The 144,179-nt window shown below is 38.4% G+C and overlaps 1 protein-coding gene across 2 annotated transcripts; it reads right to left on the bottom strand.

Annotated features, from left to right (window-relative positions):
- Window positions 1–55,552: 55,552 nt before the first annotated feature.
- LOC113100529 (histone RNA hairpin-binding protein-like) lies at window positions 55,553–111,014 on the bottom strand. Of its 2 annotated transcripts, XM_026265212.1 has the most exons (8): window positions 110,858–111,014; window positions 110,209–110,328; window positions 109,807–109,911; window positions 68,085–68,147; window positions 65,562–65,711; window positions 65,273–65,422; window positions 58,835–58,946; window positions 55,556–56,040 (listed from the first exon to the last, which is right to left on the bottom strand). In XM_026265212.1, exons 1-8 carry the CDS (start codon window positions 110,911–110,913, stop codon window positions 55,981–55,983), a joined length of 816 nt encoding a protein of 271 aa, XP_026120997.1. In that variant the 5' UTR covers window positions 110,914–111,014; the 3' UTR covers window positions 55,556–55,980. The 2 variants fall into 2 exon arrangements, with proteins under 2 accessions (XP_026120998.1, XP_026120997.1); XM_026265213.1 differs by lacking the exon at window positions 109,807–109,911 and having other exon boundaries at window positions 55,553–56,040.
- Between the last annotated feature and the right edge of the window lie 33,165 nt (window positions 111,015–144,179).

The following is a 144,179-nucleotide window of genomic DNA, read 5'->3' as shown; positions in this document are numbered from 1 at the left end:
ATCCAGCCATAATCATTTACATATTCTGCGTGTCTCTGTAAATGAATGGCGCAGAAGCGCTTCTTTGTTTATTTGCACACTCGCTGTGATTTCAGCGTCTGCTGTCTCACTAAATAAACACGTGAACACATGAACAACATCTCCAGGACTGCTCTGACAGTCACTTCATGAGCATTTGACCGTTTTGTTTGAGTAAAACTAGCGTCACATCAAGGTACGTCAATTGAATTAGTGAAATCAACTTTTTGATGATATTCTAATTATATGATCAGCACCATTAGAATATCATCAAAAGGTTGATTTCACTAATTCCATTCAAAAAGTGAAACTTGTACATTATATTTATTAATTACACACAGACTGATATATTTCAAATGTTTATTTATTTTAATTTTGATGATTATAACTGACAACTAAGGAAAATACCAAATTCAGTATCTCAGAAAAATAGAATAGAGAAAAGGTTCAATATTGAAGACACCTGGTGCCATACTCTAATCAGCTAATTAACTCAAAACATCTGCAAAGGCCTTTAAATGGTCTCTCAGTCTAGTTCTGTAGGCTACACAATCATGTGGAAGACTGCTGACTTAACAGTTGTCCAAAAGACGACCATTGACACCTTGCACAAGGAGGGCAAGATACAAAAGATTATTGCAAAATAGCTCTTTGTCCAAGCACATTAAAGGGGGGGTGAAATGCTCATTTTCACTCAATATCCTATTAATCTTGAGAACATATAGAGTAGTACAGCATCCTTCATAAATCCAAAAAGTCTTTAGTTTTATTATATTCATAAGAGAAAGATAGTCTGTACCCGATTTTTCCCGGAAAAACACGACCGGCTCTAGGCGTGGCGTGTGGGCGGAGCTAAAGAATCACGAGCGCGAATAGGCTTTTGCGTTGAGAGCATGTGGAAGCTGTGACATTACCCAGAGCCGTTGAAAAACATATTAAAGGCTCTGACATTACCGTGAGGGAAAACCCATCATCCAAAACAAACCATGGCTTACAGTCAGATTCAGCCGTTTATTTATGATCCAGAATCAGATCCAGAGGCTGAAACTGAATGAAAGCAGCAGCAGCAACAACTCGCTCCGAGCGGGGCTCGAACCCGGGTCTCTGGCATGGGAGGGGACGCACTAACAAGGAGGCAGAGATATTTGAAGCAGTTTTACTCACCGCCTGCGGTTCCAACACACGATCGTGACCCTTTTTCCTTGGGATTGCATCATCCTTAAGAAATAAACGATATGCAAATCCATCGTCAAACTGGGCCTTGTGAACAAGCATCTTCGAAATGCAGGGAACAAACAAAAACACTTGCACAACTCTTTAACAGTGTAAAAAACTCAGTATGCATGAAATAGCATTTCACCCCCCCCCCCCCCTTTAATAGAGAGGCAAAGGGAAGGAAAAGATGTGGTGTAAAAAAAAAAAAAGTTTACAAGTAATAGGGATTACCGCACCCTGTAGAGGACTGTGAAACAAAACCTATTCAAAAATGTGGGGGAAATTCACAAAGAGTTGACTTCAGCTGGAGTCAGTGCTTCAAGAACCACTACGCACAGACGTATGCAAGATATGGGTTTCAGCTGTCGCATTACTTGTGTCAAGCCACTCTTGAACAACAGACAGCGTCAGAAGCGTCTCGCCTGGGCTTTTTCAATTGGCGAAGAAAAGTATTTCTAAAATCTTTTCTTTGTATTGGTCTTAAGTAATATTAAAATTTTTCTGAGATACAGAATTTGGTTTCACTTTTTAAATGGAATTAGATAAATAAATCAACTTTTTGATGATATTCTAATTATATGACCAGCACCTACACACACACACACATACACATATACATACACACACATATATATATATATATATATATATATACACACACACACACACACACACACACACACACACACATACACACATATATATATATATATATATATATATATATATATATATATATATATATATATATATATTATTCTGTCCCTCTATGTTCAATAGAATTGTATTAGTTCGCTAGTGCATTTCTCTATTTTGCCACTAGGGGTCAGTATCTCTTTTAGTGTTTTTGGGGGTTCTTCTTCGGTTATATTTTGCACTCACTATGATTATGCTCTGTTGGTGATGTGTTGAGGCAGCAGGAAAAACGTTTGTTACACGAAGTGTGAGAAAATGTCTAGAGGTGTTTACATGCTACACTCCTCTCAGACCCCTTACATCTTTGGGAAGCTTTGACATGCTATAATCTGTAAGTAATAAATGGCCTATTTTTTTTTTTTTTTAAAGTTCTGTTACTTCAGAGGTTATTTTGATTCTTGCAAGCAAAAAGATGTTTGTGATTTAAGTCAAGCTAATGTTGCTAGCTTCTGTTTGGTATGTGGTTGCACAGTTTCTTATAAGTCAATGTCAGCTCTGTTTTTTTACACATCTCAGGTCGTCAAGTTGTACATATAGGTTGTCAAAGTAAAACAAGTAGCAAAAAAAAAAAACAGTGTTTTTTCTGTGTAGCTTTGATCAAGGCTTGCTGAATTCATGTTCTCCTAAATTTAACTAAAGAGGAAAGACCTGTTATACTTTTGCAGAACAGTGAAAAAAGAAAACAAATGTATAACTTTCTTCTACAGTAGCAATAAATAAATTTTGGCATTTATAAATATGTTGAACAGTATTTTGAACCGCTTTTCAATCTGTGTAACTGCAATTGACTGCTGTATATTCTGCAACCTCATTGTGGCAAATTGACACAAACTGAAGTATTTAAAAATGTAATCTTGTGATTCTTATATCTTGAGTTCTGATCACTTCCAGCATTTGAATCCACAGCAATGTGTCTTGGTTTGTTAAATAATTTATTTTTTATAAAATTTGCTTGTATGTTTACAGTTTTACAAATCAGAAAAGAGAGGTCTTCAGTAAAGGCACTAAGAAGAAAACTGTGTCCTGTCATTCCTGGAGCCACACCTTCTCTTACTGAATGTTTAGCTCGCTGCATAGGCTGAGTAGCCACACACTCAACCGAGGGCAGAACACACACACACACACACACACACACACACACACACACACACACACACACACACACACACACACACACACACACATATATATATATATATATATATATATGTGTGTGTGTGTGTGTGTGTGTGTGTGTGTGTGGTGTGTTACCCAAATAAAATTGACAAACAGTAAGTCTTAGAGAAGGGGTTTATCAAGCTAGGTGGTGCATTAGAAAAGGGGCTCATCTCCTGTTTCCAAAATGCATCACAAAGTGCTTGAAAAAGCTGTAAACTAATTCCACATTGCACAAGGTGCAAACAAACTTACGCCTGGTTGTACCAGTTGGCCCTGTTTGAAATAGTTTAATTTGTATGTTCTTTTATTTTTATTTATTTGTGCTATTTACACAATGTTTAAGTTTTTTTTCAAGTTTGTAGGTGTCAAGGTACAGAAACCAAATAATTAAATGTAAAATAGCACTGGATAGTCTTCAATGTAAAAATGAAATATACAATCAAACCTACATTTATTCAGACACCTTCAACAGAACTTTGCAGAAAAGAGCTCGGTCCAGTGTCGCTGTCCGTGGTACGCGCCTCTCTCTCCTGTGCGCACCGAACACAGCGCGCGAGTAACCAGCTACTCTGTTCAGCTTTTCCGCATCTTGTGTTTGGATGCTTTAATGTTTAAATCGACAAGCGGTAAGGCTTAGAAACGCATGAAAAAGATAAGCTTTCGTGACGATGCGCAGCAGTGGCCCGTCAACTGTCCTGAGCATCCTTTTAGGCTGGCCTCAGCCAGTCAGTTATATAAAATATCAAGGTGAAAGTCATCATAGCTTGCTTAGTATAGACCCAGGCAGCTCCCAACCCAACTTTGAGAATAGATTAATGGCGATATTTTTTTACGCAGCATGTTAACGCCGATAACGGGCCACCACTAATATATATATATATATATATATATATATATATATATATATATATATATATATATATATGTGTGTGTGTGTGTGTGTGTGTGTATGCAAGCTCTGGTTACTTAAACCCAGCAAGTGAACACAGAGGAGAGAGATGTCTCCGCAAGACTTGGCTAACCCCCTCTTTTATTGTATAAAGTATCAAACAGACATTACAAAAAGTAGGTTCAGCAAGAAATATTTTGTTTAATTAAAATTTATTACCTACAGCTTACTCTTTTGGACCATGTGAGTAAATGATGACAATTGTCATTTTTGGTTGGGTGAACTTAACTAACTTTAATAATTTATTTGCTTTTTAATTTTTACTATGAAAAAATAAAATTCTTTCTTTAATGAAATTATGCTCTAAATAATAAACTAAAATTGCCAGTATGTGGTGGTAAATGTCTTAATGATTGAGTCATCGAGTCATTTATTCATTAGTTTAACTCGTTCAAATGGCTGCTTCATTAAGAATTGAAGTAAAGGGTTCTTTATAAATAGTTAATCGAATTATTAGGCTTGTTTGACTTGAAGCGGATCATCACCATCATACCGACTGCTGTGTGATATCAAAGTACCGCAAGAGCTTAGAGAGCAGACGACTCCTTGTGCTTTTGAATCGCTCTCATGGCACTTTGATGTCGTACAACGATTGGACTGTGCAGAACCACTTCAAATCCAACGCGACTATGGCCAGTGGTTCAATGCGCCAAATGGTTCATCCAATTTGTTCAAAACATGGATTAAGAAATGAAATGCTGCTGTGGCTTGCTCAGGGATTAAACATTCTGATTTGTCTTTATATTTTGGTTAGCAAAATTGAGCAAAACAGACAACATTGTGTCTAAAATAACACAATATTAACGTTAATGTTTAGCTCGCTGCATAGGCTGAGTAGCCACACACTCAACCGAGGGCAGAACACACACACACACACACACACACACACACACACACACACACACACACACACACATATATATATATATATATATATGTGTGTGTGTGTGTGTGTGTGTGTGTGTGTGTGGTGTGTTACCCAAATAAAATTGACAAACAGTAAGTCTTAGAGAAGGGGTTTATCAAGCTAGGTGGTGCATTAGAAAAGGGGCTCATCTCCTGTTTCCAAAATGCATCACAAAGTGCTTGAAAAAGCTGTAAACTAATTCCACATTGCACAAGGTGCAAACAAACTTACGCCTGGTTGTACCAGTTGGCCCTGTTTGAAATAGTTTAATTTGTATGTTCTTTTATTTTTATTTATTTGTGCTATTTACACAATGTTTAAGTTTTTTTTCAAGTTTGTAGGTGTCAAGGTACAGAAACCAAATAATTAAATGTAAAATAGCACTGGATAGTCTTCAATGTAAAAATGAAATATACAATCAAACCTACATTTATTCAGACACCTTCAACAGAACTTTGCAGAAAAGAGCTCGGTCCAGTGTCGCTGTCCGTGGTACGCGCCTCTCTCTCCTGTGCGCACCGAACACAGCGCGCGAGTAACCAGCTACTCTGTTCAGCTTTTCCGCATCTTGTGTTTGGATGCTTTAATGTTTAAATCGACAAGCGGTAAGGCTTAGAAACGCATGAAAAAGATAAGCTTTCGTGACGATGCGCAGCAGTGGCCCGTCAACTGTCCTGAGCATCCTTTTAGGCTGGCCTCAGCCAGTCAGTTATATAAAATATCAAGGTGAAAGTCATCATAGCTTGCTTAGTATAGACCCAGGCAGCTCCCAACCCAACTTTGAGAATAGATTAATGGCGATATTTTTTTACGCAGCATGTTAACGCCGATAACGGGCCACCACTAATATATATATATATATATATATATATATATATATGTGTGTGTGTGTGTGTGTGTATGCAAGCTCTGGTTACTTAAACCCAGCAAGTGAACACAGAGGAGAGAGATGTCTCCGCAAGACTTGGCTAACCCCCTCTTTTATTGTATAAAGTATCAAACAGACATTACAAAAAGTAGGTTCAGCAAGAAATATTTTGTTTAATTAAAATTTATTACCTACAGCTTACTCTTTTGGACCATGTGAGTAAATGATGACAATTGTCATTTTTGGTTGGGTGAACTTAACTAACTTTAATAATTTATTTGCTTTTTAATTTTTACTATGAAAAAATAAAATTCTTTCTTTAATGAAATTATGCTCTAAATAATAAACTAAAATTGCCAGTATGTGGTGGTAAATGTCTTAATGATTGAGTCATCGAGTCATTTATTCATTAGTTTAACTCGTTCAAATGGCTGCTTCATTAAGAATTGAAGTAAAGGGTTCTTTATAAATAGTTAATCGAATTATTAGGCTTGTTTGACTTGAAGCGGATCATCACCATCATACCGACTGCTGTGTGATATCAAAGTACCGCAAGAGCTTAGAGAGCAGACGACTCCTTGTGCTTTTGAATCGCTCTCATGGCACTTTGATGTCGTACAACGATTGGACTGTGCAGAACCACTTCAAATCCAACGCGACTATGGCCAGTGGTTCAATGCGCCAAATGGTTCATCCAATTTGTTCAAAACATGGATTAAGAAATGAAATGCTGCTGTGGCTTGCTCAGGGATTAAACATTCTGATTTGTCTTTATATTTTGGTTAGCAAAATTGAGCAAAACAGACAACATTGTGTCTAAAATAACACAATATTAACTTCTTAATGAACTGTTTTATAAGAGGAGCATCACATTTGCATTATTGTGATATTGCACTTAGCCTACTTATTTTATGATATTTCTTTTGTGATGTAAATATGAGAATTTCAAACAGGGGCATTTAGCCCCATATCTTGAATTTTAGGGATATTCACAAGGCTCCATCACTCAGGAAGTTGTTGCCCTGCCTCATATTAGTCATCAATCGACAGATGAAATGGCAGATGATTCACATAGGTATATATATATATATATATTTATACACACACACACATTTTACAATTGTAATCGCCGCAAACCAATCTCGGGGATGGATGCACTTGAAGATGCATTTCTGCATCAATACATTTAACGGTAACCAGTGAAAGGCCCGTTTCAAGACATGCAGGTTCAAAATTGGTCATAACCCACTCCCTTTCTTGGGTACAAAGAAGTAGGGGCATATGGCCTGGAGGAACTGGCTATGTCACATCCATCACTGGTAGGACTCCGATCTTCGCACGCAAGACAGGAGCATCGGCCACCCTCACTGTCATGAAGCGGACACCTATATATTCACACACACACACACACACACATATATATATATATATATATATATATATATATATATATATATACACACACATATACATACACCCTCCCAGACATTACCTTGTTTGCAAATTTATATTTATATATATATATATATGATTTGAAATATTGTGATTAACATAGTATTACTTACATAGCCACCATTGTAGCCTACTGGTGAATCTGAGGACGAGATATGCCTAGACATATCTTCTTGTCTTTTCACCACACTGGGAATGACAAAGTAAACATTACAAATCCAATGGTCCTTTCAGAATGTTGGAGTTAATCAGAAATAGAATGAGGCATCAGTTGACTGTCTTGGATTTGTCATGTCACTTCGCATACACTAATAGAACGTCACTAGGTTCTTTTTGCTTTTGAAACATCTTGCCCAGTGTCGTGTCTGGTGTAGACACATTGTTTTGGTATTTATCACAAACTTGTAACTTAATGTTACTTGCTTAGAGTAGAACCATGTATCGTTCATTTATATTTTTACATGGCTCCCTGCAGCTCCGATTCTTCAATTGCGTCATCTAGTGGTCTGTTACTGATACAACTACAACTTCCACAACTGATAACTGAGCGTTCAAGTGGGTACTGCGAGTCATGTTGTGGTAATTAAAATGTCAAATTAACATTTTGCATTCAGTTATTTACTTATCAGGCAAGTGGTATTTATGATAAGCAGGTAAATTAGACAGTTTGGTCTCTATCACCCTGCAGAGGTTTCTTTTGCCACAATCTGCTGACACTATCCTCATCCTTGCTGCCCCCCTGTTTGGGAACCACTGAAATATGGCAACATATCGCATTCTGCATTATTTCTATGAATAAATCTGACAGAGACCTTATCCGCCAATAACTGTGTGCATAGTTATGGCTCATTTCCACTGAGTGGTATGGTTCAGCACAGTACAATACGGTACGTAATTATTTCCATTTTCCACTGTCAGAAGTTGGGAATGTTACCAAAATAGCAAACCTTACTGTTCTTGTAGTTCAGCAGAGACGTGAAGAAGCTCTGGTAGTTCAGCAGAGACGTGGAGAAGCTCTGGTAGTTCAGCAGAGACGTGGAGAAGCTCTGGTAGTTCAGCAGAGATGTGGAGAAGCTCTGGTAGTTCAGCAGAGATGTGGAGAGGCTCTGGTAGTTCAGCAGAGACGTGGAGAGCCTCTGGTAGTTCAGCAGAGACGTGAAGAGACTCTGGTAGATCCGTGGTGTTTTGACTTGACTCTGCTCATAAAGATCAATGGTGAATTGACTTTGCTCATGAAGATCATTGGTGACTTGACTTTGCTCATGAAGATCATTGGTGACTTGCCTTTGCTCGTGAAGATCAATGGTGACTTGCCCTTGCTCATGAAGAACATCGGTGAGTTGACTTTGCCCATGAAGAACACTGGTGACATGACTTGACTCCTGAGGTCTAACTGTGGTAGTGCTTAACTCATGAGTGTTAATGGTGACTTGACCTGACTCTGGAGGGTCAACTCCATACTGTCAAGGTCCCGAAAAGTATGAAAGACATCGACAGAATAGTCCATCTGCTATCAATGGATTAAAGTTATGAAGCGAGAATACATTTTGTATGCAAAGAAAACAAAAATAACTACTTTATTAAAAAATGCATCTAATCTGTGTCTCTCAGCATCATCGTAGTGCCATTTTGGAGAATATTCACTGGACACAAGCACCATAGCTGCTTCTGTGTCAGCCATGCTGCACGAATGTGCTGTTTTCATTCAAATCAAAGTGTAAATAAACTTATCTTTTGTCACGGCTGACACAGAATACACAGCTTCAGCGGGTATTCTCCAAAATTGCACTGTTTTCTTGGAAGTTTGCTGAGACACCTTTAAGGGAGATCAAGGGCCCTGATTGAGAATCGCTAATCTACATGCATAGGAATCCACTAGAACAGAGAAAATCATCTAGCCTACAATAACAGCATAAAGCAAAAAAATACATAATTAGATAAACTAATTGCAAGACTCTGTTTAATAACAAACTTTTGCTACTTCCACTGTGCACCTGGAGTTTTAAAACTTGACTACCATAATCATTAAAGGCATAAAAAGTTTGCTTTATCATTTAACCAATAAAGCATTGTATTAGTCAGACACATCAAATAGGTCATTCGAGAAATAATGTGCCAAGTAGATTTTTATGAGTGTATTTTCCAGTGCAGTATACGCTGCGGGTCAGTACTAAGCTGAAGTTGCTTGACACTTCATCTATGGTGCTACGACTTTTATAAACACTATTGTCTCTGCCTTTATTGATCAGTGTGAATGTATCACACAAATCATTTTGCACCAAATCAATAAAGAAATATGGCAGAAAATTTATATTAAAAGACCTTTGTTTGCCTAAGTGAGTTTCAGACAGGCACATTGAATGCTTTGCTGATTTTTTTTATTTTTTTTGGGCAGGGCAAGCCTATTAAACAACGCATTCTTGAATCATGCTCTGCCATGTATGATTGAAATGAGATTTCAACAAAAGATGCTGTTAAATAAATCATATATGCACTTTACACAGTCAAAGAAAAAGCAACGTAAGGCTTATTAAGCAATGTCTTTCAGTCTTTACATTCAACACTTACTGATGTGTATTTACCTGCAGTGGTGCCAAATGCTTGTTACTTTTAAGAACATTTGTGGCTACATCAAATTTACACAGACATTACAATATAGATATGTACAGAATGTATCTGAACAGACATTACTGGGGAAATTAAGTCATCTTTAAGTACTACAATTGTCGATTTGGCTAAAACTTTTAATATTCAAAATAAACATGACACTTTTTGCATCATGGTTTAATTTGCAGAGCCTAAAATGTGCCATTACCAAAACTCCCTTGGAAATTTGCTGATGTCCCCTAGTTGTAACACTGGTTTAGTGCCACTGCATGTGCAGAAATCACACACTTTAATCTGAAAATTGAGGTACAAAAAGAATTTTGGCAAAAAAAAAAATCACTATATATTATCACTATTTAATATGGCACACAACCTTAAAAGCATTTAATCAGAGATAATCTAGCAGTTGTTAAAATGTCGTTATTAAATAGTTAAAAATGAAAAGAATGACTTCCGAAGGAAGGCACTTTTCTTTTTTATAACTATCAGTTGATCGTTGTTGTTTAATTATTTCAGGTGGATTCTGGAGTAGATAACATGCTGTTATCTCCCAGTAAGAGGGCTAGAAAGGATATCAGAAAGATAAGTCCTATTCTAGCACACACGGCAGCTGTTAAAATATTGTAATGTTCTTTTATCTTTCAAATTATCTAATCCTCTGCCAAACTGATGCAGAATAACAGTAAAAGAAAGCATGAACATTTTTTGAGAACTGTCTTTGTTGCGTATAATTGCATGTTTATAACCACAGGTGCATTTACCCTTTAAACAGATAAAGCCAATGATGAAATAAGGGGTGGGGGTAGAGAAGAGGCTCATAGCAATAATAATAGCCCAAAGGGATTAAAAGATCACATGAGTCACGAGGGGTGTTAAACACCATAAAATGTAGAAATGATTAGGCTAGATATACCTCCTATAGCACTTCACACATAATTGAGGGCATGTGCTCTAGCTATAATGTGATATTCAGGACAGGGTCATTCCTGTTCTTCAGTGCCTTTTTAACTCCATGGATTTACACAAAAATTAAATGTAAGGAACTATTTGTATAAAAGATACATAGCAAAAATATACTTACTTCAAGCTCAAGAACTAGGCAAGGCAAAGTTTATTTTTATAGCACATTTTGTACACAATGGTAATTCAAAGTGCTTTACATAAAAGAAAGTAAAATAATAATGAAGAAAAATAATAATAACAAGAATAAAACAAGCATTTTTAAAACTTTTAAAATTAATAAAAAAAAAACTTGTACATTAAAAAAAAATATTGAAAAAAAAATGTACATAAAAAAAAAGAAAAAGTGGGGAAAAAAATTTAAATATAGTGCAATCAGTTCGGACATTGCACAGTGCTCATTCAATAAATGCACAAGCTAAACAGGTTTTAAGTGTAGATTTAAATGCAACTTTTTTTTAGCACATGATCTCTTCTGGAAGCTGATTCCAACTGCGGGTGGCATAAAGGCTGACTCCCCTTGTTTTGTGTGTACCCTTGGTATTTTTAACTGACTCCATCCTAATGATCTGAGTGGTCTGTTAGGCTTATATTCAGTGAGCATATCTGCAATATATTTCGGTCCTAGGTCATTTAGTGACTTATATACAAGTAAAAGTACTTTAAAATCAATCCTAAATGTAACTGGAAGCCAGTGTAAGGACCTGAGGACTGGTGTGATATGCTAAAACTTTCTGGTTCTAGTCAGAATCCTGGCAGCAGCATTCTGGATGAGCTGCAGCTGTCAAATTGTCTTTTTGGGAAGGCCGGTGAGGAGCCCATTACAATAGTCCACCCTGCCGGTGATAAAGGCATGAACAAGTTTCTCCAAGTCTTGGCTGGAAACAAAACATCTAATTCTTGCAATGTTTTTTAAATGATAGGATGCTGATTTAGTTACTGCTTTGACATGACTACTGAAACTAAGGTCTGTCTCCAGAATCACACCAAGATTAGGCACACACCAAGACTAGGCATTAACGTTTTTATCCATTCTATATTAAGTTTATATATTCATATTAAGTTTATCATATTAAGTTTATCTAGCTCAGTAAGGTACTGACAGCTAGGTGAAATTAATTTAGACTAAAAATATATATCATACTGATTCTGTAATTGTCAAGGTTGAATGTTTTGAAGTGACAATATCAGCTAACAAAAGATCACAGAATTCATCCATTCTTTTGCAGACACTTACTAAAGATTACATACTGTTGTTTTTCCTCCAAAATGATGTCACTTACTGGAAGATGATGTTATGAAGAAAATAATAGGCATGTTACGAGGAAAAATCTAAACCGATCAAATGCAAAACATTTAATTAGAAAAAGACAAATCTTAAAACACATTTATAAAATATTTTTACGAAGAAAATACATTTTATTTTCTAACTTAAGAATATGGCTAAGAATACTTTTTCACAAAAAAAATTCTTAAGAATGCTCTTATCTTTTTCTGTAGGATGTTTTAAAGACAAAACCTTTGTTTTAAAAGACAAAGAATTCAAAATCAATATCAATCAAAGGATAAAAATCAAAAATCTATGTAAATAACATCTTAAAATCAGAATAACCCGCACCTTGTCTTAAATCCCCAAAGGTAAGATGTATATTGAATTGTGTGTATATTATATATTATATATATATATCATATATATATATATATATATATATATATATATATATATATATATATATATATATATATATATATATATATATATATCATATATATATATATATATATATATATATATATATATTATATCATTATTATGATTATTATGGTAATATGCAGGCTACACAAAGAGAGGAACTTTGAGGTAACTTTTGTCATTAGTCAAACTTCTGCAAGAGCCACAAACAACAAAGCCATTTTCTTCTTAAGAAAATATTTGCATTTAAAAACTTTCATAAAAACTTCTTTGATTTTAACTGATGAAATATATGTTCAAACCAAAGTGATTTCCATTGCTCAAATCCAAAATTATTTAAAAATCACCCCATGTTCACTTAACTACTTGTGATAAACTGTTACAATGCTTCCTCCTCTTAAATTTTTTTTTAATATTTAGTTTATAGTTTAGTACATATTTTAATAAAATATTAAATACATTTTTCTTGTCATGAAATATACTAAACAGTATTAATGACCCACACACAGATACACTTAGAGCTGCTAAAATGACACCATTATTATAAAACTGAAACAGCCAATAATAAACAATTTTATGACCATTTTCCACAGAAAATACAAATGTAACACACGTGCCTAAACTTACTGCTGTATGGCAAGAAACCTTATCTGTTTGGTTTCCCATCCAATTATATCCTTATAACAAATTCAACAACATACCATATTCAGAATGAATAACAGATCTGTAGATGGGCCAGTAAACACAGACATAACTGCTCTGGGCCGTAATTCACAAAACATTTTATCTAAGAGTTCTCCTAAATATAGGTAAAAGTTTATAAAGTTAATAAAATATTAAACTTTTTTTGTCATGAAATATACTAAATAGTAGTGATGACCCACATAGATACACTTAGAGCTGCTAAAATTACACCATTATTTTAAAACTGGAAAAATTCAACACTACAAAGGACATAGTAAACTACGACTTAAAATTAGATTTAAAGACTGAGATGGATTAAGTGTGCAAGTTTAAATTAGACAAAGCAAATTTCAAATGACACAATAAACAAACAGTACATCCATAAACATTTTCACTACATCCTGAGGGAGTAAACGCAGACAGAAGTACACATGAGCTATTGGAATGGGAAATCGGATGCTCCATTAACAGCGGATTTATTTAATCAGCTAGCTCACCTCTTAATTAAAGGAACTAATTATGCTATCGAAAGACTTCTTGGCTGGTGGCTCCAAAAGCGGCTTGGCTAGTACGCCATCCCCCTCTTACCTCACTGAAAGTGATGACATTGTGATAACCCTTGTGTTTATCAGTCAAATTACTGTCCCCAGTAATGGTAGTGCCAAAGCACTGGAACACTGGGGTCAACTAATCTGTATTCAAATGACATGCCACCAAACAGTAAGGTGGGCCGTGCAGCCATAAGTCACCCGTCGTGCATGCTGGGGAGGGAGCTTAACAATGGTCCCAGCCCCCTCCCTGCCCCTCAGACATTATCATACATTTCCCAGGTGTGTGACAGGCCTTCTGGGGAGCAAATGATATTGGGGCAATTCATCATAAGTCCCCCTTCCAGCCGCAAATGGTCAATTTAAATTAATTACAAGTCAAGGGCTGCATGGGACGGGTCAGTCTGTGCAGCACTTTTGCCCTGAGATAAAGCCACACAGAAACAGCTGAAGTAGTTGGTGTGTTGTTAAATGTTTAGAATTGGTTTCTGAATGTATTTAGACTGTTGCTTGCAAACATTGGTTTATGGTGTTATATTGTTTAAGGGCCTGTATTTGGGTCAGAATGGAAACTTGATTACTGTAAAATAAAGTGCAACCACTTTATTGTAATGCTTATCAGTTAACGCAAATTTAAATAGTTCATATGTAAAATTTGTATAAATAGTTATGTTTGATATATATTAAATATCTGTTCTTCCTCGATGACTAATTAGTCAGCATTAATTAGTCATGTTTCGTTTGCTACATGAGGCTCAAGCAATCAACCAATGTAAAACAAGCTCCCCTTTAATAAAGATAGTGATTATAGTAGGGTGACCATACGTTCTCTTTTTGGACCTTAAAAAAAACTAAATCGCCCGGAATGTCCGGGATTTGGCTTTTGCTTTCTACAGTCACGATTCCTTGTGTGCGTTTTTGAGCCATTCGCTCTGTTTTCTTAATCCCGCTACCGCTGTATATCTGATCATTACTGTGTGCTCATGCAAACGTTGTAATATTGCATATAATTGTCGCGCATCAGGGAGCCGCTATCAAAATGCGGAGATTTTAAATCACTTTGGATGCAGCTCGTGCTTGTTTGATGCAGGGTTGCCAAATCCGCTTTTTATTTCGGAATTAAGGTGATTTTAAACGGTTTAAGAATACCAAATACAAACACTTTGAAAAGTGGGTTATTAGGACTGGTGTATTAAACAACCTCCATTTACTACAAATCTGTTGCTCTTTCTTTCACTTATTCATGATGTTTTGTCACCACCTTTCGGACATACGAGATATAAACGCGCTTTATAAAGCTGGAAAACTGAACCTGAAATACATTTAAACAAATTCTTGATATATGTTATCAGATGATACATTCTATGATGATTGTTCGCTCTTTTAAATATTTCACAATCTTCCATTCCTCAAAACATAATAAATAACTTTACATTTCACAAGAAAATAATGAACAGATTCAATTCACTGCCTGGCCTAAAAAAGTTGCCATTTGGATTTAAATAAGCAAATACTGAAGAGTTTAGGATCGCATAATTACTGCAGTGAAGTTTTCTGGCATGTTATACGTTTTGCAACAATACTTTTAACCCTAACTGATGCAGTGTGTAGCTTTTTACTTACCAAACAACCATGTTAAAAGACATATCCAAGTACATATTCTAGGATGACAATGCAAAGATTCACCCATCTCAATTTGTGAAACTGGTTCAGTGAAAATGTTTTCTTTTTCAGAGCGCAAAACTCTGCATTTCTAACAACTCTGCAAATTACTAACATTAAAAGCACACCTTATTACCAAATAATTTAAAAAGGCAGTTCATTACTTTTTTTTTACTCACAGCAGTGTCTGAAGGTCTAAGGTTTGGCCATAGGCTACTGAAGCAGGCACACAATTGCATTATCCACCTGATGAAAAACATGTAGTGACAGCAGGCTGTATTCCTCTGAACAAATAAGATCTCAGATCAAATCGAAGTCATGTTTCAGCTGCAGTGCTCCTTGAATACTAGTGTGAATAAATAATTCACATAAATGAACTGTGAACGTAAGAACAAACTTCTACAGTAAGACCATTGCTCTTCAGTCACCTTTATTTATATAGTGCTTTAAACAAAATACATTGCGTCAAAGCAACTGAACAACATTCATTAGGAAAACAGTGCCAATAATGCAAAATGACAGTTAAAGGCAGTTCATCATTGAATTCAGTGATGTCATCTCTGTTCAGTTTAAATAGTGTCTGTGCATTCATTTGCAATCAAGTTAACGATATCACTGTAAATAAAGTGACCCCAACTAAGCAAGCCAGACTCGACAGCAGCAAGGAACCAAAACTGTCTCAGGTTACGTATGTAACCATAGTTCCCTGAGTAGGGAACGAGACACTGCGTCCTCTAGGGAGCGCTTTTGGGAACACCTCGTCGTGACTCGTGTCTGAAGCATACATCACATCAACAAGCCTCCGACATCACTACCGGGAGAACACGTCATTATCTTCTTTGTCTGACGCTTGTGTCCGAAGCATGGCAGGGAGCTAGAGAAAGCAGTGTCTCATTCCCTACTCAGGGAACTAAGATTACATACATAACCTGAGAAAGTTCCCTTTCGAGGGAACTTCGAACTGCGTCCTCTAGGGGGCGCTTTGGAGAACAGTATACCCACGCTGCCATGCTTAGGGGAGTGCAGGCCATAATCATGGCGAGCACTAAGTACCAACTCTACCATTTCCATCGGAGTTGCCCCTGGTACGTTTAGACAGCTGTCTGTAACAGTACCCCTTACGGCCAAAAGGCCTAAGCTACATAAGAGATTACTACATTAAAGGGATACGGCTAAGAACTTAGCATTTCTACCAAGTCTTGCCTGTCACACAGGGGCTAACGCTAGCTTACACATTGCTGAAAGAGCTGTCTCGACAGTTCTCTAGTAGCAACACCCTGTTTAGATAGGTATCCGAGGATACATAGATGGAGTGGCGCCCAAGATAAACGGGGCTTTTACCAACTCAAGAAAGAGCATGAAGCAACCGCCCGAAGCCCTCACCATATAGGATTTTAGAAAGAACGCAGAATACTAGCGTGTGAACTTACCACAGTGTGGATTTCAGAAAGTGTGCAAAGACTTCACGTGCACTTACCATAGCATGGATTTTCAAATACTGTTCTAAGGAGAGGCTCTCGTGATAGAGCAGCTCATAGATGGAATGTTGCATCTCAAAACAGTATGATTCAGAGTCATCAACTCGATCTATGGAAACAATACTGGAGCGTTCTGGGGAAAAAACAGAGAACTCAGTCTCATATGAGAGGAGAACTCCGGGCTCAGAGTAGCGCGCTCATAGGCGACCCTTTTTTGGAAAAAGGGGAGCGCTGCTAAATTACCACGAGAATCACCCAAATAGCCCCTCAGGTTGAGGGAAGCGATGCTTGAGGTGTATAAACAAATACACACTGGCTGAATGGAGCCCAAGGAACCAAGGTCTAATCATCTCAATAAAGGGAACGAAGCAGAGCGTGTAACCCTTATAGTACAAGATTTCAGAAAGTTTGCAGAGTCTTGCGTGCAAACGTATCACTTGTGGATTTTTAGAAAGTGTGCAAAATGTTCATGTGCACACTGACCACCATGTGGTTTTGAGAAAGTACACAAAGATTAGTGTGTGTACTTAAAGGTTCCTAAGCATCGCAGAGTCGCTAAATCTCACACGAGAGGCAAGCTCAATTTTATAAACCTTGGGCGAGGGGAGCATCACCTGAGGCAGCATATACAACAAGGCTTCTGTAACTGCCACCTCCACTTCCCGGTAGATTCAACAGCACCCCTAAGCGGCCAGGAGACCCCTCGGGGTGACCTGGCCGGACATCCATGAAATTCCCTGCAGTGCTGTGCCAGGCCTGATGATCAAGGAGGCTCCCTCAGAAACCTGTGATCTGAGCCGCCTAATACCGGAACATGAATCCGGATGGCTGGTGCTGGCAAGTGTTTAGTAAACACTGTAACTGAGCACTACAAAGGAAACTCACAGAGTTTATTAGTAGACACGTAAACACCTGCAATAAAATACACATAAGTATATTCAGAGAGGGTTACATTTACTCACCCACCCTCATGCGCCGGAGCCCCGCTCAAGGGGCGCCTCCTTTTAGTCTGGACCATCAGTCAGGTGTTTGCTATGAACATAGAACCATAAAAACATTATACTGTAGGTCCAGCATAGGAGACTGTTATGCAACAGTCTCCTATGCTGGTGGTTACAGGGGAATTAGGAAGGGGTGGATAAAAGCAGAAGTTAACCCTCTGAAGTCGATTAACGCATACACGAGTTATGAGGCTATTTTCTCCTGACAACCTCTTGTTGACTCCAGAGGGTTAAAAATCCTCAAAGGGAACAAGTAGATACCTCGGTATCAAAGTCAAAGTCACCTTTATTTATATAGCGCTTTAAACAAAATACATTGCGTCAAAGCAACTGAGCAACATTCATTTGGAAAACAGTGTCTCAATAATGCAAAATGATAGTTAAAGGCAGTTCATCATTGAATTCAGTTATGTAATCTCTGTTCAGTCAAATAGTGTATGTGTATTTATTTGCAATCAAGTCAACGATATCGCTGTAGATGAAGTGACCCCAACTAAGCAAGCCAGAGGCGACAGCGGCAAGGAACCGAAACTCCATCGGTGACAGAATGGAGAAAAAAACCTTTGGAGAAACCAGGCTCAGTTGGGGGGCCAGTTCTCCTCTGACCAGACGAAACCAGTAGTTCAATTCCAGGCTGCAGCAAAGTCAGATTGTGCAGAAGAATCATCTGTTTCCTGTGGTCTTGTCCATGTGGTCCTCTGAGACAAGGTCTTTACAGGGGATCTGGGGCTCTAGTTATCCTGGTCTCCGCTGACTTTAAGGGCAATAGAGGTCCTTTCTAGGTGCTGATCCACCATCTGGTCTGGATACATACTGGATCCGGGTGACTGCAGTGATCCTCTGATCTGGACACAGACTGGATCTGGTGGCCACGGTGACCTCGGAACAAGAGAGAAACAGACAAATATTGGCGTAGATGCCATTCTTCTAATGATGTAGCAAGTACATTGGGTGTTATGGGAAGTGTTCCCAGTTCCGGTTTACCTAATTAATGCAGCCTAAAAATCCTTTAACGGATTTGGATATTAAAAGCATATTAGTATGTTATGTGTAAGCCAGGTTAAAGAGATGGGTCTTTAATCTAGATTTAAACTGCAAGAGTGTGTCTGCCTCCCGAACAATGTTAGGTAGATTATTCCAGAGTTTAGGAGCCAAATATGAAAAGGATCTGCCACCCGCAGTTGATTTTGATATTCTATGAATTGCCTGAGTTTTGAGAACGCAGCTGATGTGGAGGATTATAATGTAACAGGAGCTCATTCAAATACTGAGGTGCTAAACCATTCAGGGCTTTATAGGTAATAAGCTATATTTTAAAATCTATAAGATGTTTGATAGGGAGCCAGTGCAGTGTTGACAGGACCGGGCTAATATGGTCATACTTCCTGGTTCTAGTAAGAACTCTTGCTGCTGCATGTTGGACAGGCTATAGTTTGTTTACAAAGTGTGCAGAACAACCACCCAATAAAGCATTACAATAATCTAACCTTGAGGTCATAAATGCATGGATTAACATATCTGCATTTGAAATTGAGAGCATAGGCCGTAATATAGATATATTTTTTCAGATGGAAAAATGCAGTTTTACAAATGCTAGAAATGTGGCTTTCTAAGGAAAGATTGCTATCAAATAGCATACCTAGGTACCTAACTGATGACGAAGAATTGACAGAGCAGCCATCAAGTCTTAGACAGTGTTCTATGTTAATACATGCAGAGTTTTAGGTCCTATAATTGACACCTGTTTTTTTTTTCAGAATTTAGCTGAAAGAAATTACTCGTCTTCCAGTTTTTTATATCGACTATGCATTGCATTAGTTTTTCAAATTGGTGTGTTTCACCGGGCTGCGAAGAATTATAGAGCTGAGTATCAGCATAACATAACAGTGAAAGCTAACACCATGTTTCCTGATGATATCTCCCAAGGGTAACATGAAAAGCGTGAAGATTAGCGGCCCTAGTACTGAGCCTTGAGGTACTTCATACTGCTCTTGTGATCGATATGATACCTCTTCATTCACTGCTACGAATTGATGGCGGTCATAGAAGTACAATTTAAACCATACTAATGCACTTCCATTTATGCCAACAAAGTGTTCAAGTCTCTGCAAAAAAATGTTGTGGTCAATAGTATCAAACGCAGCACTAAGATCTAATAGAACTAATAGAGAGATACAACCACGATCAGATAATAAGAGCAGGTCATTTGTAGCTCTAAAGAGAGCAGTCTCAGTACTTTGATAGGGTCTAAATCCTGTCTGGAAATCCTTATAGTTACCATTTTTCTCTGAGAAGGAATATAATTGTGAGGATACTACCTTTATAGAATCTTGGAAAGAAAAGGGAGATTCGAGATCGGTCTATAATTAACTAGTTCTTTGGGGTCTAGTTGTGTTTTTTTTTTTTTAATGAGATGCTCAATAACAGCCAGTTTGAAGGTTTTGGGGACATATCCTAACAATGAGGAATTAATAATAGTCAGAAGAGGATATATGACTTCTGGAAGCACCTTTTTTAGGAACTTAGATGGTATAGGGCAGGGATCCTCAAATCTGGACCTCGAGATCCACTTTTCTGCAGAGTTTAGCTCTATCAATGCTAATCAATGCCAATTAATGTCTTTGGGATCATTAGATAATCCCAGACAGGTGACTTTGATCAGGTTGAAGCTAAACACTGCAGTGCATTGGACCTCCAGGGCAAGATTTGAGGGTATAGGGTCTAACATACATGTTGCTGGTTTAGATGATTTAAAAAGTTTATACAATTTTTCCCCTCCTATAGTAAAGAATTAGAGGAACTGTTCCTCAGGAGGTCTATAGTGCACTGTCTGCTGCGGTACTGTAGTTGACGGCTGAATGGTTAAAATTTTATCTCTAATAGTATCGATTTTAGAAGTAAAGTAGTTCATAAAGTCATTACTGCTGTGATGTTGGGAAATGTCAACACTTGTTGAGGCTTTATTTTTCATTAATTTAGCCACTGTATTGAATAAATACCTGAGGTTATGTTTGTTTTCTTCTAAAAGAAAAGTAATCAGATCTAGCAGTTTTTAATGTTTTTCTGTAGGATAGGTTACTTTCCCACCAAGCAATACAAAATACCTCTAGTTTTGTTTTCCTCCAGCTGCACTCCATTTTCCAGGCTGCTCTGTTTAGGGTGCAAGTATGCTCACTATACCATGGTGTCAGACTGGTATCCTCAACCTTCCTTAAGCATAAAGGAGCAATTGTATTTAAAATGCTAGAAAAGAGAGAGTCCATAGTTTTTGTTACATCATCAAGTTGTTCTGAGGTTTTGGACATGCTAAGGAATTCGGATACATCAGGAAGATAACTTAAAAAGCAGTCTTTCGTGGTAGAAGTGATGGTTCTACCATACTTGTAACAAGAAGTTTAATTTACAATTTTGGCTATGTGAAGTTTGCACAATACTAAATGATCTGAGATTTCATCACTTGGCTGCATAATTTCAACACCATCAACATCAATTCCATGTGACAGTATTAAATCTAGACTATGATTTAGACAATGAGTAGGATTTGAAACGTACTGAGTCCCTCTGGTACCACTTTGTCAAAAAAAAAATATAACTAACTTGTGGCCTCAAGATACTAACTCGTGGCCTCAAGATAAGTTAACTCGTGGCCTCGAGATAAGTTAACTCTTGGCCTCAAGATAGTGAAGTGTCTGACACATGGACCCTTTGTTATTAAACTGGACCCTGTACTGTAGTGCAATGTAATACTTCACATTCTGTGCAATATTATCTGTTTTAATATTCAGTGTAAAATATTTTGCTGCAGTTCTGTTTCTATTTATTTACTAATTCTGTTCATCACAATCAATTCAATTCTGTTAATACAGTAATGTAAATCTTGTAGGCTGCATTTCCATAGTCCTTTATAATAATTATTTATATTTGATAGCATATTTTTATACTTTACATGTATATAGGCTACTAGTTTATTTACCAACTTCTATTATTATTTATATTCCTTTAAATGTCTTGATGTGCACATCAACTGTGACACAAGAATTGTCACCCGGGTTATCAATAAAGATCAAAGTATTTCTGATTCTGATTTTAAGATAGCCTATAGTAGTGTGCAGACTGGTTCATTAATTATTGAAGTGTTTCACATTTTGGAAAAGCATGTCTGTGTAGCCTACGATAAAACGTCAGCAGAGGGCGTTCTAGGCTTAGGTCACGGTACCTCCGTCTGGCTGTATGTATTTATGTGTATTTCCCGGTATTTCCCAGTTGACGGCAAGGAGTTGCGGCATGAGAATGCGTTAGATGATCATATGAATAATTAGCATAACAAGTTAAGCAGACTAATTCAACATTAATGGCTATCAAGTCCGATAAAATTTGTAACATTAGTAACAGAGACTAAGATAGCAGTGACTTGATAGCCATTAACATTGAATTAGCCTGCTTAACTTGTTATGCTAATCGTTAATGCTTCCAGCTCGAACAGATTGCTAACACACGTGACCAACTGGGCGGCAACATCATCAGAACGCAAAGAATTATGTGGGTATGTTTGGCCAGTTAACATCGTCTGGCATAACAGGCTTGTGTTATGGCATGAAAATAATGAAAAATTAGCGTGAAAAACAGAATGTAATCCTACAAAATGCAGCGGGCTTAAGAGGACATTTTCGGAGCATACCGCCTAAAACTAAATCCTAATGCAAAGATGAGATGTGACGAGAAAATAAAGAGAATCAAAGGACTCGATCCTTACGAGCAGAGCGACTGGTCAAGGTAACACCCACCAGCCCAAAAGAAGGGCATGTGAAAAGGCTGTGTTGTGGTGCTTTTGCAGACAGCCTGAAGAGCTTGATGACATGTTTGCTTGTGATAATCAGAACTGTCCTATACAGTGGTTCCATTTAGACTGCGTGGGACTCAGCAGCGAACCAGCCAGAGAAGAGTCATGTGTCTGTGACTTATCACCCACAACCTACCTCATACATTTTCAGATTCTCATCATTTTTATCGACTCTTTATAAATGTAAATGTATTCATCTAATTGTATTTACATGTTAATGTATTCATCTAAATGTATTTACATGTTAAATATGTAAATAAACTGAAATTAAGTTGGTTGTTACTACTATTTAAGTTATGTAATTGTGTTTGCAACCAAAGAACACTGATTCTTCAAAGAGCACAATTCTTCCTTAAAGCTGCAGTCAGTAACTTTTGACGCTCTAGCGGTTAAAGCTGCAGTAGGGAACTTTTGACGCTCTAGCGGTTAATAAACAGAACTGCTTGCGTCTTGCAGAAGAACATTGTAGCCGGAGCTACTTCTCTCTGTTTATGTCTATGAAGAATCACAAAGGTACTGGGTTACTCCACCGCGGTACCCCCGAAGCAATCTAAAATAGTACGAATATAAACACTTATTATAGGTGTACCCTAGTGATTCAGGACAAGCTAAAAACACGGTTTGGAAAATGGATTCATGGTGTACTCGCTTATTATGTTCATTTTTCTACATTTTGAACACTAACAAAGTTACAGACCGCAGCTCTGATTGGTTGTTTTTTACCGGGAGCGCATGACTTTCTGCAAATGGCAATAGGACCACTGGGAGGAGCCAGAGGAGCTTGATTTTTTCACAGATTATCTGTCTCATATTCTACTGTCAGGACATAATGACAGGTTTAATAAATATGTAAAAAATATTTTTTTACAAAAGTTCCCTACAGCACCTTTAATAAACAGAACTGCTTGCGTCTTGCGGAAGAACATTGTAGCATTGTAACATTTCTGACCAATTTAATGCATCCTCCTGAGTAAAACTCTTAATTTATTTCTTACTGACTCCAAACTTTTGAACAATAATTCACACAATTTTATTTTTTGCTTTTTTCCCGCTTGACTCAACAGGCTCAGGTGCCAGAGCACCAAGTCCCTGTGCTCACACAACTGATCCCAAGATTGTGCTAGTATCAGCCAATCGTCTAGATATTTGACAATGCGAACACCCTGCTCTCTGACAGGTACAAGAGGCGCCTCAGTGACTTTCGTGAAGACACTGGGAGACAGGGACAGCCCGAAGGGCATGACTTTATACTGATATTCCCCGTCCGTCAAACGCAAACCGCAGAAAAGTTCGGCAAGGGAGGATGATGAGTGAGGTCCGGAGCTTGGCCGTCCTCATTGTCCGAGCCCTTCTGGGAACCAGAGATAGAGAAAATGGCTCTCTTGTCGAGACTTCCAAATTCTCCACCTGGTCCTCCTCCAGTGGAGGGAGAGGTGCCTTCACCATCCCCCAGAAAACAGCTTGCTCTTCTGCTCACCAGCAGGTTTGATGGGGGCCAGGTCGGGTGGGGCAGCCTGCCTGTACCCAGCACTACGTCACCACTTGTCGGAGGCTGCTGTGGATGTGGTGTCCCTCATGTCTGCCAGACACAGGCAGAGATGGCACTCATGGACCACTAACATGGAGATCACATGACCCTGTGAACTCACAGTGACCTTCGTCGGTCGGAGTTCTTCCAGAACTGCTGGATCTCACCGGCTGTTTTTTGGCAGTAAAAGTTACCTTCCACGACTTGGTGAGCTCATCATGCACTTACAGGAAGAAAGGCACTGGGGCGGGGTGCTGAGAAACAGTGCGGGCCGCCCCGAGAAACCAATCATCCAGCCTGGATGGCATGGGACATGGTGGAGGATTCCATTCAAGCCCTACCATCTCAGTGGCTCAGGAAAGCATAACTACCATCTCTGGATCTGACTCAGGCTTGCCACTGTCCCGGAGGGCGGCAGAGCAGAAGTAAAACACAGGATAGCAGAGCCTGGTTCGCAGCTACGAGATGGTCATCTTCCCGCAGTGGGAACATGACTCATCCATGAAGGCCACCTAAGCGTGGTCGAAGCCCAGACACTTGAGGCAGTGATCGTGACCATCACCTTTTGCCAGGTAATTACCTCACCCAGAAACGCACGGGTAAAACGCCATCCTTTTAAGGACGATCCATCATCTTTACAAAGAAGCTCCTGTGAATAGAGCTGTCGTCGGGCCTTAAAAGCAACTGGTTAATAACAACCAGTCTTTTTTAACTAATTAAATTAAGGTCAATTTTAAATTAAGATAGGTATTTGCCAATAATGAAATTAAGATAAAGGCTCCTCCGGACTTGCTTCCCCACTAGCAGCTAAAATTTCATATTAGCGTATACCCTGTCCACATTATGCATTTAAGACTCAATGGATATTTAGTTATCATTTGAAAAACCTTTACTCACAGAGATTAGGCTAAGCCTACTTGTTTTGTGGAAGAAAATGATTGAATCCACTGTAGATGACTTCAGCTCATACCTGTGCTCACTGATGGTGCGTCATTATTCACTCATTATTCTCATTATAAACTTGGTCAAAACTTCCATATCTCAGACTTTGCTTTAGTTGCTGGTGCAACCAAAACATAAATCGCCAGAGGCAAGCCTGTTTCACCTACTCAGCATCCATTTTCGCATCTTTCTCACACTATACAAAACATCACATGACCGCTCGTTTACCTCGCAAACCGGAGTGCAAGCCCGAGCCCGTCCGAGCCCGCATAAGATGATAAATTAAGCTCGAACCCGACCGAACCCATCTGGTCCCATCGGGTTTGTTCAAAGATCTTCAGCTCTACCTGTGAAGCTCTGTTAGAGAAATTTGCTCTTTAGGAAATACTCTTTTAGTGCTGAGGCACAGAGGGGAATTGGCCGCTTGCAACTCGACAGGGATGTAGTGCAGCCTGACATGGGAACGACAACTGCTGAAGCGCCATATCACCAACACACAAAGCTTCAGAGAGTGTGCTGAATTCAAAGTTCACAGCAGACAGAGTTGAGCAGAACAATACTAACGCTCTGCTCCGAAGCGAAAGCTGGTATTCATTACACCTGCTGCATTCTTATACTCACTCTGTGATGAGTGGCAACTGGATGCAATAATTGCATGCCAATGTGCATTGGCTAGTTTAGTTTACACTCCAACTAGATTGGTCTATTGAAGCAATATCCCAATTTCATCAGTCATCGATGTGACGTAGAGTGTGACCGACTGAAAGGGAACTGACCATGTTCCCCATCGGATTAGTAGGAACAAGGTGCACCACCAGAATCCAATCTGAAGGGAGAGCAGTTAATTGCCTCCTAGACACCACAAAAACGTTTTGGTGCTTTATAATGTTAATGTGCTTTTCATGGAGCTCAACAATAACACAATAGTATACACACAGTATCAAGATTTGGATCACTCTCGTCTTACCAATACCCGATCCACAGAAAATGCCAGTATCGGAGCCGATACCGATGCAGAGTATCGGACTGATGCATCCCTAGTCACACTTACCAAGTAAAACACAGGATAAAGATAAGTGATGAATCATCATTCAAGCAATGAGCTCGACCGATTCACCCGCAAGATGTGGATGCTGTCAGGAAGAATCTTCAAGAGCTCCTTGAAGCCATTATTATTAGAGAGTCTGAATCCCCCTTCTCATCTCCTATAGTTGTGGTGTGAAAGAAGACAAATTCTGTGAGATTATGCATTGATTTCAGGAAGTTAAACTCCCAGAAAATCAAGGACACGACATGGAATAAAGCTTTTCATATTTAACTGGATCAATATGGTTTTCAGTCCTTGACCTCAAGTCGGGCTACTATCAAATTGAAAGAGTCTGATAAGCAGAAGACCACCTTTGTATGCCCGTTAGGCTCCTGGGAATTTAACAGGATGCCGTCAGGAATCTTGAATGCACCTAGCACATTTCAGCGATTGATGGAACGCTGTATGGGAGATCTCAATCGGAAGGAAGTGCTCATGTTCATTGATGATTTATTAGTCTTCTCAAGGACTCTTGAAGAACATGAACTTTGGCGGATTCAAATACTTAAGAGGTTAAGCAAAAATTCTGCAGGATTTTTAAACTCAAATTTAAGACATTTTAAGACCTAAACACATTAAACTAATACCATATGGCCGGGGTAGGGCAATGTTTATAGTACCATATAAAGTACCATAAAATACCATAAAATTACTGTAAAAAGCATAATTTATAGTTCAGATACAAGTTTTCACAAAAACAAAGTTTTATACAATGATAAAATGTATATTTCAGCCTTTAACCCTTTAACGTGCATTGTAACCACACGGCTGACCTTTTTTTTTTGCAATCAAATTACTGTAATTAAAACATGCCAAACCCCATTTTTGTCCAGTTGTCATTATACCTCTCATTGAATAGAGTGTGTAAATGCAATTATATCCAATACGTTGCACTGCAGCAAAAATATATTTTTGTTGAAAAGCCATGACAAAACCAAGAATGTATAGACGTGTGCCTCTCTTCAAACATTAGCTGCAAGTGACATTAGATTAAAGAAATTTTATCGGATTTCATGTTCTAGACCTCCTAGCAGTAAATTTTGTTAAATGGCAGAAATAGGGTGATAATTTTTTTTGTATTCTTTTTTTTTTTTGTACCTTAGAAAATGTGCTCGATCGCTCGGATGAGTTGGCCAGAACTGGACTGGTAAAATGAACTGGATGCTATAAGTTATACTTCGTTATACTCTGATACTATATATATTTTGACAGTGATCTTGTGCAGCCCTCGATAATCAATACAGGGACGTAACGAACCGTCTTTCTTTTTGAAGAAAAAAAACCCTGCTCCGGCGGGTGACGAGTAAGGCATAATAGTACCGGCTTTGAGGGAATCGGACAGATAGTTCTCCAGCGCCTCCCTTTCGGGAGTCGACAAGGAATATAACCTGCCACGCGGGGCGTGGTCCCTGGGAGAATGTTGATACTCCAATTGTACGGGCGCTTGGGGGGGGGGGGGATGTGGTAGTACGGACTCGACTAAAGACCTTCCGCAGTTTGTGATAAACCTCCGGGACTCCAGACAAATCAATTTCCACGACAAAATGGTTCTGTCTGACCGGTTACTCTGGGGGTTGTGTTGTACTAGCCAAGGATGACCAAGAACCACAGGAGTAAAGGGAGAATAAAAAAAATAAAAAAAAATAAATTGTCTCTTTATGATTTCCGAGACGGTAAGCATCAGAGGCACAGTCCTTGACTTGACAAAGCAAAGGACTGTGCCTCTGATGCTTACCGTCTCGGAAATCATAAAGAGACAATTTATTTTTTTTTATTTTTTTTATAACAAAATGATAGTTAAAAGGCAGTTCATCATTGAATTCAGTGATGTCATCTCTGTTCAGTTTAAATAGTGTCTGTGCATTTATTTGCAATCAAGTCAACGATATCGCTGTAGATGAAGTGACCCCAACTAAGCAAGCCAGAGGCGACAGCGGCGAGGAACCGAAACTCCATTGGTGACAGAATGGAGAAAAAAAAACCTTGGGAGAAAACAGGCTCAGTTGGGGGGCCAGTTATCCTCTGAACATACGGAATCAGTAGTTCAATTCCAGGCTGCAGCAAAGTCAGATTTTGCAGAAGAATCATCTGTTTCCTGTGGTCTCGTCCTGGTGGTCCTCTGAAACAAGATCTTTACAGGGGATATGTATCTGGGGCTCTAGTTGTCCTGGTCTCCGCTGTCTTTCAGGGCAGTAGAGGTCCTTTCTAGGTGCTGATCCACTATCTGGTCTGGATACATACTGGATCCGGGTGACTGCAGTGACCCTCTGATCTGTATACAGACTGGATCTGGTGGCTACGGTGACCTCGGAATAAGAGAGAAACAGACAAATATTAGCATAGATGCCATTCTTCTAATGATGTAGCAAGTACATAGGGTGTTATGGGAAGTGTTCCCGGTTCCGGTTTACTTAAATAATGCAGCCTAAAAATCCTTTAATCAATCCTTTGATTTTGATATATTAGGTATTATCAAATTGCCTGAGTTTTGTGATGAGATGCTGATAATATCTCTCAATGGTAACATATAAAGCGCGAAGAGTAGCGGCCCTAGTACTGAACCTTGAGGTACTCCATACTGCACTTGTGATCGATATGATACATCTTCATTCACTGCTACGAACTGATGGCGGTCATATAAGTACAATTTAAACCATGCTAATGCACTTCCATTAATGCCAACAAAGTGTTCAAGTCTATGCAAAAGAATGTTGTGGTCAATTGTGTCAAACACAGCACTAAGATCCAATAAAACTAATAGAGAGATACATCCACGATCAAATGATAAGAGCAGAAAATTTGTAACTCTAAGGAGAGCAGTCTCAGTACTATGATACGGTCTAAATCCTGACTGGAAATCCTCACATATACCATTTTTCTCTAAGAAGGAATATAATTGTAAGGATACCACCTTTTCTAGTATCTTGGACAGAAAAGGGAGATTCGAGATCAGTCTATAATTAACTAGTTCTTTGGGGTCAAGTTGTGGTTTTTTGATGAGAGGCTTAATAACAGCCAGTTTGAAGGTTTTGGGGACATATCCTAATGACAATGAGGAATTAATAATATAAGAGGATCTATGACTTCTGGAAGCACCTCTTTTAGGAGCTTAGATGGTGTAGGGTCTAACATACATGTTGTTGGTTTAGATGATTTAACAAGTTTGTACAATTCTTCCTCTCCTATAGTAGAGAATGAGTGAAACTGTTCCTCAGAGGGTCTATAGTGCACTTTCTGATGCAATACTGTAGCTGATGGCTGAATGGTTGCAATTTTATCTCTAATAGTATCGATTTTAGAAGTAAAGTAGTTCATAAAATCATTACTGCTGTGGTGTTGGGAAATGTCAACACTTGTTGAGGCTTTATTTTTCGTTAATTTAGCCACTGTATTGAATAAATACCTGGGGTTACATTTGTTTTATTCTAAGAGAGAAGAAAAGTAATCGGATCTAGCAGTTTTTAATGCTTTTCTGTAGGATAGGTTACTTTCCCGCCAAGCAATACGAAATACCTCTAGTTTTGTTTTCCTCCAGCTGCGCTCCATTTTTCGGGCTGCTCTCTTTAGGGTGTGAGTATGCTCATTATACCATGGTGTCAAAATGTTTTCCTTAACCTTCCTTAAGCAGGAGCAACTGTATTTAAAGTGCTAGAAAAGAGAGAGTCCATAGTTTCTGTTACATCATCAAGTTGTTCTGAGGTTTTGGATATGCTAAGGAATTTGGATACATCAGGAAGATAACTTAAACAGCAGTCTTTTGTGGTAAAATTGATGGTTCTTTCATACTTGTTACAAGAAGTAGAATTTACAATTTTGGCTATATGAAGTTTGCACAAAACTAAATAATGATCTGAGATATCATCACTTGGCTACATAATTTCAACACTATCAACATCAATTCCATGTGACAGTATTAAATCTAGAGTATGATTTCGACAACAAGTAGGTCCTGAAACGTGTTGTCTAACCCCAATAGAGTTCAGAATGTCTATAAATGCTGATCCCAATGAATCTTTTTCATTATCAACATGGATATTAAAATCACCAACTATTAAAACTTTATCTGCCGCCAGAACTAACTCGGATGTAATATCACCAAACTCTTTAAAGGGGGGGTGAAATGCTATTTCATGCATACTAAGTTTTTTACACTGTTAAAGAGTTGGATTCCCATGCTAAACATGGACAAAGTTTCAAAAATTAAGTTGTACGTTTGAAGGAGTATTTTTGTTCCAAAAATGCTCCTTCCGGTTTGTTACAAGTTTCGGAAAGTTTTTTTCTGGTATGGGTCTGTGTGACGTTAGATGGAGCGGAATTTGCTTATATGGGTCTTAAGGGCACTTCTCCTGGAATAGCGCGTGCTCCCGTAGAGCAGAGCAGAGACATTCACTGATCAGAGCAAGAGCAAAAGTCACAAAAGAAGTGTGTTTTTGGTTGCCAGGGCAAGACAACCCTGCACAGATTACCAAAAAAAAAAAAAAAAAAACAGCATTAAAGGACCAGTGGATGGAGTTTATTTTTACAGAGCATCAACGGAGTTTTGCAAGTGTTTTTGTTTGTTCCCTGCATTTCGAAGATGCTTGTTTTACAAACAAGGCCCAGTTTGACACCGGATTTGCATATCGTTTATTTCTTAAGGATAATGCAGTCCCAACGAAAAAGGGTTACGATCGTGTGTTGGAACCGCAGGCGGTGAGTAAAACTGCTTCAGATATCTCTGTGTTGTTAACTTAGCTATCGGCGCGTAAGGACATCAAGTAAACAACATGCGATATTGGCATCAAACTGCACTTTCCACATTTCCACCAAAAAAAAAAAAAAAAGGACGACATAAAGTGGAACTTTGTCATTTTCCAAAACCACTAAGCAAATATATACAGTTTCAATACATACCACATAGAGATGTCCTGCTGTAGTCGTTGCTGTTGCTGCTGTTGTTCAATTTCAGCCTCGGGATCTGATTCTGGATCATAAATGTACTGCTGAATCTGACTGTTAGCCATGGTTTTTTTGGATGATGTTTTTTTCCTTACAGTAATGTCAGCTTCCACTGACGCTCTCAACGCAAAAAATTGCTCGTGCTCGTGATTCTTTAGCTCCGCCCACACGTCACGCCTTCAGCCGCTCGTGTTTTTCCGGGAAAAAAACGGTACAGAGAGGAGAGAATAAAAGAAAACAGCGATAGGTTCGAATGAAAACGCTAAAGACAAGCTAACGAGTGCTAATGCTTTGCAGGTGTACTGCACTCACGGATATAAAATAAAAGTGAACGATCAAAATTAATCTGAAAAGATTGATAGATAATATCAGAAATAAGGTGTGAATTAAGTTATCACTTTAAAAAACAGAGAGTGATCCCTTAGCAAGGAAGCTACCATCTAGGGCAAAGAGTGGGGTGGAGCCTTTTAAGTCTTGCTTCCAAGCACACAACTCATTGAGGAAATTACCCTCTCCGCCCCCGAGTCGACCAGAGCCATGCAGGAGACAGACGAGACGGGCCACTGAAGAAGTGCAGTAAGGATAGTACAGGACTTGGACAGAGAGTTCCTAGACATTGCCCTCGCCAGTAACCCTCTGCCTACTGATGAGCTCTGGCTTTTACCGGACAGTGTTTAAATGGTTAGCTGAGGTTATTGTCAAGCAGGTAAGGTTCATTCCATTCACAGGACGTGGTGAGGGTGCAGAACTCTATGGAGAAGTCAGTAACAAAACGCCTGCCCTGGTGAAGGGAAGAAAGGAGTCATGAAGTTTCCTCCCCGTGGGCTGACCGTTCAAAGACACAGGTCATCTCTTGTTTAAAGAGAGTGAAGTTGAAGACGCAATCACCCTCTGCTTCCCAGTTGATCGCTCCCCACTCCCGAGCTCGTCCAGCGAGGAGGGAGATTACATAGGAAGCAAGCCAATGAATAGAGGCTAAAATTGGTGTAATGTGATCCGTTTTCTTTGCCCTGGTCAACAGCCTTGCGGCAGCATTGTTTAACATCTGCAAGCATGCAATGGATGATTGAGGAAGACCCAAATATAATGAATTACAATAGTCAAGGTGAGGTGTAAAAAAAGCATGAATGACTTTCTCAAGGTCATTAAAAGTTAAAAAGGATTTCAGTATCGAAATTATCCATAACTGATAAAAACGGTTTGTAATAATAAAAACTTCCTAATCATCCGGAAGGAGGAGGACAATCAAACAACACTTTAATAATTCAAAATAAACACAAAACAGCGCACCAGCCCCTCACGGACGACTGATGTGCGAAAATAAAAGCAAAACATAAAATAAGACCCAGGCCTGGTCCTCTCTCGTCCTTCACGGTCGTCGCTCCAGTTTTATATCCTTCCATCTCCTACGTGGGACTCGAGACAGATGGTGGGTCGCAGGTGTAGCTCATCTCCAATCACTACACCTGGCCTCACTCCTTGTTCCCACGTCTCTCGGCCCCGCCCCACTCGTCACACGGTTCTTGACAACTGAATTATTTGCTTAGTTAAACAAATTTCAGAGTCCAGAATGACACCAATGTTCCTGACCTGGGAGGAGACTGAGGGGAAATGCTTGCCAAGCTCATTTATGAGACCACTTCTCAACTTAGGGGGCCCAAAAATGATTACTTTAATTTTATCTTCATTTAGTCGAAGAAGGCTAATGGACAGCCATTTCTTGTTGTCCCCAAGGCAGGCCAATAAGAGTTCAATGGTATCGCCAGCTTTCAATGGTATGTACAACTGGGTATCATCAGCATATTAATGAAATGAAACATTGTGTCTCCTAATAATGTCTTCCAAAGGTTGCATATATAAATTAAAAAGAAGTGGCCCTAAAATGGATCCTTGAGGCACTCCACGGATAATAGGAGCAACAGATTAAGAATACTTACTTAACTCAACAGAAAAAGACCTGTCTCTAAAATATCAATTAAACTACAGCAAAGCAATTCCCCCAATACCAAACAAATTTTCTAACTGGCAGTAAAGAATATCATGATCAGCTGTATCAAAAGCAGCTGTAAGATCATGAAGCAGCAGAACTTAATTTTTACTACTATCCACTGCAAGCAAAATGTCACTGAAAACTTTAATCAAAGCAGACTCAGTGCTATGATGGGCAGTGAAACCAGATTGGAGAGGTTATTTTAATTTAGCTGCATTCAAAAAGGAAATCAATTGTGAATATACAACTTTTTCTAAAAGTTTTGATAAAAATAATTAAAGCTTAGAGACAGGCCAATAATTAAAAAGGCATTTTCCCTCCAAATCCTGTTTCTTAAAGGTGCCATCTGTAATGTTTGGCAAAAAAAATCAAGTCATACTCCACATTCCATAACAGATGGGGGCAGTATGCCTCAAAGTGAATTGGTCTACTCTAGAGTAACAAACGAGAAACGGCATAGTCCCTATGCTCCGCCCCTACTTTCACAACAACACTACAGCCATAGCCGAAGCCAAACTGTGCGTTCACACCGCCGGCATCTAGAGCGTCAAAAATCGCTCTTGCCGCTCTGCTCACAACGCTGCAGAAAGATTTGTGAGCGCTCAGACGCTCTAACGTAGATCGAATGCTTATTTTGTATTTAAAGCGGCCGCAAAGCAAACAAGCTTGTTGATCTTGTGCAAACTAACCACAAGGAGTTAAAAGTTAACCTCATTAAATATTGTTGTGGAAATATTTCTTAAAATGAACAAATCTCAGACACCTTGGTCCACGTATCACTTTTAATTTATTTTTTATATCCCTGTACGCAAACAGGGACACATCATGGATTAATACAAACGCTAAACAGCAATAATCAACCTGTCCTTTATTCTGCTTGGGAAATAATGTGCCAACTCTCAAGCATTCAGCGTGAGACACACGCAATTGACTCTTTTCACACGCTTTCACACCACACATAAATTTTTTCACGCACAGAAAAACCACGAAGCAAAGAGGAAACGGAGACCAACATACTAGACAGAGCAGGTTAGTTATGATATAATAAAATGGGTAACGTTAAGTTATAGCTAGCTAATTATCAAATGCAGCTACGGTTAGCCATCGCTAACATTAGCACGTTTATCGAACAGCCTTCGATACATTGCTATGTTACAACTTCCCGAAAACAAATACACAAACATATAAAACAAACTTCTAGCGAAATACTAACAGCATCTAACTTACTGTTAGAAATGTTGCAAGTTCGGAGTCGAGCCTCATTTCTTTATGGTCCATCAGTTGTCTCCAGCGATTGAAAACAGTGCCGATGTTTAATCTGGTTCGGCTCCTTTTCTTATCGGATTTGATTTGTGATTCCGAGCACGGTTGTTTCCCTGTAGCGGGTGGTGGTGGAAGGGGTCTCTTGCCAAGGGCTTGAGACATCATTTCTCTCTCTTCCCTGAACTGAAATGAAGTAGTGGGCTGTACTTTCCACACGATTGACATCAGGTTCAAGTACACGCCCATAAGCCGTGCGAGTTATTCGTGTATTGCAGGTTGGCTGGTGGTTATGTTGCCCGCATACCGCCTCCCATGGCCGAAACTGGTATTACGACACCTGTCGGGCCGGGGCTAGTAATGCTAATGCTAATTAAGGTTGATATCTCTGCAGCACTATAACTTGAAATTTTTTTTATGACATCATCGCCCTTATTTCTTGTCATTCTTTTGATACGTGTAGGTCATGTTATGGATATTTTTACTTCAATTTTTGCATATGGCACCTTTAAGCAAAGGTTGAATTACAGCATGCTTAAAACATTTTGGGACTACCCCAGCAATTGAGGACGAGTTAATCAATGACCGATTTCATAAAACAGAGGCCTTAATAATCTCAGAAGGAATGACATCAAGTGAAGAGGCAGTTGTCTTCATCTTACTTACCAAATCACAGGGTTCCCTCAAAGAGACATTTTGAAAACAAGAAAACGAAGCTGAATTTGCCAGCGATTATTAAGTAACATAAATTAGGGGTGTGTGATATTGATAAAAAAAAAAAATAATAAAAAAAAAAAACATATCTCCAAAATATTCTGGGCTTTTATCGATAGCGATAATTAGAATTAGAGTGTGCTGATATAAGATTTAAGTTTTATTTAAAAAATAAAAAAAACATTTTTTACCTTTAAGTAATTTTTTTTCTAAAATGTGTGCACCATCTTTTAAGTCAGATTCAAATAAAATCGGCATAAGCAGAATTTATCTTTGCAATGGAGAGTTAACACTGACACTGCATTAGAAGTGTCATTTACATGCATTTACACACTGTATAATGCAGCTCAGAGGGACATGGAATATCTTAACCTGCAGTTACAAATGTATGAACAATCTTTTAATATTATAATAAATAATATTTTAAACATAAAATTAAAAACGTGAAATATGAAATTAAAACCACAGTAGGTGGCAGTAAGTCGCTATTAATAAGGGAGTAATTCAGCTTGAACAGAATCATTTAAACTGTTGGTTCAGTCAGGAACAAAATAGCTTGTGTTGTTCAGAGACACAAAACAAATTACTAAGTGTTTGAAATTACTTTTATTGTTGTTGTTGGAGCAATAGAGCAAAAAAAAAAGAGGAAATATGGTGTCTAAAACAATCTCTTAATATTAACTACTTGTTTAACTGTTGTATAAAATCAATACCACATTTGTAATAATGCTTGCTTTTGGAGAAAAAAATAGCACTCTATGTGATATTAACTATTTGAAATTATATAAATATAAATTTTCTGCCCCTTATGTTACATTTTGTGATAATTCTAAATATATTTTAATAGATTAATTAATGCATGCAGTGAAAGAACACACTCTAAATGCGCTAAACGCACACTAGTCTAACCTACTAGACTTCATCTAATGTATGCGTGCACTCTGTAGGCGTGTTTTGTGTTTGTTTTTTTGTGATATACTCATAATTTAACCCTCAGATGGTTTATGGGGCCTTTTCTGACCCCAAATGACTTTTGCTCAAATTAAAAAAAAATGTATAATAGTATATAGTATTGTATCTAAAAGTATATAGTATTGTTTTTGTTGGTGCTTTGAGATGTTTCCCATATAAATTGGGACTATCTGCAATTTATTAGCATGTGTTAATCTTTAAATGTGTGTAATTCTGCATTTGAATGTAACTTCGTGATATAGATGTACTGTTTGGTGTTTTTGTAATCGTCATGCTTTGACAGACCCATTTATCTAAAGCAAAGTAATGAAAAATGTATTAATCTTGAATTACGAACTTGCTAGAATATCACTGCTGAAGTCTGATAAGGCTAAATCATTAGGGTGGGTGTTTCTTTATTTTTATTTTTTTATTTAACCTTTATTTAACCAGATAAAAAACTCATTGAGATTAAAAATCTCTTTTTCAAGAGTGACCTGGTCAAGACAACAGCATTTACATACAATTTAAAAACATACATGACATCAAAAAAACAAATGATATTTAGTCAATGTGTACAAGTTTAGAAACAGTTACATTTCTACAGAGACAAAGGAACTTTTTCCCGCTGCAGATCGCGGACGTTCATTGGTTGTTCAAGCGAACAGAGGCGTGAACCATCTCAAGCCATAAGAGGCGACCGAACAAGGTCTCACGCCACGCACACTGGGCCATGCAAGTATCGTTTTCTATGGAGATTTAAATGCTGCTTTAAAGTGTTGCTATGATTTGAGTCGTTGTTGGCTTTCAATAGTCACTGACTGTGATTTCCATACCTGAGCTCATTCTGTGAGCTTCTCTCTCTCTCTCTCTCTCTCTCTCTCCTCAATTTGGATTCCGTTATGTCTTGTAAAGTTTACTGTCTGTATTGTCGTACGCATATTTACTCTGTGTGATTGGTAGTTTCGATGTATTATTAGTCAATTATTAAAAACCCATATATTCATGATTCTTGTCTCCACCACCCGCTCACATTACGAGTCACTGAGATGTCTGATCTAGCTACAAGCTTTAAATTTAGAAACTGAATTTATCATAATGATAGGATGTTTTCGTGGCCAGAGAATATTTTTCCTTGAATTATAAGAAGTGATAACTTTATTGAAAATTGATTGGTCAATCTTACAACCGTTTGCTGGACAAACCACTGTTTGATTTGCAGTAATTTACAGTAAGAGGTATCACAATAATTGAAATGAAGAATGGAATATTGACATATTAATGAGTAAGTCACAGTGCCCTGTAATGATTTATTGATGAATGCAATTGAGCAATTTTTCATAATCAATAAAATATTAGTGTAACTGTCATATGAGATACATATTAATCATATTCCTGATTAATTATTCAAATTCCCTATATATCATTTGAGTTAATTATTCTGTACAACTCATTGTTGCTACAGTTTTGGTGGAGAAACGCGGGCATTTCAAACGTCATTTTGTGAGCAATCAATCTGTGTATATGGTTTTTAATAATTTCTGTACGTGCGCTATGAAATTATGTAACGTTACTTGTGAGATAAGTCGCAAGACGCGAACTCACTCCTAACTGACTGAGGCAAAAAGCTGATCAGTCAGCACGTTAGGTATTTATAGAAACTTAACAGTATAGTCACTGTTATTTTTAATGAAAGTAAACTGCAGTATAATGTTAAAAGTATCCTGTTAAGAAAGACCAAAATCTTTTTACAGTGAGAACATTTTTAATATGATTAATTAAAAGATGAAGAAATATTTTATTAGTTGCAACATGTAAATCTGAACATGAGCGATGTTCCTCTGATTCAGTTAAAAAGGCCTTGCTTATTAAATATCGTTATTGAATTTGTGGTGAATCACAGTGATATTCAAAAATAAAACGATAAAAACTCCTGGTCTAAAATTGGCTTAGCTACCCGATTTTTAAACCTAAAACATTTAAATCATAAGTGCTATTTTGATAAATGTCTATTGGAGTCAACAGATGGAAAATTCCTGTTTTTTTTTTTTTTTTTACATTTGTGTTTTGAATTGTTTTACATTCCTTCACCCTATGTTTAATATAGCAACACAGAATTAAAAAATGTGTTTGTTACTCGTGATTTGATGCAGAAAATCAGCCTGACAAACGATCAGATTCTAAGTCCTATTTAAATTCTGTAATTCCGCTATCTAAACACCAGAGGGAACTTGTGGTTTAGAAATTTCAGGTTACGCCCTGCTTTCTGATTCCAGCTTGCATGAGTGCAAAGTCGCCATCCCGTGGCCGTTTCAGATAATGCGCTCTAATTGCTAATCTTTTCCCCTTGAGGTATTGAATTAGCGGTTTAAATTCTCAATAATTATTTGCATTTACAGCTTTGCTCGTGCAAATATTATTACAGGGAAACAAAATAATTTTCCCTGCCTTTGACTGTTTACATTTATTTTGAGTTTGGTTCAAACATGATTTGAATTAAAATGTAATTGTTTAATAGTGGAAATCTAGATGTTTCAGGTCAACTACTGATTGACCCACTTAGAAGGTAAGCCATCTAGTGGCAGTCGCCTGTTAAATCGACTAACAGACCTCTTGTCTTTTCCATTCTGTTTTGAATTGCATGTCCACTTTTACCCTTTTTGATTAATCTCACCGTTAGATTTATTTCATAATTATTAATGATAACTTACAGCTATCATGGGTTATTATAGAATAGTATTCAGATTTCCCTTTTAATTCTTACATGCTTATTTTAAATTTGATTTAAACCAGTTTAGAATTTTTAATTTGAATTAAGTTTTCTGCTCAGCAGGTTAAGCACAGAGAAGCAGTACTCCCCCCTTGTGGTGAAAACCAGCTACTACTCCTCCCTTGTTTCATTCCTGTCTTTTATTTTGATTTTTCTTCTCTCTTTTGGCTTAGATTATTTTGATAATTACCATTATTATCATAATTCCCTTTCTTTGTTTTATCATTATTAGGTAAAGCTGTTACCTTTCCTTTCTACATATATAGTTACTCAACTGATGTTAAACAAACCAAACCTTAATTAACTTTAAGTTTCCTTTGTTCATCCTTTGTGTATTTGATTGCAGAACTCCCTTGGTGATTGGACAGTCATCTCAGGTTTCCAGTGAGCAAGGCTGCCGACCGGTGCCCGACCACTGGCTGCGAGTGAAACTCGGTTCCTCTTGTCTCTGTCCGTTAGCGACACGCAGTGGAGACCTCAGCAATTTTGGCACTCCAAAGGTTGTGCTAAAAGTCACCAGCTGTTCGACAGGGCGCCACGCCAGAGTAACGGAGGACCGGGGACACTGCGGTTGAGGAGTGTTTGGGGAGCGCCGGAGAAGTTGACCAAGCCACTGGTTTCCACCTGAATGACTTCAATTCACCCAGGTGAACCAAAGGTGATAAAACCCATCCACTTATTATAAGCCACAGAATATTAGATATTCCCCCGGATATATTTTAAGTGTTTGACCCTTTTGCTTCTTTAAGCCACACCATATTTCTAGGTTTCCTACCCAGATAGCCCACTCACCTGTTGGCCCTATCTTAAAACCTAGCAGTAGGCTTAGGCCTCCTTATTCTCACTAACATTGTGTTTCTATTGTTTTTAACTCATTTCAAGTGTTGTTTCACTTTGATCTTTTTCTATCCTCTGTTCTGTTGTGATTTGTTTCTTTCATTTCACATAGAGACAGTAACCTGTGAGCCACCAAGGAAGCTAAATAATAGAGCCAACCAGCAGCCGGTGTCATCACATGACCCGCTAGGCTACTGCCTGTCAAATCTCCATTTCAGGTCCTTCGTTGACCCAAGTTAATTGGCTACTTAACTGTCTGACTGTTTGCATCAGTTAGCCCCAAAATTCTCATAAACGGCACAGCCCGTATGAATATAGCTCGTTAAACGTAGAACGAACTTGCATTGGTCTTTTTGTGTGTGTGCGCTCTGCTTCTCACCAACAGAGTCAGGATGTTCCAGGCATCCAGTCCAGCAGTCCACGGGGGCCACCTCTCGACATGGTTGAAAGCAGTGATGACCCCCTTACTGCCCAAGGACGCCAGTAACCTGCAGCACCCAGAGCAACTAGACACCGAGCTAGATGAACTGATGCCACGCGATCCAAACCAAAGCGACTACTACAAAGAACTCGCCAGGATCTTCGGAAGCCTAGTTCACATTCTCGTCGCCCAGGCACGGCTCAGTGAATGGAGCAACATCGCGGAGGAGGCCTGGAAGGACCAGGCCCCAACCCAGAGTCATCTTGACCAGCTCCTCCTCGAGACCCAGAACCAGCGCGAGAAAGAGGACGACACAGATCCAGAGCTACGGAAAGGAGTTGAAAGACTTCACAATGCTCTGCAAGATCTTCGCCTCGACACAGATCAAAGAGAACAGCTGGAGAGAGAAGCCAGAAAAGAACTCCACATAAAACTCCAGCAAGGTGACGCTCTCCTAAAAAGAGCAGAGACTGAACTGAAAGAAAGAGACTATAAAACCTGGGCCTGCAAAACACACTCGCAAGCGGCCCGAGCTAAATTCAGACTCAGACCATGGGCTTCTTATTGCTATGGACCTCAAACAGGGCCAATTTGAAAACCCACAGACTTTCTGTAGTCAGCTACAAAAAGCCTACTTCGGAGCAAGCAACGAACCAGGTATGGAACAGGATGTCAACTTAAAAACTCTGTTCCTCCTAAACCTACATGCCAGTTGGAGTTTTCATCTCAGAGTCCCAGCGTGTCCACGTAACAGGACTACACAAGAGTTACGGAACTTAGCCCACAAAGCTTGCACCAAGCAAAAGACTATTTGTGAAAAGACTGAAAAACCCCAAAATCGCTGTCTCTGAGCACTGCTTGGCGTTAACCCTAGAGGGCGCCCTACAACACCACAGTCACAGACATTTTTTAGAGAGTCAATACCGTTCCCAGCCAGCAGAGGGCAACACAATCGTGGTGGTGCTCGTCCAATGCACCAGAGCGAGCGATTCCCACCATCCAGGACACAAAGCCCCGACAGCCGGCAGTGGAACCATTCTCGACATGACACTGGTAAGCTCAATCCTGAGCCCACGTCAGAAAAACACAGTGCAGCCAAGTCTGAGACAGCAGAGATCCTGAGGGTGCTGAAAGTGCTTCTTCACATGTAAACTCGCAAGGAAGATGAGCCAAGCACCCAGAACACTGCCCGTCATCCACAGACCACAGAGCTAACTGTCACAGCACAAAGTGACAACAACATCCACAGCCGACAGCTGCACACCCTGAACGAGACAGCACAGGTCCTCACACCAGGTACCACAAACACAAGGTACCAGAAAATGCTGTTTTGACTACCTGCCTTCGCAGCGAGCTACACAAGACCAGTCCTCACCACCCATCGATCGTCACACCTGCCCTGATGCCAACATTCCTGGGCAGCCTTGTCAAAAAGGGGGTGGGCCGAAAAGGAGTCAGCATGGAAGACCTGATTGACAGGATTAAACCTGACGGTGATCTCATCTCACCTTTTCAAAAGACACCAATTTGAAGCTAAGAGACAAGATCGAACTCTTACACCTCAAACTTATGAACTGAATGTACAGGCGTACAGACAGAATGACATCCGGTTTGACCAGGTTGTTTCCATTCACCTGACAATCGTTCTGATGAGTCTAATACATCCCATGTATGTCCCACCAATGAACACTCATACATTTCTCATCGACAAAGACCTGCTAGACCACTTTGACCCTTTTCTGAACTTCAAACAGCTAAAAGACTTTGCTCAAGTGCGAGAACCTCTTTCCCGCCAGCCACACAGGTTCCTAGAGCCAGACTGTCAGGTCACAGAGGTCACGGGAACTCCCACAGAGCCAGACGGTCAGGTCACAGAGGTCATGGGAACCCCAACAGCCAGCCATGAGTACAAAACCCTAACAACAAGCTCAAGTTCATGCCTCTGTACCTTGGTAAACAAACAGGGTACGGTGGTACCAGCTTACACCAAAGGGGTTGCTGTTCGGCTCAACCTGCAATGTGGACAAACCTTAAACCACACGCTGGGTTTCTTCCAATCCTCACCTGAATGTGTGGAACTCGGACTCACACTTGCAAACAACAAGCATGTCAAACACCAACACCTGTTCCAGCAATGTGATAACATCACAAAAACACACAATGTGACAGTGTACTGGAGGAAGGTAAAAGGACACTCAAAGCTACCAAGTCTAGACAAGGACTTTAAAGATCACACTGACACCCTTGCCAAAACTGGCACACTGAATAACATTCTGTGGTCACTCCCAACCCACCCACCCACATTCAAGGTTGAAGTGATTACACACAGCATAAGAACTTTACTAGCTAAACTGCCTACCTCAGTCGCTTACGCTGGCTCCGTTGTCTACACAGACCAACATAATGGACATACGGGCTTCTGAAACCTCCATAATGACTTTGTTTTACCACCTCTCAGACCCCTCCATCCACCCTGGCAACCAGTCTACAGTCACTGACAACCAGCGCCCCAGACCACTGCATGATACACAAAACATGCTGCGCGCACAGAACAATATTGTGGGTTGTGCACCATCTAACATCACAATGCCAGGGCTTGTAATGCCACGGAGCAAAAGGGGGATAATGCCAATATATTTCCATGACGCAGCATGTGCTGCGCCACGCAGCACCAGAGCCACTGACAAAACACTGAAGCAAGTGTCATGCCAGCAGCAAGATGTGGCAAAACATGGACCAGGGCGAGCTAAACCCAGTCGCCGCCCACGAAGCAAAGAGACTGCCCTATCCAACCAAAGACAGCCCTCGCTTGTTTCTTTCTTCCCTTTCTCTCTCTCTCTCTCTCTCCCTATTATCTGTACCAGGATGCTGCTGTGGTTTGCCGTGCTGTCAGCCAAAGAGAGGACAGCTGCCCCGGAGAAAACCGCTGAGACTCCTGATCACTATAGAGACTGTGTCTGTGTCTGTTCCACGAACTAGAAAATACAAAAAACGTCCAAACCAAGTTAAGGTTAACAATTTAATTGAGGTTCAACAAATAAAAAACAAATGCAATATGGATAAACAAATGATAAAGATTGGCTTATTGAATATCAGATCCATTTCTACGAAAACACTTTTTGTAAATAATATGATAACTGATCATAATATAGATGTGCTCTGCTTGACAGAAACCTGGCTAAAACCTGATGATTACATTATTTTAAATGAGTCCACCCCCCAAGATTATTGTTATAAACCCGAGCCGCGTCTAAAAGGCAAAGGGGGAGGAGTTGCTTCAATTTATAATAACGTTTTCAGGATTTCTCAGAGGGCAGGCTTCAAGTATAACTCGTTTGAAGTAATGGTGCTTCATATAACATTATCCAGAGAAACCAATGTTAATGATAAATCCCCTGTTATGTTTGTACTGGCTACTGTATACAGGCCACCAGGGCACCATACAGACTTTATTAAAGAGTTTGGTGATTTTACATCCGAGTTAGTTCTGGCTGCAGATAAAGTCTTAATAGTTGGTGATTTTAATATCCATGTCGATAATGAAAAAGATGCATTGGGATAAGCATTTATAGACATTCTGAACTCTATTGGTGTTAGACAACATGTTTCAGAACCTACTCATTGTCGAAATCAAACTCTAGATTTAATACTGTCACATGGAATTGATGTTGATAGTGTTGAAATTATTCAGCCAAGTGATGATATCTCAGATCATCATTTAGTTCTGTGTAAACTTCATATAGCCAAAATTGTAAATTCTACTTCTTGTTACAAGTATCGAAGAACCATCACTTCTACCACAAAAGACTGCTTTTTAAGTTATCTTCTTGATGTATCCGAATTCCTTAGCATACGCAAAACCTCAGAACAACTTGATGATGTAACAGAAACTATGGACTCTCTCTTTTCTAGCACTTTAAATACAGTTGCTCCTTTACGCTTAAGAAAGGTTAAGGAAAACAGTTTGACACCATGGTATAATGAGCATACTCGCACCCTAAAGAGAGCAGCCCGAAAAATGGAGCGCAGCTGGAGGAAAACAAAACTAGAGGTATTTCGTATTGCTTGGCGGGAAAGTAGCATATCCTACAGAAAAGCATTAAAAACTGCTAGATCTGATTACTTTTCTTCTCTTTTAGAAGAAAACAAACATAACCCCAGGTATTTATTCAATACAGTGGCTAAATTAACGAAAAATAAAGCCTCAACAAGTGTTGACATTTCCCAACACCACAGCAGTAATGACTTTATGAACTACTTTACTTCTAAAATCGATACTATTAGAGATAAAATTGCAACCATTCAGCCGTCAGCTACAGTTTCACATCAGACAGTGCACTATAGACCCCCTGAGGAACAGTTCCACTCATTCTCTACTATAGGAGAGGAAGAATTGTATAAACTTGTTAAATCATCTAAACTTACAACATGTATGTTAGACCCTATACCATCTAAGCTCTTAAAAGATGTGCTTCCAGAAGTCATAGGTCCTCTTCTGACTATTATTAATTCCTCATTGTCATTAGGATATGTCCCCAAAACCTTCAAACTGGCTGTTATTAAGCCTCTCATAAAAAAAGCCACAACTTGACCCCAGAGAACTTGTTAATTATAGACCAATCTCGAATCTCCCTTTTCTGTCCAAGATACTAGAAAAGGTGGTATCCTCACAATTATATTCCTTCTTAGAGAAAAATGGTATATGTGAGGATTTCCAGTCAGGATTTAGACCGTATCATAGTACTGAAACTGCTCTCCTTAGAGTTACAAATGATCTGCTCTTATCATCTGATCGTGGGTGTATCTCTCTATTAGTTTTATTGGATCTTAGTGCTGCGTTTGACACAATTGACCACAACATTCTTTTGCATAGACTTGAACACTTTGTTGGCATCCGTGGAAGTGCATTAGCATGGTTTAAATCGTACTTATATGACCGCCATCAGTTTGTAGCAGTGAATGAAGATGTATCATATCGATCACAAGTGCAGTATGGAGTACCTCAAGGCTCAGTTCTAGGGCCGCTACTCTTCACGCTTTATATGTTACCCTTGGGAGATATCATCAGGAAACATGGTGTTAGCTTTCACTGTTATGCTGATGATACGCAGCTCGCAGCCAGGTGAAACACACTAATTTGAAAAACTAATGGAATGCATAGTCGATATAAAAAACTGGATGACGAGTAATCTTACTGCTAAATTCAGAAAAAACAGAGGTGTTAATCATAGGGCCTAAAAACTCTACTTGTAATAACCTAGAACACTGTCTAAGACTTGATGGTTGCTCTGTCAATTCTTCGTCATCAGTTAGGAACCTAGGTGTGCTACTTGATCGCAATCTTTCCTTAGAAAGCCACGTTTCTAGCATTTGTAAAACTGCATTTTTCCATCTCAAAAATATATCTAAATTACGGCCTATGCTCTCAATGTCAAATGCAGAAATGTTAATCCATGCATTTATGACTTCAAGGTTAGACTATTGTAATGCTTTATTGGGTGGTTGTTCTGCATGCTTGGTAAACAAACTACAGCTAGTCCAAAATGCAGCAGCAAGAGTTCTTACTAGAACCAGGAAGTATGACCATATTAGCCCGGTCCTGTCCACACTGCACTGGCTCCCTATCAAACATCGTATAGATTTTAAAATATTGCTTATTACTTATAAAGCCCTGAATGGTTTAGCACCTCAGTATTTGAATGAGCTCCTTTTACATTATACTCCTCTACGTCCGCTACGTTCTCAAAACTCAGGCAATTTGATAATACCTAGAATATCAAAATCAACTGGGGGCGGCAGATCCTTTTCCTATTTGGCGCCTAAACTCTGGAATAATCTACCTAACATTGTTCGGGAGGCAGACACACTCTTGCAGTTTAAATCTAGATTAAAGACCCATCTCTTTAACCTGGCATACACATAACATACTAATATGCTTTTAATATCCAAATCCGTTAAAGGATGTTTAGGCTGCATTAATTAGGTAAACTGGAACCGGAACACTTCACATAACACAGTACTTTCTACATCATTAGAAGAATGGCATCTACGCTAATATTTGTCTGTTTCTCTCTTGTTCCGAGGTCACCGTGGCCACCAGATCCAGTCTGTGTCCAGATCAGAGGGTCACTGCAGTCACCCGGATCCAGTACGTATCCAGACCAGATGGTGGATCAGCACCTAGAAAGGACCTCTACTGCCCTGAAAGACAGCGGAGACCAGGACAACTAGAGCCCCAGATACAGATCCCCTGTAAAGACCTTGTCTCAGAGGAGCACCAGGACAAGACCACAGGAAACAGATGATTCTTCTGCACAATCTGACTTTGCTGCAGCCTGGAATTGAACTACTGGTTTCGTCTGGTCAGAGGAGAACTGGCCCCCCAACTGAGCCTGGTTTCTCCCAAGGTTTTTTTCTCCATTCTGTCACCGATGGAGTTTCGGTTCCTTGCCGCTGTCGCCTCTGGCTTGCTTAGTTGGGGTCACTTCATCTACAGCGATATCATTGACTTGATTGCAAATTAAAACAGACACTATTTCAACTGAACAGAGATGACATAACTGAATGCAATGATGAACTGCCTTTAACTATCATTTTGCATTATTGAGACACTGTTTTCCAAATGAATGTTGTTCAGTGCTTTGGCGCAATGTATTTTGTTTAAAGCACTTTATAAATAAAGGTGATGATATCACCGACGACAGGGCACACTACCCCAGCACTGTAATCGAACAGCCGTACAGCTGTACAGGGATCCGATGGAGAGAGGACTCCCTCACTCACACTGAGACCGATGTCAAACACATGTTCAGCCAACATGAGAAAGTGACCGTTACACAAATGGAGTTAGGTGGACACCACCACCGCTCAAAACAGTTTGCGAGAGCTTTGCTCAGAGCCGCTGCTGCCGCCAGAATGTTTAACATTGTTATGTCCAGTGTCAATGCAGCGAACCAGACCGTAAACTCCTTGAAACCACTGTTTACGGTCTTCCAGAAGGACTTTACCCAGACTCCGCTGTTTACAGCATTAACAACAGACATGCTGTGGGAGGTTAGCTCCTCCATTGACAGCCTAACCATGAGTAAAACCCCACCATATATGATACCCTTAAGCCTTGTGTTAACTGTGCTGTCTTACGCCATCACCATGCCAGCTGACCTGATACAAATACACCTGGCCAACTCTCTGGATAGTGCCATCCTACGGCACGTCAACCCCAAACAGAGAGAAGTGAATGTGCGCCTGAACCAACCCATCAGCGAGTCAAGCCAAGTCTACAGACCTAAAGACATTGTCAGTGCCAGGATGTGGAAAAGAAACACCCACACCAAGACACACATTCCAGATGTGGTGGCCTACCACGAAAGCGACACACAGCTGTACCTGGCCCCAAACATGCACATGTGTACTTTGACCAAAGACATTCATTATCTCTGCCTTAGCAAACCCTTCCTCAGACACAACGCTGAAGGAATCTGCGAGTTGCAACCCTGGGTCAGCGATACGCGCTGCCCTGCCGAAGCCAAGCCTCGTACACAAGTCACAGAAACGCAAGCAGAGATTGTGGGTAACAGATGGCTCATCAACACTCCTGTGCGCTCAGCTACACTGACCTACGACCAGCATGACACCGCCACCCGTGTCAACCTGCTTGACCAAATACTGAAAGGTACCACCCAACACATTGACATTACTCCTGTCGACACAGCCCTCCAAGCACTGTCTCGACAGCCCGTTCTGAACCAGTCATCTGCGGTCCGAGCCTGGACTGCTGCCGACGCTGCACGGTGCATCTCCACTGTCATTGGTCCCGCCCTGACTCTTGGCATGACCTTCATCCTATACAGGATACTCAATGAGACGCAAACCGCTACAGCCAAACTCATGACAACCGTGGCTGGAGGTCTCCGATGGAATCCCTGGAAAGGGGGTGCCAAGTCAAAGACAACACCGAACCTCATCAAGCTGAATCCTCAGCTCCAGGAACCACCTGCCATCTTGAACCACCTGCCGTCATGATTCACCTTTCATCTGCCCATAGTGATGATTGCCATCTGATGATGTCTACACAGGGATTTCATCCGACGGAAAAGGGGGAGATGTAACACTAATGAGCTGATGGGATTTCAGCCATCTGTTCCATATTAATGAATCCTGACTCTAACACATTATGCACTCAAAGATCAGAACGTGAGTAAACAAGGACCTTCGTTGTTTACATAATTCACCATTTTGGGCGCCCTGAAGTCGGCCACATCCTGCCTTGAGTGACAGTTATTACACCTATGGAGACTGTCCAGGGATACCTTGCGAGCCTCAAAGGAGACACAAAACCCCCAACCACATTCCAACACATACACAAAAAGAAACCTTTCTTAAAAGTTCCTTACCGTCATAATTTTATTGATAACATGTATTTTGAATATGTTTTGTGTGTACCATGGTTAATCCTTGTTATGCAAGGGTTATAATTTTACTATCTTATAAATTGGAAATGTTTCTCCTCATTTTAACTTTCTCAAAGACAGCCATGTTTCTGCAACCCCCACTCCTGACCAGGTCGTAAAGCTTTATTAGTATTGTTTTTGTTGGTGCTTTGAGATGTTTCCCATATAAATTGGGACTATCTGCAATTTATTAGCGTGTGTTAATCTTTAAATGTGTGTAATTCTGCATTTGAATGTAACTTCGTGATTCTCAGTTATAGATGTACTGTTTGGTGTTTTTGTAATCGTCATGCTTTGACAGACCCATTTATCTAAAGCAAAGTAATGAAAAATTTATTAATCTTGAATTACGAACTTGCTAGAATATCACTGCTGAAGTCTGATAAGGCTAAATCATTAGGGTGGGTGTTTCTACAGAGACAGAGGAACTTTTTCCCGCTGCAGATCGTGGACGTTCATTGGTTGTTCACGCAAACAGAGGCGTGAACCATCTCAAGCCATAAGAGGCGACCGAACAAGGTCCGCCTCTCTCTTCTTACGCTGACTCCCTTCCCTCCTGCATCGACCCTGTTCGCTCCCGCTTGTGCCCATGCTCGGCCTTGGGCCACGCTCATCGCCGTCCCCCTCAGCACAGGGACTGAGAGGGGGAAGCCATTTTCATGGCTCCTTTGGAAGCTTTCGTTTTCGTTGTTTTCTTTTCTTTACTAAGTTTATTCAACTATTCGCCTCTACACAAGGAAGACAAATTCTGGAACACTGCCTTGTTAAACCTTTTAAATACCGCGCGATCCCGCAACAGCCCGGAAGATGAACGAACACCCCTTGCCACAAAGGACCACGCTGCTCCATGCTCACGCCATCCAGCCGGTCTCACGCCACGCACACTGGGCCATGCAAGTACCGTTTTCTATGGAGATTTAAATGCAGCTTTAAAGTGTTGCTATGATTTGAGTCGTTGTTGGCTTTCAAAAGTTACTGACTGTGATTTCCATACCTGAGCTCATTCTGTGAGCTTCTCTCTCTCTCTCTCTCTCTCCTCAATTTGGATTCCATTATGTCTTGTAAAAAGTTTACTGTCTGTATTGCCGTACGCATATTTACTCTGTGTGATTTGTAGTTTCGATGTATTATTAGTAGTGCTGTCAATCGATTAAAAAAAATTAACTAATTAATCGCACAATTTTTTAAAATTAATCGCGATTAATCGCAATTAAAAGACTGAAACTTTTTGGATATGTAAATGTAAAATGTAAATAATTAATGTAAACTCAAGACAAAGAAACTATTTAAATTCAAAATATGATTGTTTATTGGAATTTTTGTTTAACTTGTAACACAGATTTTCTCATGTAAACAACATACCTGCAATAAACCATCAATATCCTCCAAATTAACTGTTGGCTTGAAAGCCATATTTATTACAGAAATAAAAACACAGGCATGTAAGTACCATTTGAATTTCAAAACAATCAATGCCAATAAAAAACAAAAATGATTTCCACGTTGAATTCTAAGTGGACTGCAAAAAAATTCCAAAGTATAGTCATTGCCAGTGCTTTAAGTGGGCCAGTATGCACTGGTACTCAGTACCGCCACTTCCAAATATAGCTCTTGAGCGTACCGCCACCTCTCCGTGCACCCAGAACGTGCTTTTAGCGTACCGGTACGCTCATTTGGACATCTGTTTTAATAGAGGTTTTAATCTTTTTGCCGATTTTCAGAACGCCCTTCACAATGCAAGCTTCCTAATTCATCCCACCCAGAGCAGAAACTACGTTACCCATTCACCCTTAAGTTATACAAGTGAATAGCGCATGTGTCGCTTTTCCCACTGTTAAGTGTCAACAACTCAACGTGGCCGGAGAAGGTGTGTGAAACTCGTTGTTAGTTATACTAAAGTACTAAAGTATTTATTGTCTGATAAACATTAAAAACTGTCTGCGGAGGTTGAGTCGTCCTGCAGCCCCCGCTGGCTGCTCATTGGCTGCAGCATCTTTTTTCTAAGTTCTAAAAAAATACCGTAGACGGCAAGGCACAAATTTAGATATTCATTTATCTAATTAATCTATAGCCTATGCACAAAGACAATATGATCTTTTTGTCCCTTTTTTGTTTTAAAGCTTGATGAAGAGAGAGAGCGCAAGTTGCTGCAGCTGAGGAGGACAGTGATGCACGCGCACAGGAGTGATTGACAGTTCGCGGCACTGTGTACAAAAAATACTCCGCTACACAATTATTTCTTTATTTTCGTTTAAGCTTATTAACGTTAGCGTTACAGAAAGGTCTGATTTACGCACTGTTACAGTCATTGTTTTTTTTTTTTTTTTAAACAATGACATTTGAGTTCATGATTTTAATGTTTCTTGTGGCAGACTAAATGAAGAGTAATGTTTCTTGTGGCAGACTGAAGAGTAATCCGGCAGAGTTTTATACTGAAACTTTCCGTCTAAAAGTCCTTCCTTGGTCTTATCCATATTTCTTTGCACGTTGAACACACATAGGCCACAACTGGAAATAAAAAAAAGCTGCAACCGCGTTAATTGCGTTATTTTTTTTTAACGCGTTAAATATTTCAAATTAATCGAATGCGTTAACGCGCTAATTTTGACAGCACTAATTAGTCAATTATTAAAAACCCATATATTCATGATTCTTGTCTCCACCACCCGCTCACATTACGAGTCACGGAGATGTCTGATCTACCTACAAGCTTTAAGTTTAGAAACTAAATCTATCATAATGATAGGATAATGTTTTCGTGGCCAGAGAATATTTTTCCTTGAATTATAAGAAGTGATAACTTTATTGAAAATTGATAGGTCAATCTTACGGCCATTTGCTGGACAAACCACCGTTTGATTTGCAGTAATTTACAGTAAGAGGTATCACAATAATTGATATGAAGAATGGAATATTGACATATTAATGAGTAGGTTACAGTGCCCTGTAATGATTTATTGATGAATGCAATTGAGCTATTTTTCATAATCAATAAAATATTAGTGTAACTGTCATATGAGATACATATTAATCATATTCCTTATTATTCAAATTCCCTATATATCATTTGAGTTAATTATTCTTTACAACTCATTGTTGCTACACCTGTCAGGTTTAATAAGTGTGATTTCTTGCCTTATATGGGGTTAGGACCATCAGTTGTGTTGTGCAGAAGTCAGGTGGATACACATCTGATATTCCTACTGAATAGACTATTAGAATTTGTTATATGGCAAGAAAAAAGCATCTAAGTACAGGAAAACGAGTGGCCATCATTACTTTAAGAAATGAAGGTCAGTCAGTCCGAAAAATTGGGAAAACTTTGAAAGTGTCCCCAAGTGCAGTCACAAAAACCATCAAGCGCTACAAAGAAACTGGCTCACATGCGGACCGCCCCAGGAAAGGAAGACAAAGAGTCACCTCTGCTGGGGAAGATAAGTTCATCCGAGTCACCAGCCTCAGAAATCGCAGGTTAACAGCAGCTCAGATTAGAGACCAGGTCAATGGCACACGGAGTTCTAGCAGCAGACACATCTCTAGAACAACTGTTAAGAGGAGACTGTGTGAATCAGGCCTTCATGGTAGAATATCTGCTAGGAAACCACTGCTAAAGAAAGGCAACAAGCAGAAGAGACTTGTTTGGGCTAAAGAACACAAGGAATGGACATTAGACCAGTGGAAATCTGCTTTGGTCTGATGGGTCCAAATTTGAGATCTTTGGTTCCAACCACCGTGTCTTTGTGCGACACAGAAGAGGTGAACAGATGGATTCTACATGCCTGGTTCCCACCGTGAATTAATACATTTTTTGGGGATTTATTCAAAGTTGAAGGCATACTGAACCAGCATGGCTACCACAGCATCTTGCAGCGGCATGCTATTCCATCCGGTTTGCGTTTAGTTGGACCATCATTTATTTTTCAACAGGACAATGACCTCCAGGCTGTGTAAGGGCTATTTGACCAAGAAGGAGTGTGATGGGGTGTTGCGCCAGATGACCTGGCCTCCACAGTCACCGGACCTGAATTCAATCGAGATGGTTTGGGGTGAGCTGGACCGCAGAGTGAAGGCAAAAGGGCCAACAATTGCTAAGCATCTCTGGGAACTCCTTCAAGACTGTTGGAAGACCATTTCAGGTGACTACCTCTTGAAGCTCATCAAGGGAATGCCAAGAGTGTGCAAAGCAGTTATCAAAGCAAAAGATGGCTACTTTGAAGAACCTAGAATATGACATTTTCAGTCGTTTCACACATTTTTGTTACGTATATAATTCCACATGTGTTAATTCAGTTTTGAAGCCTTCAGTGTGAATCTACAATTTTCATTGTCATGAAAATAAAGAAAACTCTTTGAATGAGAAGGTGTGTCCAAACTTTTGGTCTGTACTGTATGTGTGTGTGCGCGTGTGTGTGTGTGTGATATATATATATATATATATATATATATATATATATATATATATATATATATATATATATATATATATATATAATTGGTGGGCATAGATTAATTTTTTTAATCTAGATTAATCTCACGGTGATCTTGAAATTAATCTAGATTAAGATGGCTCATTCGAATTCTGCCGAAGGCATTCAGAATATGTGTGTTACGCAAATAAAATTGTCAAACAGTAAGTCTTTGAGAAGTAGGTTATCAAGCTAGGTGGTGCATTAGAAAAGGGGCTCATCTCCTGTTTCCAAAATGCATCACAAATTGCTTGAGAAAGCTGTAAACTAATTCCACATTGCACAAGGTGCAAACAACCTTACGCCTGTTTCACACATACACTTGTACCAGTGGGCCATGTTTAAAAAAATTTAATTTGTATGTTTATTTTTATTTATTTGTGCTATTTACACAATGTTTAAGTTTTTTTCAAGTTTGTGTGAAGGTACAGAAACCAAATAATTAATTGTAAAATAGCACTGGATAGTCTTCTATGTAAAAATTTAATATACAATCAAATCTACATTTATTCAGACACCTTCAACATTTCTCACATTATTACAGTTTTGCTATATCAAAAATTATATCTGTTGTCTGAATAATTTTTGGTTTGATTGTTAGAACTACAAAGTAATTAAGTCAAGAGCAGTGAGTGATTTTCATTTTCTTGGACTAACATTGCAGCAGCCAGTAGCTAAATTAGACGCGGTCACTTTAAGAGACGATGAACACATCCAATATAATACACATCCCATTTTTTTCCTCAGCTGTTTACTTTCACTTAAGAAATATATACACACACACACATATATACATATACATATATATATACATACACACATATATATATATATATATATATATATATATATATATATATACACACATATATACACACACACACACACACACACATACATTATATATATATATGCATCTCTCGCTCTCTCTCTCTCTCTCTATATATATATATATAAATAAAAGCTCAATTAAAATTTTAACCCTGTAAAGTCTAACATATCAAATTACATTAGCCGTGGGCCAGTCGCGTGGGTGACAGGATGGGGGGGCTTATGATATTAGACTTCATAGCCAATAATAAAAGATATTAGTCTGCCACATAAAAACAACATTTAGACTCCATAGCCTATAATAAAAGATATTAGTCTGCCACAAAAAACATTAAAATCATGAACTCAAATGTCATTGTAAAAAAAAATTAAAAATTCAATTGACAGTAACAGTGTAACAAGTAACAGTGCGTAAATCAGACCTTTCTGTAACGCTAATAAGCTTAAACAAAAATAACAAAATAATTGTATAACGGAGTATTTTTTTGTACACAGTGCCGCAAACTGTCAATCACTCCTGTACGCGTGCGTCACTGTTCTCCTTGCAGATGCAGCAACTTGCGCTCTCTTCATCAAGCTTTAAAACAAAAAGGTCATATTGTCTTTGTGCATATGGATTAATTTGATAAATATCTAAATTCGTGCCTAGCCGCATATGGTATTTTAACTTAGAAAAAATAAGCTGTAGCCAATGAGCAGCCGGCGGGGGCTGGTTGCAGGATGACTCAAGCAGACAGCTTAGTTTTTAATGTACAATAACTACAAGATTTTGCTTTAGTATAATTTTCGGGACAGCGGTTTAGATTTCGGGACTGTCCCGAATTTTTCGGGACATCTGGTCACCCTCTCCACTCACGAGCTCTGATCGGAACAAACCCGAGCCTCAATGTCTGCTGACCTTGCAGAAACATACAAATAGACAGAAGCAGACTTGACTTTTTTAGTACAAATTATGAGCTAACTGACGATTTTTTATAATTCTTAAAATTATAATATATAAAGTTTTTTTTTTTTTTGCCTAGTTAATTATGCCTACGTTCCTATGGCCCAATGACGCTACAATGAGCATTTACTGCTTTTTAAATTACAATATTTTTACAATATTATATTTTTTTGCGGTCCTAGTTAGTTGAAAACGTTGGTCGGGTGCGGGTTATTATTAATACATTGACCCACGCATCACTGGTGGAAACCCTGCGCTATTCTGGCCTCGGTGGCCCGCCCGGCCCGCTTTAAGCCCTGGCTCACACTGGCCCGACAGTGGAAATATGGCTAATGAGAAAGTAATTTGCATCACTGAAGAGAGGAGCTTCAATGTAACATTAAAAAGTAAAAGTCCTTATTTCCTTATTATTCCAAACTCTAGTGTACATTCGATTTTAAACATTTATTGTATTTAACTTTTTGTATTGGACTTCTTGGGGAATTTAAGAGGATTTTTTTCATTCCAAGGTCTTGAAAGTTTGACATCTTCTGTAATCCATACACAAAATAGACAACTATTTGGTCATTCCAGTTTTTATTTATTTATTTATTATATATATATATATATATATATATATATATATATATATATATATATATATATATTTTTTTTTTTTTTTTTTTTTTTTTCATTAAAAATATTCTTATTTAAATTGACAAAAAAACAAAACAAAACAAACAACAACAAAAAAACCCCACTAAAAGCATGCTTAAAACGAAACATTGGAAATTTGTTGTGAACCCTCTCTGAGATCCAAAAAAACCCTGATAAATACAAGAGAACGTCCACTGAGCACTAAATGGATTACCAGAAGAGAAAAAATTAAAAATTTACATTTTCTTTTGCAACGACCCAAAATGGAAATGTGGAAAAGAACATGTTGCATTCAGAGATACTGACAAAACCCATTTAAAATTACTTCTCTTTAAGAAGCTGTCAAAACGTGTGCTATTACAAAAATGCCTGTTGAAAGCATTTCACAACAACACTCAAAACAGTAAAGCAAACAGTGTTTCAAAGCAATTCAGCTGCTCAGGAGTTCTCTCATAGAGCTTTGGATCTCAGTGTAACTCCTCAAGACATTTCAGTATCCTCAATTTTCATCATCTTTTTAGAGGTTCCTGTAAATGAGTCCTGCAACACAAGATGACAAAGTTGTTAAATAACTGACAAATATTCCAACTAAAATGTTAAATGTCATTTCAGAGTATTAATGCCCATCCCTAGTCAATTATCACACTGTAGATGTACTGTACAAAACAATTGCACAACACCCACCAGAAACAATTACTTTTTCCAGTGATGCTTCGACCTTATGTTTTTATGCAAGTCATTCCAGGACCTGTTTTACCCAGACTTCAAATGGTCTGATTGCATATATTTAATCTGCTAGCCCACCAGAGCACCTCTCAACTGGGAGTGTAGTGATTCTATGAATGTTTGGAGATCACAATGCCGTAATATTTAACACCAGCAATTAGATTTTATTAACTTTTGTAAACTAAAATTGTGAAAGTTTATTACAGGATCTTTGAGCAGTTCTAGCAAAAAGGCACACTGTGACTCAGAAGCATAAAGGTTGACAGACAAGAACCTCATAAATAAACAAAATATTAGTCCCTCCAGTTTTTCATGAGTATATTTCCAAATGAATGGCAAAAAGCAGAGTACTCAAGTTAGTGAGTAAATTAGTGTGATAAAGAAACTAGTGATCGACCGATGTATCTGTTTACCGATATTTTTCCCGATATTTAAGCATTTTTCCATAATCGGTTATCGGTTTTGTAATATCGGATTCGCTGATTTACGGCGCCATCTTGTAGCCATTTTGAGATTTCCGACATTGCAGCCCGGGCGTCTGAGGAGATCAGTCAACAACAACTCAGTGCACAGGTAAAGTATATGTTCTACTTGGTTTGCTTTAATTAATCAACTTTATTTAACATAACAGACATGCACAAATGAGATCTGAGACATAAATTCCTGATATAGTTAATTTATGCAGCTTGTTTCTAAACAATTGAGACGAACTCATTGAGTCACATAGTGTAATTCGTCATGTCCTGCCTCAATAAAGACGTATCTTTAAATGAATTAAATAAAACAGACATGAATGAGTGCATGTTGAAAATAAAAGCGCTGAATTTAATTCTCTGTCTGTTGTATTTGCTCACCATTAGTCTAGAAGAGAAAGTTCGTTCATATTGCTTAGCAACTGACGGATAATCTGGAGGCTTAAGCACGGCCACTGAATGAAACTTTTGACAAGATTATCTTGTTTAAACACCCGAGATTATATTATCATTTACTACATAATTATTTCGCTAATACACATATAAATATACCGCTTTGTGGAAATTTTATTATTTATTATCTCCATGCGCGATCGCGGTTGATTAAATTATAGTCAAACAGCACTTTGTCAGTTGGCATTTCATGATCTAACGTTAGATTGAACCTAGATCATAAAATGCCAACTGACAAGTGCTGTTTAACTTTATATAGTCTCGGGAAAAAAAGTTTGTTCATATTGCTCAGCACCTGACTGGGTTGATGATCAGGAAGCCTCAAGCACGGCCACTGCATGAAATTTTTGACAAGATTATCTCGTTTAAACCCCATAAATTATAGAATCATTTGATTTACTACATAACCATTATTTAGTTAATACAAATCTAAATAAATGCAGCTCTGTGGAAATTATTATCTCCACACACGATCGCGGTTGAGTAGCCCAATTTATAGTTTTGTGTAAATGCATAGATAAGTTACAGCACTTTGTCAGAAAGCATTTCATGATCTAGACCGACAAAACATAATAATTAATAACACTAGTTGGAATCAGTGATTGATAGGAGGATGGGCAAGCCACTTGAATGGTGGAAACAAAATGAGAAAAGGTTCCCCATTCTTGCTCGTCTGTCAAGAAAGTTCCTTTGCCCCCCACCGTCTTCGGTGCCAAGTGAACGAGCCTTCAGTGAAGTGGGAGCCATTTATGAAAACAAAGGAAGCAGGCTTACAGGGCAGAATGCTGAAAGACTCTGTTTTCTACACTAAAACCTAGTTCTGCTTAACTGGGAGTATTAAGTTACACTACTAAATAGCTATGCACTCCTAAATAGCCCTCCCGCCCCCACCAATATGTTATAATCATTTTTGTGCTTTATTTTTTTTACCTGTTTTTATTTTTTATATTTTAAAATAAAGACACTTCGTAACAGTTCACTTTAATTTTTTGGACTCAGACCCCTCTATTTATTTGTGTATAAATATATATATATTTTTTTTGTATGCAAGGAGGGAGTGATTGTTATAAATAAAATGGTTTGTTCAGCTCATTTGTGTTGTAATAATTGTCAGAAACAGAAGTATAACAGTAAATAAATAACGGTTCTGCATATCGGTTACATAAACATGCAAATAATCAATATCGGTCGATCACTAAAAGAAACATTCATGTATGACAAAAAACAGAGGACATGGATGCTAAAATAAAATAAGCACAATAATTGGAATTGGATGGCAGCATAAAACGCCTACTTGCCATATGTCAATAATTAAATAAAAAAATATATATATACTCAATGGAACTTGCTATTAATTGAATAACATTTACTATGAATCAGTGTATATTTAATTTACACAGTGCAAATGCATTTTTCTTTGTTTTACATTTCTGTAGTATTTCAACATAAAAAAAAGTTTTTAAAAATAAAAAAGGTTCAAATATCTTGTTTAAAAGTTGTCAAAAACTGTGTACACAAAATGAATGTAGCCTAACACATAATATGGTAAATGTAATTGACAAAATTCTGGAAATTACCACCACAAAAATCAGTCATTATAAAAACAAATGAAATTAAAAAAAATTCTGAAATGTTGGTGTTACTGATTTTACTTGGAATGGGCTTGAAATTGTGAAGATTACCTCTGCCAAAGCCAGTGATGCTCCACTTGATGTTGGACACAGGTATTCCGTATCCCCTGAATACTCCACATCGAACTCAAAGTCCATTATTTCACCAAGGTTAATCTCTTCTCTGTGACAATCACAGCAGGAGTTAAATGAACATTACTAATATATATATATATATATATATATATATATATATATATATATATATATATATATATATATATATATATATATATAAAAGGGGTGTAACGATACGCGTATTCGTACTGAACCGTTCGGTACGAGGCTTTCGGTTCGGTATGCGGTACGCATTATGTATACCGAACGGTTCGTTGGACTAATTAATTATATTTGAGAAAAAAAAAAAAAAAAAAAAGAGAAATATAATGATATGCGTTCAACAAGGTAGCCTAATAACGCAAACGTCGTAACAGGCAACGCCCCTGACACTCCCGAAGAAAAAAAACACCAACTTATAGTTAAGTGAGTAATGGCTTCGCCTACTATCGTTATTTGCACCTCTTGCCACATGTACAGTTTATCTATCTCTGTCGCTGATGAGGGATTCACATGTGATAAATGCAGGGAAATAGTTAGGCTGACAGAGAAGATTTCAGAATTAAGCCCCTTTCACACTGCCATTCCGGCAAATACAGGGGTAAAGTGTTCCTGTAATTGTTCCCTGGTCGCTAGATTTGGCACTTTCACACTGCCAGTGATGACCCGGTATATGTGCGTGCTTTCACACACAACCCTTGAAGATCCCGTAACGACACGTGACATCAGCGCGTGACGTGTAATGTACGAGTCGACAAAGCTTGGCACGTTATACTTTAACTGAAGCAAGCAAACGATCTCTGCATCAGCGCGGAAAGTGAGGAACTAACTGATCTCTGCTTCATTACAGTTTGCACATATGTTTTCGTCGCGAATGTTGATCTTCCTTCAAAACAACCGTCATCACTTCGATACCGAATTAGATCTGGCTTTTGTTCACACAGCGCTCGTTCCGGATCGATTACCGCAATGTTACTATGTCCCCGACCCGGGTTCGATTCGGTAATCAATTCCGGGACGTGGTTGCTTTCACACAGAAGGCGACCAGGCAATGTTACGGGAATATTGCGGGTCCGACGTGCAGTGTGAAAGGGGCTTTAAAGACACGCATCCAAACTTTAATTGAGGACAGTAAGAATGTTAGGGCTCTAGATACGGCTTTGGATGCGTCTAGCTCAGGGACTCCTGTACATTGTCCGGTTCCGGCAACAGAGCCCCTGCAGCAGGGCAACTGGGTGACGGTGAGGCAGCGTAGTCGTTGGTCAAAACACCGCTCTTCTGTTCCGATCAAAACATTAAACAGGTTCTCCCCACTCAGTGATGCACCCACTGAGAAACCTGATGAAAGTGCTCTAGTTATTGGTGATTCTATTGTACGGAACGTGAGTATAGAGACACCAGCCACCATAGTCAAATGTTTACCGGGAGCCAGAGCGCCTGACATCTTGGCAAATTTAAAAGTGCTGGCTAAACGTAAATACAGTAAGATTGTTAGAAATGCCGGCGCTAATGATGTTCGACTTCGCCAGTCAGAGATCACTAAAAATAACTTTAAAGAGGTGTGTGAACTTGCAAGCACGATGTCAGACACTGTAATATGCTCTGGTCCCCTCCCTGCTTACCGTGGTGACGAGATGCATAGCAGATTGTCATCACTCAATGGCTGGATGTCTAAGTGGTGCCCACAGAATAACATAAGTTTCATAGACAATTGGACGAGCTTTTGGGGCAGACCTGACCTGTTTAAAAGAGATGGTCTTCATCCCTCCTGGGGTGGCACCACTCTTCTGTCTAGAAATATGGCACATAGTCTTAGTGTTTATACTTGACTAACTGGGGCCCAGGTCAGGAAGCAGACAGACTGGCTAAACCGACCGTCTGCTAGCTGCCTCCCGTCACAGAGGTCAGTTAATTCTCAGCACATAGAGACTCTTTCAACTAGATATCACACTATAGAGACTGTGTCTGTTCCCCGAACTAGAAAATACAAAAAACGTCCAAACCAAGTTAAGGTTAACAATTTAATTGAGGTTCAACAAATAAAAAACAAATGATAAAGATTGGCTTATTGAATATCAGATCCATTTCTACGAAAACACTTTTTGTAAATAATATGATAACTGATCATAATATAGATGTGCTCTGTTTGACAGGAACTTGGCTAAAACCTGATGATTACATTATTTTAAATTAGTCCACCCCCCAAGATTACTGTTATAAACATGAGCCGCGTCTAAAAGGCAAAGGGGGAGGAGTTGCTTCAATTTATAACAACGTTTTCAGGATTTCTCAGAGGACAGGCTTCAAGTATAACTCGTTTGAAGTAATGGTGCTTCATATAACATTATCCAGAGAAACCAATGTTAATGATAAATCCCCTGTTATGTTTGTACTGGCTACTGTATACAGGCCACCAGGGCACCATACAGACTTTATTAAAGAGTTTGGTGATTTTACATCCGAGTTAGTTCTGGCTGCAGATAAAGTATTAATAGTTGGTGATTTTAATATCCATGTTGATAATGAAAAAGATGCATTGGGATCAGCATTTATAGACATTCTGAACTCTATTGGTGTTAGACAACATGTTTCAGGGCCTACTCATTGTCGAAATCATACTCTAAATTTAATACTGTCACATGGAATTGATGTTGATAGTGTTGACATTATTCAGCCAAGTGATGATATCTCAGATCATTATTTAGTTCTGTGTAAGCTTCATATAGCCAAAATTGTAAATTCTACTTGTTAAAAGTATCGAAGAACCATCACTTCTACCACAAAAGACTGCTTTTTAAGTTATCTTCCTGATGTATCCAAATTCCTTAGCATATCCAAAACCTCAGAACAACTTGATGATTTAACAGAAACTATGGACTCTCTCTTTTTTAGCACTTTAAATACAGTTGCTCCTTTACGCTTAAGGAAGGTTAAGGAAAACAGTTTGACACCATGGTATAATGAGCATACTCGCACCCTAAAGAGAGCAGCCCGAAAAATGGAGTGCAGCTGGAGGAAAACAAAACTAGAGGTATTTCGTATTGCTTGGCGGGAAAGTAGCATATCCTATAGAAAAGCATTAAAAACTGCTAGATCTGATTACTTTTCTCTTTTAGAAGAAAACAAACATAACCCCAGGTATTTATTCAATACAGTGGCTAAATTAACGAAAAATAAAGCCTCAACAAGTGTTGACATTTCCCAACACCACAACAGTAATGACTTTATGAACTACTTTACTTCTAAAATCGATACTATTAGAGATAAAATTGCAACCATTCAGCCGTCAGCTACAGTATCACATCAGACAGTGCACTATAGACCCCCTGAGGAACATTTCCACTCATTCTCTACTATAGGAGAGGAAGAATTGTATAAACTTGTTAAATCATCTAAACCAACAACATGTTAGACCCTATACCATCTAAGCTCCTAAAAGAGGTGCTTCCAGAAGTCATAGGTCCTCTTCTGACTATTATTAATTCCTCATTGTCATTAGGATATGTCCCCAAAACCTTCAAACTGGCTGTTATTAAGCCTCGCATAAAAAAACCACAACTTGACCCCAGAGAACTTGTTAATTATAGACCAATCTCAAATCTCCCTTTTCTGTCCAAGATACAAGAAAAGGTGGTATCCTCACAATTATATTCCTTCTTAGAGAAAAATGGTATATGTGAGGATTTCCAGTCAGGATTTAGACCGTATCATAGTACTGAGACTGCTCTCCTTAGAGTTACAAATGATCTGCTCTTATCATCTGATCGTGGGTGTATCTCTCTATTAGTTTTATTGGATCTTAGTGCTGCGTTTGACACAATTGACCACAACATTCTTTTGCATAGACTTGAACATTTTGTTGGCATCAGTGGAAGTGCATTAGCATGGTTTAAATCGTACTTATATGACCGGCATCAGTTCATAGCAGTGAATGAAATGTATCATATCGATCACAAGTGCAGTATGGAGTACCTCAAGGCTCAGTACCAGGGCCGCTACTCTTCACGCTTTATATGTTACCCTTGGGAGATATCATCAGGAAACATGGTGTTAGCTTTCACTGTTATGCTGATGATACTCACCTCTATATTTCCTCGCAGCCTGGTGAAACACACCAATTTGAAAAACTAATGGAATGCATAGTCAATATAAAAAATTGGATGACGAGTAATTTCTTACTGCTAAATTCAGAAAAAAACAGAGGTGTTAATCATAGGGCCTAAAAACTCTGCTTGTAATAACCTAGAACACTGTCTAAGACTTGATGGTTGCTCTGTCAATTCTTCGTCATCAGTTAGGAACCTAGGTGTGCTACTTGATCGCAATATTTCCTTAGAAAGCCACGTTTCTAGCATTTGTAAAACTGCATTTTTCCATCTCAAAAATATATCTAAATTACGGCCTATGCTCTCAATGTCAAATGCAGAAATGTTAATCCATGCATTTATGACTTCAAGGTTAGACTATTGTAATGCTTTATTGGGTGGTTGTTCTGCACGCTTGGTAAACAAACTACAGCTAGTCCAAAATGCAGCAGCAAGAGTTCTTACTAGAACCAGGAAGTATGACCATATTAGCCCGGTCCTGTCCACACTGCACTGGCTCCCGATCAAACATCGTATAGATTTTAAAATATTGCTTATTACTTCTAAAGCCCTGAATGGTTTAGCACCTCAGTATTTGAATGAGCTCCTTTTACATTATACTCCTCTACGTCCGCTACGTTCTCAAAACTCAGGCAATTTGATAATACCTAGAATATCAAAATCAACTGCGGCAGATCCTTTTCCTATTTGGCGCCTAAACTCTGGAATAACCTACCTAACATTGTTCGGGAGGCAGACACACTCTTGCAGTTTAAATCTAGATTAAAGACCCATCTCTTTAACCTGGCATACACATAACATACTAATATGCTTTTAATATCCAAATCAGTTAAAGGATTTTTAGGCTGCATTAATTAGGTAAACCGGAACCGGAAACACTTCACATAACACTGTACTTTCTACATCATTAGAAGAATGGCATCTACGCTAATATTTGTCTGTTTCTCTCTTGTTCCGAGGTCACCGTGGCCACCAGATCCAGTCTGTATCCAGATCAGAGGGTCACTGCAGTCACCCGGATACAGTACGTATCCAGACCAGATGGTGGATCAGCACCTAGAAAGGACCTATACTGCCCTGAAAGACAGCGGAGACCAGGACAACTAGAGCCCCAGATACAGATCCCCTGTAAAGACCTTGTCTCAGAGGACCACCAGGACAAGACCACAGGAAACAGATGATTCTTCTGCACAATCTGACTTTGCTGCAGCCTGGAATTGAACTACTGGTTTCGTCTGGTCAGAGGAGAACTGGCCCCCCAACTGAGCCTGGTTTCTCCCAAGGTTTTTTTCTCCATTCTGTCACCGATGGAGTTTCGTTTAAAGCACTATATAAATAAAGGTGATTGATTGATTGATTGATTGATTATATGTTTATATTAGGCTACTCAGTCAGGCGCTCGCTCACTCAGCGCATACTGTTCATGCACGGTACGCGGTGGCCAATGCGTTTAACAGACCTGAAAATAGAAGATCCTCCAATAACCAACAGGTCTGGTGTTTGGGTGTACTTTGGATTCCCTGTAAGCTATAATGGTGATGGCAAGAGAGTGGTGGATAAAAAACAACAACAACGGTATGTTGCATCTGCTACATGACAATAGAGTAGGCTACACCAGCGGGAATAAAAAAAATAAAAAAAACACCAACCGGAATACTTGAAACATGTCACCTCATTTACGCCGACATCACCTTATTGTGTCAGTATCTGGCGTGTCTTTCTCCTCCTTTCCAAAGCGCTCGGGCAGAAGCGCTCATGAGGCGTCTGTCTTTGCTAAGCAACAATTACGTGCTCTCTCCATGAGACGCGGAAATTTCAGCAAAGGATAAATGGATTTGCAACTCTAAAAATCGCTTGCAGTAGCTCTGCTACTAAATTTATTTCAAAATTGCAATCCATATACAACTATGATCAGCAGTTCCTTCATCTTGGCTGAGCTTTCAACGTTGTTACGGGAGAGGATGAAGCTGATTGGTTAGTTCTTGTCACATGACCCGTGGTGCGCTTGCGGCATTCTGAAAAGTTGAGATGTTTTTACATTTTGCTGTATCTAAAACTTACTGAACTGAACCGTGACATCAGTGTATCGTATCGAACCGTGAATTTTGTGAACCGTTACACCCCTAATATATATATATATACTAAAACAACGATTAATCATTGTGTTGTCACTATGCTGAACTATATATATATATATATATATATATATATATATATATATATATAAATAAAATATTCTTTAGAAAATTATAGCGGTTAAGTTTATTTGGAAATCAAAAAAACTTACATCTGCTGCACATCGCATCCCTCTTCTGCAGGAGGATCCCATGTGTGAAGTCTGACCCGCCACAGTTTAATCTGCTGGTCCCAGGACCGTCGGCTGTATTTCTTGAATTTGTTTGGAGTCTTTGGATGAACACCGGGCTGTCTCATATGCCTAAAATAATGGTTACAAATAATTTTCAACACTTTAACAGTTAGATTATATAAGCCTATAAATCGAAGACAAGAGGTCATAACAGTATAATACATTTAGTTTAAAACAATAATTATGCAATAATTATGATCTCACTCACTTGGGAACTTCTTTAATGTATCTGTCATATGCAAGAGTGTTTTTTCCATAATTTATCTGTTTTTGTCTTCTTATGAGTGTGGCCTCATCTGACTCCATGTCACCTTTAGCAGGAGACTCTTTTGAATCTCTAGAGTCTCTCGAGTCCGAACTGGGGGAACATGAAAAGCTTGGGTTACAACTCAAATCATGTACAAGTGACACCTAATGTAACTGTTTTCCAAAGACTTCCTTTTTTTCAGTTTTCCAAAAGTGTCCTCATCTGCCATTGTTAAAAAGATAGTCTCACTCTAAACTCACACCATTAGTTGTGCTAATGTTCCTGCATTTAGCTGATCAAGATGTTCAAACTAACACAGCAATATTTTAACCCTCTGGAGTCAATTCACACATATACGTGTGCTGAGGCATCTTCTCCTGATAACCTTGAAAATAACTTAAATTAAACTTTCAGTTTTGATCGTAGAGATAAGAGCAATACATTAATAAAATATATACATTTATTTTGTCCTCACATTTTTTCTTGTAACTCTTCCCTCTCAGTCATTTTTGAGAAAACAATATTTATTCGGGGTTAGTGAAAAACTAAAAATTATAAATCACTTGAATAAGGCCATAAAACACATACAGAACATCCTGGGACTTTTGAGAACTGGATCTTGTAGCCTAGAATTTTTCTTTCTAAATTATGTGAACATAATCTTGTTTACTCACTCACAGAAAACAATATATTGATTAAAATTTTCTAAGACATTTTTTTTGTGTGTGTGTAGAAATTGTCTATTTAAGAGGGCGAGAACCATCATGCATTATGTTGTGATTTACATCTGAGAAGACAAAGGCCCGCATAATGAGCCTTTCAGTCAGGTATGTGAGGGGGAAGAGTTACAAGAATGAATGTAAGGGAAAAAATGTTTGTATATTATGTTTGTAGTTTATTTAGCATATATTTAATTATCCCACAAAATAATTTAATATTCATTTGCGAGTGCAGATAAACAGTTTATTAGGAACAATCAAAACTGAATTTTTTCTATCACTCCAGTCACACACAATCCTACAGAAATCATTTTAACGTTCTGAGTTTATACAAAAAAATAAAAAAGATTTATTATCAACATTATTATTATTATTAATAATGGTGAAAAGAGCTGAGAATTTTTTTCAGGTTTTTATTTACACATATACATGCACATATATAAATACATACACACGTGTGTGTGTGTGTGTGTGTTTATATATATATATATATGTATATATATATATATATATATATATATATATATATATATATATATATATATATATATATATATATATATATATATATATATATATATATATATATATATATATATATATATATATAGATAGATAGATAAGATAGATAGATAGATAGATAGATAGAAAGAACAGCATTGTTTGTTACATTTAAATTTATCTGTTACATTTATATTATTTACACATGATCCCTGCTGAATAAACGCTTCATTGCTTTTTCTGAGGAAATCCTCAGAACATCATCTTGGGGTGAATTGGGTCTTATGTCTCTCAGCGCGAAGCAAACAGTAAAAAAAAAAAAAAAAAAAAAAAACAGTCTCGCTGCTTTGTTTTCTGTATGGGGGTTTACAAGCTGCGAGCTCAAGTGAAACATTATAATCTCAATAGCGCATTCAGCATGTGGTCGCATTAGATATAATGAAGGGAGATGTGAAAGACGGACATCGCGTTGTTTTCATATGGATTACTTTATCACAAAATATTTGTTTTCTGTAGCACTTGCTTAGTTTAAAAGTAGACATGGAAAGCTTCCTAGGGATATATCTCATGTCTCTTCGTTGAGTATTCACTGACTTAGTTCATTTTAATGACGTGTTTCTAAATGAAGATACCTGCAGGCCAAGGCTACAGACAGCGCACCTTGTTTGTGATCTTTATTTGATAAATGCAGAAAGTTTTGTCATGTCTGTATACAAATAAAAGTAGACCCTTTACAGATTCAATTGACGAATTGCTCTTATCTTTACAAACAAAACTGAAAGTGTAATTTAAACGTCCCATTTTTCATGCTTTTTTGAAGCTTTGATTGTCTTTACAGTGTGCAATATAACGTGTTCATGTTTCGTGTATAAAAAAAAAAAAAACAGTATTTTTCACACAATTTACATCTCTGTATACCGCTGTTTTCACTGTCATAAAAACGGGCTGATGACTTCCTTGTTCTATAAAGTCCCTCGTTCAGAAATACATACAGAGTTCTGACTGTGCAAGCGGTTCCTGTGTTGTGATTCGACACCAGCTTAGCGCATGCTGCCCTCCTGGAAATGCGATTGGGCTAGTTTTGAGAAGCAAGTGGGCAGGATTTGTTTTGAAAACCTGGCAATCCTGATCTGAACCATACCATTGATCACCCAAAGATTATGATCTCTGTGACTCTGTGATGCTATTAAGCTGGGATAGCAGAAAGTTTTGACATTGAGTTACACCACCTTTTGAAGACTTGTTACACTGAATAATCACAAACCTTCCAGATGAGATTTTTCTGTCTCTTTGAGGAAAATCTGCTTCAAGAATCCTCCTCCTGTATCTGAAAAAGAGAGAGATCACCAATTAACAGTTTATAAAGGATATAAATGTCTTTAAAGCTGAAGTCCATGAGGTTTGCCTCTTTGTCGCCATCTCTGTTTGAAATCTGCAGTTGCAGTTATTTGCGGAATAATCATCTTTTCGTGGATTCAGGGTATATACAGAACTTCTTACGTTGAATTTAATACCTTTTACCACCTTTTTTTAATACCTTAAAAAAAAATAATAATAACAGCACGACATCAAGCTGCAACTGTAGTGGCGTAAATTAAATATCTTTCCAAATGGAATAAAATATTGCATCACAATGTAACAAGGTCATTATAACTTAAAATCAACACTGGACTCAAAAACTGCCCACAGAGATAAGAACAGAAATAAAGAAAGAAGAGGAAGGAGAAATCTTCATAGATCATTAGTCAGTAAGTCTGATGTGTGAGCAATCTAAAAAAAAAAAAAGAGGTGGCCGTGAAGTAAGCACAGGTGTTATTAAAATAAATTAAGCTGACACATTTAAGTAAAGCAAAGGGATTAATCAAGATTTCACAATGGGCCTTCGTCCATAGTATTGGACAAATGTAAAATATATTTGAAATATTAAATATAATTTGCATAAATGTCTAGAACAAAAATCTGAACACTGGATGAAGTCAATTACAAAATTATTGTTTAATTATATATTTTTTTGACATCGAGTCAAATATTTTTACAGAGAGAATTCTGCGCATTTCTTTTTGTCACTCCATAATTCAGAAAATACTTTGAACAGCCAGAAAACAATATATTTTTACAATTTTGGGGGGAATAAAATGTTGTATTTAATCAAGAAAATTATATTATGAACACATCTCTCTGTAAAAACTTTCTGAATATAGACAGGAATAAATATGTAAACTTTGTGTATACGTGCTACTGAAGTGGAGATTTACGGCTCAGAGTTGGAGAAAAACCTAATTTTGAGAAAATGGCCTTTACAAATATGTATTTGATTGAAATCTATTTCAATCAACTAGGGCCCTATTATTTCCAGCGGATCGCGGAATCCAGTCATAAAAACGGAATCTACAGTTTAACGCGGAATGGCACGGAATTTGCCAATTTTGAATGAATTAATCAAAAATAGGTCATTGCACTTACATCAAATCACGATATGGACTAATATCTGTAAATATTAAGCCGGAACAGTCAATTTAAATATGAATCCTGCATGTTCTGCATGTCTGTGTCAATGAATGGAGCAGAAGCGCGTCTTCCTTAAATCACAAACACTGAAGCATGCGTGACGCTATGGTGATTTCAGCATCTGCTGTCTTACTAAAGACGAGAACACATGAACAACATCTCCAGAACTTCTCTGACAGTCACTTTTGACCATTTGATTGGAGTAAAACTAGCGTCACATCACATACACAGAACTGTAAAGGTACATCAACCCGTCAAAACAAAAGTCAGGTTAAAGACTATTGTTCAGCAGAATGTACCACAAAAAAAAAAAAAAAAAAAAAAAAATTACAAAAAAAAAACTATTTTTTTTTAAGGTTTAAATCACACAACCTTTCTTCCATGTTTTATTTTTAATAGTAAATACCCATTGTTTACCAAAAAGTTAAGTTAATTTTCAATAATTAAAAGATAAATTAATGTTTTATGTTTTTAATGTTTAACGTGCATCTCCGAAAATGCTTTATTTAAAAACCCAACTGAATGGCACTTAAATGCACTTAATTCATCTGTCAACTTTCTTGTCGTACATAGTACAAGTACAGACAGAGAAACAATGTGTAATAATTAAATGTTTATTTTTGATGTATGCATTGCATTCTATGCATTTAAAAAATAAAATAAAAAATTCTAAAAAGAGGAAACTTAGTTGTTCATTTTAAGAGACCTGTGACGGTCACAGAGGGACCGCACGTTCAACATGGACGTTAATACGTACAAACACACACCTAGGCTGTTTGGTGATATAAGAGTTTATTGTAATTATTGATCAGAGAGTGAATAAAATACCTGCAACCCTCAGACCTGCAACCCTCAGGCCACACTCTCCACTGCAGTAACAAACACAAACACAGACTACCTTCCATTACAAAGACATTCACATTTATACTGGTGGCCAGCACCATTACCACATGTGGAGGGACAAACTCACAGAAAACACTTTACACATGTTCCCTTAAATATACAGAGTCTGAAAGAAACATATTGGCATGATGTTCTACTTAATAAATATACTTTGATGTTATGAATTCGTTCACATTAAACAGGAAATAACAGCAACAACTCGGCCACATTGCCCCTGAAACCCCCACGCACAATTAATACATGTTAGATTCCCACCCTAAGCGGAACCAATAATTCCTGCCATTGTTTCTTACCAGGACTCTAAAAATCACGGGACAAACGCTACCGAGAACAATACACATAGTATAAAGGGATTTCATTCACTCTCTGATCAATAATTACAATAAACTCTTATATCACCAAACAGCCTCTGTGTGTGTTTGTACGTATGTGTGCGTATTAACGTCCATGTTGAATGTGCGGTTCCTCCGGTGACCGTCACAAGACCCAGGAGTCTTATTTTCTCTTGCATAATTAACATTGCACTTTAAGCAAAAACACATTTTATCCGATTACTCGATTAAATTGATGGAATTTTTTGTAGAATACTCGATTACTAAAATATTCGATAGCTACAGCCCTATTGACAGGTGCATGAAAAAAAAAAAAAATTTGCCTGCAGTGTATTCCCCTCCACTGACCTACATGTGTCAATTTGAGAGGTGGAGCAGGACACCATGGCCTGCCTACTTGAGGCCTAGACTGGAGCTATTAATCCTGAATTTGGAGACATCTAATGTCTGCATTTTAGGGCTGTAGTTGTCGAATATTTTAGTAATAGAGTATTCTACCAAAAATTCCATCAATTAATCTGATAAAATGTGTTTTTGCTTAAAGTGCAATATTAATTTGGCAAGAGAAAATAAGACTCCTGGGTCTCTTAAAACGAACAACTAAGTTTCCTTTTTTAGAAAAAATTTTTTTTTTATTTTTTAAATGCATAGAATTCAATGCATACATCAAAAATAAACATTTAATTAGTACCCATTGTTTCTCTGTCTGTACTTGTACTGTGAACAATGACAATAAAGTTGACCGTAGACCGTATCATAGTATTGAGACTGCTCTCCTTAGAGTTACAAATGATCTGCTCTTATCATCTGATCGTGGGTGTATCTCTCTATTAGTTTTATCGGATCTTAGTGCTGCGTTTGACACAATTGACCACAGCATTCTTTTGCATAGACTTTAACACTTTGTTGGCATCAGTGGAAGTGCATTAGCATGGTTTAAATCGTACTTATATGACCGCCATCAGTTCGTAGCAGTGAATCGATCACAAGTGCAGAATAGAGTACCTCAAGGCTCAGAACTAGAGCCGCTACTCTTCACGCTTTATATGTTACCCTTGGGAGATATCATCAGGAAACATGGTGTTAGCTTTCACCGTTATGCTGATGATACTCAGCTCTATATTTCTTCGCGGCCCTGTGAAACACACCAATTTGACAAACTAATGGAGATGCATATTCAATATAAAAAACTGGATGACGAGTAATTTCTTACTGCTAAATTCAGAAAAATAGAGGTGTTAATTATAGGACCTAAAAACTCCGCTTGTAACAACCTAGAACACTGTCTAAGACTTGATGGTTGCTCTGTCAATTCTTCGTCATCAGTTAGGAACCTAGGTGTGCTATTTGATCGCAATCTTTCCTTAGAAAGCCACGTTTCTAGCATTTGTAAAACTGCATTTTTCCATCTTAAAAATATATCTAAATTATGGCCTATGCGTTCAGTGTCAAATGCAGAAATGTTAATCCATGCATTTATGACCTCAAGGTTAGATTATTGTAATGCTTTATTGGGTGGTTGTTCTGCACGCTTAGTAAACAAACTACAGCTAGTCCAAAATGCAGCAGCAAGAGTTCTTACTAGAACCAGGAAGTATGACGATATTAGCCCGGTCCTGTAATCGCTGCACTGGCTCCCTATCAAACATCGTATAGATTTTAAAAAATGAGCTCCTTTCACATTATACTCCTCTACGTCCGCTATGTTCTCAAAACTCAGGCAATTTGATAAAACCTAGAATATCAAAATCAACTGCGGGCGGCAGATCCTTTTCCTATTTGGCGCCTAAACTCTGGAATAACCTACCTAACATTGTTCGGGAGGCAGACACACTCTTGCAGTTTAAATCTAGATTAAAGACCCATCTCTTTAACCTGGCATACACATAACATACCACAGATGGAGTACTCCAGTCCTGGACTCAGACTTGAGTCTGACTCGACACTCCATTCTCTGGACTCGTGACTCGACTTGGACTCGCGGACAGATGACTCGTACTTGGACTCGGACTCGAGGATATATAAAATCGGATTTTAGCATTCATCATGTTGTTTTTGACTAAAAATGTTTATTTTTTTAATTATATAAGGTGTTACACTTTTCCTGTTTCGTGCCCATCCGGCCGGGATCTATTTTTTTCCTTCACAGACACTGCTACCGCTCGCTCTCTTTGCTTGACAACACACTCACTGACGTCACTCACTTTACTTTCACTTTACTTATTTTCCAAAGCGCTCGGGCACTTGCGGGAAAGGATGAAGCTGATTGGTTATTTCTTTGTCACATGACCCGCGGTGCACTTGTGGCATTCTGAGAGGTTGAGATGTTTTTAACTCGATGCGTTGCGGACGCGCCTGGAAAAAACGAGAGCATCGCTTTCATTATGAGCGCGCATACCGCGCGCCTACAATGGAAATAACAAATTTGAGCGCGCAAAAGACGCGACATTCACCCGCCAGTGTGGCAGATAGCCTTTTGAGATTAAGCCTGTTTCACACCGGACGCCGAAGAATTACTGGTTTATTATTGTCTAAATGCAATTGTTCAACATGTTTTTGATAATTATTGACCTTCAGAGTCTAGAGAATTGTACTTCAGTGGTTTTATTGATTTTCAGCTTATACCCCATCACTTGTTTACCAAAGTAACTTTTTCAAATAATCTTGAATATTTAATTAACAGCTTTATTGACAATGTAGGACCCAGAGGCAAAGTTGTTCAGAATGAGGAGATTTATCAAATGATATGAAGATTTAGTGTTTTTGAGTGAATATGAGCATTTTCAAACAATTTGAGGCCATTTACCATATAAATCTTGTGTTTTCCTAGACCTTTTCTACTGTTATAGCGCCACCTATGGCCTGATCTCCATGAAACTTTGCATGCTTGTTAAGCTTAAGATTTCACCGAGTTTCATAAAGTTTTGAGTTTTCGTTTAGGTTTTATAGGCTATGTTTGGCCACACCCCTTTTTCTAAATTACCCCTTTACAGCTAACCAAAGGACAAAATTAAATATTTTTTTGATAATTATTGATCTAGAGAGTCCACAATATTACTGAAGTGGTTTGGTTCCGATCGGGCAAAAAACCTAGGACTAGTTCGCAAAAGTAGGTTTTTAACATATTTGTGAATAACAATTGAACGATTTGATTGACAGCAATGCTTCTTGAGGCAAAGTTGTGCATTATGAGGAGATCTATCAAATGATATGCATATTGTGAAACACCACGTGATTACAGAGCCATAAAACTTGTTAGCGCCAACTAGTGGCCGATTTCTTTCAAAATTCTTACAGACCTTAAGGTTCATGAGTCGAACGTACCCAGTGAGTTTCGTTCTGATCAACATCCGTTAACCCTTTCAAATAGGTGCTTAAAATTGTTTGGCCAATGGCGGCCATGTTTTTTGAGATATGCAAATGTCCTCATAGGTACTTGTGCCTCTTCAGACCAAGACACTGCGTACCAATTTTCAAGTCGATCGAGCCAACAGTTGCCTAGTTATAGCCATTTAGTGTTTTTTCTATCTTATTGCGCCCCCAAGTCAAATCGTTCAATTGTTATTCACAAATATGTTAAAAACCTACTTTTGCGAACTAGTCCTAGGTTTTTAGCCCGATCGGATCCAAACCACTGCAGTAATATTGTGTGGACTCTCTAGATCAATAATTATTAAAAAAATGTTGAATTTTGTCCTTTGGTTAGCTGTAAGGGGATAATTTAGAAAAAGGGGTGTGGCCAAACATACTCCAAAGCCTATAAAACCTAAACGAAAACTCAAAACTTTATGAAACTCGGTGAGAACATGTAACAGGTGACTCTTAACAAGCATGCAAAGTTTCATGGAGATCGAAGCATAGGTGGCGCTATAACAGTACAACAGGTCTCAAAACACAAGATTTAGATGGTAAATGGCCTCAAATTGTTTGAAAATGCTCATATATTCACTCAAAAACACTAGATATTCATATCATATGATAGATCTCCTCATTCTGAACAACTTTGCCTTTGGGACCAATGTTGTCAATAAAACTGTTAATGGGCAAAAAAAAATAACAACCCTATAACAGTTATGTTTAAAACACAGTGTTGTTTGAGTAAATGCAATTTATAACCACTAGATGGCAGCGGAAGACCACTAATGGGCTCATTCAGTAAAGTTGAACAGTACTGTTGAAAGGATTCATGAATTCATGCCAACACATTAAAAAATGAACTGTTATAACATTTTAAATCTCATTGAGTCAATGTTTTCCATTTTGTTCATACAGATATATCAGTTTTTACAATTTTGCCACATTATGATTACAGTTTAACCTGAAAATGACATCTAAACTCTAAAAAAAGAGAAGACTTGAAATAAGTTTGTCACCTATCACTTATAGATAACGTAAGTTATTTACATAGTGTACCCAAAGACCTGTTAATACAAACAGAAAGCCCACAAATTATCAAACTGTGTAAAATAATGCATAATCTCATTCTAAACAAGCATGCAAAATTTAAGTGAATTCATGCCTAAAAAATATAAAACACAGTTACATTTTAAATCTCATTGAGTCACAGTTTTCCATTTTGTTCAAACAGACATATCCAACAGACGTAGTGGTGTTGTTGGCGCAGTGGATAAGACACATGCCATCGGTGCGAGCGACCCGGGTTCGAATCCACTGTGAGACACCGATGTGTCGCTTAGCAAGACACTTAACCCCAAGTTGGTCCAGAAGTAGTGACCTCTGACATATATAGCAAGTGTAAGTCGCTTTGGATAAAAGCGTCAGATAAATGTAAACGGCAGTTTTTACACTTCTGCCACTTTATGATTACAGTGAAAGCTGAAAATGACATCAAAACTACTAAAAACTAGTTCAATCATTTAATTTCAGTGCGTGTGTCTGTCTGTGAGCCTAAACTCCATTTTGGATGTGTTTAACTGTCATCCGTACATCCAGGTTGGCCGAGACCACCCCAGAGACCTAAAATGCTTGAACCCCGATAAATGCTGCTTGCAGCTTTAATTTTTATAATTATTGATGAGTGTCCATGGAATATTTCTGCAGTGGTTTGGTTCTGATTGGTTGAAAATCCTAGGACTAGTTCGCAAAAGTAGGTTTCGGATATAGCACGATTTTGCGAGAAAACGGTGCGTCGTCGACCCCAAAAAGGCACCATACACTTTTGTTCGGGCTAACCCAAGGATTGCAACGATGCCATGTTTTTGAGTCTACGGCTAACGGTTTACAATTTACGGCCAAAAATGTCAAAATAAAATTGATTTTTTTCGCTGTAGCGCCCCCGTTAGGCCGATTGGGCTGAGACTTTGATAAGTTCTCCCCAAATTGAGCTCTACAATCTGTCCAAATTTCAAGAATAATAATAATAATAATAAAAGTCCTAACAATTATAATAGGGTTTCAGCACTGCGTGCTTGAACCCCTAAAAAATCCTAACAATTACAATAGGATTTCAGCACTGTGTGCTTGAACCCCTAATTAAAGCTGCAAGCAGCATTTTACCGGGGTTCAAGCATTTAAGGCATCTGAGGTGGTCAGAGCCAACCTGGATGTTTGGATGACATTTAAACACATCCAAAATGGTGAACAGGCTAACAGACAGACACACACACTGAAAGTAAATGATTAGACTAATATATTTATATTCTATAAGCATATGCACACACACACACACACACACACACACACACATACATGCACAAACATTTTGTTGCAGATATAGGTATTTGAAATAAGTGATAGGTGACAAACTTATTGCAAGTCTTCTCTTTTTTTAGAGTTTAGATGTCATTTTCAGGTTAAACTGTAATCATAATGTGGCAAAATTTTAAAACTGATACATCTGTATGAACAAAATGGAAAACATCAATTCAATGAGATTTAAAATGTTATAACAGTTAATTTATTAATGTTTTGGCATGAATTCATAAAAACAGTACTGTTTAACTTAGCTGAATGAGCCCATTAGTGGTCTTCCGCTGCCATCTAGTGGTTATAAATTGCATTTACTCAAACAACACTGTGTTTTTAAACATAACTGTTATAGTGTTATTTTTTTGCCCAATCTCTCTTAACCTTTGAAGGCTTGTTTAGAAATGAAATTATGCATTATTTTACATACTTTTGATAATTTGTGGGCTTTTTTGTTTGTATTAATAGGCCTTTGTGTACACTATGAAAATAACATATTATAAAAATACTGGTATATAGTTGTTAAAATGCAATTGTTCAACATGTTTTTGATAATTATTGACCTTCAGAGTCTAGAGAATTGTACTTCAGTGGTTTTATTGATTTTCAGCTTGTACCCTATCACTAGTTTGCCAAAGTAACTTTTTTTAATAATCTTGAATATTTAATTAACAGCTTTATTGACAACATTGGTCCCAGAGGCAAAGTTGTTCAGAATGAGGCGATCTATCATATGATAAGATCTAGTGTTTTTGAGTGAATATATGAGCATTTTCAAACAATTTGAGGCCATTTACCATATAAATCTTGTGTTTTGAGACCTTTTCTACTGTTATAGCGCCACCTATGGTCTGATCTCCATAAAACTTTGCATGCTTGTTAAGAGTCACCTGTTACATGATTTCACCGAGTTTCATAAAGTTTTGAGTTTTTGTTTAGGTTTTATAGGCTTTTGGGTATTTTGGTTACGGCCCTTATCAATATTAGCCTGTTATAGCTAACCAAAGTACAAAATTCAATTTTTTTTTTGATGATTATTGATCTAGAGAGTCCAGAGAATATAACTGCAGTGGTTTGGTTCCGATCGGGCTAAAAAACCTAGGACTAGTTCGCAAAAGTAAGTTTTTATCATATTCTTGAATTATTAATGAACGATTTGATTGACATCTTCACTGCCTGAGGCAAAGTTGTTCAAAAAGAGGAGATCTATCATATGATATTAAGATCTAGTGTTTGTTTGATTGTATGAACATGCTCTACAAATTGTGATCATTTTCTATTAAAAAATTTTTGTTTTTGAGGCTTTTAAAACTGTTATAGCGCCACCTATGCTCCGATTTCCATGAAACTTTGCATGCTTGTTAAGAGTCACCTGTTACATATTTTCACCAAGATTCATAAAGTTTTGAGTTTTCGTTTAGGTTTTATAGGCTTTGGGGTATGTTTGGCCACACCCTTTTTCTAAATTACCCCTTTAAAGCTAACCAAAGTACAAAATTCAACATTTTTTTGATAATTATTGATCTAGAGAGTCCACAGAATATTACTGCAGTGATTTGGTTCTGATCGGGTAAAAAGCCTAGGACTAGTTCGCAAAAGTAGGTTTTTAATGTATTTGTGAATAATTAATGAACGGTTTGATTGACAGCAATGGTTCTTGAGGCAAAGTTTTGCATTATGAGGAGATCTATCAAATGATATGCATAGTGTGTTAATATGTTTAAAACCACGTGATTACAGAGCCATAAAACTCACCAGCGCCAACTAGAGGCCGATTTCTTTCAAAATTCTGACAGTCCTTTAGGGCTATGAGTCAAACATGCCCACCGAGTTTCGTTCCGATTGACCTCCGTTAACCTTGTCAAATAGGTGCTCAAACTTCTTTGGCCAATGGCGGCCATGTTTTTTAAGATACGCGAATGTCCTCATAGATACTTGTGCCGCTTCTGACAAAGACATGGCATGCCAAATTTCAAGTCGCTCGGAAAGTGTTTTTGGACATAACGTCAAATTTGCGAAAAAAACTAGGGCTCCTAGACCCAAAATCAGAGTGACCGTTTTTAATTTCGCATGACCCACGGATTCCGGAAATGTAAAATTTTTGATTCTATGACTAGCGGTTTAGGAGCTATTAGCAAAAGCGCATTTTTGATCACTGTAGTGCTCCCTATTGGCCAATTGGGCTGAGACTTTGATAGGTTCTCCCCAAATTGAGCTCTATGATCTGACCAAGTTTCAAATCTCTAGGCCTTACGGTTTGGGCTGCACATTCAGTTCTAGGGCGGAAGAATAATAATAATAAAAATCCTAACAATTACAATAGGGTTTCAGCACTGCGTGCTTGAACCCCTAATAATAATACAAATCCTAACAATTACAATAGGGTTTCAGCACTGCGTGCTTGAACCCCTAATAATAATAATAATAATAATAATAATAATAATAATAATAATAATAATAATCCTAACAATTACAATAGGGTTTCAGCACTGCGTGCTTGACCCCCTAATAATAATAATAATAATAATAAAAATCCTAACAATTACAATAGGGTTTCAGCACTGCGTGCTTGAACCCCTAAAAATCTTAATTACAATAGGGTTTCAACACTGCGTGCTTGAACCCCTAAATATAAATTTCAAATATTAAAGTGTTAAAGAGTCAGTAATAAGATAGGAACAAACAAATCAATTAGCAATATCATAAATACAACTAAACAAAATTCCAGGTACAGAAACTGTAATTAAACGTTTAAAAATACTGCATGGTTTTCTTTTTATAAATAAAATAAAGATTTATCAAGTAAAGTTATTAAATGTATTCAGTCAAGATCAGTGAATGATTTTCTTTTGTTCTTTGATTAACATTAATGACAGGCAGCGCGTTTATTAGGCTGTTGTCCTTTTAAGCAAAAATACTGTACATGTGTGTTTTCTTTCTCATCTGTTTATGTTCACGTAAGACAAAAATGGCTGCGTTTGTGATGATATACTGATGTAGTTTTCTGTATCACAGTTTCGACTCTGAACAACCTTTTCTACAGTTAAAATACACCGAACAGTCCGAGAACGGACACAAACCGGGAACCCGCAGCGCGTCCGCTGCTCTCTGTGCACGCTGCACACAAACATGCTATAATACATTTTGAGATTCTAAGCTACTTTAGTGATAAATCACAGGGACAGCGCTGACAATTAGTTTCTGTGTTCCTCTGTGCGTGTGATCTTCACATCTACTGTTTATATGAGTGTTCGTGCCACAATGCAGCTGCGCGAAACATGGTAGCTCAATATAATAATACACATCCGATCATCTAATCGCTTGAAATGTACAAACCATAAAACAAATACAACTGACAAAGTTTAGTGAAGACGCAAGGCTCACCACTCAGGCGCCATCACTGTGTTGAACCAGCATTCACCTCCGTGTTTTGCTTATATGCCACTGACTGGAGACCAGAATCCTGTGGCTACACACGCGCTAGTATGCTTTTAACATGTGTTAACATGATTAAAAAAACGAAATAACAGATATGGGAAAATTACGTCGGTTAGAGGTTATGAATTTTCGGCTTTGATTACTTTTTGATTAAATCGCCCAGCCCTAGATTGTATTGAGATATTTTGTTGTTTGTTTTTTATCATTTCATTAAGTAGTAATTTAAAGCATTCTATAGATATATTTATCATGTCTGTGAGGTATGTATTCGCTGAGTTTCGGTTTTTGTAAGCTCTCCTGTTCGTGACGAGACGGCAGAAAGCATGTTAATTTTCTTTATTTTATATTTCTTTATTTTATATTATAATCGCGCTGGCACCTATATGTCCCAAAAAAGCATGATGTATCTTGCACTCTCTGCACAAAAAATATTAAATATAGCGCACATCTGGGTTTAACGTTAAAACAACATATTTTAGACAATTCATGATGATTTGAGAGGGCTAAACTGATTAAACATAGGCTATGTCTCTCTGTGCAGGCCGCTTTAAATACAAAACTTACAGGCCTGTTTAACAATCAAAAACTGCTCCAAACATACAAAACTGAACTATTTCAATAGCTGAAACAGTAGTATAAGCTGTTTTGGGAGAATTGGGAAAAAAGACTGGCTGAACATCCTCAAGTGAGTTGCGGGGTAAGCCGAAAGTTGATGCCCAATGTCCAGCACTCTTCTTCTCTGCTCCGACTTCTCATTTGTACCCTGTGTCTTTCCCTATGTAAAAACTAAAATAAGTTGTAAAACTTAAAGTTGTTATTATTTTATTTTTTTTATTGTGTGCGGCATGGTGGGCCGCATGTGACTTCATTACGTGTCGCAGGTTGAGATCCACTGGTTTAGAGCTATAGGATTTGTGAAGTAGCAGGACCCCCAAATATTGACAAAATCATAATAGGAACAAGAAATACTTCCACTACTACTACGTTTGTGATGGTCATTTATTTTTTAGATATTAAGACGCAATGTTTTCAGTTTATTGCCGGAACTAATTTACCCGTATTTTTTAAAAGATCCTGTTCACACATGATCTCTTCACGGCAATTTACCTGTAATTTTCCAGAGAAGTCTGTATGTGTGAATGGGCTTATTGTTTCTTTTGGGAATTCGACTGCTTTCTTCAATGTATCTTCTAGCGCTGTGTATAACGTTGTTGCGGCTGTGGCTCGAGCAGATAAACGGTCTCAGCAGCCCAAACTAGTAGCATGCATTCGTTCCGCTGTTGGTTTGATTTTCCAATGTAGCTCTTGTAAATTGGTCCTGATGAGAACACAAGGCCTTTTTCTCTGACTGAATGTGCTTTGCGATGACGTCACGGGATGCTTCTAAGCCCACATTCTGTGTAAATTTTCGGCCAATTATGAAAATATGATCTTTTGCAAAAATTGGTCCGAAAACTTGCATTGTCCAATGTTTTAATTACAGAATGGAAGCGAACTCGGGTACATGTTTGGCAGCAAGCCAGTTTCAGCACACGCACGAACAAATGAACACATCACATGATATGAGTCAGGCCCTATTCTTAACATATAAATAAATTCGTGCACATTTTAGAAGAAAGGCCTGCACTTAATACAAATGGAAAAGTTATCAAAAAAAAAAAAAATTGGGCTCGAAAATGTAATCCCTCGTCAGATGACCTTTATTACTTTCGTCACCTCGTCAGATGACCTTTATTACTATATATATATATTTCTTTTTTACAGTAAATCGTGTTACCAATGGTGATTATATCTAACTATCACTTGGCTCACATCACATCAAACTGTGCAAATTATTATAATTGTTATTCTTTGTTCTCAAATTGTTAATATTAACAACATCAACATTGCCTGACTATGTGTATTTAGTGTGTATTAGTGTTACCAGTAGATTTCAATTTCTGTACAGCCTAACCTCTAATAGTCACACCATTTAAATTTTGTATAAAGAAATAGTTATTTTAACCCAAAAAGCAAATTAATGTTCCTTAGAACTGGCTGTCTTCGAAATAAAAATGTGTAATCTCACGTATCTGTAATCAGATGAACATTTAAAATTAGATTTTTTTTCTGTAGCCACTCCACAGCCTGAAGTTTTTTGCATTTGACTATGGATGAATCTGTGGTTGTCAATTCTGATTGTCGTCTGGACCTTTCTAGATTACAATCAGCTATTAAAATAATGCGTTTAATGTGATGAGAGAAGGGGCAGGGTCAAGATTAATGGACGCTCGAGGCAGTGGGCTGGAGTGAGTTGCCAGGGGGCGGAACTAACTCACTACCGGCCGCCTGCGATGAGGAGGGACAGTTACCGTCTGTGAGGGAGTGGTGTCGCAGCCGCGGTTTGCCTTAGGCCGGAGCCCTCTCCCATCTGCAATGATGGAGAGGAGCAGGGAACGAGGGACTCCTGCCGGCTGCCCAAGCCTGGAGGAGCCGTAGCAGTCCATCCAGTGCAGCCGCCAGCCATCGTGGAAGAGTTAACCCAGCTGGTGGAGGGCCGAGCGGCAGTGTGTCTGGGAACTGGAACCATTTATTTATTCCATGGAGTAAAAGGAAGGGTGATGACAGCGTTGAATAAGAGATGACCAGGCCTGGATTTTATTTTGTGTTTTGGTTCTGTTTGAGTGCGACAGTCATAGGGCTGGACAAGAATATTCAATTATTTGAATATTCGTTCAGTGGGTTGGCATTCAATTTACAATTTTTTTTTTTTTTTTCAAAACATGGCATCCCCCGTGAAACTGTTCTCATTCACCCTTGAATATGAATCACTCATTAGTGAACATCATGATTCAGTTCATCTGGAAGAGGAGACAAAAAATGCAAAGACCTCAAATGTGTTGGAGCACTTTAAATTGAGTGAGGACAAGACAAAGGCAGTGTGCCAAATATGCGATTTGAAACTGGCCTACCACAACAGCACATCAAGTAGTGTGAGCGCATGAGTTTGATAGTGTGTGCATGAGCGAGTTTGATAGTGTTTGTGAATGAGTTTGGTAGTGTGCGCGAGAGTTCGATTTTAACACACATAATATGTTCCAATCATATTTCCGAGTTAAATTATTTGAAACAAAATATGAGCACTCTGTCTTTTAAAACCAAAACTAAACTATTATAATGGGTGCAACTACAGTTTTCTAATGATGACAGCGACACGGGCAGAGAAATTTGATTAGCCCTGGCCGAGGTGTGTAAGGCTCTATAGTAGTTCCCTCGTTTCAATTAAAAGCTCCCCCTCAGTTTGGCGGGTCCTTATAAGTACTACCTACTTTTTTCATGGGAGGTAGCAAAATCTGACAGGGTATCAGAGATGGACAGAACACCCATCCAGAGCACGATGTGCAGTCTGAGCACATGCCAGCTGTGGAAGGGAGACGGTGCCAGAGGGTACCGCCAATAACTAGAACTATGGACATGCTCATTTCATAAAAAAAAAATATATATATGAAATAGGTTATTGTTATAAATACAGACATTAAAATTAAATGTTCAAATTAATGCTGTCATTCAGGCTGTTCACAATATGTTTTAGCGCGTACAGTGTTTTATGATATTCTGTTTTAGAACGTAATGTGTTTTAGCCCTAATATTTATGTCTGAATTAATCTGTTCTAATCTTAATCTGTAAACTTTTTTTTTTATATGTTATAAATGTTCATGCTCATTTTAAAAATAGAAATGTCATAGGCTCCTACAGCCTTGTGAGCAGTTGATAATCGACGGACCGTTATGCTAATAACTGCCATCATTCGGTTATGTTATATTAATGCGTTTCAGCAATCACACAACCATCAGTTGGCTTGAGTTAGGATAGACCAGGGATTCCCAAAGTGTGGTTTTCGATGGAAACGTAGAAGACAGATGCTGTCTTCTACGCACTCTTCTTTTATGTACTGCAGGCTAATATGCATGCCAACTCGTTTCATTCATTCCATAATATATAGCTAGTATTATAAATATGCTTAACTGGCTGAAATCAGGGAAACTGTCAAGTCTGACATCTTATGATAAAGTTGTTAGTCATGAGGAGAGGGGCCAAGAGAGAGTGGGGATTTGGAGGCAACATAGACGAGAGTGTGGATCGTCTGTTACTTCATTGCAATTTAATTCAATGTACTGTCGTTCTAATTTCCATAACCGTTGTGTTATAGTGGTTCTCAACCTTTTTCTTCACTGGGCCGCACTATGGTCCAAGTGCAAGCGGATTGCACAGGTTCAAGTAGCAATGGGCTTCTTCACATTGCCTCCACATGTGCAATTGTGCTTTTGAAGCCTACTGACTATGTGCACCTGTCCGGGTGATCATAAAAAAATCGGAGGTACGCGTTCGTCCTCTCAGAGCCTCTGCACACACTCTCCTAATGACGATGTTTACGTCACGCCTACCTAGCAGTCCATAACGGTCTCCCCACAGACGCGGAGAGTTTAACATAGGCTTAGATGCGCACGGGAGTATGATCCTGACGCGCGACATTGCAGAAAATGTGCGTTCACAAATGTAGCCTATGTTGATCCAAATATGGAAAGCACATTCAAATTTAATATGATGTTCTCTCCAGAGATGTTTTGCCACATTTTTTCAATTGAGGATGATTGCTATGTAATATATGGTGTTCCCATTTGCCTGAACTTCAAGTAAAATGCGGGGCAAAACAAAAATCCAGCACTCTCCTTCACTACTGATAATGCAACTATTATTTTTTCTATGTGTTCATTCGCTGGCATTTTTCACATTTCTTTTTTTTTTCTCCCTTAAAAACAAAATTGTCTATTCTGATGCTCAATTTTACAGAACTAATGGCTGTTGATGGCTATTTGAATTGAATTCTGCCAAAGTGGGCGCTTGTATGCATTAAATACATAATGTTATGTGAGTAGGTCTGCTCATGTCTGAAAATAATATATGACACACAAAATAATTTAACCATCATTCGGCTATAGCTTATATTTCTTAAGTACATTTCTTAATTAATGTAAAAAGAAATTATTCATTCAACATCTCGGGTTGAGATGATGCTGCTGCTAGCTCCATGGTCATTTAATAGGCCTAGTCTATTGCTGCAATGTTTCTTTTACGTGGCTGCAAATAACCGTGTTTTGTTACTGAGCCTCTGAGTGACTGTCTGTCACTAGTCCTCTTAAAAGTGGAAGCTTGTGCGTAGCTTTGTTGCATTGTATTGAAACATTGTTTTTATTGTCATGCGTGTTCTGGTTATTTGCGCATAATTAAACATGATTCTTTATATGGCGATAAAATACAGCTTTGTTGGGTTTTTTTTTTTAAAGTTGGGATTGGGGGTGCGCCAACCCGGTTGGGACATAGAAGGGGGTGCGCAGCAAAAAAAGTTTGGGAACCGCTGACCTTTCTCTTATATATTCGTTATCAAAGATTGAAAGCCTGAATAGTCTCTCTCACTCTCTCACCATTTATGGGTGTGTCTTTATGCGTGTGTGAGGGCATGCGAGCATGGGAGTTCTTCCTTGCCATTTGGCTTTTTAAGCTCAAGACACAGCTGTGCCTTTTGTCTCTATGATAATGTGAAGGTATCAGCAATACTGTCAGGCACCTCTGTATTTTAAGCTGCGGTAGGGAACTTTTGACGCTCTAGCGGTTAATAAACAGAACTGCTTGCGTCTTGCGGAAGAACATCGTAGCCGGAACTACTTCTCTCTGTTTATGTCATGAAGAATCACAAAGGTACTGGCTTACTCCGCCGCGGTACCCCGAAGCAATCTAAAATAATCCAAATATAAACACTTATTATAGGTGCACCCTAGTGATTTAGGACAAGCTAAAAACACGGTTTGGAAAATGGATTCATGGTGTACTCGCTTATATACATTTTTCTACATTTTGAACACAAACAAAGTTAGGGACCGCAGCTCTGATTGGTTGATTTCTTACCGGGAGCGGTCAGTAACTGCAAATCGCAATAGGACCAATGGGAGAAGCCAGAGGAGCTTGATTTTTTTCACAGATTATCTGTCTCATATTCTACTGTCAGGACATAATGACAGGTTTAACAAATATGTAAAAAAATATATATTTACACAAGTTACCTACTGCAGCTTTAAATGACACTGTTATGCTGACAAAATCAAGGCTGGTAAGATGCCAGTGTCTGGCACTTTCCTAATTGCATTTGCATGCTTTGTTAAAATGGTCTCCACCTCTACTGTATGGATCCCTCCCACTTGAATGTATATAATCTACAATGTCTTAAGGACAAGTTAGACTTTTGATGACTGCAGCGCCACGCAGAGCTTTCTCAATTAAGAATCCTGCTGAAGATTACCCAAGAGTCTCCTGGTCTTCGTTTCGGAGTTACCAACACCAGCGATTATCGATTAATACTTTTGCTTGAAATGCACATCCCTATTAGTGCGTGTGAAAGCTTTGATGGTGTGTCAAAGAACTCAAAGTAGTGTATAAGAGAGGGTTTGATAGTGTGCATGCAAGTAAATTTTGAATAATGTGTTGAATGGCCTGTCATAGACTTGAAACTGGCCTACCACAACAGCACATCAAGTTTGAAAAATCTTCTGCAAGTTCTGCAAGTAGTACACCTATAGTATATTGTTAGTGTTATAAAAAATATAAAATACAAACAATAAAAAAAAACAGCTGTCATAACAAAAGTGTACAGTAGCCCAGCCTAATAATAATTTGTCTATATTAAAAGTATTCCAGTGTAGACAGCATAATAGGTTCTATTGTATTTTGTTGCACCGCGCTGCTCAAGTCCTGTGTAGACATGTGTTAAAATAATATGTTCAGCCCCTCCCTCTGAAGCTTCGAATATTATTACTAAAGTTTGAAGCTCAAAAAAATGGTATTCGGAACATTATTATTAAATTATTATTAAAGTTTTATTTTAATGTTTGCCAGTTCCCGGCGCCTCCTTCCCAAACTACGAACTGTGTTACATTTAATTATTCCAGCTGATGTGAGAAAAGGCTATAAATGATCCACCACCTGCAGCATCCTCATAAGCGATATAGCATAGAACTACACTACGACCAAAATGGTCGCATATGCGACCTTTTGAAATGACATTGCCACCCTAATTTTAATGAGGTCACAAATGTATCACTGATTATTTTTGTACCTACCTTATGTTTTAGGCAATATGCTATGATTTACGATGAGCATTTATTAAAACAGAAATGTGTATTTTAAAAATACATTTTATAACGTGCTCTGAGCATTCAACACATCAAGTGGGCTTCAACCCCGCGATCTGGGAAAGCTGAACTGAGTAGCTGTTAGCCGCGTGTGTTCGTAACGCATGAGAGAAAGCCGCGTCTCACGGACAGCAACACTGAACCGAGCTCTCCTTCAGGACGTTCGCGTCCTCCTGCACGAGCAAATACAAATCGCAGTTTAAACAACAGAAAAGGATGCAAAAGAGCTTAATTCAGAACCGTGGTGTTATGGTGTTCAGGGCGCGCAGAGACACGTCTCAAAGTCTTGCTTTTGTACCGACAAATAGGTCTACATACTAAATAAATGTCAAAATACCTGTTGGGAAATCAGATGTGTATCATTATAATGGATGCATTATCTCTTAAAGTGACCGCGCCTAATTTACTAGCTCTGCTGTCAGTGTCTTTAACCCTTGTGGGTTGTTGGGGACGTTTTCGTCCACTAGGGGGTAAAGTTGAGTCTTATTTTGGCCACAACTTTCTCTGTGTTTGAGCTAATGGAATGATTTTTGGTGACAAATCTTTTGACCCATATTTTGGGAAAATGCTTTGAATTTTAAAAAAAAAACTCAAGGGTACACTGTGGGCAAATTCACTACCCTTTCAAGATGTTCGTGGATGAAAACATCCACTAAATTAAACTGCTGTAAAAATGTATCAGATAAATTTTTTTTTTTCAATTTTTTTTGCATCAATCATTAATCAACCTCAGTCCTGATCAAAACTACCAATTTTTTTTTTTTTTTTAATTCAAAGATTTTAACTTTTTAATTACCAAGTTCATAAATGATGTCACTGATTTAGGAAAAAATAAAAAACACGCAAACTTACATATTTTCAATATAAAAAGTGATATGGAGTTATATGGAGTATAACAGCAAATTATAGTGTTTGTGTGTGAAATTCTTGATTGTTGGTGGTTTTCCCTGTTAGGAAGAAGTAACATTTGTTATTTTTTACAGTTGATCACTAGGTGGGACCATTAACCTTTTAGATTGGCCTGTGCACAAAAAAAAGGCTTAGTTTCTGGCTTGTATGGAGTTATATGGAGTATAATAGCAAATTATAGTGTGTGTGTGTGTGTGTGTGTGATAGAGCAGTGGTTCCCAAAGTAGGGGGAACCCGGCGCAGGGGTCGCGAGATGATTTCGATATAGGCTTTATATATTTTTGTTTCAATTAATTTAACTCTTTCGCATCGCACGTACGATCACACCGGTGTGATCAGTCTAGGCTAGTCCCTGGAGTGTAACTGTTACGACCACACCGGTCAGTGCATGATGTGAAATTCAAATGTGCTCTCGCGAGTTGGCTGGCGCTGAGCCAGAGACAAGTGCGCTCAGAGCTGTCATCACAACTTTTCAGTGTTTTCAACCACATAATGTTTATTTTAGGTTTCAGACATATAAGTACTAGAAAAAACAATACATTTAGAGTTTGTAAAATACACACTGATGTCAAAGGAAGAGGCAATAATAATCTTTTTCATTATAATTAGACACATTTTATTCATATCAGATACACATTGTGTAAGTAACTTTAAAGTTTACTCCATAATTCTCCCAGTTCACCAGCCACTTACTTTTATGTATTTCGGGAGAAGTGGATGAATTCACATGTTGTAAATCCAACAGATCTGATTCTCTGAACTGCGTCTGCGGCACAAACTAAGATGGCGGCGCCCATCGCGCATACAGCTCAACTAACGCGATCGTTATAAAGGTGTTTAAACAACAAAACACTTCCACTTGCATATATTTGACAATCGGAATATCAGCTATTTCATGCCATATCTAACAAATTTGTTAATATTTTGAATAATAAAGGAAAAATGACAAAAGCAGATCATTCATTCAGCTCTGTTGTTGCTGCGGTATGTCACGTGACAAGCAATGACGCCTCACCATGGAAAGCATAAAGTGACACATCTAGCGGATTAGCATGAGTGTGTGTGTGTGTGTGTGTGTGTGTGTGTGTGAGCAGCTCAGACTTACTCGACTGGTTCCTGATGGCAGAATAATGAACGAGTTCAACCCAAACTGCACAGTTACTTTCCGAGAGAGAACGGGTGGATATCGAGCAGCTCATGCAGACTTGTAACACTGATTTTGCACGCAGAACAATAAAATATAACTTCGTGTGCTTTGAGACTGGGCATAAAATCGATTTGCTGTACATTTCACGCGACGAGAGGTGTTTTTTGTTTTTTTTTGGGGGGGGGGGGGGGTCGCGGGGCAGCAGCGCATTTATCATGGGGTCGCGGGCTAAAAAGTTTGGGAACCCCTGTGATAGAGAGAGAAAGAGAAGGTGTGAGAGGGACCTTTGTGCACTTACCCTGATGTACAGTATTTGAAAAAAATCAATATGCACCTCATGCTCTCAGAACTACATGGAGTAAACAATAAAAAAAGTGTGTTTATTCACCTGCTGCCTTTTGATAGCGAAAAGTACAGATGGCCTATATGTGAAATGCTCCTCTTTTCTTGATGGTAAAGCCAGTTTAAAACCTTAAAATCCAAAACTTTGGTACAAGTCAAGCCTTTTCTCATGTTGCTTGCTGCTCCTCACCATTAAATATCCAGCACGATGGCATGCAAGCGTTTAAATCCACGTACTTTGCTTTTGTTTTGTCTATTCGCTTGTTAAGTCTGACGTCACGTAGCAGCGCTTCCGTGTCCAAACGCTCTATCAGTTACCACGAGAAAACAACAAAAGGTGCTAATATAAACTCACAATGTTATAGAATACTAGCGAAAAAGTTATAATATTAACCTTTAACTTCATACCGAAGTACCAGATAGCCAGACAATGAAAATATTAATTAGTGCTGTCAAAAATAGCGCGTTAACGCATTCGATTAATTTGAAATATTTAACGCGTTAAAAAAAAATAACACAATTAACGCGGTTGCAGTTTTTTTTATTTCCAGTTGTGGCCTATGTGTGTTCAACGTGCAAAGAAATATGGATAAGACCAAGGAAGGACTTTTAGACGGAAAGTTTCAGTATAAAACTCTGCCGGATTACTCTTCAGTCTGCCACAAGAAACATTACTCTTCATTTAGTCTGCCACAAGAAACAGCAACATTAAAATCATGAACTCAAATGTCATCGTTTAAAAAAAAAAAAAAAAACAATGACTGTAACAGTGCGTAAATCAGACCTTTCTGTAACGCTAACGTTAATAAGCTTAAACGAAAATAACAAAATAATTGTGTAGCGGAGTATTTTTTTGTACACAATGCCGCGAACTGTCAATCACTCCTGTACGCGTGCATCACTGTCCTCCTCGCAGCTGCAGCAACTTGCGCTCTCTCTCTTCATCAAGCTTTAAAACAAAAAGATCATATTGTCTTTGTGCATAGGCTATAGATTAATTAGATAAATGAATATCTAAATTTGTGCCTTGCCGTCTACGGTATTTTTTTAGAACTTAGAAAAAAGATGCTGCAGCCAATGTACAGCCAGCGGGGGCTGCAGGATGACTCAACCTCCGCAGACAGTTTTTAATGTTTATCAGACAATAAATACTCAAGATTTTGCTTTAGTATAACTCACAACGAGTTTCACACACCTTCTCCGGCCACGTTGAGTTGTTGACACTTAACAGTGGGAAAAGCGACACATGCGCTATTCACTTGTATAACTTAAGGGTGAATGGGTAATGTAGTTTCTGCTCTGGGTGGGATGAATTAGGAAGCTTGCATTGTGAAAGGCGCTCTGAAAATCATCAGTGCAGGTAAAAGATTAAAACCTCTATTAAAACAGATGTCCAAATGAGCGTACCGGTACGCTACAAGCACTTTCTGGGTGCATGGAGAGGTGGCGGTACGCTCAAGAGCTATATTTGGAAGTGGCGGTACTGAGTACCGGTGCGTACTGGCCCACTTAAAGCACTGGCAATGACTATACTTTTTTTTTGCAGTCCACTTAGAATTCAACATGGAAATCATTTTTGTTTTTTATTGGCATTGATTGTTTTGAAATTCAAATGGTACTTACATGCCTGTGTTTTTATTTCTGTAATTAATATGGCTTTCAAGCCAACAGTTAATTTGGAGGATATTGATGGTTTATTACAGGTATGTTGTTTACATGAGAAAATCTGTGTTACAAGTTAAACAAAAATTCCAATAAACAATCATATTTTGAATTTAAATAGTTTCTTTGTCTTGAGTTTACATTAATTATTTACATTTTACATTTACATATCCAAAAAGTTTCAGTCTTTTAATTGCGATTAATCGCGATTAATTTTAAAAAATTGTGTGACTAATTAGTTAATTTTTTTTAATCGATTGACAGCACTAATATTAATATAAAAAAATATCTAAAAATTATTTGTGTTTGGGACGCTGTGAGCACGGAGACTGTAGTGTATATCGTAAGTTTGAAAGCATTTAACTTAAATTATCAATATAAATAAACAGTGCTCATAAACGGCTGCTGAGGTCATATTCTCAAGTGAAGCGAGTTGAGGCCTGGACCCGGAAACAGCGCTTCTTACGTCATCACTTAACAACCGAATACTTTCACCACCATTAAAAGGCAGCAGGTGCATAAATGCACTTTTGTTTACTCCATGTAGTTCTAAGAGCTGAGGTGTACATTGTGATTTTCTGAAATACATTAAGGTAAGTACGCAAAAATCTCTCTCACACACACACACTCACTCTCTCTCTCTCTCTCTCTCTCTCTCTCTCTCTCTCTCTCTCTCTCTCTCTCTCTCTCTCACACACACATATATACACACTCAATATAATATGCTGTTATACTCCATATACAAGTCAGAAACTAAGCTTTTTTTTGCACAGGCCTACATAAATGGTCCCACCTAGTGATCAACTGTAAAAATAACAAATGTTACCTCTTCCCAACAGGGAAAACTACCAACAATCAAGAACCTCACGCATACACAAACACTATAATTAGGGCCCGAGCACCGAGGTACGAGGACCCTCTTGTATCTGCTTTGTTTATTATTATTATTATTAGGGCCCGAGCACCGATGGTGTGAGGACCCTCTTGTTTCGGTGTCGTTTATTATTAAAAAAAATTTCTGAAACTTTCTCGAGAAGTCATGAAACTTGGAACACACGTCAGAACTGGCAAAAGATTAGGTATGCAATGGTTTGCTAAGGTGGGTGTGGCAAAAAGGCTCGACAGCGCCACCTATAAATTTTCAACGAAGTGCATCTTGAGCTATGTTTCGCGTACTTGTACGAAAATCGGTACACACATGTAACACCAATATCTACAAAAAAGTCTCTAGGTACGAAATCCAAATCCCAACAGGAAGTCAGTTATTTTTTTTCTCATCAAAAATTGTCGTTTTTGCCATTTTCGGGGGTTGTACTTTAACAAACTCCTCCTAGAGATTTATTCAGATCAACACCAAAGTTTGTCAGTGTAATCTAAAGGCCTTTGCGATGTTAAATTGCGAAGATCTAGAGTTTTCGCTTAAGGGTGTGCCCGTGGCGGCCTGGCGAATTTTGATGATTCGCCATGAAAAATTAAGTTGCTATAACTCAGACATAAAATGTCCAATCTGCAACAAACTTCACATGTTTGATAAGACTCCTGACCTGAACAGATCAACATTCCCAAATTTAGTTATAGTCATAGCGCCACCTGCTGGCAACAGGAAGTGAATGCTTTACACTGCAATGAACTACTCCTAGAAATCTAATAAAATCAAAATTGTGTTGTGGTCAGTTTAATCTAAAGGCCTTTGCGATAGTGAATTGTGAATATCTTGAGTTTTCGATAAAGGGCGTGTCCTTGGCGACGTAACAAAGTTTGATGTCTCGCCATGGGAATAAAATTTGTAACTCAGGCATAAAATGTCTGATCTTCCCCAAACTTCACATGTTTGATAAGAGTCCTGGCCTGAACACAACTGAAGGCCAATATTCTATTGGGTGTGGCAAAATGGCTCGATAGCACCACCTATACACTTTCAATGGAGTGCGCCTCGAGCTATGTTTCACTTACATTTAAAAATCTGTACACACATGTAACACACCAATACCTACAAAATAAGTCTCTTGGTACGAAATCCGAATCCCAACATGAAGTTGGTTATTTCAAATTTTCTCTGCAAAATTGGCGTTTTTTTTTTGTGCCATTTTCAGGGGTTGTACTTTAACGAACTCCTCCTAGAGATTTATTCAGATCAACACCAAACTTGGTCAGTTAAATCTAAAGGACTTTGCGATATTTAATTGCAAAGATCTTGAGGTTTCGTTAAAGGGCGTGTCCATGGTGGCCTGACAAATTTTGATGTTTCGCCATGAAAAAGGAAGTTGCTGTAACTCAGACATACAATGTCCAATCTGCCCCAAACTTCACGTTAGATAAGACTTCCACCCTTAAAAGATCTACATGCCCATATTCAGTTATAGTCATAGCGCCACCTGCTGGCAACAGGAAATGACATGTTTTACGCTGCGACAAACTACTCCTAGAATTTTTTTGAGATTAACGTATTTTTTTGTGGTCAGTCTAATCTAAAGGCCTGTGCACTGTTAACTTGTGGAGATGTTGAGTTTTTGTTAAAGGGTGAATCCAAGGCACCATGACAAAATTTGATGTCTCGCCACAGCAAGAGAAGTTGTTATAACTCAGGCATAATTTGTTCGATCTTCCCCAGACTTCACATGTTCGATAAGAGTCCTGCCCTGAACACATCTGAAGGCCAATATTCCATTATAATGATAGCACCACCGGCTGGCAACAGGAAGATTGGCATATATATGGAATAAACTTTGATATATTCCACTTATGAGTTTAAATTCATATTTCTCACCGATCACCTATTTACTAAAGCCACTCGCTGCCGGTGAACCCGGGTGCGAGGGCCCGTTCATCACTGCTTGCAGCTTTAATTAGGGCCTGAGCACCGAGGTGCGAGGACCCTCTTGTATCTGCTTTGTTTATTCTTCTTCTTCCGAATGAATCGCATTTTTGAGGGCTTTAACATGCTCAAAAAGTCATGAAACTTTGCACACGCGTCAAACCTGGTGAAAATTTTCGTCTGATATAGGATTCAGAAGAGGGTGTGGCAAAATGGCTCGACAGCGCCACCTATACCAAGAAAATCTTCCAGCTATGTTTCACGTACATGCACGAAAATTGGCACACATATGTAACACACCAATACCTACAAAAAAAGACTCTTGGTACGAAATCCGAATCCCAACAGGAAGTCAGTTATTTAGAATTTTCTCTGCAAAATTAGTGTTGTTTTGGCCATTTTCAGGGGTTGTACTTTAACAAACTCCTCCTAGAGATTTATTCAGATCAACACCAAACTTGGTCAGTGTAATCCAAAGCCTTTTGCGATCTCAAATTGCGAAGATCTTGAGGTTACGTTAAAGGGCGTGTCCATGGCGGCCTGACAAATTTCGATGTTTCGCCATGAAATAGGATGTTGTTATAACTTAGGCATAAAATGTCCGACCTTGCCCAAACTTCACTTGTGTGATAAGGGTCCTGCCCTGAACACATCTGAAGGCCAATATTCCATTATAATGATAGCGCCACCTGCTGGAAACAGGAAGATTGGCACATATATGGAATAAAAATTTATATATTCTACTTATATTTATGAGTTTAAACGCATATTTCTCATCGCTCACCTATTAACTAAAGCCACTCGCTGCCGGTGAGCCCGGGTGCGAGGGCCCATTCATCGCTGCTTGCAGCTTTATTATTAGGGCTCAAGCCTGGAGGGCGAGAGCCCTATTGTTTTCCTTAGGATTATTTTTTATTATTATTATTTTTTTTTTTTTCTAACGTTACGGGGGCTTTTGGGGTCCTTAACATACTTGAAAACTCTTGAAAATTGGCACACACCTTGGAACCTGCGGCCATTAGGGCCGGGCAGAGACTGATACACGGGCGTGGCACAGGGGCTCTACAGCGCCCCCTGGAATATGGAGGGCCATATATCATACATACTTGCACGTAGACACACGGGTCCTTAACATACTCAAAAACTCTTGAAAATTTGCACACATTTTGGAATCTGTGGCCTTAAGGAGCCTGCAGAGGCTGGGACCCGGGCGTGGCACATGGGCTCTATGGCGCCCCCTGGAACATAGTCAGAAATGTTGATGTATAGCTCACACATACTTGCACATATTCATATAAAACTCAGTACACATATAGACCTCATTGTGCCGAACAACTTTCGTTTTGCATGTCATAGGCTCCGCCCAACAGGAAGTCAGCTATTTAGAGTTATGTAAAAAGCGCATGCTCTGGAATTTGAAATACTTGTCATAGGTTTTTTTGCCGATTGCCACCAAACTCGGTCAATATGATCTCAAGACATTGGGGATGAAAAATTGCCAGGGGATTTTTGATATCTCGAACGGTTTGATCGTGGCGAGGTGTTGAAATTATGGCGAGAAATGAGAAACAGGAAGTGTCTAATACCATCCACATACATTTCCTGATTTTAATCAAACTTCAGATTATTCGTTGTATGATATCGATCGCATATATGTGACTATAAGGAGTCAAAGTTATAGCGCCCCCAACTGGCAGCAGGAAGTGTGTCATTTTAAAAATGCTTTGAATTCAGCATCTTATTTTTACTCGATTTGCTTCAAACTTCATCAGAATAATGTTAAAACACAGCCGATATAAATCTGCTGGGGGGATATTGATATCTAAAAATATTGTTGCCGTGGCAACATGTCAAACTGAAATACTTCTCAGGTGATTTTGAGGCATTTAACATGCTTAGAATTTCATCAAACTCAGAACACATATCAGTATTAGTGACAGCTAGACACTGGCAAAAGTTCATAAGAGGGCGTGGAAGAGGCACTCCATAGCGCCACCTTTTGTCAAAAGTGGGGGGGTTAGTTTTAGCTACAGACACCAAACTCAGTACAAAAATTGTTCTTATCAAGACGGACAACTTTCTAATTCACAGCCATCAGCTACGACCAACAGGAAGTCGGCTATTTTGATTTGAATGTGGATTTTTTTTACATTTAGCTGTGAATTAATGCATACTGCTCAGAGGAGAGTAACACTATACACACCAAACTTTGTCTACATGTTAAAAAAAACATTGATGAACTTAAATTGTGAATGGGTTTTGGATAGCTTGGATGGTTGTGTCGTGGTGATTTTTTTTAAATGACAGTAAAAATGGAATTATTAATTTTCCTGCATTTTTTAATTCCAAACACTTCAAAACCTTTTTTCATACAGGAAAAAAAAGTCATTCTGAGGAAATATGCATAGTTTCATGACTTTACAACACTGTATGGATAACAGAAAATTTAAAAACTGTCACACAACTGATCTCACTCTGTCCCTCTATTTGAGTGAGTGTGCTTAGACTTCCATTGTCTGATTGAAATAGCGCCCCTACAGGTGCAATTACCGGACTAAAAAAGGGAGGAGACTCTCTTTTGGTTTCACTTTTAAATCTGTTAAAATACACATAAATACTTGGATTTAATTCACACTGACAAGCTAAACCAACATATATGATTATTACCCGGTCAGGGCTCATTAATAATTGATGTGTGGTCAGTGATACGTGAGAAACACGAGAGATGAATCACCGCTCTGAGCAGGAGCGTGTGAAATGATGAGCTCAGAAAAAACGAGTTTATTCTTGTTCTATATCTATTAAAACTAAAGTATTGCAGCGATATCACACAATTCAACAATTAGAACACACCAAGAGCTAAATTAAGATGTTTTTGAACTGTTTGTGTGAAAATGAAATATTTGCGGCTGCCTATCTGAAATCACTGCCTCCGATCAGCGCGCACAGTGTCACAAGTTCAAAACTAACAAATTTATTCTGGTTTAAGAGCTTTTTAAAATTAATTATTGCCATAAATGCACACAATACACCCATTATAACACGAGCTAAATACAGGTGTTTGTGACCCGTTTATGTGCGCAAGACTATTTGAAAAGGCGACTGGCAGAATAACATATATCTCTCGAGCTGCAGGATTCTGCCTTTCGTCGTAAGAACGAACACATCACGGACAAGATTATTTCAAAATACATAATAGCTTGGCGAATATAAACGAAAACAGCCACGTGAACATAAAATGTTGAGAAATAAATCTGAAGTGGATCTACTGGATTTGAATATTAAGTGACCGCATATACCACCTGCTTCTGTCTTCAATTTTAATCTATATAAAAAATGAAACTCATTCATCTTGGCTGCTTTTTTAATGTGTGTACGTATTTATTTATTATTTTGCTCTAACAAGACTTAATCTATATTTAATTAAATCAATTACATTTTATTTTACAATTGATTTGTCCATTTCTGCATCTTAACGCCTAAAAACCTAAAACATGCTCTATTATATTATTGTTAGCAATTTCTTTATCGTCCAATTTATCTGGTGTACACACTTTTTTCATAATAAACTTGTTTGTTAGATTATACACAGTTACAGTGGTCTATAATAAATATTAACAGGTTTTATTCAAGCTGTTTAGAATGATTGCAGTAGGCTAATATTTTTAAATGTAAATCCAAAAATAAATAAATAAATAAATAAAAATAAAAAACATTGGAAAAGAATAACTGTTGTACTTTTTTATACATTTTGTATAATTTCATAGTTTATGCATTATAGTTATAAGAACAAATACATTTAGCCACTCACATAGAAATCTTAGGCCTTATCCTTTTCTGACAGTTTTAGGGATTTTTAAAAATCCTAAAAAACCTTATTTGTGCTGCAAATAATCATTTCAAACTAATTTGATACTGACCTCTGACATCCTGTGACATGATATTTATTTGAATTTACATAATCTCATGGATGTAACAGTAAATCTGTTCAGCTCACAGATCAAGACTAAGCTGTAATGCAAGCAGAACTTTCACAAATGCATGTAGGTCAATAAAATCATTACAAAACACTTACAAATCATTTAAGGGGTTTTATAACACTGTAAAATAATGTCTAATTTGTTAAAATTAGCAAATGCATTGATAACACTTTATAATAACTGCACTCATTAGTAAACAGTCAGTTCATGCTTTATAAAGCCTTGTCCCAATATTAATAGTCAGTAGTAAGCAGTTTATAAATACAGCTATAAATAGCTTGTTCTTGGTTTATAAGCACATTTATTAAAAAGGAGAGTAAAGGGTCAGTTATCTTCCTATGAAAAATAAAAAAATAAACAAACAACACAGATTGATACAGACCTCAGAAATTGTATTGTGGATTTATGATAAAATCAGCCTGTAAATGAATTCATACTCCTCCAAGAAGACACAAGTAGTTCAGACCAAACTGTTTTAACATGAAGCCATATACTGAAGATGTTAAATTTCGAATGGGTTTAGGATACCTTAAATGGTGTGGCCATAGCGATTTATTAAAGTAACATAAAAAAATACAATAGTTATTTTACTATATCTTTAAAATTTTTCATTCCAACTCTTCATATTTTTTTATGTACGTAGAAGTCATCATTTGAAGGAAGCACAGTAAGTTTCATAGCTTTATCATTTTCAAGAGCCAGAATAAAATTAAAACTATCATAACTTATAAATCAAGCTTGCAATTCTTAGTACCAATAATGGCCACCAGATGAAGCTATAGGATCACTTTTAAATAATTATTTTAGAAACAAGTATGATCTAAATCATTTATAGAAATCTTTCAAAGAAAAATATGTATTTTACTGATAAAATGACCCTCACTTAATTAGAATAACAAGCTGAAGTATTGTGAACTGTATTTTAAGAAATAATTCTTTATAGGCTTTATGGACAGATACGTTTTGAGTGACTCTTGAAGGTTCAGCACCACATCCTCTTTTACCACTGTTTAAAGAATGTATCTTACAGAACAGGTGCGGATGAATTTTGGATAGCTTGAATGGTTTTGTCGTGATGATTTTTTGAAATAACAGTAAAAAAGTAACCAGTAAATGTCTTTTATTTTTTTAAAGTGCAGCTTCTAAACACTTCAAAAAAAATGTACACATAGAAGACAATTCATTCTGAGGAAATATGCAAAGTTTCATGACTATACAACACTATATGGATGATAGAAAATTAAACAACTATCATACATCTGATGTCACTCTGTCCCTCTGTCACTGTGGGTAATGTGTGTGTGTGTGTGTGTTAAGTGAATTAGGTGTGAAACTATCAGGGAGCATTTAGTCTCCAGCGCCAATATTTTACAGAACTGCCACTTTCCTGGAGTCTCCAGAATTACTCGGTGTCAGGTTCTGAGAGATCTAAGATTCCAAAAAATGATTTAATTAGAATACCATGAAGTATTGTGAAATACTATATATTAAGACTTTATATATAGGCTTTATGAACAGATTAGAGTGACTCGTGAAGGACCAGCACCACCTCCTCTTCTCCGATGGTTTGAGGAATATATCTTCCAGAATCCGGGATTAAGATTTAGGAGCTCATTTTTATTCCACCTCCTTTCCTGAAAGTCTGTCTTGCAAAATTGACTAAAAATTAATCTTCACATTAATTCCTAATTATTTTGCAATTCTTTTTGTCAGTTCTTCTTGACCTGTTTTTTTCTTCTTCTTTTCTGACCTCATGACCCAGTCAGCATTTTTGTACAATGGTCAAGTCTTAACTTATCCATTTCTGTATTGCATTTGTGTGTGATATTTCTCATGGGTATTTCATAATTTTCGACTTTGAGTTAAAACAGTTTGAGCTAAAACTCTTTTTTAGCGCATTTCATCTGTAAAAGAAAACATGCCTAATAATTCTGCACACATGAATATAAGGAGTTTTTCTCTTCCAGCTTTCCTGGACTATTGTATAGCACTCATAAATGATTAAATAAAAAATAATGGTAGTTATTAAGATTGATATGGTTTGGAATTGGAGTTTGGACATACAATTTCCAATCTGCCCCAAACTTCACATGTTAGATAAGACTTCTGCCCTTAACAGATCTACATGCCCATATTCAGTTATAGTCATAGCGCCACCTACTGGCAACAGGAAGTGACATGTTTTATGCTGCGACAAGCTACTCCTAGAAATCTTTTGACAGAAATGTAATTTTTTTGTGGTCAGTCTAATCTAAAGGCCTGTGCAATGTTAACTTGTGGAGATCTTGAGTTTTTGTTAAAGGGCATGTCCATGGCGTCATGACAAATTTTGATGTCTCGCCACAGCAAGAGAAGTTGTTGTAACTCAGGCATAATTTGTTCGATCTTCCCCAAACTTCACATGTTCGATAAGAGTCCTGCCCTGAACACATCTGAAGGCCAATAGTCCATAATGAAGAGAGCACCATCTGCTGGCAACACAACGATTAGCACAAATATGGAGTAAACTTTGATATATTCCACTTATATTCATGAGTTTAAATGCATGTTTCTCACCGTTCACCTATTTACTAAAGCCACTCGCTGCCGGTGAGCCCGTGTGCGAGGGCCCGTTCATCACTGCTTGCAGCCTTAATTATTATTCTTCTTCTTCTTCTTTTCCCCGAATGAATCGCATTTTTGAGGGCTTTAACATGCTCAAAAAGTCATGAAACTTTGCACACGCGTCAAACCTGGTGAAAATTTTCATCTGATATAGGATTCAGAAGAGGGTGTGGCAAAATGGCTCGACAGCACCACCTATACTAAGAAAATCAACAGCTTTCCGGCTATGTTTCACGTACATGCACAAAAATTGGCACACATATGTAACACACCAATACCTACAAAAAAGACTTGGAGCAAAATTCTAAACCCAACAGGAAGTCTGTTATTTTTAATATTATGAGCAAATTTTGTGTAATTTTGGTCATTTCCATGTGTTGTATTTTAACGAACTCCTCCTAGAGATTTCTTCAAATCAACACCAAATTTGGTATGCCTAATCTAAAGGCCTTAGTGATGTTAACTTGTGGAGATCTTGAGTTTTCGTTAAAAGGCGTGTCCATGGCGCCGTCACAAAGTTCGATGTCTCGCCATGGGAATAAAAGATGTTATAACTCAGGCATAAAATGTCTGATCTTCCCCAAACTACACATGTGTGATAAGAGTCCTGACCTGAACAGATCTGCAGGCCAATATTCCACCGGGTGTGGCAGAATGGCTCGATAGTGCCACCTATACACTTTCAACGGAGTGTGCCTCAAGCTATTTTTCACGTACATGTACAAAAATCGGTACACACATGTAACACACCAATACCTACAAAAAAGTCCCATGTAACGAAATCCGAATCCCATCAGGAAGTCGGTTATTTAGAATTTTCTCTGCAAAATTGGCGTTGTTTTTGCCATTTTCAGGGGTTGTACTTTAACGAACTCCTCCTAGAGATTTATTCAGATCAACACCAAACTTGGTCAGTGTAATCTAAAGCCATTTGCGATGTTAAATTGCGAAGGACTTGAGGTTTCGTTAAAGGGCGTGTCCATGGCGGCCTGACAAATTTCGATGTTTCGCCATGAAAAAGGAAGTTGCTGTAACTCAGACATACAATGTCCAATCTGCCCCAAACTTCACATGTTGGATGAGACTCTTGACCTGAACAGATCTACATGCCCATATTCAGTTATAGTCATAGCGCCACCTATTGGCAACAGGAAGTGACATATTTTACACTGTGACAGACTATTTCTAGAAATTTTATGACATCAATGTCTTTTTTGTGGTCAGTCTAATCTAAAGACCTGTGTGATGTTTAGTTGTGAAGATCTTGAGTTTTTGTTAAAAGGCGTGTCCATGGTGCCGTGACGAAATTCGATGTCTCATCATGGGAATAAAAGATGTTAATAATAATAATGTACAGGCCTACTGGCCTGCAGAAAGGTTTTAAAATGAACAGTTCTCTCATAAAAACAAAGTGCATTTAGGTGAAGTGCATTTGAAATTTTTCTCTGTCGGACTAGAAAGTGCATTACTTAAATAGGGCCAGGGCATAAATAAACATTTTTATCAAATTAAAGCAGAAATCTAGCATAAATATGGCTACAATCTGATATTATGTATGTATATATATTTGTGTGTGTGTGTGTGTGTGTGTGTATGTATATATATATATATATATATATATATATATATATATATATATATATATATATATAGTAGCCTAAGAACAAAATAGACAACGTATTATTATTATTTGAGGCACTTTCTAGCAGAATTCCACTGAACATATCAGACAACGATGGTGCATGCCACTCATCTGGTGCAGAGACGAGTCTTTTTTTCTGCGCTCTGATCAGTCTCCTGCACTTGGCGCTTCTCCATCTCCACGCGGGTTCTCCGCATCCAGCGCGGCCTGGATCATTTCTCGTGCCGTGCCTTATTTCCGTTAAGTAATGTTCTTTATAACGCGGATCAAGCACATTCGCGATGAAGTGCAGAGGATCCGAAAAGATCTCAGTGAGACGTGTGCTCACAGACTTTATAAGACTGTACTTTTCTTTGTTTTCACTTCGTGGTCCGTCTTAATCTCTTTGTTAGGAGACGCTTTAGTGCTGCGAATAAAGGAATACGAAGAGAGAGAATGTTCTCACTGGTGTTAAGTGAATGTCGCGTGGAGCTCGTGGTCTTTGCTATGCAGGTGCACGTGCAGGTCGCGGTTTCTGTTTGCGTCATCACAACATTTCGGCCGTGTTGTTTCGGAGATAAAAGTCTATCGGCCGAAAACCGAAAAGGCCATTTTCGGCCGAAAATTTTCGGTGGCCGAAATTTCGGTGCATCCCTAGCATAAAGTGTCCGATCTTGCCCAAACTTCACATGTGTGATAAGGGTCCTGGCCAGAACAGATCTGAAGGCCAATATTCCATTGGGTGCGGCAAAATGGCTCGATAGCGCCACCTATAAACTTTCAACGGAGTGCATATGCACATTCAATTGAGTGAGCCTCGAGCTATTTTTCACGTAAATGTACAAAAATCGGTACACTCATGTAACACACCAATACCTACAAAAAAGTCCCATGTTACGAAATCCGAATCCCATCAGGAAGTCGGTTATTTAGAATTTTCTCTGCAAAATTGGCGTTGTTTTTACCATTTTCAGGGGTTGTACTTTAACAAACTACTCCTAGAGATATATTCAGATCAACACCAAACTTGGTCAGTTAAATCTAAAGGCGTTTGCGATGTTAAATTGCGAAGATTTTGAGGTTTCGTTAAAGGGCGTGTCCATGGCAGCCTGACAAAATTCGATGTTTCGCCATGAAAAAGGAAGTTAGTGTTACTCAGACTTACAATGTCCAATCTGCCCCAAACTTCACATGTTAGATAAGACTTCTGCCCTTAACAGATCTACATGCCCATATTCAGTTATAGTCATAGCGCCACCTGCTGGCAACAGGAAGTGACATGTTGTATGCTGTGACAAACTACTCCTAGAATTTTTTTGAGATTAATTTATTTTTTGTAGTCAGTCTAATCTAAAGGCCTTTGCAATGTTAACTTGTGGAGATCTTGAGTTTTTGTTAAAGGGCATGTCCGTGGCGTCATGACAAATTTTGATGTCTCGCCACAGCAAGAGAAGTTGTTGTAACTCGGGCATAATTTGTTCGATCTTCCCCAAACTTCACATGTTCGATAAGAGTCCTGCCCTGAACACATCTGAAGGATAATAGTCCATTATAATGAGAGCACCACCTGCTGGCAACACAAAGATTGGCACAAATATGGAGTAAACTTTGATATATTCCACTTATATTTATGAGTTTAAATGCATGTTTCTCACCGTTCACCTATTTACTAAAGCTACTCGCTGCTGGTGAGCCCGTGTGCGAGGGCCCGTTCATCGCTGCTTGCAGCTTTAATTTGCTGTTATACTCCATATAACTTCATACACAAGCCAGAAACTAAGCCTTTTTTTGTACAGGCATATCTAATGGGTTAATGGTCCCACCTAGTGATCAACTGTAAAATTAACAAATTTTACCTCTTCCCAAAAGGGAAAACCACAAACAATCAAGAATGCATGATTACATAGTGTCATGGCTTTGCAATCAAAAAATTTCTTTATAATGGAAATCAAGGGGGCAAAAACAGCAACAAACAACAAATTAGGGAGAAAAAAATTAAATATAATGCTGCACAAAAACTAACAATGCATCAAAGCCAATGTTGCTACTAATCTTTGACATGCCCAAGACTGTTATAAAAAGTTAAAAAAAAAATCCAGCCACAATTACTTTTATATTGAAAATAAGTCATTGTGTGTTTTTTTCCCCCCAAATCAGTGACATCATTTATGATCTTGGCAATTAAAGAGATAAAATCTTGGATTTTTTTTAAAAACATTTGGTAGTTTTGATCAGGTCTGAGGTTGATTAACAGATTTATGCAAAAAAAAAATATGAATCCGATACATTTTTACAGCAGTTTAATTGAGTGGATGTTTTCATCCCGAACAACTCATGGGGTAGTGAATTTGAACAATCCACAAGGGTTAATGTTAATCCAAGAAAATGAAAGTAAATAACTCACTGCTCTTCATTGAATTACTTTGTAGTCTTAACAAGAATTTATCTAGGTCAAACTAAAAATCAGATATAATTGATTATATTGTTTACTGATGGGTGCAAGACACTAGTTCATTTATGTAAGTGTTGGGAGAAACGGAATTCTGACCTGCCCCACCCCCACACACAGACGCTCTGTTTGGTGTGAGAGCTTCATGTCGAGGAGACTGTTTGTTTTATTTTCACTGCCAAAGAATGAAGATCAGAAGAACCAATGGCTAAAATTCATTTTCACCACAATACCAGAGCAGTACAACAAATCCCTTTTGTTGTGTTCACAACATTTCACTGATGACTGCTTTTCTAATCTCGGTGAGTACAGCGGGATTTTCAAAGCGTTTGGCCATAAAAGATGGTTCATTACCAACTTTATTTAGAACAACGAGCATCTTCGAATCACAACGCGAAGTATCATTATGAAGTTATGCGTCTGTTTTCTTCCGAGTGTCTTATCAGTATGTGTGCTGTCTGCAGCCTTTGTTTGTGCTGATCGTCATATACAAACACGTCATTAAAATGAAGTGTAACTCCGTCAATACTCAACGAAGAGACATGAGAGAGATATCTATAGGAAGCTTGACATGTCTACTTTAAAACTAAACAAGTGCTGCCGAAAACAGATATTCTGTGATAAAGTAATCCATATGAAAACAACGTGATATCTGTTTTTCATGTCTCCCTTCGTGACCACGCCTCGCGCTGAACGCGCTATTCAGATTCAAACTGAAGCGCGCGGCTTGAATACACACACACAGAATAAAAAGCAGCGAGACTGTTCTTAAGTTTTTTATTTTACTGTTTGCTTCGTGATGAGAGGAATAAGACATAATTCACCCCAAACAGATGCTAACGCATAGTTTAAAGTGGAGGTGTGTGCGGAACAACCAATCAAACCTGACTATGTTAGTTGACCAATCAGAACACATTATGCTACCGAAAGGTGGGGTTTAAGGAAACTGAATCTTTTGAACAGCTTTGCGCAAACCGTTTGGGGATCTCTGAGAATTGAGGTAATTTTAAAATGATATTTTGACAAAATGACAATTTTTTTTAACATTGGATGGATTTAACCCCTTTGCGTGCAAACATCGCTGACGGCCCCAGTTTATTATTGTTTCACTTTCACAGCACATTAAACATCACTGTCTTACTTCATCTGGACAAACTGTGCATCAATGGAAAGTTTAAAGACTCAAGCTTCGATATTTGACCAATATTTTGATAAAACATTGTTGCAGTGACAGATATTTAGTGATTTATGTCAGGAGTGCAAAATAATAAATCCGTATTATGCCACATTTTGAATAGAAATTCACAACTCACTCATATTCAGTCACGTCAAGAGCGGTTTATTTGTGTTCACATAGACTCACTGAACAGCGTCAATAAGGATTTACAGACCAAAGATGCATATCTGCGGAGATATATGGATATATTTACTGATGTTTACTTCATATTTCTTCAGACAGAATCGTCATTTCTATTCATTTTCCACGGATTTACGCGATCAGATGATAAACAGCCTCTCCCAGCGATCTCTGTGTGCGTGCAGTAGTCACAGCTCGTGCGGTGTGTGACTCAGACTCTGATTGGGTCTTTCAAACATCAATCTTAGAGTTTCATATCTGGACACCGCCCCATCGTGTCACATGCTTCCTGCACACTTCCTGGTAGTTATCTTGCCAAAACAACACTGAAACACCTCTGTACACACAAAATATCCGAATAATAAACCCGCGATTACGATAGTAAAGCTTGGTATGAGAATTTCTTGAGATCTGGGGCGTTTTTATAAAAAAAATCGAAAATGTACATCGGAAATGCTAACTTGTGCAGCGATGAAAAAGGCAACAAATAACATATTTTTACAACAGTAAACGACCAAATTCCACCCCTGATCGCTAAAGGAAGTTATTATAAACACTCGATCGGGGTTTAAAGTGAGTTTTGAGTAAAAGTGTACTAATAATTTCATAAATTGTCAGATGTAGCTTGATGCTAACGTTAGCACCAATGCTACTAATAGCAGGTGCTTTTCTTCTTCATAATGCATTTTTGTCTCAATAATTCACGTAAGGTCGTAAGAAAATGTTTTGTTGTATTTTTATAGTAAGACTTTTGATAAATAAGGGCTAAATGCAAAGAGAGACTGAAGTGAGATCGCTGCTTTGTTGCTTTGTAAAGCCTGAAAAACCACAATCAAGGCTAATAAAGGTGGAATAAAAACAAAAGAATAATGATAAAAGAATAATGCGGATAATGTGTCATACTTGGCGGAGGTGTGAAAGAACCGTTTGGTGAGAACAATACAATCATGATTCGGGCAGTTTTCAACAGTGAAACATACACAAAGAGCACAGGAAAGTTTACATGTGAGATCTTACAGAGATGACAAGGGCCATAAATCAATCTGATTAGCCTTCTCTAAAAACACACATGACATGGCCTTAGAAAATATTTCATAAAATTCACAGTTTTACAGATTCGATTATGAAATTTTTTATGAAGTCTTGGAAGACTTGTGGCCTTAGCTACACTGTGTTTTCAAACTCATTTCCTACATCAACATTTTTTTAAATACATTTAAAACATATGTTTTTAATATTTTTATTTTTGTTTTTATGTTTGAGCTTATATATCTCTATTATCATAACAGTCTGAGTGATTCTGATTCCTGAACAGTAAACTTTAAAGTGTCAGCTTTGTGAACATATGTTGAATATGTATCTAGTCAGAAAGAATCATGAGCAGAAACCTTTTTATTTTGGGTATGTAATTTCAGTCTCCATGCCAAAAAAGGGGGGTTACTAGTAAGGGGTTAAACCTAATGTACAGGACTTATAAACAGTGAAAGGAAGCTTAGAATTTTCATCTTACAGGCTCTTTAAGTGTTTCTTTCTTTAATTGCTAATGCAACCTTTTCACACCACAGACTGGACAAAATTAAGCATTGCTTGCTTAGTAACTGGTCAACAGAGTATTGATATTTGTATAAATAGTCATACTGACAGTTGTCTGAAGTTTTGGTTGATTCCATTACATATCTTTCTATCAAAGCTATCTGACATTATCAAGAGGAATTTGTTATGACAGTTAAACTGAGTTCTGGTCATATTTTATTACCAATTTCTAAGCTGTAACAAATTAACTGTGATAATGTGAGACATGTTGAAGGTGTCTGAATACATTTTGGTTTGACTGTGTATTTTATTTTACAGTGAAGACTATGCAGTGCTATTTTAAATTATTTTCTGGACACCTACAAACTAAAAAAAAAAAGGAGTAAACATTGTGTAAATAGCACAAATAAATAAATAAATAAATAGAACGAACATACAGTAAATATTGCACCAGGGCCCCTCTAGACCCAGCTACAGCCCTGGGTTAAGGTACAAAGACAGAGAAATGCATGTGTACTGTAAGAAATAAAACAAGAAGGCATGTGGTTTAAAAGATGGCGAGTAAAATAAAAAGCATATCTGAATGCAATACAGTTTCATTATTATCAGAACGGCTTACTATAAAAAATGTGTGCGAGCAAATCATGTTTTGCGCCAGTAACTGAAAAAGTTGCGCAAGTGCCACCAGTGGAAAAGGTTAGTGTAGTTCTCTGTATAGCATAGCTCGCACTATTTCTTTATGTATACAAGTGTCATGTAGTGACACAAAGACGAACGGCCTCGAGCTTGTATTTCCCTCAAAAACCTACCAGTACCACTTAAATTAGAACACATAATTACACGCTTACCGTTGTGAATCGGGCTAAGGCAAAGAGATTTCAATATAAAATACTGGCTGGTTATTAGGGCTGCACGATTCTGGATAAATTGAGAATCACGATTTTTTGATCTCATATAGAGATCACGATTCTCCTACGATTCTATTATTATTATTATTACTATTAACATTATCATTATCACAAGTATATAAATTAATTATTTTATTTTGCAAGGATTCTTTAAATTGATCAAGTGTGACAAAGATATTTATAACAAAATATTTCTATTACACACAATTATTGTTCTTCTGAACTTTCTTTCAAAGAAACCTGAAAAAAATCTACTCATCTGTTTTCAACATCATAATAATAATAATAATAATAATAATAATAAATGTTTTTTTTGAACGGCAAAACAGCATATTAGAATGATTTTTGAAGATCATGTGACACTGAAGACTGGAGTAATGATGCTGAAAATACAGCTGCACACCACAGAAATAAATTACATTTTAAAATACATTCAAGTGAAAGCAGTTATTTTAAATGGTAAAAAAAAATATTTCAAAACTTTACTGTTTTTGCTGTACTTTGGATCAGATAAATATAGTTTGGTGAGCAGAAGAGACTTTAAAAAAACATTACACATCTTATGGTTCAAAAACTTTTGACTGGTAGTGTATATATAATATATTTAAAACCCCAGTTTTTTTAATATTAGAATGATGAAAAAGTTGTTTAGATCACTGATTCAACGACTCACTCATAAACCTACTACACTTGTTTCATTTCTGGATGAATCAGCGTTTTTGAATGATTCTCTTGAATGAAAAATTAATTCATTGACAAATAAATTAAGACACTTGTCGCCACCTATTGGTGAAACAATGCAATCGACACAAACGTTATTTAAAGTGCAGTACTTTCCAAAGGGGATTTGTTATATTTTGATCGCTGCCATATAGACATCAATGTTTATATTTAAACTATAAACTTTATCCCAGTATTTCTGTGATAATATAAATGACTGTAAAACAGATATAATACTGTGTAGTTGAAAAGACTGTTTGTGAAGATGTTTCTTAACCAAACATGGTAAGAGCTCTCTCTGTGTCAGCGCCAGTGCGCGCACGGATTTGAATGATCCGGTAAGACTTTGTCAAAGGTTTAACAGACTCGGGGAATCGTTGTCTTTTAGAAATGAGATCGAGAGGGTGTCTGAATCGAGATTGCGATCTTTTAACGATTAATCGTGCAGCTCTACTGGTTATGTACTTGCTCAAATTGATTTTGAATAGTTTTAACTAGTGCTATCCTACAATTAATTGCATCCAAAATAAAAGTATTTGTTTACATAATGTGTGTGTGTGTGTACTGTGTATATTTATTATGTATATATAAATACACGCACGACATTTAAGAAATAAAAATGAATACGAATACACACAAATATATACACACCCACATTATTTTAGATGCCATTAAAATCGCACTAATGGTTTGGCAGCGCTATTTTTAACAAAACAAAAAATGCAGTTTTAAAATATCTTAAAATTAATTACATTCAAATTTACAGAGAAATTGGCACAGTACATAAGGTACATTTACTTTGGTAAGAAATTGAGAGAGACAACTGACCGATGCGTATCACGTCGTACATTTGAACGCATTTCCTCTGCCTCTACCTCATCTCCCCAGTTTTTTACTCTGGACACAGGTCCCTCACTCTCTGGGGTTGTGAAACTACAAAAAAAGAATATATAAATGTAATAATAATAAAAGACAAATCTAAACTTGGTCAGTCAATGTCATCACTAAACATTGTTTGCATGCGAGGAGCAGATTCTCTCATCCTAACATAAAATTCACATGAATTCTATTAACAAAGAGGTTACAATTTATGCTGCATTATAAATTATTATTATTATTTTTTCAGTTTACGCAACATAAAATACATTCAAAAAGTAACATTGAGTCTTGAGAAAAGAAATGACTCATGCACACTGTTTGAATTAGAGAAGGAACATTGATCATAATTACCTTTCTGGCCTGTGTGTGCTCTGTGAACATTTGCCAAGCTCTTCAACCGCTTGAGATTTTCTCAGACTACCATCTGCACCACGTTTCCTGCATTGAGACCATCTTGAAGAGCCTTTGTTCCTTCAACACAAAAGACACAAGAAGCATTTAGCATTCTTACACATTATCTAAAAATAATGCAACAGCACGTAACAGAGCCATTGGAAATAATAATATTATATTTATATACAGTAAACAAACAACTGAAGTTAAACATATTAATCGTTTTATACACACTTGGCCACGAATATACCGTTTTATAAACATTTTTACACATTTCTACACCAAATAGCAACTTATTAAAATAAATCGAGAAAACAATTGTTTAAAGTAACGTTAGACTGTTTTCAAGGCGTCACAATATATTCCGTTATCAACACACAAGAGATCGCGCTGCTCACTACGACATAAAAATAACAACTAACGTTAAATAAAACGATATATATAATGTGAAGCTGAAAGAAGTGCAAAAAACGTGTTTTGATGCCCAAAACAGACTTAAAAGTTCACTACAAAACCCAGTCTTGCTTTGCTAGCAACCGCTGAGACAAAAAGTCCACACACATACAAAACAACTACACGAACCATTAAACATATTTCGAATTCATACCTGTTTTCATCAGAATTGCAGTCGTTTTCGTATATGTATTTTTGATCAGTAGACATTGTTTCGAATAAAAATCAGAAAGCTCACACACAAACTGCTGCCGGGTCTAGATTAAACCGCGTAAATGTCGTCTTCTTGTTCTTCTTTGGTGTTTTGCGACAGCTGGCATCCAGTTTGCTGCATTACTGCCATCTTGTGTTCATATTTATATCATGCTATATTCTCTTATCTAGTCCAGTTTCTTTTAGTCAAAAAAAAAACCCGGTATGTTGTACATTGTCCTTTCTCCGCACAATCTAAAATATTTGTAATATTTCTTTCTATTTGTTCTATACTCTGTCGCTGAGCCATCATTTATTGCCTTTCTTCGTTAGACTTTCCACATGATTCCACATCTCCTTTTACTGACAATAGTTACACAAACCTGTTGGATGCGTTCCCATAATATGAAGGGTGCTATTTAAGTTACTGTGTCCCATTCTTAACCTACTTAAAATTACTTTCTCTTTTCTGTTTCTTCCCTTACCTTTAATACCACCCACTCTGTTTTGTACTGAGTAACAGTGTCTTCCTTTTGTTTCATTTCTCCACTGATGTTGCCATTTCTCCATTATTTCAATCCAAACTATGTTCTTTCCCTCTGACTTGGCTAATGTGATATTTCAACATTTTCTCTTTTTTACTCTCTGTTTTGCTAGTGTGTCTGCCTCCTCGTTTCCTTGAATACCTGAATGTGCCAGAACCCACATAAATGTAAATTTTTTCCCTTACCCAACTGCTGTATAATTACATAAAATTTCCTATTGTATGGCCCTGATGATTTTTAGCTGTGCCTGATTCAATACTCAAAAGTGCTGATATAGGATCACTACATACTACAAAATCTTGGTTACTGTTTTCTACAGTCCACTGTACTGCCATCATGATGGCACACATTTTTAGTATATATATACTTAAACAGTCATATGTTCTTTTACTTATTTATATTCTTTGCGCATGCACAGTCATTCCTAGGCCCCTTGCATTTCCATCTTTTGATCCATCTGTAAAAATCTGAATATACTCCTTATATATGCACTTCCTTCTTTTATAATACTCTGCTACTGTGTCAGATGACTTACCACTCTGTCTAATATTCAATAATTCTTTGTCTACTTTCGGGTATTCTAATTTCCAAACTGGCCTATTTGGCCATATATTAGTTTCCTCAAATTCTGTTATTTATTCCCATTTCTGTTGCTATTTGATCTCCTGTCCATCCAAAGCTGTCTCTGTATTAGGGTGTAGTAAGTTCGTGTGCGGCAAGGAAGAGGACAAAGGAGTCAGCTGGACTGCTGACGTATTTATTTAACAGAAAATAACTAAAACTTTTCAAACACCAAATGGTGACTTTTATTCTGACACGTTGCCAGAGCGCTTTCGGTTTACTCCTTCCGGTTTCCGTCTCCAGTTCGGGTCAGCAGTCCGTCTCTCTCTCACTTGCTTCCATCTCTCCTGGCGTTTTATACTCTCTCCACGCCAATTACTGGAACAAGAAACAGGTGATGATAATTTTTGCCCAAATCACTCACTTACCGCTCGTCTCCTGATTCTCTCTCCCGCTGCAGACTTCGCTAAACCACGCCCCCCCCCCTGCCACATAGGGCTGTGCAAAAAATCTAATGCGATTTTCATGCACATCTCCTAATTACAGGAGCATCTTTACTGATAAGTATATCTCCAGGCACGTGCGTTTAGATCAGGGTTGTCAGGTTTTCCAACAAATCCTGCCCAGTTGCTTCTCAAAACTATTTCTTTGCGGCCTGGTGAAACACAACAATTTGAAAAATTAATGGAATGCATAGTCGATATAAACTGGATGACGAGTAATTTCTTACTGCTAAATTCTGAAAAAAAACAGAGGTGTTAATTATAGGACCTAAAAACTCTGCATGTTATAACCTAGAAAACTGTCTAAGACTTGATGGCTGCTCTGTCAATTCTTCATCATCAGTTAGGAACCTACGTGTGCTATTTGATAGCAATCTTTCCTTAGAAAGCCACGTTTCTAGAATTTGTAAAACTGCATTTTTCCATCTCAAAAATATATCTAAATTACAGCCTATGCTCTCAATGTCAAATGCAGAAATGTTAATCCAGGCATTTATGACCTCAAGGTTAGATTATTGTAATGCTTTATTGGGTGGTTGTTCTGCATGCTTAGTAAACAAACTACAGCTAATCCAAAATGCAGAAGCAAGAGTTCTTACTAGAACCAGGAAGTATGACCATATAAGCCCGGTCCTGTCAACACTGCACTGGTTCCCTATCAAACATTGTATAGATTAAAAAATATTGCTTATTACTTATAAAGCCCTGAATGGTTTAGCACCTCAGTATTTGAATGAGCTCATTATAATCCTCCACGTCCGCTACGTTCTCAAAACTCAGGCAATTTGATAATACCTAAAATATCAAAATCAACTGCGGGCGGCAGATCCTTTTCCTATTTGGCACCTAAACTCTGGAATTACCTACCTAAAATTGTTCGGGAGGCAGACACACTCTTGCAGCTTACATCTAGATTAAAGACCCATCTCTTTAACCTGGCTTACACATAACATGCTAATATGCTTTTAATATCCAAATCCGTTAAAGGATTTTTAGGCTGCATTAATTAGGTAAACCGGAACCGGGAACACTTCCCATAACTCCCAATGTACTTGCTACATCATTAGAAGAATGGTATCTACGCTAATATTAGTCTGTTTCTCTCTTATTCCCAGGTCACCATAGCCACCAGTTCCAGTCTATATCCAGATCAGAGGGTCACTGCAGTCACCCAGATCCAGTACGTATCCAGACCAAATGGTTGATCGGCACCTAGAAAGGACCTCTACATCACCGAAAGACAGCGGAGACCAGGACAACTAGAGCGCCAGATACAGATCTGGTCTCAGATGACCACCAGGACAAGACCACAGGAAACAGATGATTCTTCTGCACAATCTGACTTTGCTGCAGCCTGGAATTAAACTGCTGGTTTCGTCTGGTCAGAGGAGAACTGGCCCCCCAATTGAGCCTGGTTTCTCCCAAGGTTTTTTTCTCCATTCTGTCACTAATGGGAGTTTTGGTTCCTTGCCACCATCGCCTCTGGTTTGTTTAGTTGGGGTCACTTCATCTACAGCGATATCGTTGACTTGATTTCAAATAAATGCACAGACACTATTTAAACTGAACAGAGATGACATCACTGAATTCAATGATGAGCTGCCTTTAACTGTCATTTTGCAATATTGACACACTGTTTTCCTAATGATTGTTGTTCAGTTACTTTGAGGCAATGTATTTAGTTTAAAGCGTTATATAAATAAAGGTGACTTGACTTGACTTGACTTGAGATATAGCTTAAAACTTAATGCTAGCTCCCCACTGTAGTCATGAAAGGCATCTCATGATATTTCTTTCTTTCTTACATTTGTCAACAGTCTGTCTTATATGTTTCTTCCATGTTTGTCAACAGCATGTCTTATATGTTGCTTCCATGTTAGCTTAGCGTCAAAAAATACACCAAGAAAGCGAAAACATTCAATCTTTTCTAAGTTATTCCCATACAGCTTTAACTTTTTTTCTCCTACCTTTTTCCTTGTGAAAAACACAACCTTAGTCTTTTCAAATGAGAATTTAAGCCCCATTTGTCACCCCATTTTTCCACTTGGCTGATTCCATCTTGTCACGTTCTGGGTGGGGTCTTAGGCTTTTGTTGTCCTGGAGCACATGGGTTTTTGTTGTGGTGGCTCGCCAGGTGTTTCACAATCTCTGCTGTTTTCTCTGCCCCTCTTGTTATCCTTGATTAACGTGTTTTTATCGCAGTTCTTTTGTGGGAAGAAGGAGGCGGGAACCGGCGGACAATCAAATCAAGCTTTAATAATAAAATAAACACAAAACAGCATGGCAGCCCCTCACGGACGACTGCAGCACACAAACAAAACCAAAACACAAAATAAATCCAGGCCTGGTCCTCTCTCAGACTTCATGGTGAAGTCTGTCACTGTCTAGGGTCTCTCTGGTCAGCCTGTAGCCACTATCACCCACACCTGCTCCCCCGTGTAAGTCTTGTTGTCTCGGGAAATCACCATGAGTCGGCTGTGCTGTTCCTCCTAGTGTCTCTTCACGCCAGTCTTGTTCTGGGGCACCCTTGGTTGGCTCAGCACAGTCCTCATGGGGATTGGTCCCGCAGTCAGATTGTGTCTTGGAGTCAGTCATGTCATTCGTGTTGCCTTGGTGCTGCCTCTCCTCCTGTGTCTGTGTCTCATGTGTTGCAGGTTGAGGCCCTTGACCTCACTTGGGTTCCGGGTGAGTAATCTGATCTGCGACAGGTTTTCAGCAAGTTCCGGGCCACCTCGCTACCTCCTCACCGGCCGTTCGATTGTGCAATCGACCTCCTCCCAGGCACTGCTCCGCCCCTGGGTCGCCTATTTTACCTGTCAGGTCCTGAACTAGAGTCTATGAACACATCCATTCAAGAATGTAATTCGCCACTCGCCTTCCCCCTGCTTGCGCTGGGTTCTTCTTAGTCAAGAAGAAGGATAGCTCTCTGCGTCCTTGCATTTTTAACCGAGGTAGAACTAAACCCAACAATGTTTTTCCTCATCTCTAAGGTCTCCCACATATGAAATGGATTCTTGGCTAAAAATATTTTACTGCTAAGATTGTTAAATTAATAGATATTGTTATACACCACAAAACCAATAAAGGACTAAAATATAACCTGTCCGTATGGGAGTTAAGGCATATAAACTAATGAAGATCAATCACACAAGCTCTGAGAGCTTTGAAACTTGACATGTTTGTAGTCATGAAGATGATTTAACTACTAGAAAAGACTGGATGTGAATATCTTGATGTATGGAATAAATAGAGACATGTAAACACATATCTAAAATAAGCGGATATGCACAAATTTTATATCTATGCAGAATGTTTTCATTTACTTTGTGCTTGCTTTGCCTGGGATTATCATAGAAACACATATGATGGCTTGTTGGAAAGGTGGGGTTGTGCTGAATCCAATATCAAATATGTAAATATAGCATGACAAATAGGAGTGTTTTGTCACTCAATGTATGAGGTCCAAAATGAAAGAACACTGGACAAAATAGCCTCAAGTACAAATCACATTATCAGTGGTGAGAAGAATGTTGACAAATTCATTGTTACTGCAAAGTAACTTACATTAGGTAAGTGCTGATCTATATTTATGATACATTTAATGATGATACATTTCATAAGGCACAGTATACTATACAATTCATATGAACCACAGATCCAATTGAATCAGGTTAACATTGGAATGGAACACCTTTATTAAAATATCGTCACTGTCGGGCAGAATCCTTGCATGTCCAAATTTTGTCTATTTCATATTTTTTCACAGTTCAATTCTATTGGTCAAACCCCACGTGGTAAACAATCTAAAGTGTTGAAAATAGATTGAGAGCAAATCTCTTAACTCCATTGGACACTTCAACTGTCTGAGAATCCTCGTAACGCCACCTCTTCTTCACTCTGCGACAGGAGTTCCACGCCTTTTTGTGGAGTCACAACGATAGAGAAATCCTCGTCGAGCAACACATAAAGCAAGCCTTAACTCTGATTTTATCTGTTTTAAACTATGATATCAGTTATTGATGTATTTTAAATGTCTACTTATTACTAAGCAAGGCAAGGCAAGTTTATTTATATAACACATTTCATACACAATGATAATTCAAAGTGCTTTACATAAAATAAAGTAAAATAATCATGAAGAAAAATAATAAAAATAAAGATGAAAAAAACTACTTAACTAAAATTAATTTAAAAACAGTTAGAAAATGATTTTACATTAAAAAAAACCCCAGTGAAAATAGAGTACAATCAGTTCGGACATTGCACAGTGCTCATTCAATAAATGCACAGCTAAACAGATGAATTTTGAGTCTAGATTTAAATGTGAATAATGCTTTAGCACATCTGATCTCTTCAGGAAGCTGATTCCAACTGCGGGCAGCATAGTAACTAAAGGAGGACTCCCCTTGTTTTGCGTGAACCCTTGGTATTTATATCTGACTCGATCCTAATGATCTGAGTGCTCTGTTAGGTTTATATTCAGTGAGCATATCTGCAATATATTTCGGTCCTAGGTCATTTAGTGACTTATATATGAGTAAAGGTACTTTAAAATCAATCCTAAATGTAACTGGAAGCCAGTGTAAGGACCTGAGGACTGGTGTGATATGCTCAGATTTTCTGGTTCTAGTCAGAATCCTGGCAGCAGCGTTCTGGATGAGCTGCAGCTGTCTAATGGTCTTTTTGGGAAGGCCAGCGAGGAGCCCATTACAATAGTCCACCCTGCTGGTGATAAAGGCATGAACAAGTTTCTCCAAGTCTTGGCTGGAAACAAAACCTCTAATTCTTGCAATGTTTTTGAGATGATAGAATGCTGATTTAGTTACTGCTTTGACATGACTACTGAAACTAAGGTCTGTCTCCAGAATCACACCAAGATTCCTGACTTGATTTTTTGTTGTGAGACCCCTAGATTCAAGGTATGCATTCACCTTGAAAACTTCATGTTTGTTTCCAAATGCAATGACTTCAGTTTTTTCCTTGTTTACCTGAAGAAAGCTCTGGCACATCCAACTATTAATTTTATCAATGCATTGGCAGAGGGAGTCAATAGGTGGATCTTTTGTGACGTCATTGTTTATGTTTGTCGCGTTGCATCATGGGAATCGTGTGGCAGGAAACACCGCTAGATACCTGTAATTTGATTGTTTTGCATGTTTGGAGGAGGATTTAGAGAAGAGGATGGTTCACCCTTTCTGTGTGGTCAATTGTACGGTTAGTTGGGGGCCTGATAAAAAGTTTTTTCGAATTCCCTCCGAAAAGGATAGTGAAAAACGAAAGAAAGGGTTGCATGCAATTAGGCGATTGAACCTGGACGCTCCGAAGAAAGCCTGCAGCTTCTGATCGAGTTTGTGAGGCACATTTTGTTCATGGTAAGTCTTAGTGACTATGTATTTATAGAAGATTGAATACAAATAAATAAAACTGAGTCAAATCAACCGAGTCATATGTTTTCGCTCTCTGATTCAGGTGTCCCAAACCGCAAACCACAGCACCCAGACTATGTTCCTCACATCATTCTGTATCTGTGCTTTGCTGCAAGCCTCACTTGTACATGCAGCATTTGTAAGTTCTATCCTGACAGCTGCTTCTACTTTAAACATTAAAGCTGCTACATGACTGCATGTTTCTCCAAGACTGGATTTGAAAGAAGGAGAAATGTGTAAGCTGTGATATACAATTTTTCACCATTAGTACAGACGCCATTGAAAGTCTCACACTGAACACAATTGAATTGGTACAACAGCCACAAAATTTTCAATAAATAAATAAGTAAATAAGAACACTGATCAATGAAGACTTACCTGGCTTTGCAGTCGCAGTGAGCAGTGATTATTTCGCCATTCTCTTTGGCGATCACCCACGGGAGATGTGAATCACGCTGTGACTCTGCTTGGCCAGCTCTAACCTCTGTTTTTAGCACGATCACTGCTTTCTGTTTGACAGAAAAGATCGGCCCATCTTTTCGAGAAACAAAATAATCATAGGCCTCCAGATTTGAAAGCCTTTAATCTTTCATGAGTGAAGGGTCCAGAGGTTTCTAGTAAATAAGAATAAATGTCTCCCCAACAGATTGGTGGCCAAGATACGGGCGGGTCGGACCAATGTTTTTTGTCATCCCAGATCTCATATGGGCTTTGAATAAGTTCGATTTTGTCACCAATACAAATTTTGAGCTTCTCTCCAAACCTCTGGTCTTCAGATGTTAAAGTGCTTATATATTGAGGATTTCGCCTGCTAACTCTCTTGAAAGTGCTCGTCACGTCTTTACAGCCGCCATACTGTTTGTTTTGATGCAACACAACTACCCGCGCATGCGTACAAAGATGTCATCAAAGATCCTCCTATTGGGCTGTAGTAATTTGGAGATAAGGCTAGGTAAATCTGGGTATCATCAGCATAGCTGTGATAGGCAATTTGGTTCTTTCTCATTATTTGACTTAGTGGAAGCATATACAGTCTAAACAAGAGCGGTGCAAGAATTGACCCTGGTGGGACTCCACATGTCATGGACGTCCACTTAGACTTATGCTCTAATAGACTCACATAATAGCCTTTCCCTTCTAAGTATGACCTGAACCATTTGAGTACCATCCCAGAAAGCCTGACCCAGTTTTCCAGTCTCTGTAGAAGTATATTATGATCGATAGTACTATGGTTATTATTACTAGGCTTATTATACATGTGCATTGAAGTTTTAAAATATATCTAATTTCAAATTTTACTTGTATTGAATTAAATGTTTTGGATACCAGCATTAAATTATTGTTTTTATTATTATTTTACTGACTCAAAGTTGGCACTGTGCATGTAAAATGCCCCAAGTAGGCTAACAGGTTTTATTTATGGGAGAAAAAAGGTCTGTCTACTGGCGCCAAGTAAGCCTATCTTTGCATAACTCTGTTTTTTTTTTCTTACAATAACGAATGAAAAAAGTTAGTTTAGATACATTTGAGTAGGCTTGTTTTGTTAAAAATCCATAGCTGTAATGCTTCGGTGCAGAAGGAAGCCTGTGAACCACGAAAGTAACTTTGTGCGCAGATTAGGCTAATTTCCGCCTATTACAGCCTAGTCACCTCATCGTTTTTTGTTCTGCTTCATTTTTATAGCTCTAAAATGTTTAAAATAGAGTTTAGGAAGATGTATGTAACTACAGTTAGCTTTGGTTAACTATTGAAGCCTTTTCATTTGTCAAAAGGCTCAACGCGACCGTTGACTTTGTTTGCGGCAGATTAATTTTTGCCTTAATTTTTAGATTTTTCCTATTCCTATTCCTATGTTTGTGGTGGTACGTGACGTAAGCAGTTACCAGCTCACCATGCCCTTGGTGCGAGCTACCACGCCCTTGGCAGTATCAAACCATCTTGTTCCGTCAAAATCACTGTAGTGAGTCATGAGTTGGAATTGCGAGTATTGAAAATGATCAGGTTAGAGTATTTTAGCATCTATTTAGCATAGCATTTATATAGTTATTTAGATTATTTTGTGTAGCCAATGTTGTTAATTAGCATAGTTTTAGTATAACCTTAGTATTGTTAGAAGCACAGTTAGTTAATAGCATAGTATTGCATCAGTTAGGATAGCTTCAAGTTAGCATAGATTTATTTACAGGATGGTACGTGCTGGTTGCAACAGCACGGACTGTATAGTTTTCCAGCAGACTTGAAAATTAGGCACCAGTGGTAGCATGCACTTGGCCTGAAAGACTGTGAGTTCCCCCCTAGAGCTGGATTGTGCAACCTGCATTTTATGCGGAATTGCTTCTCCAATGCAATGGAGGTGGAAATGGGCTTCTCCACACAGCTCACGCTGAAAAGCGATGCAGTGCCTTACTTGGAGACTGGCCTCATTCTCTCTTGCGTGGCTGCTTCGCTAACATCTTCGGATGTCAGAATCTGGGAGTTAAGACCGCAGTTTGAGCCAGTGGCTTGAATTGATATGGCTCAGGCTCTGGCCCTGTGTCCTCAGACACCTTCGCCATCCTCCACTTCAGGTGAAGGTGGGGGAGAAAAGTCCTCTACTTCAAATGAACGCCCTATTGCAAAACTACTTGCGTCACTAGAGTCACTCTCCATTATAGCGACTCTGACAACAGTTGTCAATTTATTTGTCACTGCGGGTCCACCCGCTCAGCCCTGCCCTTGGTTTGTCTCCGCTGTGCTCTGCCCACTTTTCAGCATTTTTCAAATATTGCCAGTGGGTGGAGTCAGGCTCTGACCAGGGGTTTAGTTACCCCTTAAAGCCTTATCTCTTGTCAAAAGGCTCTACGCGACCGCAGACTTTGATGAACACTGCTGGCAGCAGCAACGTCTGTGTCTGTATCATTCTTATCAATGAGTGCGTAACCTCGTATCTCCCCGCTCCCAAGTCATAAAAATCTTGTATCTCAGATTAAACATGATTTTGTCCCACCCTCTTTGTTTTTTGATGATGGAAGCATAAAAAAATCAACAGCAGCTGCCAAGTGTAAAATAACCATCAGCATATATCATTGATGGCATGGATCTTCTTCAAAGTCTCAATGATTCAGCCTTTCAAGCATTCAATGACCTGGGTGAGTGTGTCTGGAAAAAGATCACAACTTTAATGGGAAAGGAAGGTAACAGCTGTGTCGTTATAGTTTTTGATAGATATGACCACCAACACTCAATCAAAGATCTTGAAAGACAAAGAAGAGGCACCAAGATGGGCATCCTTGCACCAACCTGGATGAGCTGAGGTACACACTAGCACCTACCACAGATTTGTCAGCAGCAAATCTACCCCAAACAGAAGATGGCTTTCCAGCAACATGTGCTGAGAGCCGTGTACCAAACAGCAGTGTGGCATCACAGCCACCTGGCCAAACCTCTTCTCTGGATCCCAGTTGGTAGAGGATGGAGGCTCAGAGAAGGTGGCTGCATTTAATCTGTGATGTTCCAGAAGGCACCAGCACCTAAAGGAGTTAGAGACCTCACCCACCTCTACTGTAAAGACGGAAACTGCACCGATGCCACCAAATGCCGGTGTCTTTCTGTGGGCTTGACCTGCACAGAGTTTTGCTCTTGCCCTTTCCCAGACTGTCCAAATATGATCCACTTTGTCACTGATGACAATGTGGATGAGTGGTGTGTTGCAGTTGTAACATCATGGGGGGTTGACCCCAGAATGTTCCAAGAGGGTCTGGCTGCAGGCTTGTACTTGCACTCTCAGACTTGTACTCTCAGACACTTGCACTTCCGCTAGTGACATCACTTGCAGTCTTTATTTTTTATTTTGTTTAATTTTTGTATTACTTTTCGTTTGAATTTCCCAACATTTTATAAAGCCAGGTGGTGAAGACAAGAAAAAAGAAACTAAATTACAATGTCACTTGCAATTGCTACTTGAACCGCTACCTGTGACATCACTTGCAATCAACACAAATCGTACATGTTGCCAATGGAGACAAGACGCTGCGGTGGTGATTAAATGATTAAAACTAATTTAGTACTATAGCGTACAGTGTCCTGCAAGAATAAGACAATACTGGCAAATCCGTGGCCAGAACACCAGAATATGAACATTTGCGCAAAGTCTCTAGCTAAGCGTAGAAAAAAACACTTAACATGGCGTAATATATTAAGATGCTATTAAATTATCAAATTAAATGTACAGTTCATTAATATAAGGAATATGTATATAGTATTTTCGTCACATACCGCAAAATGTGGCATAATGAACTAAGATGAGAAAGGCCAAACTCAATATGCTTCTCTACTTTATTAAAATACATAACTAATACGTACAGGCAAGCACGTGAGCCCAGAATAATCGCAAGATGCTAAGTTTCACGTTAAGCATTTTTCCATATAGAATAAACTGTCCACAACTTGTTTATATCACTGTCTTTGTCCATTAACCTACATTATGTGTTTTATTTATAATGATTTTCTATAGGAGGAAAACGTGTAATGTACAATATAACGCACTGCGTTCTGTACTCGCTTACCTCCATCAAGGTACCGTTCATTTGCTGTACTTCCACTTCTCTTTTATACACTTCAGATCCGCAGTTTGCAACACTGTGATTACCTCCACAATTGCAGCATTTGAGTCTCACTCCCTCCTCATATTTCCCACACTCATGACCCCCAGCACCCCCCTCAACACATCTAGCACTTCTTTGCAACATTCCCAAACTCTTGACAGTTATAACATCTTCTAGGTTTTGTATTGTATTCCCTTATATTGCATCTTACAAAGCCTAATAATTCTTAAAATAAAATTATTTTGGGATTGTTTCTTCCTCAAATATTAGCAAGATAGATTCAGTTTCTTTCCTCTCTATTTCCCTAGCCATTCTGTTTTGCACTTATCACCCTGTTGTCTGCTACTTTTAAGTGCTCTTCCAGATCTTTTATCTTATGACTTATAGGATCACCATAGATCACTCCTTTACTACCACCTTCTCTCTCCCCACCAAATCTTACTCACTTAAATTTTTCCAATGCTTACCATTTTCTTTGCTTTGCCTACTTGTGTTTCATTTTTGCATCCTATTAACAAATTTTCAACAAATAACAGCATATTTTACTTCTCTAACCTGTCCTCTTATTATATTTGTGAGTTTAATCGGATCAATCTTCCTGATTACTCCGACACCCTCAAACCTAATTACTATATTTAGTAGTTCCTCCTCCAATCCTTCTAAGCTTTAAGTGTCCTCTTTCCTCTTTTTACAGTCTTTTCCCATCTTTTCCATCCTCCTTACCTCAACCCATTTATTTTCCCTACTACCTTCTTCACTTTCTCCTTACAGATAATAGATAAATGCAAAGATATAGATAGATAGATAGATAGATAGATAGATAGATAGATAGATAGATAGATAGATAGATAGATAGATAGATAGATAGATGGTCTAACATAATAACATAATTTGATGTTGATCTGTAGTTAGTTTTAGGTTGTGGCATTAACTAACCAAAATCCAACATCAAGACAACGTCTCAAGCAGATTGACATCAAATACTGATATTTAGGCATGTCACGGTAGTCGATAAATCAATTAATCGCACGATAAAATGAGCTCAATAATATTTTTGTGCCCAATTTCGACCCTCTGCTGAATAATTCGGCAGGTTGTCGAAATTGGGCACAACAGCTGTTTCGCTAGAGTGACCAGCTTTGGGAAGTGCCTTTCATTTGCTTGTGGATGTTTGTATCGCAAGTGATACAGCGTTGTACTTGCACTACTGCTTTAATACAGCGTAGCATATTTTGCTAGTAACTTAGTTGCCATTCTGTTTTAAATGGGCCTACTTTTCACTCGTTTCATTTCATCTCAGCTAAATATGTCTGTAGGCATGTGGTTGGACTTTTCACAAGACCTGGTGCGCTTGCATCATTCTGAAAAGCTGAGATGTTTTTAACTAGATGTGGTGCAGATGCGCCTGGCAAAGACGAGTGCGTTGCGACCGCGTGTGCGTTGCGATCGCATCGCTTCCATTAGGAGTGTGCATACCGCATTTGAAATAACGAACTTGAGCGCCCAAAAGACGTGATATGTGAACGGCCCCTTCATCAGTCAAATTGTTTAATTTCGGTTACGGTTAAAACGGTCAATATTAGCATCCCTAACTGACATATAAAGATTATATAACATACAAAATTAATACATTTTAAGACAAAGTCAACATGTTGGTATTTCTTGCTCTGAAGCTGCCATAAAATAAAATTAAAGTTTATTGTGTACCTGCATTATTATGCCATTATAATTATATTAGTTGAAACTGGTCTTAGAACGACAATATTATCGTTTATCGCGATAATTTCTTTGACTATCGTCCAGCAATTTTTTTTATCGTGACAGGCCTACTGATATTAATTCGTCAGGTATGGCAACCAAAATCCAACGTCTTCAAGACGTCATAATGGTAACGTCCAAACAACGTCAAAATATAATATCATATGATCTTTAGTTTGTTTTTAGGTTGTGGCATTAACTAACCAAAACCCAACGTCGAGCCAGAGTCTCAAGCCAATGTTACGTTGACATCAAATACTGACATTTAGTCATCAGGTATGGCTACCATAATACAACATCTTCTAGACATCATTATGGTAATGTCCAAACAACATCAAATTATAATGTCATTTGACTTTAAACTTTAGCTTGTTTTTAGGTTGTGGCATTAATTAACCAAAATGCAATATTGAGCCAACGTCTCAAGCCAATGTCACATTGACATCAAATACTGATATTTAGTCGTCAGGTATGGGAACCAAAATTCGATGTCTTCTAGACGTCATTATGGTAACATCAAGTCAAGTCAAATAAAGCCACCTTTATTTATATAGCGCTTTAAACAAAAAACATGCATTAGGAAAACAGTGTGTCAATAATGCAAAATGGCAGTTAAAGGCAGTTCATCATTGAATTCAGTAGTGCCATCTCTTTTCAGTTTAAATAGTGTTACCGCACTGGGCAGTACATTAACGTTAGTTCAAATGATATATTGGGAATTTGAATAATTAATCAGGAATATGATATATCACATATTACAGTTACATTAAAATTATTGAAGAGGAATAATAGGTCAATTGTATATATCAATAACTCACTACAATTTACTCATTAATTTGTCAGTATTCCATTCTTCATATCAATTATCATGATATCTTTTACTGGGAATTAATGCAAATCGAACAGTGGTTTTTCCAGCAAATGGCCGTAAGATTAAACTGTAAGATTAAACGGAGGTCTTACGGGTTTGGAACAACATGAGGGTAAGTTATTAATGACATAATTTTGCTATTTGGGACAACTAACCCTTTAATGGTAGTGCTTTGTGTCTTTACATTAGTTTTAGTGTGATGCATAATAGGTCGCAGATTAGATGAGTTTGGCCTTCGTCTTGAGATGGCCTTAAACTTTCTATCACATGATAAAACTGAAATAGAGAAAGCTACAGGCCTGGGTTCCATGTTGCTGTTATTATAGCGGGGACCCGACACTTATCACTAAGAGCTTCTATCAGTTGTTTTTAGTTCACCTACAGCAGATGGAGGGTTTGGGCCCTGGCGTTGTTGCAGCAGTCGGAGAGCTCACAGGAACGGGGCCTACAGGCTTTGGTGTTTGGGGGTCCACCATTTTTTTGTTGATATCCGCGGGCTTGCAGCGAATGAGTGAGAGAGTTTAGTCCCAGCATACACCAATTCTTCAATTTTCTGTGAAAAGCACAGATAATGGATAATGTGTCTGGTGTTTCCGATAGCTGTGATATGTTGTCCAGGCTTCCCTGGCTGTTTTCCAGAAAGTCATCCTTGGAGCTGTTTTGATACATCACAGTCAGTCTGTGAGGAGCTCTGTGGGCAGGGCTAAGCCAGGGTAGTGTCCATCAGCAGTGCTTGTTGTGGCTGCATGTTGTTATCAGTTGGGAGTGGTCCACTGATGAACGACTGAACTTCGGTCTTCGAAGTGTTTCAAAGGGTTCACTGAAGTCCTTCTGAAGGAGTTCTGACTGCTCTTTCTGAATATAATTTTTTCCCACATGGATGATGATTCGATTTGCAGTCTTGTGCTTCATCAAAATGTTCTAAAGTTCCTTGTTCACATCAGAGACCATTGCTTGAGGAAGGCAGCATGTTGTTGTAGTCCTGCTACTAAAGTTTCTGATAATAGAGTCACCGACTATCAGAGTCCTGGGCTCTGCTGCACTCTGAGCTGAATGCTGCTGTCTGCTCAACCTTGAGCGCCTGTTAGTAGCAGTGTTAGCTGTTGGCTGATCCAATAGATGTTTAATCATATTTGGGGACTCCTCACCCGCATTCATTAATGCATCAAATCTGCTCTCAAGATGTATAGGGGTAGGTAGAATACTGGTGTTTATAAGACTTGTCATAGTCGAATCTGGGGTAGAGAAAGCTACGGCAGCAATATGAGAAACTTGTAACAATCTGATGTTTTGTGTTCCTTTGGGTCTCGCTCCCTGTTTGCGCCACTAATTAGTGTGCTGATCAGTTTCGGCTTGTTCCTCTACACTTGGTAAAAACTCTGAGATTCAGAAGATTCATGGGACTCACCGGCTGTATGCTAAGGGGGTCCATGACGGCGGTCCGCTGAGTGTTCCGCCTCTGTTTTGGAAGTCCAGCAAGTAACTTTGTTTCAAGAATCACAATCCTTTGTAGAAGTTTGCAGCAGTTCATGCAACAAGTAGATCCAACAGGAGGCATTTTCTCTCTATTCTGTTTGAATGTAGGCAGTTGTTATCCCGTCTCCTGAATGTAAGCTGCTGGCAGTGGGAGTGGGTTTTTTTTTTTGTAGTATTATTCCACTCCCAAAGAGCTTTTAGTTTTATAGTTTGTACTAAAATTATTTTGTTTGAGCACTGTGCTCATCTGTTGAAGTAAAAAATCTTAGAGAAATCAGAGAAAAGTACAGAAATAAGAAGCAAAGCACAGAACAGTAAGCCGGAACCGTAACAAACGCAAATTTAACATGCATCTGTTTGATTGTGTTGCCTTGCTCACTTGACATGATTGCGCACAAATCACGGTCATGCACAAGCTAATAAGAATCTATAATCATAATAATAATAAGTTAATAAGAATGCATGAATTAATTCTAGGCTTGTAGACATTTATATATTTAAGAGTCCAGATGGAGAAGCCTCTAAGTACATTTTCTTCTAAAATTATTATTTTAGATGTTTATGTTGAGTTATTTTACTTTAATGGGAAAGAAAAGAAACTGTTCATTGCTATTAAAGCGAAATTACTGAACCTACACATGGGAGCCTGAAAAAAAAAATGTAGAAGAAAATTTCAAATGGCAAAAGTTTTTGCCGCTGAACTCAATTTACACTATTTGAAAATAATATTTTATTTTAACATGCACACTCACTCTTATTCAGAGATGCATAAAGTACTAGAGACCCAGACTTGAGTAAAAGTACAAGTGCTCTATCAAAAAAGTGACTTGAGTAGAAGTTGAAGTGCTCTTTAAGAATCACACTTAAGTAGAAGTACTAAAATATTCAACATTTTTTGTACTTAAGTATTGCAAGTAGTCTAGTTTAATATTTACTACTCAAGTACTGAAAGTAAAAGTACAAGTATTGTGTTATGTAGTTATTAAAGAAAGTAGTCAAAAGTTTGAACATATTGTTTTTATTATTTCAAATGATTAACCTAAAGGACAATCACAATTCCTTTGACTGTAACTTTTTGTAAACAAAAAAAAAAGTGATTACAGGGTTAGTTCGCCCAATTTGCAAAATTATGTCATTAATAACTTACCCTCATGTTGTTTCAAACCCATAAGACCTCCGTTTATTTTTGGAACACAGTTTAAGATATTTTAGATTTAGTCCGAGAGCTCTCAGTCCCTCCATTGAAACTGTGTGTAAGGTCTACTGTCCATGTCCATGAAAGATAAGTAAAACATCATCAAAGTAGTCCATGTGACATCAGAGGGTCAGTTAGAATTTTTTTAAGCATCGGTCCAAAAATAGCAAAAAGTACGACTTTATTCAACATTGTCTTCTCTTCCGTGTCTGTTGTAAGACAGTTCAAAACAAAGCAGTTTGTGATATCCGGTTCGCAAACGAATCATTCGATGTAACCGGATCTTTTTGAAACAGTTCACCAAATCGAACTAAATCGTTTTAAATGGTTCGCGTCTCCAATAGTCATTAATCCATAAATGACTTAAGCTGTTAACTTGTTTAATGTGGCTGACACTTCCTCTGAGTTAAAACAAACCAATATCCCGGAGTAATTAATTTACTCAAACAGTACACTGACTGAACTGATGTGAAGAGAGAACTGAAGATGAACACCGAGCCGAGCCAGATAACGAACAACAGACTGAGTCGTTCATGAGTCAAGAACTGTTTCTGTCAGACGTGTCCAATTCGAGAACCGAGTAGCTGATGATACTGCGCATGTGAAATTCAGCGTGAAGCAAACCGACACACAGAGCGTCTGAACCGAACTGATTCTTTGGTGATTGATTCTGAACTGATTCTGTGCTAATGCTAATGAGCGCGGGTAAACCGAAGTCTTGCAGTCAACGCCAATGACGCCATTACGTTGAACGCAAAAGAACCGGTGAACTGTTTTCTTCAACCGGTTTATTGAATCGAACTGTCAGAAAGAACTACTGGTGATCCGAAAACCGATGCAACCGGTTCTTGACTCGTGAACGAGTCATCATCTGGGTCGGCTCGGTGTTCATCTCTCTCTTCACAGCAGTTCAGTCAGCACGCGCAGTCTTCTTAATCGCTTGATTCGCTAAATGATGTGCCACTTTCATCAAACCTGCCATCTACAGTTCTGGCAGTGGTAATGTGGGTTTGTAATGGAATGATTCATAACATTTTTATAATTGTAAAGAGTAACAATGCAGCACATAAAAAAATATCGGAGTAAAAGTATTAAACTCATCGAAAAATATGTACTGAAGTAAAAGTGGAAGTAGGAGAAAAAAATAATACTCTAGTAAAGTACAGATACTGCCTTTTAGTACTTAAGTACAGTAGTGAAGTAGTTCTACTTCGTTACTATACATCTCTGCTCTTATTCACGTTTAATAGGTTTAAAGGTTGAGTATTTTGCATCACTAGATAGTCTATTACTGTCGGTCGCTGAACATTTCTATGAAAGTGTCACTTTTGTCACTTTCATAAAACAGTTCTCTAATACAGTAGGCTAATGCTTACATTTTTCCACAAACTCTAGTTGCGTTGTGACAGTAAGACCTGCATTTTTTTATATGATTGGCCATCTTGACCACTGAGGCAGACCAGCCTAGAGCCCTGCACGGGCCTCAAGTATAAGCCATAACCCGAGACGCTCAGGCCTTAGACCAAGATTTCTTTTTGTTTTGTTTTCATTACCAAGTGGCCAGTGCTAGACACTGAACCTATACAGGTCCTTCTCAAAATATTAGCATATTGTGAAAAAGTTCATTATTTTCCATAATGTAATGATAAAAAATTAACTTTCATATATTTTAGATTCATTGCACACCAATTGAAATATTTCAGGTCTTTTATTGTTTTAATACTGATGATTTTGGCATACAGCTCATGAAAACCCCAAATTCCTATCTCAAAAAATTTGCATATCATGAAAAGGTTCTCTAAACGAGCTATTAACCTAATCATCTGAATCAACTAATTAACTCTAAACACCTGCAAAAGATTCCTGAGGCTTTTAAAAACTCCCAGCCTGGTTCATTACTCAAAACCGCAATCATGGGTAAGACTGCCGACCTGACTGCTGTCCAGAAGGCCATCATTGACACCCTCAAGCGAGAGGGTAAGACACAGAAAGAAATTTTTGAACGAATAGGCTGTTCCCAGAGTGCTGTATCACGGCACCTCAGTGGGAAGTCTGTGGGAAGGAAAAAGTGTGGCAAAAAATGCTGCACAACGAGAAGAGGTGACCGGACCCTGAGGAAGATTGTGGAGAAGGAACGATTCCAGACCTTGGGGGACCTGCGGAAGAAGTGGACTGAGTCTGGTGTAGAAACATCCAGAGCCACCGTTCACAGGCGTGTGCAGGAAATGGGCTACATAGAAGCAGCAATGGACTGTTGCTCAGTGGTCCAAAGTACTTTTTTCGGATGAAAGCAAATTATGCATGTCATTCGGAAATCAAGGTGCCAGAGTCTGGAGGAAGACTGGGGAGAAGGAAATGCCAAAATTCCTGAAGTCCAGTGTCAAGTACCCACAGTCAGTGATCTGTCATTGGTCTGGGGTGCCATGTCAGCTGCTGGTGTTGGTCCACTGTGTTTTATCAAGGGCAGGGCCAATGCAGCTAGCTATCAGGAGATTTTGGAGCACTTCATGCTTCCATATGCTGAAAAGCTTTATGGAGAGCTTTTATTTATCGTTTTTCAGCACGACCTGGCACCTGCTCACAGTGCCAAAACCAGTGGTAAATGGTTTACTGACCATGGTTTAACTGTGCTCAATTGGCCTGCCAACTCTCCTGACCTGAACCCCATAGAGAATCTGTGGGATATTGTGAAGAGAAAGTTCAGAGACGCAAGACACTTTTTTTATTGTTCAGATGAAATATGCTATTTTTTTGAGATAGGAATTTTGGGTTTTCATGAGCTGTATGCCAAAATCATCAGTATTAAAACAATAAAAGACCTGAAATATTTCAGTTTGTGTGCAATGAATCTAAAATATATGAAAGTTTAATTTTTATCATTACATTATGGAAAATACTTTTTCACAATATGCTAATTTTTTGAGAAGGACCTGTAGATCAGTTTAGTCTTCTTAAATCATCACGACTTGCCTAAAATGAAATCTATAGATATAAAACATTTCAAGCATGTTTAAACATTAAACCTAGATAAATGTGCGCTATATACAAATAGTTTGTGCAGAGAGTGCAAGCTAAAGTGCGCTCGCCAGCGCAATCACTTGCAATTTTTCAGAGGATATGCAGTCATTCTTGCTCATAAAGGTACGAGCAATACATCATTCATAACTGTAAAGTGTCTATTTTTATTTGTGTGCACTCACAATATCAACAAATTGTCCTGCCTTTTTAAAATAAAGAAAATTTAATGATGCGCTTTCTACCATCTCGTCTTGAACAGGAGCGCTTCACAAAAATGAACCAAAGCTCAGTGAATACATGGCTCACAGACATGACAAATATATCTATAGAAAGCTTTAAATGTCTACTTAACGAAATACAACAAATCAGAAACAAAAACTCATTTATTATAATCATAATCTGACGAACATAAAGACGAACTTCTCTCTAAAGGCGCGTATAATGGTGCATTCACACCAGACGCGAATAGAGCATCTGGAGCGAGTGATTTCAATGTTAAGTCAATGCAAATAGACAACCTGCGGCATGTTTCACGCAAATTGAGCGTTTCGGGTGTTTTGAAGCGAGTTGAAAAATCTGAACTTTGGCAAAATTTTGCACCACATTAACCAATCATGAGCATGAAATTCTGGAGGAGGAGAAAAGTATCATCGCTGTATGTGCATGCCCGGAGCTGTATGCTACTTCTTCATACTTTTACAGAAACAGGAATAAAAAGGATCTTGCTTGTGTATATATAGCATATTAGTAGATTAATTGAATAAAGACCAAAGATTAGATTTACCCCAAATGAGTTATATTTTATCTTGAACCACTAAAGGGACATCAGAGCCAGCGGAATATGTCAGAAGGTCTAGGCGAGTTATGAGTGCTCTAGGCGGATACATGATCACTGAGCTCCTGCTGATCGCATGGAGCTCGTCTCCAAAAATCGGCAAAACACATTTTTAAATAGACGCTGTCTTTATAGATGTATCCAGGGTAGGAATAGCCTGATATTTAATTCCCCTGGTGATTTTCCCCTTTACGTTTTTGCTATGATGCAGTTAGGTGTGCTCTCTATGGAGCGAGATTTATTTCTTTATCACATGCGAGAAAATAAATGATCTGACAGAAAAAAAAGTTTGAGAGAAAAAAATCACACTGGTAGCAAAAAAGCATTTTATGAGAGAAAAAATATTTGAGAGAAAAGGTTTTCACACCAATAGCAAAAAATAATAATATTTGAGACTAAAAAAGTTTTGAAAGTATTTTTTCATAGAAGATTTTTTTTATTATTATTATTATTTCTGAAAAAAAAAATCTCTCTCAAAATACTTTGAAAAAAAAAAACTCTCAAATATATATTTTTTGCACTAAGTGTGAAAACATTTTCTCAAAAAAAAAAAAAAAAAAAGTGTGTCTCACAAAACGCTTTTCTTTGCTCTCGTGTCAGGATTTTGCTTTCACTGTGAGAATTGTGTCATGGGAGGGGCCACATTCCTATTGGCCAGTCGGGTGAGCATAGTCTTGTCTTGGGAGTTAAACTGAATCATTACACCATTGTTCGGTTCACCTGCATAGATGCCACCTTTGCCTTATGGCTAGTTTAGTTGAACACGGACACTCCAATGTTTGGGTAAGATGATGACACATAGCTGACTGAGCAAGTTCAGTATCACAGAAGATTAAACATAAAAAAACAGCACTCATATTCATGAATGAATGTGTATTATATTATTTGCTTGCTAATCGCTAGTAAAGCTAACCAGCCATCGTGCTAGGTAAACTTGCAAACTCACCTGGTTTATGCTATTTTTAAATCAAATTACAAATTAATGTTTTGATATAGATAGTTTCAGGCCTTATTTAATGAGTAGTGAGCTTGTTTCTACCATTGTACTTGCTAGCCTCAAAGCACCTGAAGAGTAACTGCTTGTTCATACAAACTCCTGTGGCAACCCTATAGCTGGCTAACGTTAGACAGTGATTGATATACTATTTGAAAGTGTCCCACCTAGTGTTCTAATAATAACAATTAGTGTTCTAAATCTATGGTGTCAAATTAACTAATCGGTTCTAGAACCAACAAAATGTCTTATGTCAGGTCTGTGTCTTATGGCAGGTCTGTGTCTCTCAGACCTCTACCTGGCCATTTCATGTGCCGCGGCGGTAACTGTAATTCAGTCACGTGTTGAAATCATTTGCGAAACTACCGGCAGGTGGCGCAAAGGGACGGATTGCGAAATGAATGTAATTATAAAATGAGATAGCAGTAAGTAAAACAACAATAATATGATATAACATTGTAACATAAAAAAAAAGAACATACATTTTTTTACAATTTGTTAATTTTTAAAATGTAGGATAGTCTCAGGCTACAGTCTACTAAACAAAATTAAAAGAAGACCTTTACACAAAGGATCATATGTATGCTATTTTTATTAAACAGTAAATAAATATAAGGCCTATATATATATATATATATATATATATATATATATATATAAGCTAAATGTTTTAATTTCATTTTCATTTCGGTTCATTCTTGGTTTCAAAAAATCTTCAGGTTCCATATGCAGAGCGAAATGGGAACGGTCCAGCATTTAGCAATAATTAGTATCAACTCTGTTATTATTCTTGATTTTTCAAACTACCAAAACTTAGCATTTTTGAATTATGCCTTATGTGTGACCAAAAATTACGTATTATTCGTTTCAGCTGTCTGATCGCTGGTGCCTCGCGCACATATTCACTGGAAACAGCATTCTGTGACGGTTGGGTTTGGGAAAACACAAGGAGAGGGTAGGATCCAATTGCAATTATGGGTTTTTATTTACACAAGGGAAAAATACAAAATAAACAGTCATGGGAGACAAACCAAACAAAAGAGGGAACCGGATGAAACGGATAAGAACTCGGAGGAACAAGAAGGTAACTGGAAGACTCGGAAGACGAGCACAACTCACACATAGGGTAAGGACTCCATACAGATGACAGAGAAAGACAGCTATACATAGGGAGACTAATGACAGAGGATTGTCAGCACCTGTACGATTCTAATTGGAGTGCAATTACTGTGAAGACAGAACCAGACTAGAGGAATTAAAGTGCCTATGGTGAAGTGCCTAAGGAGAAGTGAGCTCACTAGGGAACACCCAGGAAAACAGAGACTGACAGCGTGACATTACCCCCTCCCCTACGGAGCAGCTCCCAGATGCTCCACCTGAAACCCCGGAAAACCCAACAGAAAAAGAGGTAGGAGGGAGGTGAAGCGGCGGCGGACTAGGGGGAGGGACGGAGGGTCAGAAAACAGGGACAGAAGAACCAGATAGAATGGACAGAGACAAACAACCAGGTGGAATGGAGAGACAAAGACAGGACAACCAGGTAAAATGGAAAAAACAGAGACGGAACAACCAGATGGGATGCAAAGGCAGAGACAGGAAAGTGTAACACAAAACAAGGAGTCCAGGAGGGTGGTGGACCGGCGGAGGGAAAAAGGGGATGGACGGAGGGCCAGGTCCAAAGGAGGAAAATAGACAAACAAATGCAAACAAAAACATGGGTAGTTGAGGACATTAGGTGATGCCCACCCGGGCGGAACAGAGGGCCATCACACCCATGTGGTCAAGGCAGAAGCCCCCCCAGGGCAGAGTGGAAGACCACCACATCCTCGTAGTCAAGGCCAGAGTCCCCCAGGGCAGAGCGGAAGACCACCACATCCTCGTAGTCAAGGCCAGAGTCCCCCAGGGCGGAGCGGAAGACCACCACATCCTCACAGTCAAGGCCAGAGTCCCCCAGGGCAGAGCAGAAGACCACCACATTCTTGTGGCCGACCCCATGGGAATACGAAGATCACCGGTGACTTGACTCAGTCCTCGAAGATCACCGGTGACTAGCCTTGTCTCTGGGGAGTTCATGGGAACCTGACTCGACTCTGAAAGGTCAATAGTGACAAGCCCTGACTCTGGAAGGCCATCGGTAACTAGCCCTGACTCTGGAAAGCCATCTGTGACTAGCCCTGACTCTGGAAGGCCATCAGTAACTAGCCCTGACTCTGGAAGGCCATCTGTGACTAGCCCTGACTCTGGAAGGCCATCGGTGACTAACCCTAGCTCTGGAAGGTTGACGGTGACTAACCCTGACTCTGGAGGGTCCACGAACACCTGACTCGACTCTGGAGGGTCAACCGGGAACTGACTCAACTCTGAACAGTCAATGGGCACCTGACTTGACTTAAGACTGCCTGTGGAGACTTGAGACACCTCTGCTTCGGGCACTGCCTCTGGAACGGCCTCGGGCACCGCCTCAGTCACCACATCGGGAACGGCCTCGGTCACCGCCTCGGCCTCCGGAACAACAGCGGGCACCACCTCGGGAACTGCATCGGGCGCCGCCTCGGCCTCTCGAACAGCATCGAGCGCCTCCTCGGGAACTGCATCGGGCGCCGCCTCGGCCTCTCGAACAGCATCGAGCGCCTCCTCGGGAACGGCCTCTGTCACCGCCTCGCCCTCCGGAACAACAGCGGGCACTGCCTCGGGAACTGCATCGGGCGCCGCCTCGGGAACTGCATCGGGCGCCGCCTCGGGAACTGCATCGGGCGCTGCCTCGGGAACTGCATCGGGCGCCGCCTCGGCCAGCATAGAGCGCCTCCTCGGGAACTGCGGTCATCTTGTGCTGTGACACTGGGTCGGCGACCATCTTGTGCTGTGGTGCTGGGTCGGCGGCCATTTTGTGCAGCAGCACAGGACTGACGACCATCTTGTATTGTGGCGCTGGACTGGTGGCCATCTTGTACTGTGGCGCTGGACTGGCGGCCATCTTGTACTGTGGCGCTGGACTGGCGGCCATTTTGTGCCGATGCACAGGACTGGCGGCCATCTGGTTCCACGGCGCTGGCTCGGCCGATCTGCGTTTCCCCTCTCCTCTCGGGACATACTGGGGAACTGGCAGCCCCCAACCGAATCCCGGGTCGACGGGCGCCCACAGTGGAGATCGCTGCCAGACCTCCTCCCGGCTGTTTGTTCCGGAGCGACCTCCCCTGGTTCCCCGGAACACCACTAGGCGAGAGCCCTCGAAGCCACCTTTCTCCCGCTTGCTGGCTGGGGAGAACATGGCAGCAGACATACCGCTGGATCCTTGTTGATGGAGTCCTTCTGTGACGGTTGGGTTTGGGAAAACACAAGGAGAGGGTAGGATCCAATTGCAAGTATGGGTTTTTATTTACAGAAGGGAAAAATACAAAATAAACAGTCATGGGAGACAAACCAAACAAAAGAGGGAACCGGATTAAACTGATAAGAACTCGGAGGAACAAGAAGGTAACGGGAAGACTCGGAAGACGAGCACAACTCACACACAGGGTAAGGACTCCATACAGATGACAGAGAAAGACAGCTATACATAGGGAGACTAATGACAGAGGATTGTCAGCACCTGTGCGATTCTAATTGGAGTGCAATTACTATAAAGACAGAACCAGACTAGAGGAATTAAAGTGCCTATGGTGAAGTGCCTAAGGAGAAGTGAGCTCACTAGGGAACGCCCAGGAAAACAGAGACTGACAGCGTGACACATTCGTTCACCAGACATTTGGCGTGAGCACTTTGACATATTGTTAATTAAAAAAAATTTTTTATCAATACTGAAACGCACACAGCCTATTTACCTCATGAATAATAGTTAAGCTTCAAATGGGCAACATCACGAATATGGAAACATTTGGATTTCTCCCGATTGAGAGCCTAAGCTTACCTTATGCTTAGCTTTAAATTATTATTATTATTATTATTTTTACTATTAAGCCTATATTATTATATACTGCAATTATAATTATCCATTAGAATTACATATTTTAAATTATTGTTTTGTTCTGATCAATGTGTTAAATTTAAAGGATTTGTTGTAAAATATTTTCTTATAGCCTATTTTTTTCCTCTCACAAACTCGGATTTATTTTTTAGCGTGTTTTAAAAAAAACATGCAGCAAATGAAAATAGGCGATTAATCCGTTAAAATTTGTAACTCTTGGTTAACAGTAATTATAATTAATTTAATTCAGAACAGAGCCTGGGGCTAATCTAGGCTAACCAGGGTTATGTTTTTTTTTTCTTTTTTTTCATTGCATCTGAAAATGACTTTGTTCATTACATTCACTTCACGTGCTCTGGCGCAGATCAGCCTCCCGCGATGCTCAGCTGTGGACGATTTAAAAATGTTTGATATAAAGCAGTGGTTCTCAACCCGCGGCCCGTCACGAATACAAATGCGGCCCACACCACATGCTGAATTAAAAAAAAAAAAACTTTACCAGTTTGTACAATTTTATTTTTTACATCAATTAAAAAAAAAAATGCTACTAATGAAATATACGCTATATCCTAATGTTTTTATGTGATTTTTTTTCTTCATATATTATTTTCAGACATGAGCAGACCTACTGGCGTTAGCATTTACCGAACACATACAAGCGCGCACTTTGGCAGAATTCAATTCAAATAGTCATCAACAGCCATTAGGTAAATTGCCTTTAAGGTAAAATTGCGCATCAGAATGGACACATTTGTTTTTTAAGGGAGAAAAAAAAAGAAATTCATAAAATGCCAGCAAATTAATATGTACAAATATGTACAAACTGTACAAACTGTGTATAGTCGCACAACTCACTTGAAGAAATTCAGGCAAATAGAAACACCATACACTACGTAGCAATCCTTAATTGAAGAAATGTGGCAAAACATCTCCTGAGAGAACCTCATATTATTATGATGTGCTCTTATCATCTGATCGTGGGTGTATCTCCCTATTAGTTTTATTGGATCTTAGTGCTGCGTTTGACACAATTGACCACAGCACTCTTTTGCATTGACTTGAACACTTTGTTGGCATCTGTGGAAGTGCATTAGCATGGTTTAAATCGTACTTATATGACTGCCATCAGTTCGTAGCGGTGAATGAAGATGTATCATATCGATCACAAGTGCAGTATGGAGTACCTCAAGGCTCAGTACTAGGGCCACTACTCTTCACGCTTTATATGTTACCCTTGGGAGATATCATCAGGAAACATGGTGTTAGCTTTCACTGTTATGCTGATGATACTCAGCTCTATATTTCTTCGGGGCCCGGTGAAACACACCAATTTGAAAAACTAATGGAATGCATAGTCGATATAAAAAATTGGATGACGAGTAATTTCTTACTGCTAAATTCAGAAAAAACAGAGGTGTTAATTATAGGACCTAAAAACTGCTTGTAATAACCTACAACACTGTCTAAGACTTGATGGTTGCTCTGTCAATTCTTTGTCATCAGTTAGGAAACTAGGTGTGCTATTTGATCGCAATGTTTCCTTAGAAAGCCAAGTTTCTAGCATTTGTAAAACTGCATTTTTCCATCTAAAAAAACTAAAAGGTTAGATTATTGTAATGCTTTATTGGGTGGTTGTTCTGCACGCTTAGTAAACAAACTACAGCTAGTCCAAAATGCAGCAGCAAGAGTTCTTACTAGAACTAGGAAATATGACCATATTAGCCCGGTCCTGTCATCGCTGCACTGGCTCCCTATCAAACATCGTATAGATTTTAAAATATTGCGTATTACTTATAAAGCCCTGAATGGTTTAGCACCTCAGTATATGAATGAGCTCCTTTTACAATATATTCCTCTACGTCCGCTACGTTCTCAAAACTCAGGCAATTTGATAATACCTAGAATATCAAAATCAACTGCGGGCGGCAGATCCTTTTCCTATTTGGCACCTAAACTCTGGAATAACCTACCTAACATTGTTCGGGAGGCAGACACACTCTTGCAGTTTAAATCTAGATTAAAGACCCATCTCTTTAACCTGGCATACACATAAAATCCGTTAAAGGTGCCATCTGTAATGTTTGGCAAAAAAAAATCAAGTCATACTCCACATTCCATACCAGATGGGGGCAGTATGCCGCAATAAAGTGAATTGGTCTACTCTAGAGTAACAAACGAGAAACGGCATAGTCTCTATGCTCCGCCCCTACTTTCACAACAACACTACAGCCATAGCCGAAGCCTAACTGTGCGTTCACACCGCCGGCGTCTAGAGCGTCAAAAATCGCTCTTGCCACTCTGCACACGACGCTGGAGAAAGATTTGTGAACGCTCAGACACTCTAATGTAGATCGAATGCTTATTTTGAATTTAAAGCGGCTGCAAAGCAAACAAGCTTGTTGATCTCATGCAGACTAACCACAAGGAGTTATTAGTTAACCTCATTAAATATTGTTGTGTACGAAATATTAGGATCCTTTACTTAAAATGAACAATCTCAGACACCTTGGTCCACGTATCACTTTTAATTTATTTTTTATGTCCCTGTACGCAAACAGGGACACATCATAGATTAATACAAATGCTAAACAGCAATAATCAACCTGTCCTTTATTCTGCTTGGGAACTAATGTGCCAACTCTCAAGCATTCACCGTGAGACACACGCAATTGACTCTTTTCACACGCTTTCACGCCACACATCAATTTTTTCATGCACAGAAAAACCACGAAGCAAAGAGGACACGGAGATCAACAGACTAGACAGAGCAGGTTAGTTATGATATAATAAAATGGGTAACGTTAAGTTATAGCTAGCTAATTATCGAACGCAGCTACGGTTAGCCATCACTAACATTAGCATGTTTATCGAACAGCCTTCGATACATTTCTATGTTATAACTTCCCGAAAACAAATACACAAACATATAAAACAAACTTCTAGTGAAATACTAACAGCATCTAACTTACCAATCCAAAAGAAATGTTGCAAGTTCGGAGTCGAACCTCATTTCTTTCAGGTCCATCAGTTGTCTCCAGCGGTTAAAAGCAGTCCCGATGTTTACTCTATGGTTCGGCTCATTTTCTTATCGGATTTGATTTGTGATTCCGAGCGCGGTTGTTTCCCTGTAGCGGGTGGTGGTCTCTTGCCAAGGGCTTCAGTCATCCTTTCTCTCTCTTCCCTGAACTGAAAGTAGTGGGCTGTACTTTCCACATGATTGACATCAGGTTCAGGCACAAGCCGTGCGAGTTATTCGTGTATTGCAGGTTGGCTGGTGGTTATGTTGCCTGCATACCGCCTCCCATGGCCGAAACTGGTATTACGACACCTGTCGGGCCGGGGCTAGTAATGCTAATGCTAATTAAGGTTGATATCTCTGCAGCACTATAACTTGACATTTTTTTTAATGACATCATCACCCTTATTTCTTCTCATTCTTTTGATGCATGTAGGTCATGTTATGGATATTTTTATTTCATTTTTTGCATTTGGCACCTTTAAAGGATTTTTAGGCTGCATTAATTAGGTAAACCGGAACTGAAAACACTTCACATAACACCCAATGCACTTTCTACATCATTAGAAGAATGGCGTCTACGCTAATATTTCTGTTTCTCTCTTGTTCCAAGGTCACCGTGGCCACCAGATCCAGTGTTTATCCAGATCAGAGGGTCACTGCAGTCACCCGGATCCAGTACGTATCCAGACATGATGGTGGATCAGCACCTAGAAAGGACCTCTACTGCCCTGAAAGACAGCGGAGACCAGGACAACTAGAGCCCCAGATACAGATCCAATGTAAAGACCTTGTCTCAGAGGACCACCAGGACAAGACCACAGGAAACAGATGATTCTTCTGCACAATCTGACTTTGCTGCAGCCTGGAATTGAACTACTGGTTTCGTCTGGTCAGAGGAGAAGGTTTTTTTCTCATTCTGTCACCGATGGAGTTTCGGTTCCTTGCCGCTGTCGCCTCTGGCTTGCTTAGTTGGGGTCACTTCATCTACAGCGATATCATTGACTTGATTGCAAATAAATGCACAGACACTATTTAAATTGAACAGAGATGACATAACTGAATTCAATGATGAACTGCCTTTAACTATCATTTTGCATTATTGAGACACTGTTTTCCAAATGAATGTTGTTCAGTGCTTTGACGCAATGTATTTTGCTTAAAGCACTATATAAATAAAGGTGATTGATTGATTAAATTCAAAAGTGCTTTCCATATTTGGATCAAAATAGGCTACATTTGTGAACGCACATTTTCTGAAATGTTGCGCGTCAGGTCATGCAAGCCTGCATCTTAAAGCCTCTGTCAAACTTTCTGCGTCCGCGAGTCCGCTATGGACCGCTAGGTAGGCGTGACGTAAAAATCATCATTGGAGAGTGTGTGCCGAGGCTCCTACATTACAGCTCCTACAGTGCTACTACATTATCAGCATGCTATCTGATTTTGAAATCTTGAAGAAGTTAATCGATCTGTTTAGATAAAATAACTGACAAAGATGTTATTTTCATCACAAACAAAATTTTCACAGCAGAAAGCAATTAAAGATGTAATGCTTACAATGTTATTAGTTTGGCATGTGATATAGGGAAAAAAGTTTACACATATCTTAAGCCACTTTGAAACTCTCCTGTTATTTTTTTTTCAATTATTATTATTATTTTATATGCTATGTTATGAACATAACATTTCAAACATATTGAAATACTTTATTCATGGAGTGAAGGCGGAGCGTGTTTCTGGTATCAGTGCGCGTGGAGTGGAAGTTCTTCTCACAGACTCTGCTGTGAGTGAGAGAGATGTTTCACCTGACGAAACGAAGACGACCGCGTGAACACAAGCACAGTACATCTGCCAAAAATCAACCTGCAGCAATGCTCGTTGATCGACTCGCCAAGCTTTACTTTTGTAGGTTGCATGGTAGTAAATAATTTGATAATATGACCATGGAGTCAATACAGATATTTAATAAAAACATTAAAACAAGCAGGGCTGTAAAATAAAACAATAAAAAACGCACGCCAGATCTACACCGGACACAAGTGGAATGATCCAACAAAAGACAGCAGAACCCAGTGATGGATACACTGGACACGATCCCCATCAGTGAACTGATGCTCGTTCTGTTTATGATGAAATGTTCTGACACTGTGTTCAGATGATTTTACACTATAGTTTGATGTCATCAAGTTTAGACACACTTTTCGCTGTGGGGCACAGATGTCAACTTTCGCGTCCGGTGTAGACAACACTGAAAGTTTCTGCTCTATTTACAAACAAGTTAAAAAAAAAACAACTAAACCAGTGGCATAACGAGATGGAAATATAAACTAGAAAATATATTAACAGGTCCTCCGTCCATGACACTGACTCACTGCTGAGCTGCCAGTTTTAATCTGAACAGCTCTTAAAGCTGAGTGGATGTTTAGAATTAAAAAAAATAAATAAATAAAGGTCTTTCCAGCATTTAGGTATAACAGAACTGTTTTTTAAAATCATCTTGTTGCAGTTATAAATTTGACTGCTAAATGAATGATAAAAAACTATATTAAAACTTGTTTTGTAAAATTTCTTCGTCATTTGAATATTGATTTAAAAATCGGTTCAAATCAGAAATCAGATTTTTTTTTCAAAAATCATATGAAATTACCCTACTTTAAAAGCAAGTAAAGAATATTCCCTTTGAAATGCTATTTCATGCATACTGAGTTTTTTTACACTGTTAAAGAGTTGGATTCCCATGCTAAACATGGACAAAGTTTAAAAAATTAAGTTGTACATTTGAAGGAGTATTTTTGTTCCAAAAATACCTCTTCCAGTTTGTCACAAGTTTCGGAAAGTTTTTTTCGAGTATGGGTCTGTGTGACATTAGATGGAGCGGAATTTCCTTATATGGGTCCTAAGGGCACTTCTCCCGGAAGAGCGTGCGCGCCCATGGAGCAGAGCAGAGACATTCACTGATCAGAGCGAGAGACCGAAATGTCACAAAAGAAGTGTGTTTTTGGTTGCCAGGGCAAGACAACCCTGCACAGATTACCAAAAAAAAACAGCATTAAGGGACCAGTGGATGGAGTTTATTTATACAGAGCATCAACGGAGTTGTGCAAGTGTTTTTGTTTGTTCCCTGCATTTCGAAGATGCTTGTTTTAAAAACAAGGCCCAGTTTGACGCCGGATTTGCATATTGTTTATTTCTTAAGGATAATGCATTCCCAACGAAAAAGGGTCACAATCGTGTGTTGGAACCGCAGGCGGTGAGTAAAACTGCTTCAAATATCTCTGTGTTGTTAACTTAGCTATCGGCGAGTAAGCACATCAAGTAAACAACATGCGATGTTGTCATCAAACTGCACTTTCCACATGTACACCTTAAAAAAATAAAATAAAATAAAAAAGACGACATAAAGTGGAACTTAGTCATTTTCCAAAACCACTAAACAAATATATACAGTTTCAATACGTACCACATAGAGACGTCCTGCTGTAGTCGTTGCTGCTGCTACTCTTGTTAAATTTCAGCCTCTGCATCTGATTCTGGATCATAAATATACGGCTGAATCTGACTGTTAGCCATAATTTGTTTGGGATGATGTTTTTTTCCTCACGGTAATGTCACAGCTTCCAAACGCTCTCAACGCAAAAGCCTACTCGCGCTTGTGATTCTTTAGCTCCGCCCACACATCACGCCTCCAGGCGCTCGTGTTTTTCTGGGAAAAAACGGTACAGACTATCTTTCTCTTATAAATATAATAAAACTAAAGACTTTTTGGAGTTATGAAGGACGCAGTACTACTCTTTAGGTCCTCAAGATTAACGGGATATTGAGTGAAAACGAGCATTTCACCCCCCCCTTTAAGTTTTTTTTTTTACATCGTGTGAATGTTGTTGATTATAATGAGAGAACTTGAGTTTAATCGTGAGGACGTTTTATTAATTCTTTAGAGTTTCAAAGATTTAATCGTGCCGGTTTAATTTTATTTGTTTATTGTTTTAGGCAAATTAGGCCTAAATAATGGGAACAAAATTATACAGTGCTTCACATTTAAACATGCAACAATTTCTTAATCAGTTTACAGACAAATGTCTTTTTCCCAAGTTATGTCAAAATAAAGGACAGGTAACGAATACCAAAAATGCATGTTGTTTTATTAAAGGAAAAAATATATTTATATTTAAAATATAAATTAAAATATAGGCATGATATATTAAAATACTGACATTTTGCATATTAATCCATGTATCCTACCCCCCTAAAATAGGCTACCACTTTTAATGCTCCGATGCAAAGTAAACCACAATTTCTTTTGAATAATATAACGCATAATTAATATAATATAAATAATACTGCAAACCTTTTAAATGTGTCAAATCCACAGCGGTACGTGCGGCGGTAAAAGAGCCGTTTTCGATGTCTACTCAGTGTAGTTTGTTTACTAAGCATGCAGCACAACCACCCAATAAAGCATTACAATAATCTAACCTTGAGGTCATAAATGCATGGATTAACATTTCTGCATTTGACATTGAGAGCATAGGCCGTAAT

The sequence above is a fragment of the Carassius auratus genome, unplaced genomic scaffold (assembly GCF_003368295.1).
Source record: "Carassius auratus strain Wakin unplaced genomic scaffold, ASM336829v1 scaf_tig00217292, whole genome shotgun sequence".
NCBI classification, from domain to species: domain Eukaryota; kingdom Metazoa; phylum Chordata; class Actinopteri; order Cypriniformes; family Cyprinidae; genus Carassius; species Carassius auratus.
Note: the sequence above shows the minus strand (reverse complement) of the source record. Positions and strands in the feature narration are given on the sequence as shown.

Excerpts from the sequence above, each read along its gene's own strand:
- LOC113100529 (XM_026265212.1), bottom strand. The coding sequence starts at position 110,913 with ATGTCTACTGATCAAAAATACATATACGAAAACGACTGCAATTCTGAT. Across the intron at positions 68,148-109,806 it reads GTACGACGTGATACGCATCG|ATACAGGAGGAGGATTCTTG; the intron begins GTCAGTTGTCTC and ends TCTCTTTTTCAG. Across the intron at positions 65,423-65,561 it reads TACATTAAAGAAGTTCCCAA|GCATATGAGACAGCCCGGTG; the intron begins GTGAGTGAGATC and ends CCATTATTTTAG.